The sequence below is a fragment of the Phyllobates terribilis genome, unplaced genomic scaffold (genome assembly GCF_046119375.1).
Source record: "Phyllobates terribilis strain yellow unplaced genomic scaffold, ASM4611937v1 Scaffold_3__8_contigs__length_932513732, whole genome shotgun sequence".
NCBI lineage: Eukaryota > Metazoa > Chordata > Amphibia > Anura > Dendrobatidae > Phyllobates > Phyllobates terribilis.
The window spans coordinates 315,370,926-315,515,104 of record NW_027362763.1 but is presented as its reverse complement, the minus strand read 5'-3'; the positions used below and the strand labels follow the sequence as shown (position 1 = coordinate 315,515,104).

At 43.6% G+C, this 144,179-nt stretch overlaps 2 protein-coding genes across 5 annotated transcripts in view; one reads left to right on the top strand and one right to left on the bottom strand.

Annotated features, from left to right (window-relative positions):
* Nucleotides 1–23,998: 23,998 nt before the first annotated feature.
* Nucleotides 23,999–121,715, bottom strand: LOC141258085 (anosmin-1-like). 4 transcript variants are annotated; one of them, XM_073673093.1, is made up of 16 exons: nucleotides 121,633–121,715; nucleotides 94,391–94,631; nucleotides 90,107–90,154; nucleotides 84,912–84,974; nucleotides 80,839–81,046; nucleotides 80,226–80,410; nucleotides 71,867–71,996; nucleotides 69,371–69,493; nucleotides 65,602–65,807; nucleotides 65,375–65,510; nucleotides 64,678–64,824; nucleotides 49,452–49,546; nucleotides 43,478–43,646; nucleotides 35,180–35,382; nucleotides 28,728–28,852; nucleotides 23,999–25,701 (listed from the first exon to the last, which is right to left on the bottom strand). In XM_073673093.1, exons 2-16 carry the CDS (start codon nucleotides 94,628–94,630, stop codon nucleotides 25,677–25,679), a joined length of 2,103 nt encoding a protein of 700 aa, XP_073529194.1. In that variant the 5' UTR covers nucleotide 94,631; nucleotides 121,633–121,715; the 3' UTR covers nucleotides 23,999–25,676. The 4 variants fall into 4 exon arrangements, with proteins under 4 accessions (XP_073529194.1, XP_073529195.1, XP_073529196.1 ...); XM_073673094.1 differs by lacking the exon at nucleotides 121,633–121,715 and adding an exon at nucleotides 118,253–118,436; XM_073673095.1 differs by lacking the exon at nucleotides 69,371–69,493 and having other exon boundaries at nucleotides 24,001–25,701.
* A 21,414-nt stretch (nucleotides 121,716–143,129) lies between these two features.
* Nucleotides 143,130–144,179, top strand: part of AHSG (alpha 2-HS glycoprotein) — a 21,433-nt gene continuing 20,383 nt past the window's right edge. The window contains exon 1 of the mRNA XM_073675007.1: nucleotides 143,130–143,408. Within this exon, the coding sequence (XP_073531108.1) occupies nucleotides 143,205–143,408 (204 nt within the window). The 5' untranslated portion in view covers nucleotides 143,130–143,204. The remainder of the gene's footprint in view (nucleotides 143,409–144,179) is intronic.

Sequence of the window (144,179 nt, the reverse complement as noted above, 5' to 3'; positions counted from 1 at the left end):
AGAAGGAAGGGAGAATCATACATAGATTAGATAGATAGAAACATGTCAGTCACATATATATGAAGTACAGTGACAGTGTTGATTACTGTACTTGTCATTTAGTGTTAAAATAAAGGATTTATTTTAAAAAAAATTGGCGTGGGGTTCCCCTTAATTTTAGTCTCTAGCGGAGGTTAAGCAGACAGCTGGGGCAGATGTTTGAAGCCTGGGAAGGGGGTAATACCCACGGAGCTTCCCAGACTACTAATATCAGCCCCCAGCTGAATACCTAGCCTTTACTAGCTATTAAAATGGGGGACCCCCCCAAAAAAATGACGTGGGGTCCCCCCTATTTTAATAGCTAGCAAAGGCTAGGCAGACAGCTGGGGGCTGATATTAATAGCCCAGGAAGGGTGCCATGAATATTGGCCCCCTCCCAGGCTAGAAACACCAGCCGTCAGCCGCCCCAGAAATGGCGCATCCATAGGATGCGCCAATTCTGGCACTTAGCCTCGCTCTTCCACGCTGCCCTGGTGCGGTGGCAGGGGGTAATAGGGCTGAGGTTCATGTCAGCGCCAGCTGCCATGAAGCCCAGGTTAGTAATGGTGGGCGTCTATAAGACACCCCCATTACTAACCTACAAAGTGTTAAAAAGAAAAAACACACACTACACCAAGAAAAAAATAATTTATTTGAAATAAACCACACCATTTTATTTAATTCTTAGTTTACTAAAAAAAAAATAGTTACCTGTCCACATTCCTGCGCTGATCTCCCATGCACAGCTGTCACATCTGGAGATGGTGACAGCTGTGCATGGCTGCTGTAAGCTCACGCTGCCGGGAACACGTCCGCTCTCGGCATCGGGAGCCACTGACTGAGGTCACCGGAGTGCATTCAGTCAGTGCAGCTCCGGAGACCTCCTTTACGGCACTGCTGTACCGTGGGAATTTCTCACGATACAGCAGGGCCGTAAAGCAGCTAACCGGAGCAGCGCTGCCTGAACTCCGGCGAACCCGCTTATGCAATGACGGGGCTGCTTTACGGCCCCGTCGTTCTAGCGGCGGCAGCGGTTCAGAGCGGTCACATTCTATGTGGCTGCTCTGAACTGGAGATCTTCGTGGGACACTCGTGGACTACTACGGAGGGGTAAGGATAAGGTTGTGGTTTATTATTTTATATTTTATTACAGGAGATCGATGGCTTCGGGGAATTAGGTGTCTAGGTGAGTATAGGTGTAGTTTTTTATTTTTTACTTTATTTTAGGTGGCGATCGGCGGGGACAGGTAATGTATGAACTAATTTATTGTAGGTAACCACTGGCCACCAATGACATGTATTTAACATTTATTGGGGACACAGTAGGGCAATTTATATAGCAGGATCAGGCTGATGGGAACTACTGCTCCCATCGAGCTGATCCTGCTGGCAGGAGTGGACGGGGGACAGACATAGGCCGATGGGAGTAGTAGTGTCACATCGGCCTATGTCTGCCTGCACGCACACACCCGCAGACATCGCACAGACACCGCACACACTCGCAGACATCGCACAGACACCGCACACATCGCACAGACACCGCGCACACTCGCAGACATCGCACAGACACCGCGCACACATCTTACAGACACCGCACACACCCGCAGACATCGCACAGACACCCCACACACCAATCATGACGGGTCTGGGAGGTGAGGCTGACCTGTGAGACCATGGGAAAGTTCATGTGAGTTCATGCAATGCAGTCAAGCATGAACTCACATGAACCCTCTGAGGGCACCGCGGCGACTTCAAATGAACAGCTGATCGGCATCACCTGATACCTCAGCTGTTCATTTGAAATAACCGGCGGGAAAGCGCAGCACAGAACGGGAAAGCCGGCGGTGAAGTCTTTTCACTGCCGGCTTCCCCGCCCGGGTCCTTCGCTCCCCGCTCCTTGGTGCTGCGCTCCCTGCCCGGTCCTAACTTACGATCGGGATGGGAGGTGGCGAGGGGAGCGGAGGCTGCGGGGTGGGAGGCTGCGGGGAAGCAGTATGGGGCTGTGTGATTGTTTAAAACTTCCCAGCTCCGGACACAGCGCAGCGCTTCTGTGACAAGTGAAAGCTGTCGGCACAGAAGCCCTGCGCTGTGTCCGGAGCTGGGAAGACACTGCGATGTGTCAGAAAAGTTCGCTAGGTTCTGTCTGTCTCCGCTGCTGGGAATACGCTGCGCTGTGTCCCAGGCCTGAGAAGACACAGCGCAGCGATGTGTCAGTTTCAGCACAGAAGCGCTGACTGTCTGGACCTACCGCCGCCGTATTTTAACTCCCTCCACCTTATATTAACTCCCACATGGCAGGGATACTGCCACGGCAGCTTATTAACACCCCCAGAGTATCCCCGCATGTCAATTTCTGAAAGTTCAAAAACATTACCGGCGTATAAGACGACCCCAGACTAGACAGAAGATTTTTCAGTCTTCAAAAGTCGTCTTATACGCCGGAATATACGGTACATATACAAATATATACACTGCTCAAAAGAATAAAGGTAACACTCAAATAACACATCCTAGATCTGAATGAATGAAATATTCTCATTGAATACTTTGTTCTGTACAAAGTTGAATGTGCTGACAACAAAATCACACAAAAATCATCAATGGAAATCAAATTTATTAACCAGTGGAGGCCTGGATTTGGAGTCACCCCCAAAATTAAAGTGGAAAAACACACTACAGGCTGATCCAACTTTGATGTAATGTCCTTAAAACAAGTCAAAATGAGGCTCAGTATTGTGTGTGGCCTCCACGTGCCTGTATGACCCCCCTACAATGCCTGGGCATGCTCCTGATGAGGTTGCGGATGGTCTCCTGTGGGATCTCCTCCCAGACCTGGACTAAAGCATCCGCCAACTCCTGGACAGTCTGTTGTGCAACGTGACGTTGGCGGATGGAGCAAGACATGATGTCCCAGATGTGCACATTCGGATTCAGGTCTGGGGAAGGAAGGAACCCGCTCACCTATGGACTGAGCTATACTTTGTTTTGTTTTCCCGTTTAACCCAGGGGGGTCTTGTTTATTTTTCCTGTGGAACCCTGCATGAGTTTATGCCAGCTAATAAACCAGCAGAAAGGTAACCTGAGAACGTGTGTCTTGAGTCTGCTTCAGGGAGAGCCGAGCGAGTCGTCTTGCCACAGTTGGTGTGAGAGTGCGTGCAGGATTCCAGGAACACGTGTACCTGCCACAAAGACCGGTGGATGTCCTGGGTGAAGGCTGCCAGCCAGAGAAGTCCAGCAGCATGGAGCAGCTCATTAAGCACCTGGTCCAGAGCCAGCAGAGCATGCAGCATCAACACCTACAGAGCCAGCAGAGTATGCAGCAGGCCCAGCAGAGCATGCAGCAGCAGCACCAGGAGACGACCAAACTTTTGCTTCAGCAAATCCAGTTGCAGCAAAAGTCGCAGCAGCAGCACCAGCAGAAGGCGCAGCAGCACCAGCAGAAGGCGCAACAGCATATACAGCTTTTGGCGGACGCCATCCAGAGCAGGGCGGCCGCCCCACCCCCAGGGCTGACTTATGATTCTCACGTCAGGAAGGCGGTAAGGCGGGCCATGCAGAAGATGACCCCTGGGGATGATGTAGAAGCATTTCTGACTGTTTTTGAGAGGGTGGCTGATTGAGACTTCCACCAGCACAGTGGGCAGAGGTTCTGGCGCCATATTTATAGGGTGAACCCCAAAAGGCGTAATTTGACTTGTCGCTGCAAGATGCTAAGGAGTATCCCAAACTAAAGACAGAGATCTTAGCACGTCTGGGAGTAAATATGGCGGTGAGAGCCCAACGAGTTCATCACTGGGCGTATGCTAGCGACAAACCCCCTCACTCGCAGATGTTTGCCCTCCTGCATCTTGTTCAGAAGTGGCTACAACCGGAGTCCTCCACTCCGGCCCAGATGGTTGAGCGGGTGGTGATTGACAGATTCATGCATTCCCTTCCCAAGCCAGTACAGACCTGGGGTGATCCCCAGAACGCAGATGACTTCATCGGCCTGGTAGAGAGGTACCAGGTAGTTGAGAGATCCCTTGGGAAACCGGATGCAGTCACTTCTCCCTACTGGGATACCCAAAAGGGGGCGGGTTCAGCACGGAAGTGGTCTAGAGCCACCACTGGGGGACGTCCCACTCCCACTGAAGGTGCCGTTAGAACTGTTGGTAAAGATATAGTTTGCTGGCGGTGTCACAACCCTGGACATGTAGCCACCAGGTGTCAAATATCCCCTGAGCCCATGGACTGCAGCCTAGGCAGACGGGTCTCCTATTATGCCTATCCAGCCTGTAGTGTGGACTGTCGACCCGGCGAGAGGCCGCAGGCGTGTGCAGTGTCCATTAATGGAGTAAAAGTGCTTGGGCTGTTGGACTCCGGGAGTCTTGTGACCTTGATCAGAGCAACCCTTCCCCACCAGTTGATCCCTTCCAAAACCGTGGGGGTTCGGTGCATCCATGGTGACGCCAAGGACTATCCCGTGGCCACAGTGACAGTGGGGACAGACTGTGGTGCCCAGTCCCATGAAGTCGGGGTAGTGAAGGACCTGATACACCCTGTCATATTTGGCCGTGATTTTTCCTTATTTTGGGACTTGTGGGGGAAGGGAACTGGACTAAGTAGCATGGGGAAAAGCCAGGTCCTTGAAGAAGAACCCCAGACGAAGTCTCAGATGGAGGAGTTCCCACTGTGCGTCCTTGTCGGTGACGAGGGTGAGATGGTGACCGAGGAGGCCGACCTCCCTGCGTTAGATATGTCCGGAGAGAACTTTGGTACTGCTCAAGTTCGAGACCTGACCTTAAAAGGGGCGTTCGACCAGGTTACTGTATGTAATGGGGTTGCCCAAGCGCCAGGGGCCGACACCAGATTCCCCCACTTTGCAGTGCAGGGGGAGATACTATAACGGGTGGCCAAACTGAGGGGCGGTGAGATAGTGGAACAGCTGTTAGTGCCGGGGCCATACAGACGCTAGATATTGCCCATTCACATGTTCTGGGGGGGACACCTAGGGGTCGAGAAAACTCAGGAGAGGATACTGAGAAGGTTTTATTGGCCAGGGTGTTATCGAGAAGTTCAAAACTATTGTAGGTCCTGCCCCACCTGCTAAATAACCACTCCCTCCTCCCACTTCCGTAGCCCCTTAGTCTCACTACCTGTGATAGAGGTTCCCTTTGAGAGGATTGCCATGGACCTCGTGGGCCCCTTAGTTAAATCAGCTCCGGGCCACCAATATATCCTGGTCGTCATGGACTATGCGACCCGGTACCCAGAAGCGGTTCCCCTAAGGAACTCGTCCAGTAAAAGTATAGCCCGAGAGCTGGTCCATATTTTTGCTCGGACAGGTCTGCCAAAAGAGATTCTGACAGACCAAGGAACCCCCTTCATGAGCAAGGTGATGAAGGAGCTTTGCAGAGTCCTTCAGATAACTCAGGTTTGGACCTCGGTTTATCATCCACAGACGGATGGCCTAGTGGAACGCTTCAACAAGACCTTAAAGGCGATGCTCAAGAAGGTCGTTGAAAAGGATGGGCGAGACTGGGACTACCTGCTCCCATTTCTGCTTTTCTCGGTCAGAGAAGTTCCTCAAGCCTCCACTGGCTTCTCTCCATTTGAGCTCCTATATGGGCGGCATCCAAGAGGTCTCCTACACATCGCCAAGGAAACTTGGGAGGCTGAAGTCACGCCACACCGGAGTATCATCGAACAAGTCGCCCAGTTACAGGAGAGAATGTCAAAGGTGATGCCCATCGTGAAGGAACATCTCCTCCAGGCGCAGAAAGCCCAGGCAAGGGACTATAACCGGTCGGCGAGACTAAGACAGTTCCAGCCCGGGGACCGTGTTTTGGTGTTGATCCCTACCGTCGAGAGCAAGTTCCTGGCCAAATGGCAAGGTCCATATGAGGTGGTGGAGAAAGTCAGCGAGGTTAATTATAAAGTCCCCCAGCCTGGCCGAAGAAAGCCGCATCAAATATATCATGTAAATTTTCTCAAGCCATGGCGGGACCGTGAACCTGTGGAAACTCCTTGCCTGGGAGCAGCACCAGAAGTCAAGGTGGAGGAGGTCACTATTGCAGAGACTATCACCGGCCCAGAAGCAACATTGTCGAGAATTACTACAGCGGAATTGGGAGCTGTTCTCAGAGTTGTCGGGGCATACTCAAGTGGTAGAGGATGACGTGCTGACAGAGCCGCACATACGAGTGAAACTGAAGCCATATCGGATTCCGGAAGCACGCCGGGAGGTGATCTCGGCTGAGGTGAAGAGGATGTTCGACCTCAGAGTAATAGAGGAGTCAAAGAGTGGGTGGTCGAGCCCAATCGTCCTCATGCCGAAACCCAATGGAGAGTGGAGGTTTTGTAATGACTACCGCCAGCTGAATGAGGTATCCAAGTGTGACGCGTACCCGATGCCCCGCGTCAACGAACTCATCGAGAGGCTTGGACCTGCGAGGTACATCACCATTCTTGACCTGATGAAGGGCTACTGGCAGATCCCCATGTCCCAGATGTCTAAGGAGAAGACGGCTTTCTCAACACCTGATGGGTGTTTTCAATACACGCGGATGCCGTTCGGACTACAGGGGGCCCCAGCCACTTTCCAGAGGGCTATGGATCGGATCCTAGCCCCACATAAGAAGTATGCCGCAGCCTACCTCGACAACATTGTGGTCTTTAGCCCAGACTGGGCTAGTCATCTACCTAAACTACAGGCCGTTCTGGAGGCGCTAAGGAAGGCAGGATTTACCATAAATCCGAGAAAGTGTGCCATCGGAAAAGAGGAGGCCAAGTACCTGGGCTATGTTGTTGGGAGAGGCGAAATAAAGCCGCAAATCAAGAAAGTGGAGGCAATTCAAACCTGGCCGCAACCGCTCTCGAAGAAGCAGGTGAGAGCATTCCTGGGAATGGTGGGATACTACCGGCGGTTTATCCCGAACTTTGCCATCATTGCCGCGCCACTAACGGATCTTCTAAAAGGCACCAAATCAACCATGGTGAAATGAACGGAAGAAACGGAGACCGCGCTTCAACAGTTGAAGCTAACACTGTGCAAGCAGCCGGTCCTGGTCGCGCCAGACTTCAAGAAAGAATTTGTGGTCCAGACGGATGCTTCAGAGGTTGGTCTAGGGGCTGTACTCTCCCAAGAGATAAATGGGGAAGAACATCCATTCTCTATCTAAGCCGAAAGCTGTCCTCCTGCGAGAAGAACTACGCCATAGTAGAGAAAGAGTGTTTAGCCATAAAATGGGCCGTGGATACACTGAAATATTACCTACTAGGCCGGAAGTTTAAATTAGTATCAGACCATGCCCCGTTGAGATGGTTGAGGGAGAAGAGGGGTAAAAATGCCAGGGTAACTAGATGGTTCCTAGGGCTTCAAGATTTTAACTTTCACATGGAGCATAGGCATAGAAGTTACATGGGAATGCAGATGCCCTCTCTAGGATTCCCTGCCTGGTGTCAGAAGGTGCCCAAACCCCCGGCTTTGGGCAGAAGGGGGGGGGGGATATGTGACAGTGTCACTGGTTTTATATGTGAGGGGAGGCATGAGTCACTCAGGATGCTCTCCTGTGTGAACTAAGACCTACTTTAATTTTTCTGCCAGCGTGTTATATGCTGGTAGGTTTACTCTGTTAAAGGGTGTGCGGTTTTATGGGAATGGCAAAGAGGGCGGGACGCCATTCCCCCTACCTCTCCTCAGGGTGTGGCTGAGCAATGTGTAAAAGCTCAGTCCTTTTTTTTTTCTCTGGAGTGTGATCTGGAGAGTGAACCTATGGACTGAGCTATACTTTGTTTTGTTTTCCCGTTTAACCCAGGGGGTTCTTGTTTATTTCTCCTGCGGAACCCTGCATGAGTCTATGCCAGATAATAAACCAGCAGAAAGGTAACCTGAGAACATGTGTCCTGAGTCTGCCTCCGGGAGAGCCGAGCGAGTCGTCTTGCCACAGCACATACACATTATATATAATATATATATATATATTATATATATATATATATATATATATATACTTTTTTTTAATCAAAAAAGGTGTTGACTAAGTACCCAATGTTATTTATAGTAGTGTTCAAAATAATAGCAGTGTGTTCAAAAACATGAGTTAAGCACAAAATCTTTATACCAGTTTTTATTTCCGTACATTGGGAACATTGCACACTGTTTTATGATGCAAAACATAAAGAGAAATGTATAGAATTTTTAACTTCTTTACAGAAAACAATAAAAAATTAACATTGGGCTGTTCTAAAAAATAGCAGTGTCTGCATTTGTCTTTACAAACGCACAATATGTACTCTCTTTTTGAGGCTTTAGCATTCCTGTGAATCACTAACCTAATATTCAGTTGTATACCCACAGTTTTTTAAAACTGCTTCACATCTGTAGGCAACATGATCTCTTAAAGTATTTTAATATATGCAAACTGGTCCATGATTCCTGGAATGCAGTAAGCACCATAGCAAGAGAAACATGCCCATATCATGATGCATGCACCAACATGCTTCTCTGTCTTCAGAGTGTACTGTGGCGTGAATGCAGAGTTTGGGGGTCGTCTGACAAACTGTCTGCGGCCCTTGGAGCTAAAAAGAACAATTTTACTTTCATCAGTACACAAATGTTTTTACATTTTGCTTTAGGCCAGTTTATGTGTTCTTTGGCAAATTGTATCCACTTCAGTACATGTCTCTTTTTTAACAGGGGGACTTCTTGCTAAGAGATTAGCCTCACACAGGCGTCTTCTGACTGTTACAGTACTCACGTACAGTAACTTGAGAGTGTCTTTGATCATCCTGGAGCTGATCATTGGCTCAGCCTTTGCCATTCTGGCTATTCTTCGATCCATTCGAATGGTAGTCTTCCGTTTTCTTCAATGTTTTTCTGGTTTTGCTTTCCATTTCAAAGCATTGGAGATCATTTTAGCCGAACAGCCTATCATTGTCTGCACTTCTTTATAAGTTTTACCTTGTCCAATCAACTTTTTAATCAAAGTACGCTGTTCTTCTTTGGAACAATGTCTGAAACGACCCATATTTCTCAGGCTTTCAAGGAAGAAATGCATGTACAACGTGTGCTGGCTTCATCCTTAACCCCTTTCCGACCTTGTCAATAATAGTACGTAGCTGTGCCCTGGGACTTATGGACCAGCTACGTACTATTACGCTTGCAGCGCGTGCAGCGATCGCGCCCGCACACAAGCGGTGCGGGGCGATTGCCGCCAGCTGTCAGCTGATTGTCACAGCTGACACCGGGTGCTATGTGCAGGGAGCGGTCCCGCACCGCTCCCGGTACATTAACCCCCGCAATGCTGCGATCGAAGTCGATCGCAGCATTGCGGTGGCAAGGGGGAGGTGATCGGTATACTCACCTCTACTACCGGCGTCCAGCGATGTCTGCAGCGGCTTCCGGATGTTGCCATGACGACCCAATGTCGTCATGACAACATCCGGGTCACCAGGAGGCAGGAGGTTAGTTTGGTCATGCGCAGTGCGTGACCAAAGTAATGTCTCCCCTGTGTGCAGCGCTGACAGGCTGCATGACAAAGGGAGCTGCTGCTCTCTATGCCATGCAGCCGATCAGGCTGCAAAAAGTGAAAGTCTCATAGTGGGACAATGTGTAAAAGTAAAAAAAAAAGTAGTAAAGTGAAAACAAAAAAAATTGAAAAAATATTAAAAAAATAATCCCCAAAAAATAAAAATATATTGAACCCATAATATTTATTTATTATGAAAAAAAAAATAATAAACCAATAAAAGTAAACAACCTGACCTATAAAACTGTCCCGCTAGTTAACCCCTTTAGTGAACACGGTAAAAAAAATAAATAAAAAGCGAAACAAAAAACAATGCTTTATTATCATACCGCCAAACAAAAAATGGAATAACACGCGATCAAAAAGATGAATGTAAATAAAAATGGTACCGCTAAAAATGTCATCTTGTCCCGCAAAAAACAAGCCACAACACAGCTCCATTGTCCAAAAAAAAAAAAAGTTATAGCTCTCAGAATAAAGCGATACAAAAAATATATTTTTTCTAGAAAATCGTTTTTATTGTGTAAAAGCGGCAAAACATAAAAAAAACTATATAAATGCGGTACCACTGACCCGAAGAATAACGCTGCATTATCAATTTTACCACACGCGGAACGGCATAAAAAAAGCGCAAAAAAACAATTCCTGAATTGTTGTTTTTTGTTTATTCAGCCTCCCAAAAATCAGAATAGAAAGCGATTAAAAAATGTCACATACCAGAAAATAGTACCAATAAAAACGTCAACTTGTCCCGCAAAAAACAACCCCTTACATGACTCTGTCGGCCAAAATATGGAAAAATTATAGCTCTCAAAATATGGTGATGCAAACACTAGTCTTTGCAAAAAAAGCATCTTTTAGTGTGTGACAGCTGTCAGTCATAAAAACCCAATATGAATCTTGTATTGCTGTAATCACATCGACCCGAAGAATAAAGTCGTCTAATCACTTATACCACATGAGGAATGGTGTAAAAAAATAAACTCTAGGGTTACGGTTGTGCTAGGTTTAGGGTTGGGGTTGTATTAGGGTTGGGGCTAGGGTTGAGGTTTTTTCAAAAGTAAAGAAAAAAAAAAATGATGACAATATGGCGACCAGTGTTGAGTGCAAGTGCTTGCTACTTGAGTTTGCTTTGGGTACTCGGGTATGCACTGAGTATCGCGGGTGCTCTAGTGACAGGCTTGAGTCTCTGCCCCATATGCTTCGAGACCAAAAACAACGTTGCTGGGATCGCCTGCCATGCACGAGCGATCCCCGCATGTTTTTTTTCTGGGTCTCTAACAACCGTGAAACATGCGGGGCAAGGACTCGAGCATGTCATTCGAGCACCCGCGATACTTGGTGCATACCTGAGTACCCGATGCAAACTCAAGTAGTGAGCACTTGCGCTTAAGACTAATGACAACTTATTCAATATAATGACCTAATGTTATCAAATTTTGTCGTACCTTTGAGTTCAAAATGTACACTATACCCCTTGATAAAATTCTTGAGGGGTCTAGTTACCAAAATAGGGTCAGTTGTGGGGGGTTTCCACTATTTCGGCACATCAAGGGCTCCCGAAATGTGACATGGCGTCCTCTTGATTCCAGGCAATTTTGCGTTCAAAAAGTCACACAGTTCTCCTTCCCTTCTGAACCCTGACGTGCGCCCAAACAGTGTATTTTCCCCACATATGGGGTATTGGCGTACTCAGGAGAAATTGCACAACAGTTTTTAGGTTCTATTTTCTCCTCTTACCCTTGTGAAACTAAAAAAATTGGGACAAAAAGATCATTTTTGTGGAAAAAGTTAGATTTTTTTATTTTCACGGCTTCATGTTCTAAACTTCTGTGAAGCACCTGGGGGTTAAGGGTGCTCACCACATATCTAGATAAGTTCCCTCTGGTGTCTAGTTTCCAAAATGGTGTCACTTGTGGGGGGTTTCCACTGTTTAGGCACATCATGGGCACATCCGTTAATTATTCAAGCAAATTTTACATTCAAAAAGTCAAATGGCGCTCCTTCCCTTCCAAACCCTGCCGTGCGCCCAAACAGTGGTTTTCCCCCACATATGGGGTATCGGCTTACTCAGGAGAGATTACACAACAAGTTTCATCGTGCAATTTCTCCTGTTACCCTTATGAAAATGCAAAACTGTGGGCTGAAAAACATTTTTGTGGGAAAAATATGAAAATTTTATTTTCACAGTTCCATGTTATAACCTTCTTTGAAGCACACATCTAGATAAGTTCCCTGAGGGGTCTAGTTTCCAAAATGGTGTCACTTGTGGGGGGTTTCCACTGTTTAGGCACATCAGGGCTCTCCAAATGCAACATGGCATCTGCTAATTATTCAAGCAAATTTTACATTCAAAAAGTCAAATGGCGCTCCTTCCCTTCTGAGCCCTGCTGTGCGCCCAAACAGTGTTTTTTTCCCCACGTATGGGGTATCTGCGTACTCAGAGGAAATTGCACAACAAATTTTGGGGTCCATTTTTTCCTGTTACCCCTGCAAAAATAAAAAAATTGGTGTCTAAAGTAACATTTTTGTGAAAAAAGTTAAATATTAATTTTTTTCTTCCCCATTCCAAAAATTCCTTTGAAGCACGTGAAGGGTTAATAAACTTCTTGAATGTGGTTTTGAGCACCTTGAGGGGTTCAGTTTTTAGAATGGTGTCACTTTTGGGTATTTTCTGTCATAAAGACCCCTCAAAGTCACTTCAAATGTGATGTGGTCCCTAAAAAGTGGTTTTGTAAATTTTGTTGGAAAAATGAGAAAATCGCTATCAACTTTTAACCCTTATAGTGCACTAATAAAAAAAAATTTGGTTCCAAAATTGTGCTGATGTAAAGTAGACATGTGGAAAATGTTATTAACTATTTTGTGTGACATATCTCTCTGATTTAACGGAATAAAAATTAAAATTTTTAAAATTGTGAAATTTTCTAAATTTTCACCAAATTTCCAATTTTTTCACAAATAAACGCAAGTGATAGCGAATAAATTTTACCACTATCATGAAGTACAATATGTCACGAAAAAACAGTTTCAGAATCAGCGGGATCCGTTGAAGCGTTTCAGAGTAATTACCTCATAAAGTGACAGTGGTCAGAATTGTAAAATTTGGCCTGGTCATTAACGTGCAAACCACCCTCGGGGGGGTAAAGGGGTTAAATAAGGGTCACCTGATTCACACCTGTTTCTTCAAAGAATGATTGACCTGCTTATACTTATTTATTTAAGGCAGGGTATTTATTTATTTTGTTTCTGTGTTGGGTTTTGTCTGTTTTTTTTGGCCAAGTGTAAACATGCTCCTATTTTGCATGCATTCCAACTTGACTTCAGTTAATTTCTTTCGGTTTTGATACCATATTGGGGCAGATACGATGTTTTGATCTCCTCTTATTGCATTGTATTGCAATGTTGCGGCTGCCCAAAAAAACGCAATTTGTTTTTTTGACTCCTTTGCTTATTACATCGTTTACCGATCGGATTAACCCCTTCACTCCCCAAGCCTGTTTCACCTTCATGACCAGGCCAAATTTTTCAATTCTGACCAGTGTCACTTTATGTAGTAATAACTCTGGAACCCTTCAATGAATCCCACTGATTCTGAGATTGTTTTTCGTGACCTATTGTACTTCATGATAGTGGTAAAATTTGTTCGATATTACTTGTGTTTATTTATGAAAAAAAACGCAAATTTGGTGAACATTTTGCAATATTCAGAGAGTTATGTCACACAAAATAGTTAATAAATAACACGCCAATACCCCATATGTGGGAGAAAACTACTTTTTGGGCGCACGGCAAGGCTCGGAGGGGAAGGAGCACCATTTGACTTTTTAAACACAAAATTGGCGGGAATCATTAGTGGATGCCATGTCGTGTTTTAAGAGCCCTTGATGTGCCTAAACAGTGGAAATCCCCCACAATTGATACCATTTTGGAAACTGGATGTTAGAACCCTCCTGTTTGTTTTTTCCATCTTGTGTGTTGCTGCCACGTGGCCATCTGCCTTTATATTCCAGCTCCACCCTTTTGGCTGTGCTAGACTTCTCTAGCCAGGTGCTTCTGTGCCTTTCTCTGTCAGTTCGTTTGGTCCTTCTGGGACCTCTAGTACTTTTTTTGTCTGTTTTTCTTTTTGTGTTCTGCAACAACTTCTCTGTTTAGGAGGTGTCCCATTTTTGTCCCAGTCCTTAGTTCTTTTAGGGACCCCTCCCCTTATGCTATAGGTCTTCGTTCAGACTAGCTGAGGACTAAGGCGGGTTTGTTCGCTAGGAACAGGTAGCCCGCTACATCGTAGGGATTCAGCTTAGTTTTACTGTAGGGACAGTTTTCCCTTATCTTTCCTTAGTACTTGTTGCAGATCATAACACTAGACCCTTCAAGGAATGTATCTAGATTTGTGGTGAGCACCTTGAACCCGCAGGTGTTTCACAGAAGTTTATAACGTAGAGCCATGAAAATAAAAAAAATCATATTTTTCCCACAAAAATGTTTTTAGCCCCAAATTTTGCATTTTTACAAGGGCAACAGGTGAAAGTGGAACCCAAAATATGTTGTGCAATTTGTCCTGAATAGATACCCCATATGTTGGGAAAAACTACTGTTTAGGTTCATGGCTGGGCTAAGAAAGGAAGGAGTGACGTTTTGAAACGCGGACTTTAATGGAAACTCGACCCCTCAAGGAATTTATCTAGACCTGTGGTGAGCACCTTGAACCCCCAGGTGCTTCACAGAATTTTGAAAAGTTGATCTGTGAAAATGAAAAAAATATATTTTTTTCCCACAAAAATGTTGATTTAGCCCCAAATGTTTTCATTTTCACAAGGATAGCAGGAGAAAATGGACTCCAAAGTTTGTTGTGCAATTTTTCCTGAGTACACTGATACCCCATATGTAGATGAAAAACTACTTTTGAGGCACAGTGCAAAGCTCAGAAGGGAAGTAGCGCCATATTGAAGTTCAGATTTTGCTGGAATGGTTTAAGGGTGCCATGTCACATTGGTAGAACCCCTTAGCTGCCAGAACAGCAGAAACCCCCCATATATGACCTCATTTTGCAAACTACATCCCCCCCAATGAATTCATCTAGGGGTACAGTGATCATATTGACACCACATGTGCCTAACAGAATTTTATACCATTGGGCAGTGAAGAATGAATAATTAAATTTTTACCACAAAGATGTTGTAGGCACAAGTTTTTAATTTTTCTAAGGGCTACTAGGATAAAATGGACTTCAGTTTGTTGTAAAAAATTCTCCTGAGTGTGCCAATACCCTACTTGTAATCGGAAACTACTTTTGAGAGCAGAATCCCCCCTCAAGTGACTCCATTTTGGAGATTATACCCCTTTGAGAATTTATCTACAGGTGTAGTGATGATTTAGACTCCATGGGTGTTTTCCAGAAACAAACAGCAGTGGATGTTGATGAGTGAAAATTGCAAATTGCGGTTGTAGTCACCAGTACATTTTAGTCCACAGTACATTGTAGTGCCCAGTACGTTGTAGTGACCAGTTCATGCTTCTGGAGACACACACGTAAATTAGGTGGCCTCTCATCGCTACAAATATGCCAAACATGGACATGCAACGTGGTTTAGGCACACTGGGTCTTGAGTTGGGAGCTTTTTTTGTGGATTGATTTGAAGCTTTTGTTTGGAACATTTTCCATAACATTGTAGATCACATTTATCCGGAGCTCTATGCTCTAAGCTCTTAAATCAGGGTTTCCATTTAAAATCTGAGTAACGTAATTCAGATGAAACCTCCAAGGGATTCATTCACTATAATGAGGCAGCAGAGTTACTCTGGACTCCGTCTGGCCTCTGTTCAGGGTTGTCCTTTTTTACAGCAGTGCTCAAAACTGTGGTCGATGGCACTTTTATGCATGCCTAAAAAGACGGACACCGCTGGATCACAGGCCAGACGGTGTCTACAGTGTCTCTATCTGGCTCATTATAGGGAATCTTCCGCCAGGATTTCTGTCTGAATCACATATTTTAGAGATTTACACGGAAATCCCGGTGTAAGCGGCCAAGCCTTACTTCGATCTTTGAGAGGCAGAATGAACAAATCGACAGCAGGTGAAAAAAATCGGATTTATTTTTTATGCCATTCCTCGTACATAATCCAATCTAATCTCAGTGATTAGACGACTTTGGGTCGGAGCGATTTCAGCGATACCAGATTTATATGATTTTTATGATTGACAGCTGTCACACACTAAAAGACACTTTTTATTGCAAAAACTAGTTTTTGCATCACCATATTTGGGAGCTATAATTTTTCCATATTTCTGCCGACAGAGTCATGTGAGAGCTTGGTTTTTGCGGGACGAGTGACTTTTTTATTGGTACCATTTTTGGGAGGCAGAATGACCAAAAACCAACAATTCAGGAATTGTTTTTTGGGTTATTTTTTATGCCATTCCACGTGTTGTAAAATTAATAAAGCAGCTTTATTTTTCACGTCAGTACGATTACAGCGATACCACATTTATATCTTTTTTATGTTTTGGCGCTTTTACACAATAAAAATTATTTTATAGAAAAAATAATTTTTGCATCACTTTATGCTGAGAGCTATAACTTATTTTTCGGCTGATGAAGCTGTATGGTGGCTTGTTTTTTGCGGGACAAGATGATGTTTTTAGCAATACCATTTCTTTTTACATTCGGCTTTAGATTGAGTTTTATTCCACTTTATGTTCAGCGGTATGATGATTTTTTTGCTTATATATATATATATATATATATATTTATTTTTATTTTTTTACTGTGTTCACTGAAGGGGTTAATTCGTGTAACATAGGGCGGGTTGTTCCGGACCCGGCAATACCAAATGTGTACTTTTTTTTTTCATAAAAATATTTATTTATGGGTAAAATGCATTATACCCCCATCCTAGTGTATATGTCCCTTATCTTGGTGTATATGACGCGCCCCTGGGCCTGTGTCGCGCTGCGGTGCGCACGCGGGAGCTTACCCGGAGCCGGATCCGTGGAGGGTTGTAATCTCGTGGCGGTGACCCGGTCCGTGCCCAGGGAGTCAAACTAGACGGCAGTCTATTAGTAGTAAATAGTTGATGACTACGCCACCCGTTGAGTGCAGCCGGGAAGCTGCTGCTGCAGGGCAGACCGCTGAGGCCGGTGGTAGGATTGTGCAGCGTGATAGTATAACCCCCAACGGGAGGGGTATGGCCTCAGGGCAGCCGACGTAGATGATGGGGGTAGCAGGAACCACTCAGAGACGGTACGGTGTAGTTCAGGGTCTTTACTGGTAACAACGACAGACCCTCCCGGAGTACTTGCTAGCAAACGGGGCCTGGTCAGTCTTTGAGCAGATGGGATCTCCCCTGGCCAGGCGTAGTTGTAAGCCTCCCAAACTGACTGTACTCTTCTGGCTACCTTGCTAGAAGCTGATGTAAGTAGCCCACATCCCTGAGTGTACCGTGTGGTGCTCACCCGTATGGCCGGTGACTCGGGGCCTTCTAATGGCTTCCGCTCCACGATGGCGGTGCTGGTCCCACGCGTGTGACCGTGCCTTCGGGCTTCTGGGCCAGAGGACCTGAAATCCCCTGCCCGACGGATTCTGCTGCTGGGTAGGAGTTAGTCCCCACAGCCTCGGACTCCGGGTCCGGTAAAGAATCTTCTTAGTCAGGGCGAGCTCTGTAGCTGCCAGCCCCTGACTCCTTGTAACTCTGCTGTTTCCTATGCTGCTTCTCTTCTCCACTCTCCTTGTCTGACTCACCCTGCCTCAGCCCCGGGTTTATACAGGGGAAGTTCTTCCCCTCCCCAGACTGGGCAGGAGGTGTGGCATGCACAGGATCCCTGACCAAAGGACCTCCCACCTGCTCTCAGACATAATATCTCTATCACTGTGGCAACCAGACCCCTGGGGTGTCACATTCCCCCCTAGTGAAATTTAGTACTCCGGGACTAAACACATTTAGAAAAACACAACAAAGTATAACAATAACAATACTATAAGAAAAACACATAAGATGGTTACGGCGTGTCCGCAACCGGATGCAGTCTTTGAAGAAAAGCAAAGGTGTCCATTTCACCAACACAGGGAGACGTAACCAGGTAGGGGTCTGTCCTACCCCGAGTCCTTAACAGTCTCTAGTCCATCCTGGGTTACGCTCCAACTATATACAAGGATTCCCGGTAAATCCACCAAGGTTTCCTAAAAATAACTAGAAACACAAAATTATACACAAGCAACAAGACACAGAAAAACATAAATAAAACAATTTATACACTTTAAATTCTCCAGCGTGCGGGTAACTGGCCTCTAGTGGCCCGAGTGGACCTACGGAGCTGACTGTCTGGCCCTGAACTACAGGGTGTAGGAGCTGTCAAGGGTAAACTGGGCAGCTGTCTACCGGCTCTTTGTCTCACTAGGGGTACGGCAGGCTCACTATAAGCAGAGGGTTGATTCTCCTGTTCTGCTTGTGTGGAGTCTTCTGCCTCCTGGACCGGCTGTTCTTCCAGCTCTACCCGTTGCTCCGTAGGTTCTTGGGATGATGGTTGGAGGAAGGTGAGTACGGGTACCACAACTGCACCATTGACTTGAGTCCAAGACTGAGGAAAGTCCCCGAGCACGGTACTAACCATATCTTCCCTTTCTTCCGCGGGTCGATGGTCTTCTTGTTCCTCTTCAGGGTTCCTCAGTTGTTCGGGACACTTCTTCAGGTGGTCCCGGGATACAATGGCTGTGGTTTCCCCTCCGTCTTTACTGATGGTACAGACCTTCGGGTTCTCGTGGCTTGAGGGCAGTACGGTGTACGGGTCCTTCTCCCACTGGTCGTCCAACTTGTGGAGCCGTCTCTTCCTCTTCAAGACCTGCTCTCCGGGTACCAGGGGAACAGCGGGAGCATACTGGTTGTAAGTTTTCTCTTGTCTTTCCCTAGCCTGACAGAGACTTCGCTCCACGCTCTCCTGTACTCTCCGGTACTGCTGCTGCCTCTCTGTGTCCCAGTCTGTTTCTGGTGAAGTGTCCTCGGGGGTCAGGACTCCCATTTCCAGGTCAACAGGTAACTTACCAGGTCTTGCCCTCATTAGGTAAGCCGGGGTACAGTTGGTGGAACCTACCGGGATGTGGTTGTATAGGTCCACCAGATCGGGCAACTTTTCAGGCCACAGACTGCGTTCTTCCAGGGGCAACATTTTTAGAAGATCCATTACCACCTGGTTCATTTTTTCACAAAGTCCATTAGTCTGCGGATGGTAGGGTGTCGTCCTTATCTTCCGGCAGCCATACAGATTGCAGAATTCCTGAAAGACCTCCGCTTCAAAGGCAGGTCCCTGGTCCGTCAGCACCTGGTCCGGGTACCCGTGTGGACGGCAGAAGTGCTGCTGGAAGGCTCTAGCTGCTGTTTGAGCCGTTAAGTCCTTGACGGGGACGACAACCAAGAACCGGGAGTAATGATCCACGATGGTTAACGCGTAGACGTAGCCACTTCTGCTTGGGGTCAGTTTTACATGATCCAAGGCTACCAGTTCCAACGGTTGCCGGGTGACGATGGACTGCAGGGGAGTCTTCTGGCTGGCCCGGTCCTTCCTTCTCAGATTGCACGGGCCACAGTCTCTGCACCACTTCTCGATGGTTCCCCTCATGCCTACCCAGTGGAACCGCTCGCGCAGCAGGAACTCCAGCTTTTTCCACCCGAAGTGTCCAGCTCCGTCGTGGTATGCCTCCATCACCATGGCTGCGTCTCTTCGTGGCACCACTACTTGCCAGAGTAGTTCATGCGTCCTGGAGTTAACCATTCTGCGGCACAACTTCCCCTTGTAAAGGAACAGTCGACTCTTCTCTGCCCATAGTTGTTTGGCTTCCTCTGGAGCGTCTGATTCCAGGCTAGCCTCCGGGCGAGTCAGCATCTCCTTCACCAGTCGGACGGCAGGGTCGCTGTCTTGCGTTTCCGCCCAGTTGTAGTGAGGTAAGGGGTTCAACGTAGCAGCCTGCTTACTCCTTACCCGGTGGGAATACTGGATAGTCCCATGACGGTGGAACGCAGGGAGTTCAACTTCTTCCAGTCCCTCCGGATCTTCTCCTCCGTCCGGCAGGTTGGGCATCCTGGACAGGGCGTCCGCGTTGGTATTGGAGCGCCCTGCCCGGTATTTAATTGTGAACTCGTAGTTGGACAGACGGGCCATCCACCTCTGCTCCAGGGCACCGAGTCTTGCCGTGTCCAGGTGTGTCAGCGGGTTGTTATCCGTGTATACGGTGAACCGGGAAGAAGCGAGGTAATGCTTAAAGCGCTCGGTGACTGCCCATACCACGGCCAGGAACTCTAGCTTAAATGAGCTATAATTCTCGGGATTCCTTTCGGTGGGTCGCAGTTTTCGGCTGGCATAGGCGATTACTCGCTCTTTCCCCTGCTGAATCTGGGACAGTACGGCTCCTAGCCCGACGTTACTGGCGTCGGTGTAGAGGATGAAGGGCTGGCTATAGTCCGGATACGCCAAGATTTCATCCCCCGTGAGGGCCATCTTCAGCTGGCGGAAGGACTCTTCCTCTAGCTCTTCCCATTTGAAGGGCGGCTTCTGGTTCTTGGCCTTCCGGGACTGGCCTATCAGGAGGTCCTGCATAGGCGCCGCCTTTTTGGTGAAACCGGGAATAAACCTTCGGTAGTAGCCTACCAACCCTAGGAACTGCCGCACTTCTTTTACGCTGGAAGGGCTTGGCCATCCTTTGATTGCGGTGATCTTATCAGGGTCGGGAGCCACTCCGTCAGCGCTCACCACGTGTCCCAGGTATTGCACCTTTGGTTTCAGGAGGTGACACTTGGAGGGTTTCACCTTTAGGCCGTAACTCGCCAGAGCTTCGAACACCTCCGCCAGGTGTTTCAGGTGGTCCTCATAAGTTTTGGAGTATACGATGACATCGTCCAGGTACAACAGGACCGTCTCGAAGTTTCTGTGGCCCAGACAGCACTCCATTAATCGTTGGAAGGTTCCTGGGGCGTTGCAGAGTCCGAACGGCATGCAGGTGAACTCGCTAAGTCCCATCGGGGTGGTGAATGCGGTCTTCTCCCGGTCCGCCTCTGCTACAGGAACCTGCCAGTACCCGCTAGTGAGATCCAAGGTAGAGAAGAAGTTAGCAGATCTTAAAGCAGCCAATGACTCCTCTATCCTTGGTAAGGGGTACGCATCCTTGTGTGTGATACGGTTGATTTTCCGGTAATCTACACACATCCTCATGGTGTTGTCTTTCTTTTTGACTAAAACTAGTGGGGCTGCCCAGGGGCTACAGCTATCCCGGATTACCCCAGCCTCCTTCATGTCTCTAAGCATCCCCTTGGCGTGTTGGTAATGTGCAGGGGGTACGGGTCGATACCTCTCTTTTATGGGAGGATGATCTCCCGTGGGGATGCGGTGTTCTACCCCCTTGACTCGCCCGAAGTCTAACGGGTGTTTACTAAACACTCTCTCATACTCTTGAACCACCCGATAGACTCCTTGTTTCTGGTGTGAGGGAGTGGAGTCAGTACCCAGATGTAGTTGCTGACACCAGTCCTCCATGTCTTTCTTAGAGCCGTTACCTTCCTCCGGGTGAGATGGAGGCAAGGGTTCCACAGATTGTATAGAATTTTGATTAGTGGTATATAATTTGGCTAGCGTGGCATACCGGGGCAGGTACACTTCCCTCTCCCCGATATTTATTATGCGAACGGGCACCCTCCCATGGCGTACATTGACCACCCCCCGTGCTGTCAAAATGGTGGGCCTACTGTCTGAGTAAACTGGTTCTACCATTGCCTGGTAATCTCTACCTCTCAGACCAATAGCTGCCCGGCACCAAATCATCATTTCACTTTTTGGGGGCATGGCAATAGGAAAAGGGTCACACATTCTTACGCTACCAATCTCACCGCCGGAGAGTTCCACTTGTTGCCGTTGCATCAGTGCCCGGATCTCTTTCTGGAGCACCCGCTGCTCGCCGGAGCTGGCATTCTTGGCAACCTGCTGTAAAAGGAAAATCACCTCTGCAAGACAATTTTCAATTACATTAGTTCCTAGAGTTATTTTTGGGTGACTCTCATGTTTGTCAATATCTACAATGATCAGTCCCTGTGTGGCCAGTTCGACTCTACCAATTTTGATGGTCACCTCTTTAAATCCGATCTGTGGCACGGGCTGACCATTGCTGGCGATGATACTCAAGTCGTCGTCAGGGTAGCGGGTAATATCCGAGTCATTCCAGTACTGCTTGAAGAGCACGTACGGGATGGTGGTGACCTGTGACCCGGTGTCCAGTAGGGCACTCATGGGAATGCCATCCAGTACCACAGGCAAGACTGGACGTCCTCCCACATATCTGTCGCGCCAGTTCGATGGGCCTGGTGATCTTTTTCCTGGGGGTTGGCCCTCTACCCCAGGTTGTGCCCGTTTAAAGAACAGTACCTTTCCATATGTCCGGGTTGATTGCAGCGGCGGCAGATGGGTCGTCCGTCCTCGCTGTATCGGTCACTGGGTCTTCCTCTGGCCGGTGGGGTCCTCCTTGGTCGACGCCACGGGATGTCCTCCGGTCCGGATGCCAGCTGGATCTTCCCTGGAGTGGAAACCTGTAAAGACTGCACAGTTCGGGTTAGCGCAGCAACGCTTTTAGCTAGCTCTTGGACCTGATGGTGTAGGTCTGGAGCCGGGTCATTGTCCAAAGCCTGCGCATCAGCTCCCACAGGCCCTGCTGACAAGGGCGCCGCCTCCTGGTAGTAAGTGGTAGTGGGGCGTCTGTGGGTCACAACGCCACCTGGTGCCGGTTCTCGGAGCACCCGGATGGCTCTGTCCTTGAACTGTGCAAAGTCCAGATGGGGATCCTGTAAGGCCATTGCCCGCAACTGGGTTCGGTGGGCATTGCAATATAAACCCTCTATAAATTGTTCAGTCAACAGCCTGTCCTCGTTTCCCACCCCATCAGGGTCGGTCTGCTTTATGGCCCTCAGGGCCTCTTGTAGGTTTAGTGCATAGTCCCTTATACTCTCATGCGCTCGCTGCTTGCACCCGTAGAATCTAAGCTTAATCTCGGCTGAGGTGCGGGTATCAAAGGTGTCCTTCAGCCGGGTTAGTATCCCTGCGACAGTCTTCCTCCCAGGTGGCCAGGATTTTACTTCCCTTTTGGCTGCCCCGGTTAGTTGGGCCACCAGGATGCTCACTTTTTGCTCTTCTGTGAGGGGGTACACCTGGAAGAGGCTATCCAGCTTTTCTCTAAAGTCATGCAGGGTATGTGACTCCCCTGAGTACTGGGGTAGCCAAGCTGCTCCCGGGATATAGGGCATGGTGAAGGGCATAACTGCAGCAGCGGTAGCGCTGGCGGGGGTTGAGGCAGTGAAGCTCTCCTCCGTATCCGACATCTTCCTCCCCCCTAGTGGACCGTGGCCTACCTTGGGATGATCCTGTTCCGTAGGCCGCGGCTCCGCAGTGGATCGTCAGGGTTGAGGACCTTCCGTCGCGCTCCTGTGACGTCGGCGTCTGCTGGGCTCCTTCCAGGACCTTACGCAACGTCCGGACGTGAGGCGGGGCTTCAGTTCTCGCGCGCTTTCGGAGTCCACGCCCCTCTTCTTCCCGCGCGGCGTCCTCAAGATGGCGTCCAATGGCGGGAAAACTCCACGGATGGCGGGAAGAAGGTCGAAGATGGCGCCGGATGGCGGGAAAACTTCGCGGATGGCGGGAAGAAGGTAGAAGATGGCGCCGGATGGCGGGAAACCTTCACCACTGGTAAGTTTGAACAGTCTTTGCTTTTCGGGCACGCAGTACCCGGTGGTTGCGGGCACGAAATCCTGCCGACTACGCCAAAGTTGACGCGCCCCTGGGCCTGTATCGCGCTGCGGTGCGCACGCGGGAGCTTACCCGGAGCCGGATCCGTGGAGGGTTGTAATCTCGTGGCGGTGACCCGGTCCGTGCCCAGGGAGTCAAACTAGACGGCAGTCTATTAGTAGTAAATAGTTGATGACTACGCCACCCGTTGAGTGCAGCCAGGAAGCTGCTGCTGCAGGGCAGACCGCTGAGGCCGGTGGTAGGATTGTGCAGCGTGATAGTATAACCCCCAACGGGAGGGGTATGGCCTCAGGGCAGCCGACGTAGATGATGGGGGTAGCAGGAACCACTCAGACGGTACGGTGTAGTTCAGGGTCTTTACTGGTAACAACGACAGACCCTCCCGGAGTACTTGCTAGCAAACGGGGCCTGGTCAGTCTTTGAGCAGATGGGATCTCCCCTGGCCAGGCGTAGTTGTAAGCCTCCCAAACTGACTGTACTCTTCTGGCTACCTTGCTAGAAGCTGATGTAAGTAGCCCACGTCCCTGAGTGTACCGTGTGGTGCTCACCCGTATGGCCGGTGACTCGGGGCCTTCTAATGGCTTCCGCTCCACGATGGCGGTGCTGGTCCCACGCGTGTGACCGTGCCTTCGGGCTTCTGGGCCAGAGGACCTGAAATCCCCTGCCCGACGGATTCTGCTGCTGGGTAGGAGTTAGTCCCCACAGCCTCGGACTCCGGGTCCGGTAAAGAATCTTCTTAGTCAGGGCGAGCTCTGTAGCTGCCAGCCCCTGACTCCTTGTAACTCTGCTGTTTCCTATGCTGCTTCTCTTCTCCACTCTCCTTGTCTGACTCACCCTGCCTCAGCCCCGGGTTTATACAGGGGAAGTTCTTCCCCTCCCCAGACTGGGCAGGAGGTGTGGCATGCACAGGATCCCTGACCAAAGGACCTCCCACCTGCTCTCAGACATAATATCTCTATCACTGTGGCAACCAGACCCCTGGGGTGTCACATATATGTCCCTTATCCTGGTATATATATCACCCATCCTGGTATGTATGTTCCCCATCCTGGTATACATGTCCCCCATTCTGCCACATTTTTTTTCTTAACAAGGTAAAGAACAAGGTAAAGATTCTACTCATCTTCCCTCTGCTCCCGCGCCGCTCAACGTTCTCCTCTGAAGCCGGAAGCTGACTTCAGCTTGCAAGTGACGGGAGCACATGACTTTATTGGTATGCACCGCCAGTCACATGCATGCCAATGTCAGCTGCTGGGCTCTCATTGGACAGCAGCGTGTATTACAGCACATGGACCCAGCGGTTCCCTGCGCCGCAATGCAGTGGATGGAGGTCAGCATGGGCAGTTTCTATGGTCTGCTTTTATGTAGCTAGCTTTGAAGCACTGTATATTCTGATGGCTTTTTGTCAATGCCAGAAATAACCTTTCCAACAGTTTGTGCTGCAGTAGCTTTTCTGTGGGATCTGACCATAAGCGCGAGCTTTCATTCTACATCCTCATCAATGAATCTTGGATGCCCATGACGTTGTTTCCTATTTCCCAATTTATGCGCATAGCGGTCAGTCCCATAGACTGAGTGCAGCAGAAGTGCAAATAATTATCTGTTCCTTTCATACAGGGAACACAGGAGTCCCTGTTCTTGTGATTCTTGGAAGTCTAAACTATGGGATCCTCAGCAATCAGACACTTATGCCCTAATCAGTGGAAAGATGATACGTTTTTATTCTGGGAGCACTCTTTTTATTACTCAACTACAGTTTTCCATGTACATGGCATTCTTCGCCATGTCATAATTTCATGGACTGAGTATTTGCAGTTCAGACATGAATAAAATTGCCATGTTTTAGTTAATGGATCATTTCCTGTAAAAATGTTTTTTAATGAATAATGCATAAATTAAAACACAAAATGTAGAAATTACTATATACAAAATATGATATCAATATAACTTAAAAATGATCTGTAGACATAAGACAATTAGTATACTGTATGATAGACAGGGGCGGACATATCATTGGTGCAACATGTGCTGCCGCACAGGGGCCCAAGAGGTAAGGGGGCCCATTTCTACCTCCAAAGCAGGTGCAATTTTGAATTTTTAGGAGCTCTTGGGCTGCTAAGGGCCCATATATTGTTCTTGCAAAGGGGCTCTTTTCTGTCTGTGTCTGCCAGTGATGACAGACACACTTACAGATGTATCGGCATTTTACAGTTTGTACTTAGGGTTTGTGTACAGAAGTCGCCTATATAATTAAATTGGAGCAAGTCTGGGGTTGGGGTCTCTCTCCTCTTGTTCTCCACATGGCCTATCTTCTGTTTAACTTATATGTGACGGGATTATTGCCTATTCCTATCTTGTGAAATAATTGTTTTTTTCTATTAATTTTCAGCATAGGACATAAACCTGAAAAGAGAGAAATTACACATTAAAAGTAATCACATTTCACATACACAATTTTAACAATTACTTTTAAATGGAGAACTACTAAAATAGACCCCTAAAATTCCTTAGTTTGAATTGTGTTCTTTAGGACTCGCCCACATGAGCGTATAACACGGCCGAGTGCTGTCTGATGTTTTATTGGATCGCAGTCAGCCCAATGTAATACTATGGGGCAGTGCAGATCTGCTATTTTTTCGCATACCAATTCGGCATGAGAAAAAAAATTGTAACATGATGCGAGTGGCTCCAGGCTTCAGATCATGTGCATCCATACAAGTTTATGGGTGCGTGTAAAACATCGGACTGCACTCAGATGTCTCAAACAATGGAGAAGATGGAGAAATGAAGTTCTCCATCTTCTCCACGTGATACGATTGTCTTATGTGAGAGAATCGGATCACACTCGCACGAGAGGATCATTCTTTGCTCATGTGACTCCAGCCTTCTCAAAGAAAAATGCAGTTTCTACTTGTTCATGTGGGAATTTGCCAGGCTCATCTCTCTGTAGACACGACTAATGGTTTCATGGGCCTTTCAAATCTTCCTAATTATACATTAAGATAGATGCAGGAGATGGATTCCGGTGTAACGGGGTAAATGGAGAGTTCACAGCATTACAAATATTCGAAAAGTGGTAATGACAGTCATTTTTGTGACTCATGTTTCCTAAAAAACAGCTTTCCTTCAAAGTAGATTTAAAAACTTTGAAGGAAAGTCGAGACATAATTAGACCAAAGCTACACTGCATTTGGCCACCAAATTCAGCTTTAAGGGACCGCATGTATCAGTCACTGACTGTTATTGCAAAACATACTTTGAAAAGCCAGCCGTGGACTATGCGTAGCAGATGACTAGTCCAAGGCAACAGCCTCTGTCTGATTTATGCAGCTTGTGATTCAGGCAGTATGAATCAACCATCATGTTCCATTTTAGACTTTCCCAATGTTTAGATTTCCTTCAATTCAGATAGAATAAAAGTGGTTTCACTTGGGTGCTGCCAATGATTCAGAAAAGTGTGGTCCAGTGTGGTAAAAAGGCTTTATTTAGACATCATCAAAGCTCTGACTCCGGAATTCTGGTGTTGCGCCAAAATTTTGTAACTTTGTTGTTTTAATGCTAGTTTTTCCACACTCCTCTGAAATGGGTGGAGCTGGAGCAGGACAGGGGCATGGCGACCGCCAATTGTCAAATTGATGACCAACGGCAGCATTCGCTATGCCACAAATCTTATGCTGGCACGGTCTGGATTAGGATTGGTGGCGAGGTGCACACAAAGGTATATGCCACTCAACCAGTGCTCCTGATTCATAGGCCTCTTCATGACTCAGGAGCTTCTGATTCCTGCACGTCCCCTCATCAGGACTAACTTGGACAACACTTGCCTTGATGAATCAGGTTCAATATGTTTAGAAGTTGATCGAATACCTTTGTCAGGTACTGGAATGCGTTTTCTAAATAAAACCTTTTAACTACATTGGAACATGCATTTGTTCTAACTGAATTGAAGCATGCTTTATATCGAAGCCAGATATGCTCTGCTCTGCTCCTCCCAGTGTCAGTCCATCACGCTGAACTGCCTCTTGCAGCTCTTACCGCACTGTTGCATGCTCCTGTCGCTGGAGAGTCTCCACCTGCACATAGGGTGGCTCGGCCAGACTCTGCAGGAATTTAGCCCTCTGTGTCCTGCAGAATTGCACTTTCCTGGCTTATACCCGAACAGCAGGCCATCAATTAGGCAGCTCTTCCCTCCCATCTTGCCTGAACTTTGGTTTCTGTTACTAGTCCCCTGTTAAGGTTTATTATTATTCTGACTCGGCCCTGCTTGTTTATTTGTTTGCTTTGATCTCTCTGCTATTGACCTTGGCTTTGTATTTTGAGCCTGTGCTGCCCACTCCGACCTCAGGCTGTCTGACCACATCTCTGTATTTGCTCCTATACTTAGCTTTGTGGCTCTGACCCTTCGGTCAGCTGCTGCAGGTCCGGGGACTGCCCAGGAGTGGTAACTGGTGACTACTTCAATGGCCCAAGCCTAGTCTCATCATCAGAGGCTCTAGTGAAGACCAGGTAGTTACTTAGTCACTCCCCTCTAGGGTAAACTCGGCCAGTGGCGCAGTGGATCCACACCCACCATCGTCAGATTCATTCATTGTTCACACCAATAGTGCTAGGCAGAGTTATTCCTGCTATCACACGGCTTGTTAAGGTTAGCTTTTTTCCTATAGTTCATTGTCACACAATTTAAAGGGAACCAGTCACATCCAGTACAGAAATGGTATTTTGTATTTTCCTACAAATATGTTGGTAATCTGCCGTTTAATAGCATTCAAATCCTGTTTAGCACTCTTACTGGAGCATAGGCTACAAGGAAACAGATGAACTTATATCCTCCCGCTTCTAGTCATCAGAGCAGGGGACAGTTATAGTCACCACAGTCAGTGCACTGTAATCAGTCTCAGGCGATGTGATTGACAGCCTGTTCTGCAAACACACACTGCAGAGTAGGCTCTCAAAGTGTCATGGAGTGTTTACAGCTGCACTAACTGAATATAATTTAGTTTTCTCCCTGTCGCTGCTGATCTAGTAAACTAGCTAAATGGGCTTTAAATGCTAATTACTTGCACATTACACGTACAGTATATCTGCCGATAAATAGCGTTTCTGGACGTGACAGGTTTCATTTAATCCCACTGATCTACACTATGGAGCTCCATTTTGTTATTTTTGCAATAAATATGTCCGACATGCTCATACAAAATTAGGAATATATCTGCCTACTTTTAGGCATAGGTTTGGCGCCTACCTCAATATAGTGTGAACTCAGCCTTGTTATTTTCTGATTATAAAAGATAATTCTAATTAAAGGTAATGGGGAAAGCCTTATTATGCAATGGAAAAAGTCACATATCTTCAATCTCACTATATAAAAAAGTTCATTAGGATTATTACATCAGGAAACCACACTGCAAAAATAGCCCACTGTAACTCACCTTACAGAACTTGTAGGCGTGAGGAAGGTTTTCTCTGTAGATGAACCATTGAGGGCAATGGTGTGGACCTTAACATGGTAGAATGTTAATGGCTTGAGGTCATCAATGATCACAAAATTATGGGTCTAAAACACATAATATGATGATTGTAGTGCCAAAGGACATAAAGACAAAGCATATAAAACAAAGCATATACTGCATAACTATTAATGTGTTTTTCCACAATCAACATTTATCACATATACAGAGAATAGATGATTCGATAATAAAAAACATCTTGTCTTCAGAAGGTTTGTTACGTTCTGATTTTAAGGGACTGTTTGTTTGTCGCCAAATGTGACACAGAGCATTATTGTCAAATGTCTCTGCTTTGATTTTGTCTGCCCAAAAGGACATTGTTTCAGAAGACTTGCATTTTGTTCAGATAGAAAGTTTGCAAAGTTTAAACATGCTGCCATGTTATTTTTATAAAGAAGAAGCTTTCTCCTGGCAACCATAATTCTCAGTCTTTTTCTAATTGTTCTCTCATGAAATTAAACATTTAACATATTAACTGAGGCCTTTAGAGTCTGAACTTTAGATCTTGGGTTTCTTGCAATTTCTCTGAGTATTGCATGATCTGAACTTGGGGTGGAATTAGTAGAATGTCAAATCCTGGGAAGATTGTCAACTGTCTTGAATGTTTTCCACTTGTAAATAATCTTTCTCACTGTAGAATAATGGAAAGGGTTTGAAAATAGCCTTATATCACTTCCCTGGTGGATGGGCAGCAACAATTGTTTCTCTAAGGTCATTGATGATGTCTTTAATTGTGTTAAGTTAAATAAAAAGGTTTTGGTACAGTCTTAGCCAGTTGAAAAAAGATTGGTTATTCTCAATGGGAGAAACAAAATAATAATCTTGTAGTTATGATACCTTTTAATGGCTTACAAAAATAAACCATTTGATATTACAAAGCAAGCTTTCGAGACTGCTTTGGTCTGTTCATCAGGCAAAGTATCTGAAGTAACACACTTATATATACTCTGCTCTTTTTGTTTATATATGTGTGTTTCTTCAGATACTTTGTTACACCATGACTGATGAAGAGACTTAAGCAGTCTCGAAAGCTTGCTTTGCAGCATCATTTATTGTATTTTTGTTAGCCATTATAAGGTATCATACCTACAATATTATTTTGTTTCTCCCATTGAGAACAATCAATAATTGTATAAACACATGGCTGATTGCTCTAGACCAGCAAACTGCCGGAACTTCTGCTTTTATATAGTTGACTACACTTGCTGATAAACAATTAATAATCAATGGCATTTGATTAGCAGCAGCTGGCTGCTACTTACCCTTTTACAGTAAAGATGTACTTAAATTGTCACACACTGCTTCTGCAGTTTGGCCTAGTTTTTGCTAAAAAAAATGGCAGTGTAATTTGTTACATGTTGTTGTTCAACTCAGTTGGTGTTTACATGATTTTAAGATCTTCTAAGGAGCAGATAGTTTTATTACGTTCTGATATGCAAAATCATAGAATTCAAAAATTGAACACTTAGTTTTTGTCATAACTGTATGGCTAACTGTTATCAGATCCCAAAGAAGAGAACAAGGATTGGGCACAATAGATAGACCATCAGTACTTTAATCAGGAAAAATGAATGTAATGCATAGTTTTCTACAACGTATAGCTAGATTTGTCACACAATGATTACCACCTGTCTATTTGTCTGGTTTCTGCATGGTTTATATCATTTTAACAGGAAGAACATACAGTGGTGGCCAAAAGTATTGGCACCCCTGCATTTCTGTCAGATAATACTCAGTTTCTTCCTGAAAATGATTGCAATCACAAATTCTTTGGTATTATTATCTTCATTTAATTTGCTTGCAAGGAAAAAACACAAAAGAGAATGAAGCAAAAATCTAATCATTAATCATTTCACACAAAACTCCAAAAATGGGCCAGACAAAAGTATTGGCACCCTCAGCCTAATACTTGGTTGCGCAACCTTTAGCCAAAATAACTGCGAACAACCGCTTCCGGTAACCATCAATGAGTTTCTTACAATGCTCTGCTGGAATTGTAGACCATTCTTCTTTGGCAAACTGCTCCAGGTCCCTGATATTTGAAGGGTGCCTTCTCCAAACTGCCATTTTTAGATCTCTCCACAGGTGTTCTATGGGATTCAGGTCTGGACTCATTGCTGGCCACCTTAGAAGTCTCCAGTGCTTTCTCTCAAACCATTTTATAGTGCTTTTGGAAGTGTATTTTGGGTCATTGTCCTGCTGGAAGACCCATGACCTCTGAGGGAGACCCAGCTTTCTCACACTGGGCCCTACATTATGCTGCAAAATTTGTTGGTAGTCTTCAGACTTCATAATGCCATGCACACGGTCAAGCAGTCCAGTGCCAGAGGCAGCAAAGCAACCCCAAAACATCAGGGAACCTCCGCCATGTTTGACTGTAGGGACCGTGTTCTTTTCTTTGAATGCCTCTTTTTTTTTTCCTGTACACTCTATGTTGATGCTTTTTCCCAAAAAACTCTACTTTTGTCTCATCCGACCAGAGAACATTCTTCCAAAACGTTTTAGGCTTTCTCAGGTAAGTTTTGGCAAACTCCAGCCTGGCTTTTTTATGTCTCGGGGTAAGAAGTGGGGTCTTCCTGGGTATCCTACCATACAGACCCTTTTCATTCAGACGCCGACGGATAGTACGGGTTGACACTGTTGTACCCTCGGACTGCAGGGCAGCTTGAACTTGTTTGGATGTTAGTCGAGGTTCTTTATCCACCATCCGCACAATCTTGCGTTGAAATCGCTCGTCAATTTTTCTTTTCCGTCCACATCTAGGGAGGCTTGCCACAGTGCCATCGGCTTTAAACTTCTTGATGACCCTGCGCACGGAAGACACAGGAACATTCAGGTCTTTGGAGATGGACTTGTAGCCTTGAGATTGCTCATGCTTCCTCACAATTTGGTTTCTCAAGTCCTCAGACAGTTTTTTGGTCTTTTTTCTTTTCTCCATGCTCAATGTGGTACACACAAGGACACAGGACAGAGGTTGAGTCAACTTTAATCCATGTTAACTGCCTGCAACTGTGATTTAGTTATTGCCAACACCTGTTAGGTGCCACAGATAAGTTACAGGTGCTGTTAATTACACGAATTAGAGAAGCATCACATGATTTTTCAAACAGTGCCAATACTTTTGTCCACCCCCTTTTTTAGGTCTGCTGTGGAATTGTATCCAATTTGGCTTTAGGACAATTCTTTTTGTGTTTTTTCATTGAAGACAAATTAAATGAAGATAATAATACCAAAGAATTTGTGATTGCAATCATTTTCAGGAAGAAATTGAGTATTATCTGACAGAATTGCAGGGGTGCCAATACTTTTGGCCACCACTGTATATTTTTCTTGGCAAATTTGCCAACAACGGCACAGATCTGAGCCTCTGACACCTCTATGCTCCTCTCTTTACTTTACTATGCATAGCATACAATTTATCCTATTTGCTAATATATTTGTGAGAAGTTTATCAATGGAGAATCTATACACTTTGGCCACATGGGAGTGTTTTTCTAAGTATTTTGCATTTGTATTTATTATTCAAAACCAGAAGTGGGTCTGAAACACAAAGAAAATATAAATCTTTTTATTATACTATTTTTCTGTTTGAGCTTAAAACTAGTGATGAGTGAATTGATTTGCAAGACTGTAGTCCAGAGGCCAAGTCAGTTTTCCATGGCTGCCAGTCAGGAGCCCTGAAAACCGCCTCATACCTGTCAGCCTGCCAGCTCCTCTTTTGGTTAGCCACCCTGCGATGTCATTTTTTGCAATGTGACACATACAACGTTGCACCAAGCCGGCTAATCAAAAGTATATGGAATGCCGGCAGGTAGTAGGGCTCCTATCTAGTGGCCATGGAATACGGACCACTGGACCAGCGTTTTGCAAATTTATTCACTCATTTGTACTTTATTTTTTACTCTCTTATGTATAGCACCATTGATTCAACAGTGCTTTATAGACATTATCAGCACTGTCCCCATCAAGAATCACAATCTACATTCCCTACCAGTATGAGTTGGAAGTGTGGGAGGAAACCGGAGGCCCCGGAGGAAACCCACACAAACACAGGGAGAACATGCAAACTCCTTGCAGATGTTGTCTTTGGTGGGATTTGAACCCAGGACCCCAGTGCTGCAAGGCACATTGAGCCACCATGCTGCCCATACTTAAAACACTACTATCACTCTGCCTTAGATTCTCACCACTATCATTTCTTCAATAAAAATTAGCGGAATGATTTGCAAGATCCTGGTCTAGAGAACATGCCAGTTGTCCATCGCTGCCAAACAGTTATCCTGCAAACCACCTCTTAATACCCAGAATCCCCAGCCCCTCTTCTGATTTGTATGCCTTGGCTAACGTAATCATTGTGCCATGACGCCTCGCTAAACCTACTACTCAAAAAAGGTGATGGGTATGCTGGCAGGTAAAATGCTGTTCACAGAAGGGTCCTATGAATGGTTTAACTCATCTATACTATCCAATAATTCAAAATTACTCCGTGATTCTTTCCACTCCCTCCTTAGTCCAAAACTGATGGCCACCTATTTCAAAGAAAAAAATACCTATATCTGGCTGGAAATTGAGTCCCAATACCCAAGTACCCCTTCCTTCTGCACTTCCTACTGATCACTTTGAGCCTTTGACCCATTAATAAAAGTTAGGTCCCCAGGGTTTCTCTCTTCCAATCTCCCTATTATTTGGACTACTGACCCTATTCCCTCACACCTTCTCCAGTTGCATTCCCTGGCAGTCACTTCTGAACTAAAATCTTTCACTGCTCTTTACTCTGGTATCTTTCTCTCCTGTTTAAAACATGTCATTTATACACTGCTCTCTAATCTCCCCTTCATCTCTAAATTCTCAGAATTCTTGGATTGCTTTTACCTAACCTGCTCTCTTTTCAGTAACTCTTTTCTTTACCCTTGATAATATGGTTTTTTCTTTTTATACAATAACTATCATTATTAAAGTCTTGAATGATCTAATAACTAAATTAAATATAAACTTATCACTCTCACCCACAAAGTTTTTATCAGTTCTGTCTCACCTTACATCTCCTACCTCACCTCTGTCTACCACCCTATCCATGCTTTCTGCTCTTCTAAAGACACTGTTCTACATATTTTCAAAAGCTAACAGCTTTCATAATCTGAACCACAACTCTTGTCTCCAAGACTTTTTTGTACTGCACCAGCTCTCTACACTGCACTACCCCAGTCAATCAGTTTAATTCCCGGTGTTTCCCATCTATGTAGACAGGCTTATTGTAACAGTAGTAACACACACACACACACATTCTCAGTGCCATGCTACTCACTGCATTCGCCGCTCTGATCCTCCCAGTGTTGGTCTGCCTCGCTGAGTTACCTCATGCTGCTCTCCATTCAGATCCTGCAGGAATTTAACCCTGCTGTGTGCTGCAAGGTTTGGCTTCCCTAGCCTATCCTTTGCAAGGAATATGTTATGCAGCTCTTCCCGTTGTTCCCTGCCTGAACTTAGGTTCCTGATACCTATCTCTCTCCAGTGACCAGTTTAAGTGCTATTTTGTCTCGTCACTCCTGTTACCAACCCTGCTCGTTTACCTGTTCTGTCTGACCTCTCCGCTCTTGACCCCGGCTTTGTATTGTGAACCTGTGCTGCCTGCCCTTATCTTGGACAATCAGACTACGCTTCTGTCTTCATCCTCTTCTGCTCCGCATTCCTGCTTTGACCCTTTGGTCAGCTTTTGCAGGTGTGGGGACTGCCCTTGAATGGCACCAGGTGACTACCTGCGGTCCAAGCTTATCTTCACCACCAGAGGCTCTAGTGAAAACCAGGTAGTCACTTAGTCATGCCCCTCCAGGGTAAGCCAGGCCAGTGGCGCAGTGGGTCCACACCCACCGTTATCACACTTAGCATATCACTAAGCTAACTTTTCTCTGTTTCCCTTTCCTACACTATCCTCAGAACCTGGTACCATTTTTCAATAGTTTTACTCCCACCCTATGCACTCAATAGCCTACACAAATACTGGCTATTGACTTGGCTTACAACTACCTTGTACTTATACAAAATAATGACCAAAATACCGAACGTTCAATGAAAGTACAGAACTTACAATGAAAGCTCACACTATAACAAAACATTGCAAAAAACAAACGTATGCTTTGTGATAAATGTAAGAATCTTATGTTTGTGTATTTTAGTCTATATTGTATTTGTTACTTAAACCCAATATTACATCAAAACAGGGAAGAGGCGCAAATCTTTTGATATCGTTTTTACGGTTTAGAATCTATTCTTCATTTTGCAGTATAAATACTAATGCAAAATATTAGACAAAAATACAGATGTGTGAGCAAGGCCTCATTTTGGCCATTTCTCAGTTCTGAAACCATTATACTTACAGCTGGAAGTGTGAGGGTATTGTAAGATGCAGCAGCATGTGACATCTCTGCCCAACTGAACAGAAAGCTTCTGACGAAGATAAGTGGGTCACTCTGTAAGACTTGCCAGTGAAATTCTCCTGTAATTTTCCCATTAACATTCTGGAAGACTGCTCTTAATTTTTCTGATCTGTTTATCAAACTTCTGGACAGACGGTGGCGCCCTAGAGTTGCAGATGAAAGGCATGTTTTATACATCAGTTTTGCACAGTTGTTTCCAATGCATTTTACCAAGTCTCATTTTAATCAGTCACTGCTATGTTTCCATCTTCATTAATTTTAATCTTTCACTTTTTACAGTGCAATTTGACCATTCATAGACATTTATAAGCAATTGGTAACTATGTACTTGTGACCTATGTCCACACTTCTGCTTTGGTGATAATCACATTTTTTGCAATTCCCTAAAATACTTTCAGTTGCATATCTCCTCAAGCTAAAAACTGTAGTTGTCTTCAAAACTGGTCATACATATTAGATAAAGGACACCAGGACCACCAACAGTCTTTCCCTGCAATAGCAGCAATTTGGCCTCTTTTCCTATCGTGCGCTTAGAGTACTGACTTATTCGGGAGTCTTCTCTCATCTGTCTCGTGTATGGCTAAAAATGAAATATATATGAATGCTGTAAACCATCATGGTCTTAGATTTCTACATTTTTGTAAAGTAATAAGAGGGCTGAAAACAAGTTTGCCACCCTCTTACTAAAATGAAAGGACTGATGCCACCAGTACCCTACTGAACTGTCCAGGACTGATATATCCTTTGTAGGTTACCCTTGATTTTGTCATGGTGGAGATACTACATGGTTGCTTAAATCACATTACTGTTAAGCAAAGGCCATAAATTTGCCATATGCTATTATATTATTTGTCTTGTGTTCCGCCAGTAATGTACTAGTGTTAGGCAGTATTATTTGTTCAGCACAATAAATCAGTGTATGCCAATCTCATTATATTATGTGTGTGATGCAACAGATCAACAACCAATGTGCTACAGACGTGTATGATGCTCCACATACGAGAAGCAGGTGATCGGTGACTTCAGGGCTGATAACTACATGGGCGATAACGCACTTGGTCAAGAGATGCCTAATGCAGGATGTCTCTGGGTAGCAGTTTCAGTAGTTTGAGGTGTCGCTAATAGGGAAGGGTGTCTTCACTAAAGAGAATTTGTTCATTAAGTTGGTAACATAGTGAGGTCAGAGAACAGCATGAGGTCAGCATTTCTATGCCTCAAAGGAGAGGGAAAACTGTGAGGCACAGAGAATGCCTGTGAAACAGCCGATGCTGCAGTAGGTATCATGTATGAAAATGTAAAGGTGACCACCAGACCATCTGCATTAGGAAAGGGCAAATATTGCCATAGCGAGGGGATCATAGAGACTTATTCCTGACTTTGAAGATGGAAAAGGAATTATCAACTCAAGAGAAGCAAGAAGTAGCCATATCAGAGGAATCTGTATGCTAATTCCTGAGTGTGAAGAAAAGTTCCACACCAGAGACAGCTAGAAGACTGGTGTCTGGGTAAGGAGATGGTCATATTGCCCATGCTCCCGCCTGAAGAACAAGTATTAATGTGAATTGCGCTATATTTTAATGATGTGTGTTGTTTGACAGTAGGGAAAGCAAGAGTTAATGTTTGGGACTAGCCCAGAGCGGCAGGGGATAAACTGAGGGGAGAGAGACATTTTCCTGTCAGGAACTTAGAAAGGGCCCAGAATACATAGAAAAAAGACCTAAGGTTTAATGTGAGCAGTGCCGCATGACGTGGGTGTCCCTCATGAGAGAGGAGACAGAGGATAGCGAAATCCTGAGCAGAGAAGTAGAAGAGAAGAGACAGAAGGAACAGAGTGATCAATCAGAGACAGGTCCTGGGTCAGGACGCCTAGCAGTATGGCCTAGAGATTATAACTTGCAGATGTAACAGGCCTAGACGGGACAGAGTACGTAAGACAAAGAGATTGCCCCGGGCAGGAGTTCCAGAGCGTCAGAGACAGAAGAGATAAGTACTGGCCATACAGTTTTCTAGAGTGGAAAGAAGACGCTGAACCGCGGGTTGAGAATAGGACTCTTACAAACTGAACTGTAGTACTGAGCTGGGCTGTGGTGAAGCAGAAAGGAATGTGAAGATATAGGTCAAGCGTGTAAAGAGGAAGGAATTGAAACTGCGTGTGGAAAAATTCTCCATATTGTGAAGGAAATATTCATCAAGTTGTGTACCCACTGTATAGAATTCCTGCCAAGTTACTGTTTATTAAAAAGTTTATTTTTGACTGGTGGTCTCCCTCATTGAACTGTACAACATCTGGCCTTGGCCAACCAACATCATTGGTTAAATGCAGCCTTCAAGGGCATAAAGCCCCAACAGCACAAGTCCACACACCCAGCCAGGACCCCCACCTTCATGTAACGTGCTGTGGCGCAAGAGACAAGTACCTCTCCCACCAGCTACTGCTCTGTACTACGTTACATTTGCCTGTGAGGGACTGTTACTCTGTAATTGTGCTGTAAAGGCTGCAATAGTGTATGAAGTTCAATATCAGCCACTGCAGGACTTTGCTGCCCAGAGAGGAGCTGTGCCAGAGTGAAGAAGGTGGTGCTGAAAAGATCATCAGTAAGGTGTCTTAGGCTGGCCATACACATTAGATGGCTGATGGCCAAACAATGCTTTGGCCGATCGTTTGGCTGACAGTCATCTTAGCCAGGGGCGGACCTACCGCCCGTGCAGCCCGTTCATTGAACGGGGGCCCCGAGGGAGAGGGGGCCCCTCCAGCAGGGCTGCCATCAGGGCATGACTGTCCTGACTCCAGTATGGGGCCCGGCCAGTCGGGACCCCCCTCTTGTGCGTCTCCTCATGGGGCCCCCGCAGGGCCGGCGTCAGCACACGGCGCACCCGGGCAAATGCCGGGACCCTGAGCAGGCGGGGGGGGCACTCATCGTCGGGCACCCCGCGTGCTATGGGACCCATGAGCGAAAGAGAGCGGTGTCAGCTCCCGCTCCCCCCCGCTTGCTCAGCGCCCCGGCACCATACTTACCTCTCCCTGTGCCTCCACAGCAGCTCCTGCATCCTCCGCGGCTGCTCAGGTCAGAGGGTGCAGTGACGTCTTTACACCGCGCTCTCTCCTGAGCAGTCACAGTGCGCAGAGCGGGAAGATGGCGGCGACGCTGAGGAGTCCGGAGCAGGGGCAGCAGGTGAGACGTGAGCTGAGTATTTGATTTTTTTTTTTATTGTATGGAGGCCTGTGGCAGTATAAGGGAGGAGGGTGAGGTGGGGGTGTGTGACATCCTGCATGGGGCATTATAAGGGGGGCGGGTGTGACATCCTGCATGGGGCATTATAAGGGGGGCGGGTGTGACATCCTGCATGGGGCATTATAAGGGAGGGGGTGTGTGACATCCTGCATGGGGCATTATAAGGGGGATGGGGTGTGTGACATCCTGCGGAAGGGGGGGGGTGTCATCCTACATGGGGCATTATAAGGGGAGTGACATCCTATATGGGGGGCGGGGGAACAGCCTGCGTGGGGCATTATGTGGGGGGAACAGCCTGCATGGAGTGTTATATGGGGGCCAGTATTCTGTATGGAGCATTATATGGGGGCCAGTATCCTGTATGGAGCATTATATGGGGGCCAGTATCCTGTATGGAGCATTATATGGGGGCCAGTATCCTGCATGGAGCGTTATATGGGGGCCAGTATTGTTATGCACACACCCGGACTGACTGGCGTGTGCGTGTTTAGCGATCCCACTGGACCATGAACCGGAGAGTGCCTGGAGGGGCGTAACTAAGTATCTACCCGATCCGACCAAGGTCGCACGACGGCTAACGACGCCAGTGCACCAGGGAGGAACCGAGCAGAGGAACCAGGTGCTAAACCAGGTCAGACCCCGGACACGGCTGTTGACCCACACCGGAGAATACAGGAACAGGCAGGTTAGGCTGGCACACTGACTGGTGGATATAGGCAGGCACGGCAGGTATGCAGACAGGCGGGCACTGGTAAGCACGACTGGTATGCAGGCAGGAAGTACTGGCAAGAACGGCTGGAGTGCCGACAGGGAGGCACTAGCAGGTTGGAGCACAGACTGGATAAGATCCAGTACAGACTGGGACTCAGGAACAGAACCGCAGATGCGGTGAACAAGAGCAGAGAGAGGCCGCCTGGAGCGGTGAGCAAAGGCAGAGCCGAGCGAGGCCGCCTGGTGCGGTGAGCAAAGGCAGAGCAGAGCGAGGCCGCCTGGAGCGGTGAGCAAAGGCAGAGCAGAGCGAGGCCGCCTGGAGCGGTGAGCAAAGGCAGAGCAGAGCGAGGCCGCCTGGAGCGGTGAGCAAAGGCAGAGCAGAGCGAGGCCGCCTGGAGCGGTGAGCAAAGGCAGAGCAGAGCGAGGCCGCCTGGAGCGGTGAGCAAAGGCAGAGCAGAGCGAGACCGCCTGGAGCGGTGAGCAAAGGCAGAGCAGAGCGAGACCGCCTGGAGCGGTGAGCAAAGGCATAGCAGAGCGAGACCGCCTGGAGCGGTGAGCAAAGGCAGAGCAGAGCGAGACCGCCTGGAGCGGTGAGCAAAGGCAGAGCAGAGCGAGACCACCTGGAGCGGTGAGCAAAGGCAGAGCAGGCAAGAACCGCCGGAGCGGTGAGCAAGGCAGAGCAGGCAAGAACCGCCAGAGCGGTGAGCAAGGCAGAGCAGGCAAGAACTGCCGGAGCGGTGAGCAAGGCAGAGCAGGCAAGAACTGCCGGAGTGGTGAGCAAGGCAGAGCAGGCAAGAACCGCCGGAGCGGTGAGCAAGGCAGAGCAGGCAAGAACCGCCGGAGCGGAGAGCAAGGCAGAGCAGAGGGGACAGGGTTCATACGGAACAGATGGAAGGGAAAGGCAGAACCAGATACACACAAGATACTTGCAATGAAGTAGTGAGTGGACTCTAAACTCACAAACGGAAGTACAGCGACAATGAGTAGGAGTTAGGTGCAGGTTCAGACTCTGCAGAAAAAGGGAAGGTACGGACATAGAGAAAAACAGGAAACAGGCTAGGAGAGTGTTCAGACAGGAACTGAGTGTTCAGACAGAAACTGACACTGCAGCGAGATACAGGAGCGAGTCTGGGTATGTGGCCCCCAGAAAAGGCAGAACGAACAGACTAGGAGCGTGTTCAGACTGGCCTGGAAATACAGCCTCCAGGAAGGCGGACAGACAGGCAAGAAAACACAGACAACAGGTCTAGGTATGCGGCCCCTAGAAGGCGGGACAAACAGGCTAGGATACAGTTCAGACAGGAACTGCTACAGAAAGAGATACAGGAGCCAGTCTGAGAATACAGTCCCCAGAGTGGTGGAAACAGACAAGAACAGAACAGGACCTGGCACATTCAGAGGCAAGCAGCACACTGAATGATAGCGTTGCTCAGGCATCAGCTTCCAGGTGAAGCTGGTTTAAATATCCAGTGACTGACAGCAATAGGCTGAGGACGCATTAGGGGTGTGCCCACAGCAGCTACAAGAAACAGGAAGTGACCGGGCCGCCGCCCTAAGCAGTCAGAACAGAGACAAACAGACAGCATGGAAAGAAGCCAGGCTAGCAGACTGGACTGATGATTAAGTTTGCGATCTTGCATAGTGGGAGATGGTGCCCTATGCAAGAACGCCGCCAGGTATGCTACAAGTATCCTGCATGGAGCGTTATATGGGGGCCATTATTCCATATGGAGCGTTATATGGGGGCCAGTATCCTGTATGGAGCGTTATATGGGGACCAGTATCCTGTATGGAGCATTTTATGGGGGCCAGTCTCCTGTATGAAGCATTTTATGGGGGCCAGCATTCTGTATGGAGCATTTTATGGGGGCCAGTCTCCTGTATGGAGAATTTTATTGGGGCCAGTCTCCTGTATGGAGAATTTTATGGGGGCCAGTATACTGTGTGGAGCGATTCGCTGGTTTCTGAGCTATTGTGTAATTTACAATAGATATCACTCATGTAATGTAAGAAGTGAAATCTTCGGCATTGTACTATATTATATATATATATATATTTCTCTTCGGTATCTGTGCATCATGAATCGTGGTATGTGTTAAAGGGGACCACTGAGACTCTTTCGCCCGGGGCCTACAAAAACTTGGAGCCGGCCCTGGGCCCCCAGCCCCATGCTGATCGCCAAGCGCCGGGACATCTCAGCACTGCTTTCCTCTGTGTAACAGTGCAGCGCTGCTGAGGCAGCGCCTTCATGATTAGCCTGACTTCCGGTCATGCGACGGCACCGTCACATGGCCAGAAGTCAGGAGAACCTGGTGGCAGTGACGTGGACGAGCGCCAGGATTCTGCAGGGATCGCATGGGGGTAAGTATAACAAGTTTTATTTTTTTTAAATACAATTAACTAGGAGTGGGGGGAATCAGAGATGCACGGGGGTGGGGGGTGGGGATGAGATGCACGGGGGGGATGAGATGCACATGGGGGGGATGAGAGATGCACGGGGGGATGAGAGCTGCACATGGGGGGGATGAGAGCTGCACATGGGGGGGATGAGAGCTGCACATGGGGGGGAAATGTTTACATAACTTTGTTGCCCTATGAAGGGCAGGGGGGGACCCAAAAAATCTTAGCCAACACTCCCATACACAGGGGTACTTGCTCAGCTGAGTGCTCCTCTGTTTGCTATGACACAGCCACCGACTAACACATTGCCTGGCGGCTTATCTCAAGGAAAAGCATTGTGATTGGCAGTCCAAAATCAGACATGCACGATTAACATCTTTCCCGAGCGGCGCCGCCAAACACGTTAGACCATAGGCCGAACTTGTTGATATCGGCAAGTTCAGCCAACATTAGTCTAATGTGCCTTTAGCTCACTGTTGTTTATACCAATTGTCTACTTCTGTTCAAACCAAACGTTTTTTTTTTGTGATATTGTTAAAGGGAATATGTCAGCAAGTTCTTGCAATTAATCTGAGGGCAGCATGATGTAGCAGCTGAGATACAGATTTCAATGATGTGTCACTTATTAGGCTGTGTGCTGTTTCCATGCAATGAATGTTTTATCACCAGGAGATCATCACTGCCTGGACTACAGCTCAAGTGACCCCTGGTCTGACCACGCACCCTCCTCTGATAAGCAACTCACTGTTAGTAGACAATGCACTCAGAGAGCTTGGTGTGGGCTATGTTATCTTTCTGAGCTCTGCTACATACTGCATCTAAAAACTCTGATTGTATTATAACTGCTGCACCCAGTAAACTAAGTGGATACATCATTGTAATCAGGGTCTCTTTTTCTACATTATGCTGCTCTCAGATGAGGTAGTAAAAATCTGATGACACATTCCCTTTAAAGCCATCAAGCTTGTTGCCTCATATTAGACTGTACAGCTCTCAAGGTCGCTACCTCCCTGTGACTAAAGGTGTAGAAAGAACATCTATAGTATGTGCGACTCTTTCCTTTCATCATTTCTGAGCCAATATGTATTCTATTTAAAGAATGTCTGTCAGCCTAAAATGAAAGTATAAACTAGGCAAATGGTGTTGTAGGAATTATAGCCTCTATAAAAATGATCACACATTGAATGTTCTGAATGCTGCCTCCTTTCTACAGAAACTAAAGTTTAATAAGATATACCAATTATTCAGCTAGGAGCATCCTTGGTGTGGCCAGGAGGCGCAATCCACTGTTTATCCCACTTGCTAACCATGACCCCTCCTCCCTCACCGGTGTTTGACAGCGCTGCCTTGCCTGAGCGTTCTCTGTAGACAGTGTTTATGATGCGCCCCCTGGGCTGTGGGGTACTCGGCAGCCGGGCCTATGGATGCCGGTATGGGGGATATCACGGTGGCTGGCCCGGTCCGTGACCCAGGGCATGAAAAATGAGTGGGTGGAACAGTGCACTGAGGCCCTTGGCCACACCCAGGGTGCATTGAGCATATTTGATTACATTTCAGTTTCTACAAAAAGAAGACAGCAATTAGGCCTAAAGTGGGATTTTTATAGGGGCTATATCCTCTACAAGGCTGTGTGCTTAGTTTGTACTATCACTCTGTGCTGAAAGGCTCCTTTTTAAAGGGGCATACCACCACCATCAACAGCCACCTCTTACAAGGTTATTATAAAAAACAACAACCCTGAATTTTCGATTTCTAAATGAATTCCAGTTAAATCAATTACTAAATCATTTTATTTTAACTGGAAATGCTATTCAAGTCATTACATTTTTATTTTTCTGAAAGTTTATGTCTGCAACCAAACTTTAAAATTGTACTTACTTTGTAGGTCACTCACCCTGTTTTGGACATTGTACATCTCTCAGGCTTTTAACTTTCATGTTGTTGCACCTGGGTGTTTTTACAAATGTCACCTCTTCAACCAATGGTCCCTGAAGGGTGAATGGCCGTACTGTTACTTTGTAAGTGCACCCATACTGGAGGCCAGTAAAAATGTAGCTCATTCCCTGTAGTAAAAAAAACAGCCGTCCTCATTTAACATTTCAATATAGGCAGTAACGTCAACGTGCCCGCTGCACACTTGTACCAACAAATATTTTGAACATTTTAAGACCAAATTCACGTGTGACAGATTTGTTATCTATATTACTTGTGGATTTCCACAGGTAAAAAATGTAGCAGATTGCAGTAAAAGACAAGTGATCAACATTTTACAAAATCTTGAGCACACAATGCGGTTATTTTTCATGTGGATTTTGACAAGCTGAGCACATTTTTATTTCTTCAGTATGTTAATTATGCTATGGCTTAATAGGAGTTCAAAGGCATATACAGTTGTGCTCAAAAGTTTACATACCCTGGCAGAATTTTTGCTTTCTTGGCCTTGTTTTAGAGTATATGAATGATAACAAAAAACTTTTTCTTCACTCATGGTTATTGGTTGGGTGAAGCCATTTATTGTCAAACTAACTGTGTTTTCTCTTTTTAAATCTTAATGACAACCAAAAACATCCAAATAACCCTGATCAAAAGTTCACATACCCTGGTGATTTTAGCCTGATAACAAGCACAGAATTTGACACAAATGGGTTTGAATGGCTACTAAAGGTAACATCCTCACCTGTGACCTGTTTGCTTGTAATCAGTGTGTGTGCATAAAAGCTGAGTGAGTTTCTGGGATCCAGACAGACCCTTGCAGTTTTCATCCAGCCACTGATGTTTCTGAATTGTGAGTCATGGGAAAGCAAAAGAATTGTCAACGGATCTACGGGAAAAGGTAGTTGAACTGTATAACACAGGAAAGGGATACAAAAAAATATCCAAGGAATTGATAATGCCAGTCAGCAGCATTCAAACTGTGATAAACAAATCGAAAATCAGGGGCTCTGCAAAAACCAAACCACGGTCAGGTAGACCAACAAAAATTTCGGCCACAACTGCCAGGAAAATTGTTCGGGATGCAAAGAAAAACCCACAAATAACATCAGCTGAAATTCAGGGCTCTCTGAAGACTAGCGGTGTGGCTGTTTCAAGATGCACAATAAGGAGGCACTTGAAGAAAAATGGGCTGCATGGTCAAATCGCCAGAAGAAAGCCATTACTGCACAAATGCCTCAAAGTATCTCACCTACAATACACCAAACAGCACAGAGACAAGCCTCAAAACTTCTGGAACAAGGTAATTTGGAGTAATGTGACCAAAATTTTACTTTTTGGCACTGATGAGGGCCAACAGCCCGAAACACCGTGTCTGCAAATTGAGAATCTGATTTGGCTTTTATCCTCAGTCATATTGCACGACTCATTAAAGGATTGATTGTGACTTGTAGGATTGCTACTTCCAATAGGCGGCGCTATAGAGTACAAGTCCTCTTTTTCTCTGAAGAGGCAATGTGCATATTAAATTTCCCAGAGGAGCATTGCATGGCGAATAAGCCTCCTTACCTTGACGTGCCAGAGCTGCTGTGTCATTCTCCATAAGGAGAAACGCTACCCCTTAGACCTCAGTCCAGAGCCTCTCACCTAGCCAAATCAGTTCTCATACTTTGCACTGATGAGGGCCAACAGCCCAAAACACTGTGTCTGCAAATTGAGATTCTGATTTGTCTTTTATCCTAAGTCATATTGCACGACTCGTTAAAGGGTTGATTGTAACTTGTAGGATTGCTACTTCCAATAGGCGGCGCTATAGAGTACAAGTCCTCTTTTTCTCTGAGGCAATTTGCATATTAAATTTCCCAGAGGAGCATTGCATGGCGAATAAGCCTCCTTACCTTGACAAGCCAGAGCTGGTGTGTCACTCTCCATAAGGAGAAACGCTACCCCTTAGACTTTTTGGCCACAACCATAAAAGTTACATTTGGAGAGAAGTCAACAAGGCCTATGATGAAAGGAACACCATTCCTACAGTAAAGCTGATGTTTTGGGGACGTGTGAGCTACAAAGGCACAATAAACTTGGTAAAAGTTGAAGGAAAGATGAAGGTAGCACGTTATCAGCAAATACTGGAGGCAAATTTGCACTCATGAGCCCGGAAGCTGCGCATGGGACGCACTTGGACGTTCCAACATGACAACGATCCAAAACACAAGGCCAAGTCAACCTGTCATGGGCTACAGCACAACAAAGTGAAGGTTCTGGAGAGGCCATCTCAGTCTCCTGACCTCAATATCATTGAGCCACTCAAGCGCGCAGTTCATGCTAGACAACCCAGGAATTTACAGGAACTAGAGGCTTTTTATCAAGAAGAATGGGCAGCTTTACCATCTGAGAAATTAAAGAACCTCATCCACAACTACCACAAAAGACTTCAAGCTATCATGGATGTTAGAGGGGGCAATACACAGTATTAAGAACTGGGGTATGTGAACTTTTGATCAGGGTCATTTGGATGTTTTTGGTTGTCATTAAGATTAAAAAAGAGAAAACACAGTAGTTTGACAATAAATGGCTTCACCCAACCAATAACCACGAGTGGAGAAAAGGTTTTTTTGTTATCATTCATATTCTCTGAAACAAGGCCAAGAAAGGAAAAATTCTGCCGGGGAATGTAAACTTTTGAGCACAACTGTAGTTGTAAGTACCCAGTGGCCAAGATTTTTTTGTGACATACTTTTTTAAATAATTTTTTACAAGAAGTATTTTTAACATTTGAACTCTTTGGATGTCCTCCATTACCCATAGTGGAGAGCAGCTCTTGTTTTGGAGTACTTGGTAAAACCACATTTTACATGGTTTTCAATTATTTTAATGGACTCTGTGTAATAGGACATTCCTTTTGGTTGGAGCTCACCAATCCATAATTTAGGCCACTTTGTCCATTTTCCCAAAAATCTACAAGACCTATTTTTTACCAGCTTTTATTGGCATTATGACCATTTAGAATTCCTCATCAATTCATTATATTCCATAGCTCATCATGAAATGCTGCAAAACAAGCAGGAAGGAGGCAAAAATGGCTGAAATACCAAGCAAGCTTTCCAGAGGAGCGTGACTAAAGTACAATTCCCTGAGTGTTTGTAATTTTGGTTACCTTGAGTTGCATTTCAGTGAAGTTAAATGGGAAAATATATCCAAATGTGCACTTTCCATGTTATTTTCTTTTTAGCAATTTTGGAATGCATTTGCCAGCGGTGTATCTCTCAAGTTCTTGCTACCCTGGTTTGGCACCCGCTCTGATTCTTTGTGGCAGCTGGACTAGGTGAGTATTCCCTTCTGCAGCCAATATTCTCAGTCCAACATCTTGGGCGCTTCTGACAGGGCACCAGTCCAGGGCAGAACAAATCTTTTTGCTTAACTCTATTATCAGGGCTCACCAACTATCACTTAGTAGCTAGAGACTCAAGCTTTCTGGTAGTGCTTTGGGTACACAATGGCATTTGGTTCTTATATACAACAGTCTTGGATACATAAACCTATCATAAACCATTAGCAGGGGTCACATGAAAGCAAAATAGCCTTTCCTCGGCTTAAACAAATAACACAGGAAGAAAACAGTCCCTTCTCTGGGCAGGCTAATGATACACCGCGGTCTCACCCATGCAGCAATCCAGGCACTGCTTCTCTCTGTTTGGTCAGCAATAATGAACACACTGCAATTCCCACACATTAGACACACCTGAGCCACTTCAGCTGCCTTTGTAGGACCTGCAAAGCCTAATCTAGAGGTATGGGAGCGACCTTTCCCACCTAGACTCTTCTGGTCGCTCCTAAGTCCTGGACTCAAAATCCGATCCAATTAAAAACCTTCTCAGCAACCTACTGACCTACTGTTACTGGGCCTTTAATTCCAGGACTTACATCACTGAGGCCAGCCACTTCAGTGACACATACAGTGGGGAAAAAAAAGTATTTAGTCAGCCACTAATTGTGGAAGTTCTCCCACTTAAAAAGATGAGAGAGGCCTGTAATTGACATCATAGGTAGACCTCAACTATGAGAGACAAAATAAGAAAACAAATCCTGAAAATCAATTTGTCTGATTTGGAAAGAATTTTTTTTCAAATTTTGGTGGAAAATTAAGTATTTGGTCGATTGCAAACAAGCAAGATTTCTGGCTCTCACAGACCTGTAACTTCTTCTTTAAGAGGCTCCTCTGTTCTCCACTCATTACCTGTAGTACTGGCACCTGTTTGAACTTGTTATCAGTATAAAAGACACCTGTTCGCAACCTCAAACAGTTACACTCCAAACTCCACTATGGTGAAGACCAAAGAGCTGTCGAAGGACACCAGAAGCAAAATTGTAGCCCTGCACCAGGCTGGGAAGACTGAATCTGCAATAGGCAAGCAGGTTGGTGTGAAGAAATCAATTGTGGGAGCAATAATTGGAAAATGGAAGACAAACAAGAGCACTGATAATCTCCCTCAATCTGAGGCTCCACACAAGGTCTCACCCCGTGGGGTCAAAATGATCTCAAGAATGGTGAGCAAAAATCCCAGAACCACATGGGGGGACCTAGTGAATCACCTGCAGAGAGCTGGGACCAATGTTACACAGGCTACCATCAGTAACACACTATGCTGCCAGGGACTCAGATCCTGCAGTGCCAGACGTGTCCCCCTGCTTAAGCCATTACATGTCTGGGCCCATCAGAAGTTTGCTAGACAGCATTTGGATGATCCAGAAGAGCATTTGAAGAATGTCATATGGTCAGATGAAACCAAACTAGAACTGTTTGGTAGAAACACAACTCGTCGTGTTTGGAGGAGAAAGAATGCTGAGTTGCATCCAAAGAACACCATACCCACTGTGAAGCATGGGGGTGGCAACATCATGCTTTGGGGCAGTTTCTCTGCCAAGGGACCAGAACGACTGATCCGTGTACATGAATACATGAATGGGCCAAGTATCGTGAGATTTTGAGTGCAAACCTCCTTCCATCAGCAAGCGCATTGACGATGAAACGTGGCTTGGTCTTTCAGCATAACAATGATCCCAAGCACACCGCCAGGGCAACGAAGGAGTGGCTTCGTAAGAAGCATTTCAAGGTCCTGGAGTGGCCTAGCCAGTCTCCCGATCTAAACACTATAGCAAACCTTTGGAGGGAGTTGAAAGTCTTTGTTGCCCAATGACAGCCCCAAAAAATCATTGCTCTAGACGAGATCTGCATGCAGGAATGGGCCAACATACCAGCAACAGTGTGTGCCAACCTTGTGAAGACTTACAGAAAACGTTTGACCTCTGTCATTGCCAACAAACGATATATAAGAAAGCATTGAGATGACATTTAGATTGTGAGCCCCAATGGGGACAGTGCCCATAATGTCTGTAAAGAGCTGTGGAATTAATGGCGCTATATAAGTGAGGAAAATAAATAAATAAACTTTTGTAATTGACCAAATACTTATTTTCCACCAAAATTTGAAAAAAATTTCTTTCCAAATCAGACAATGTGATTTTCAGGATTTGTTTTCTCATTCTGTCTCTCATAGTTGAGGTCTAACTATGATGTCAATTACAGGCCTCTCTCATCTTTTTAAGTGGGAGAACTTGCACAATTGGTGGCTGACTAAATACTTTTTTTCTCCACTGTAGATGCCATCCAGGATTTTTCCTCATTTACAGCCCTCTATTTTTATGTCTGTTGGCAACAAACTTTGATTACTTCTAAGAACCACTGACAGCACACATCTACAGTTGCCCGGACTGGGTTGTACATTGGATGATCAGCACGTTTGTGTTGGGCAGCAGTATATTGATATTGAGCTCTAGTCTTTCTTGGTTGGAAAATCAGTGAAGTAAAGACCTTTGCATATTTCTGGAATATTAAAGTTCTTATTTATATTATAAATATAACAGATATTTCATACCTTCACAACTGCTTTACCCCCTGAAGAAGTGTCATTATCATCACACATGACTGGTCTCCATTTTATTAGGAAAGTATATCCTTCCACATAATTGTCTGTAGACAAAAGATGGTAGAGTTAGAAAACACTATTGTATTACTGTGTATGATTTCAGCTAGTTGATCTTTCTTGTTCTCTTTTTAAAGAGAATTTCACCAAGTTTCACAAGGAAAAGTGAATATATTATTAAATAGACCTGATGAGGCTGGTGTACTTACTTTTAAAGTGCATGTCGTAACCTAAATACATATATAACCATTGTATAAATACATTGTAAGATGGCCGTTAGACAGGTCCTTGAGGGGAGATATGTATCACCGAGGTTGGGAGCTTCGGTGATATAAACCCGGGAAAGCATACTCCAGCACACGTAGTGCTGAGAGGGTTAATAGGGCGTACCAGGGCCGGGTTTTACGAGCATTCATAAGAGATGAGAGGGAATAACTGCTCACATATCCCCACCCCCGGGCGCATGGTTTTGTAAATAAAATGTAGACCAAGTGTTACATTCAGTGTCTGTGGCTGGAGGTGTGGAGACCTTCAGTCTGTTCGAGCTAAAGGACACTGACTGTGAGCGGGCCAACCCGCCATATTGTATGGACTGTTTATTTTCTGTTTGTTACTCTGTGCTGGACAAGGCTGTTTTTCGTTTACTTCTAAGAGTGCGGTTTATGAAGTTGCAGTAAACCTGCCTTGGACATTTTAAAGAAACCGCTTCCTGTGCCTACCTCAAAAGCAGCTGAATGAGTGCAAACCCTACAACATGTATAACACTTTTTGAAAATTTCCTTGCCCTATGTTAAAATTAACATTTTATGAATCCAGCTCTAACTTGACTTTTAAAATTCTAATTTTAATGTCAAGAAAATCATTCTGACAAGGATTCTCGCAGTAAGTACATAAACATTATAAGATCTTAAGGATCTAATTAATAATATATGCAGTTTATATTGAGAAATCTAGTGATATATCCTCTTTTGGTCATGGTCATGGATTATGTAATTATATACAGTTAGGTCCATATATATTTGGACAGAGACAACGTTTTTCTAATTTTGGTTCTGGACATTATCACAATGAATTTTAAACAAAACAATTCAGATGCAGTTGAAGTTCAGACTTTCAGTTTTCATTTGAGGGTATCCACATTAAAATTGGATGAAGGGTTTAGGAGTTTCAGCTCCTTAACATGTCCCACCCTGTTTTTAAAGGGACCAAAAGTAATTGGACAATTGACTCTGAGGCCATTTCATGGACAGGTGTGGGCAATCCCTTCGTTATGTCATTCTCAATTAAGCAGATAAAAGGCCTGGAGTTGATTTGAGGTGTGGTGCTTGCATTTGGAAGGTTTTGCTGTGAAGTAAACATGTGGTCAAAGGAGCTCTCCATGTAGGTGAAAAAAGCCATCCTTAAGCTGCAAAAACAGAAAACACCCATCCGAGAAATTGCTACAATATTAGGAGTGGCAAAATCTACAGTTTGGTACATCCTGAGAAAGAAAGAAAGCACTGGTGAACTCATCAATGCAAAAATACCTGGGCGCCCACGGAAGACAACAGTAGTGGATGATCGCAGAATAATCTCCATGGTGAAGAGAAACCCCTTCACAACAGCCAACCAAGTGAACAACACTCTCCAGGAGGTAGGCGCATCAATATCCAAATCTACCATAAAGAGAAGACTGCATGAAAATAAATACAGAGGGTTCACTGCACGGTGCAAGCCACTCATAAGCATCAAGAATAAAAAGGCTAGACTGGACTTTGCTAAAAAACATCTAAAAAAGCCAGCACAGTTCTGGAAGAACATTTTTTGGACAGATGAAACCAAGATCAACCTCTACTAGAATGATGGAAAGAGAAAAGTATGGCGAAGGCGTGGTACAGCTCATGATCCAAAGCATACCACATCATCTGTAAAACACGGCAGAGGCAGTGTGATGGCTTGGGCATGCATGGCTGCCAGTGGCACTGGGTCACTAGTGTTTATTGATGATGTGACACAGGACAGAAGCAGCCAAATAAATTCTGATGTATTCAGAGCCATACTGTGTGCTCAGATCCAGCCAAATGCAGCCAAACTGATTGGTCATCATTTCATACTACAGATGGACAATGACCCAAAACATAAAGCCAAAGCAACCCAGGAGTTTATTAAAGCAAAGAAGTGGAATATTCTTGAATGGCCAAGTCAGTCACCTGATCTCAACCCAATTGAGCATGCATTTCACTTGTTAAAGACTAAACTTCAGACAGAGAGGCCCACAAACAAACAGCAACTGAAAACCACTGCAGTGAAGGCCTGGCAGAGCATCAAAAAGGAGGAAACACAGCGTCTGGTGATGTCCATGAGTTCAAGACTTCAGGCAGTCATTGCCAACAAAGGGTTTTCAACCAAGTAATAGAAATGAACATTTTATTTACAATTATTTAATCTATCCAATTACTTTTGGTCCCTTTAAAAACAGGGTGGCACATGTTAAGGAGCTGAAACTCCTAAACCCTTCATCTAATTTTAATGTGGATACCCTCAAATGAAAGCTGAAAGTCTGAACTTCAACTGCATCTGAATTGTTTTGTTTAAAATTCATTGTTGTAATGTTTAGAACCAAAATTAGAAAAATGTTGTCTCTGTCCAAATATATATGGACCTAACTGTAGTTCTCCCCAGACTAATTGACAGTTAGGTACTAGTGTTGAGCGAGCACTAAAATGCTCGGGTGCTCGAAGCTCGGGCCAAGCTCACCGTGATCGACCTGAGCAACGAGCCCAATGTTAGTCTATGGGAGTCCCGAGCATTTTTGCGGCGGCACCCCCGGCAGTCTGTAGAAAGCCTAAAAAGTGCCCAAAACGATAGTGACAGCGTTCAAATGACATGGGGACTGCATGGGGATCGCCCCAGGAAGCATTTCTGACCCCCAGGTCACTGCTGTCAACAACGTGGTCAGAGGTATTAAGCCACTTTTACGGGCTCACAATAAAACATTCAAAAACGAAACTGAAACTGTTTTCCTGTGAAATATGTTAAGGAACATCCTTTCCAGGGTAAAGACTTGTGTATAAGGTAAAATAAATAACCAAAAACAAAAATACTCCTCCACACCTTGGGCTATGTTCACAAGTAGCATTTTTTATGCGGTTTTTGCACTTTCGTATTGCTTTCAACCGTGACAAATGCATTCACCGGGAAATGTCATTTTAACATTTTACAACCTTATCTGGCCATGTGCTGTGTGACACATGCATACAGTGCTGAAAAGACATGAGAACAGCATGGGGAAGACCCCTGGAAGCATCTCTGACACCCAGGTCACTGCCTAAAAGTGTGCCCATCAGAAGTGATCCTTGCCGCATCAGAAGATGCAGACTTGCAACTATCCCCGTGCAAGTCCTTGTCCCAGGGCAGTGTTCAATTGTACCTCTCCCATTCCTTGCAATGCAAGCGCAAGTATGCAGCCTGCCACCCACGCACCCCCAGGCTCCAATACCATACTGCTTGCTTGCACTTGAAATTGGGCCTTGTAGGCATGTGGAGGCGGAATCTGGCCACCACGTCATGGCTGCGTCGGCGGCCTGGTATCCATACTCAGTCCCCAGCCGCCCGGGTGTCCATACTCGGTCCCCAGCCGCCCGGGGGCAGCCGGGTGCCCATAAACGGTCCCCAGCCACCCCTATTTGAAGGACAGCCTAACCACAAACACGTGGACAAGTGAATGTGGCCAGGGATGGTCCATCTGACTGATGACTTCAAACTGGGTCAATATTGTGGAAGCCGGGACACAGTTGGACACTGGGATGCAACACGTCCTCCAGACATAGAGGATTGCGGGTAATGGGTCAATCAAGCTTCAACACAAAGTTCAGAAGGTAGAGAGCAGCAGTGGTCGACCTCCTACACAATGAGTAAATTATTCATGATCATGAGGCCATCCATCTCCTTAACTTTCTGTTCCTTGGAATGCAAGCACATGTATGTAGTAGCGGCTAGGCCTGAGGTGGTCAGCGTTTTGGCGCATATCCTACCTCCTCTGAGGATTGCTGAATGTTTTCCTGCTACTATCCCAGTTCTATGACTCCCATTAAAACAAAGCTTCAGGTGATGAATGATGAATGAGGTGGTGGCAAAGGAGAAAGAGCAGGAGGAACAGGGACCATTCACATCAATATCAGGCCAGTCAACCACATATGTCTTGTAGGATATGTTTCTGTACCAAAAGGAGCGGTTCGGCTACACAGTTATAGGGCATACAGTGAGTGCAATGCCTACCAAAAATTTTGAGGCACTCCAATGCCCCTTGGAAGTGACATGGAGGTTAGAGTGCCTTAACTAAACCATTTTTTCCATTTATAGCAACTGGGTCTCCTGTACACTGTTGGCCTCAGCAGTGAATGGAAGGCTTTCAAAAAATTATGAGGAACTGCAATGCCCCTTGAAACAGACATGGATTACAGCGTACTAAAAACCTTCTACCCATTATTGGGGAGTGGGTCTCTCTTAGTGTTCGCCTATGCATTGAAAAGCAAAAGCTGACTAAAATTAGGAGGAAATGCAATGCCCGTTGTAAGAGTCATAGAGGTTAGAGTTAATTAAAAACAACATTTCAATGCCCATTGGAAGAGCTGTGGAGTTCAGAGTGGTTTAACAAGACAGTTTTAATGCCCCTTGGAAGAGACGTGGAGGTCACAGTAGCTTAACAAGACGGTTTAATGCCCCTTGGAAGAGTGGTGGAGGTCACAGTGGAATAAAAAGACAATATCAATGCCCCGTGGAAGAGACGTGGAGGTCGCAGTAGCTTAACAAGACGATTTTAATGCCACTTGGAAGAGAGGTGGAGGTCGCAAAAGCTTAACAAGATGGTTTAAATGCCCCTTGGAAGAGACGTGGAGGTCGCAGTAGCTTAACAAGATGGTTTTAATGCCCCTTGGAAGAGCGGTGGAGGTCGCAGTAGCTTAACAAGACGGTTTAAATGCCCCTTGGAAGAGACATGGAGGTCACAGTAGCTTAACAAGATGGTTTAAATGCCCCTTGGAAAAGAAGTGGAGGTCACAGTGGAATAAAAAGACAATATCAATGCCCCTTGGAAGAGTGGTGGAGGTCGCAGTAGCTTAACAAGATGGTTTTAATGCCCCTTGGAAGAGCGGTGGAGGTCGCAGTAGCTTAACAAGACTGTTTAAATGCCCCTTGGAAGAGACGAGGAGGTCACAGTGGAATAAAAAGACAATATCAATGCCCCTTGGAAGAGTGGTGGAGGTCGCAGTAGCTTAACAAGACAGTTTTAATATCCCTTGGAAGAGCGGTGGAGGTCGCAGTAGCTTAACAAGACGGTTTTAATGCCCCTTGGAAGAGACGTGGAGGTCACAGTAGCTTAACAAGACGGTTTTAATGCCCCTTGGATGAGACGTGGAGGTCACAGTAGCTTAACAAGACGGTTTTAATGCCCCTTGGAAGAGACGTGGAGGTCACAGTGGAATAAAAAGACAATATCAATGCCCCTTGGAAGAATGGTGGAGGTCGCAGTAGCTTAACAAGACGATTTTAATGCCCCTTGGAAGAGACGTGGAGGTCAGAGTGGTTTAACAAGACGGTTTTAATGCCCCTTACAAGAGCCATGCAGTACAACATATTAAAAACATTATTCCCATTATTGGGGAGTGGGTCTCCCATAGTCTTTGTCTATGTCTTCCAAGCAAAAGCTGCCAAAAATTAGGACGGAGGAACTTGCAATGCTGGCAACACGGACCACGGTCACCCTGGTGGTATAGTGGTGGTGGAGGCTGAGGATAAGGAGAAGAGCAAAAAAAAAGCAGAATTGAGGAAGCGTATACCCATGTGTGGGTGTGAAGCGGTGCATTGGAATACACCTCCCGAAATAACACAGTGGATTTGACTTTATGTTACTCTGCTGTCATTTGGTGGTGATGAGAAGTCTGGTCCAATCCAGCCCTTGTTCATTTTGATAAGGGTCAGCTTGTCGGCATTGTCAGTTGACAGGCGAGTGCGCTTATCAGTTATAATTCCCCCAGCGGCACTAAAAACATGCTCCAATAACAATCTAGCGGCAGGGCAGTCCAGGACCTCCAAGGCGTACAGAGCGAGTTCATTCCAAGTGTCCAGCTTGGATACCCAATAATTAAATGGCACAGAGGAATCACGGAGGACGCTGGTACGGTCGGCAAAGTACTCCCTCACCATCTTTTGAAACTTTCCACTCCTTGTGAGAGTACCCCACCCCTCAGGGCCTGTAAGCTGGGCGGGTCTCAGAAAACTGTCCCAGAATGTTGACAGTGTTCCCCTGCCTCTGCTGGATTGGAGTTGCGTCTCTCTCGCCTGAACGCCTTGGTTGGTCAACGAACTGTGACCTCTGCCGCTAGCGTGTTCAGATGGGAATTTTTTTAACAGTTCTGCAGCAAGGGCCTTCTGGTACTGCCACATTTTTGTAGACCTGTCCACCTCAGGAATAAGAGAGTGAAAGTTCTCCTTGTAGCAGGGGTCTAAAAGTGTCACCAACCAGTAATGACTGTCACCCAACATTTTGACAACGCGAGGGTCACGGTTAAGGCAGCGTAACATAAAGTCAGCCATGCGTGCCAGACTGGTAACGGGCAAGACTTCCGTGTCCTCACCAAGATGATGACTGACCATGCTCTCCTCCTCCTCCTCCCCCTGTCCTCAGGCCACCCACGCTGAACTGACGGTATGACAGTTGTACAGGTACTACCGTCTACAGCACTTGATACCAGCTCCTGTTCTTCCTCCTCCTCTCCCTCATTGTCCCCCAATGTACGTTGGGATGAGATGAGGCTGGGCTGTGAGTAATCGCCCATTACGGCTTCTTGATGCATCTCATCATACTCTGGCTGCAATGCCTCCTCTTTAATTATCTGCAGAGAGTGTTGCAAAAGACAGACAAGTGGGATGCTGACGCTAATGATGGCGTCATCGCCACTCACCATCTTGGTGGACTCCTCAAAGTTTGTCAGGATGGTACATATGTCAGACATCCAGGTCCACTCCTGAGGTCTTATGTGTGGAGTCTGACCTGAATATCGATGGCCTTGTTGCAGCTGGTACTCCACAACTGCTCTCTTCTGCTCACAAATCCTTTGCAACATGTGGAGGGTAGAGTTCCAACGTGTGGGAACATCACACACCAGTCGGTGTGCCGGAAGCTGCAAACGCTGCTGCAACACAGCAAGGGTGGCGGAAGCTGTAGCCGACTTCCGAAAATGAGCTGACAGGCGGCGTACTTTGACGAGCAGATCTGGCAACTCGGGGTATGATTTAAGAAACCGCTGAACCACGAGGTTAAGCACATGAGCCAGGCATGGTACGTGTGTGATCTCGCCTCGCCTCAGAGCCGCCACCAGGTTACGGCCATTGTCACACACGACCATGCCTGGATGTAGGTTCAGCGGTCTCAGCCACAGATCTGCCTGCTCCTTCACAGCTGTCCACAACTCACAAGCAGTGTGAGGTTTATCACCTAAGCTTAAGAGTTTCAGCACAGCCTGTTGCCGCTTGGCTGAGGCAGTATTGCAGTACTTCCAGCTTTTAACTGACGTGGTGATATCTGAGATGCAGGCTGAACATGAGGAGGAGGAGGATGATGCGCAGGAGCTATACGCTGTGGGGGCAACTCCGACTGACATAGGGCCCGTAATCCTCGGTGTGGGGAGGATGTGTTCTGTCCCAAGGTCCGACTGGGTCCCGGCTTCCACTATGTTTACCCAGCGTGCCGTCAGGGAGATGTACCGTCACTGGCCACAAGCACTTGTCCACGTGTCTGTTGTCAGGTGGACTCTCCCAGTAACTGCGTTGTTGAGGGCACGGCAGATGTTTTGGGACACGTGCTTGTGTAGTGCGGGAATGGCACACCTGGCAAAATAGTGTCGACTGGGACAGAGTACCGAGGGATGGCCACCGCCAGAAGGATTCCGTCTCCACCAGCCTAAAAGGCAGCATTTCCAACGCAAGCAGTCGTGAAATGTGCGAATTTAGGACTGTGGCCTGTGGGGCGTTGGCTGCGAATTTGCGCTTTCGTTCAAAGCTCTGGTATATGGACAATTGAACGCTGCGGTGGGACGTGGACGTTGATGCTGTTTCTTGGGAAACTGCCATAACAAGTGAAGACTGAGAGGAGGGGGCATGTTTGCATGCAGTATGGACAGGGGATTGCCTGGCACGCACAACAGGGGGTTCTATTACACGCACAACAGCGGAAGAAGCAGTGGTGACACCCGCTGACAATGGTCGTGGACCCTTGGGGTCGCTCCACAAAGTCGGGTGCTCTGCTGACATGTGCCTGATCATTCTGGTGGTAGTCAGGCTGGTAGTTTTGTCACCCCTGCTGATGATGGCATGGCAGGTGGTACTAATGGCCTTTTTGTGGTTATCAGCAGAGTCTTTAAAAAAATTCCAGACTCTGGAAGACCTACCGGTTGTACTGGCAACTTCCCTCGTGTTGGTGTTACGGGAAACTGTTGCCCGCCTTCTGTGTGCGGCCATCACACTGCTTCTTCCTGCCTGTTGGGGTACTCTTCCTTTCTCTCCCTGTGTGCTGCTGGCCTCGCTCTGCGTGTCCTCCTGCCACGTTGGGTCAGTTACTAGATCATCCACCACCTCCTCCTCTTCCACTTGCGCACCACGATCCTCCTCCTCACTTCCTGGCAATTGTGTCTCGTCATCGTCCACCTCTTGTGACAAATTGCCAGCGTTGACTTCCTCTGGCCGTGACTGTTCAAATATTTGGGCATCGCTACATGGGATCTCCTCTTCCACCACTTCAAGCCTAGCAGGCGAGGGGAACAAATATGGAAATGAACCAGTGAACAGCTCTTCAGAGTGTCCAAGTGTGGGATCAGTTGCTGTCTTACGACACTCGGCATGGTGGGAGGAAGGAGCATCAGGGTGAGGAGGAGTATGTGGTCAAGACTCACGGCTACTAAAACTTGACCGTGTGGAAGACAGACCGGAGGTGGTGGTGCCCAGGTAACTGGAAGTATTATCTGCTATCCAATTAATAACCTGTTCACACTGATCAGTTCGCAGTACTGGTGTAGTGTGCTTCCCTAGTAATTTGGTCAAGAAATGGGAGCGAGAAGATGTGGCTGTTGGTTGTGGCACATTTTCACCTTGGCCACGGCCCCATCCTCTACACGCACCATCACTAGAACGTCCAGTTCCACGTCCCTTGCCACGCGCCTTGCCCATTGTAAATAAAGTAAAATAGCTTACACTCGCACTATCAATGGAAAAAGGGTAATAAAAAGGATATTAGAACCGTGGAACTGCAAAACCACAGTTCTAGTTATCTGGCCTACACCAGACTCTTTTAAACAGATATATTTGTGTCTGAACAGTCACAGACACACTCAATTTTTTTTTTTTGGGGGGAGGGGTAATACCAAAAGGTTAATAAGACATATAGTTTTTAAGGTTGAAGGAAGACTAAGTCCATCTAGTCCAACCCATAGCCTAACTTGTTGATCCAGAGGAAGGCAAAAAAAACCCATGTGGCAAACACTAAGCTCCACATTGGGGAAAAAAATTCCTTCCCGACTCCATACGACAATCAGACTAGTTCCCTGGATCAGCGCCCTATCAAGGAATCTAGAATTTATAACCTGTAATATTATACTTTTCAAGAAAGGCATCCATGCCCTTCTTAAATTTTAACAGTGAATCACTCATTACAACATCATGCGGCAGAGAGTTCCATAGTCTCACTCCTCTTACAGTAAAGAATCCACATCTGTGATTATGTTTAAACCTTCTTTCCTCCAGACGTAGAAGATGCCCCCTTGTCCCCGTCTCAGGCCTCAGAGTAAAAAGATCAGTAGAAAGGTCTTTGTACTGTCCCCTCATATACTTGTACATAGTAATAAGATCACCCCTAAGCCTTCGTTTTTCCACAGTAAATAACCCCAAGTGTAATAACCTGTCTTGGTATTGCAGACCCCCCAGTCCTCTAATAACCTTGGTCTCTCTTCTCTGCACCCGCTCTAGTTCAGCTATGTCTTTCTTATACACCGGAGACCAGAACTGTACACAGTATTCTAAGTGTGGTCGCACTAATGACTTGTATAGAGGTAAAATTATGTTCTCCTCATGAGCATCTATGCCTCTTTTAATGCATCCCATTATTTTATTTGCCTTTGCAGCAGCAGCCTGACACTGACCACTAAACGTGAGCTTGTCGTCCACCAATACACCCAGGTCTTTTTCAGTTACAGTTTTGCCCAGTGTTTTACAATTAAGCATATAATTATACATTTTATTTCCTCTGCCCAAGTGCACTACTGTAGCGTCGGCGTCCCTGCCTCCTGCTAGGCCGGGACGCTGTTCCCCTCACCTCTCCGCTCCGTGCCCGGCGTCCTCCTCCCGCTCTGCTGGCAGCGCGCGCTGCTTCCCGGCCACTATGCTTAGGGCGCGCGCGCTCCCCCTCTCTTAAAGGGGCCGCGCGCGCCGTCCTAAGGAGTCCCCGGCCAATGGCCGGAGGACCTCACCATATATAAGGCACCTCCTCCATGTAATGCTAGGCAAAATTATATCTAGCAATAACAGATGATTGTCACTAGCTTCTCATTAAAATGATTGTCTTCCTGAGGAAACCTCTTTAAAGGGAACCTGTCCGCTTTAGAAACACTATTGACCTGCAGACATATGGGTAATCTCCAAGTAAATAGCGGCAAATCCTGTTTGCCAGCTTACTTGAGCCGCGGCTACAGAGAGAAAATTAAGTTTTAATCTCTCTATAGCTGCTCACTTCAAGTCATTGGAGCGAACCAGGGAGTGGTTACAGTAATTGCTCACTATACTGTGAGTGCGCTCTAATCACTCCCTGGCAAATTGATTGGCAATGTCCTGTACTCACATACGCTGCACATACTCAAACTGCATAGCAGGCTGTCAAATCAATGTGCTGGGGAATGATTACAGACACACTCACCGTGTAGTGGGCATTGACTGAAACCGCTACCTACAGTAGCCCTATGATAAGCGTGTAAGGTGCGCAGTGCAGTAGTCATGGGCGAGGGGCTTCTGTGGACCTTAGAAATAAATGGTGTTCTGGTTCTCCTGTGCTATGCGTGAGGTGCGTAACACTCTAACTCACATTTTGGTCGCCGGCCTCTTCTGTCTCCGGTTCTTCAACTTCAGGAACCGCCGCACACACATTATGGGACATCAAATTCGTTTTATAATAAAGAAGTTTACTTAACTGTCCATTTTCATCCTATTGAAACACGCAGTATAGGGCACAAACTTTTCCATTTTCAAAGACCATAGCACAGCACGTTCTGATGTCCGCTGTTCGCTCGCCCTGAGCTATCCCTTTCCTCTCTAGCATCTCTGGCCCCTGGGATACTCCGTCCGGCTCTGCAGCTTCCATGAGTCCCATCCCAACTTCCTTATGCGATTCCCCATACAACTTCCTCTCCTAGGAAGATATTGAGGAACGCTTCTCAGTGCCTCCGTTGGACCATAGGCCCTGAACGTTCCAGGAATGTCCGCTCTGAGTTTATGGCCGACGTTCTCTTGCTGCTGAACATGCTCCTCATGCCCTCAGACCTCCAACTACTGCTCTCTCACCATATAATCTCCAACTCTCTCCCTCCCTGCACTACCCAGGAAGTATTCATCTTGTTAACTGGCCCTGCCCCTCCCACACTGGGGCTGTTCCTGAACATATTAACTGTTTCTATCCTAAACCTGTCTACTTCCTGAATTTATTGCGACCACCACTGCACTATACCCAATCCTATGTTATAGCTAAATCTAAACCTATGTACTACCTACAGTAGAGACCAAAAGTTTGGACACACCTCATTTAAAGATTTCTCTGTATTTTCTTGACTATGAAAATTGTACATTCACACTGAAGGCATCAAAACTATGAATTAACACATGTGGAATTATATACTTAACAAAAAAGTGTGAAACAACTGAAAATATGTCTTATATTCTAGGTTCTTCAAAGTAGCCACCTTTTGCTTTGATGACTGCTTTGGACACTCTTGGCATTCTCTTGATGAGCTTCAAGAGGTAGTCACCGGAAATGATTTTCACTTCACAGGTGTGCCCCGTCAGGTTTAAAAAGTGGGATTTCTTGCCTTATAAATGGGGTTGGGACCATCAGTTGTGTTGTGTAGAAGTGAGGTGGATACACAGCTGATAGTCCTACTGAATAGACTGTTAGAATTTGTATTATGGCAAGAAAAAAGCAGCTAAGTAAAGAAAAACGAGTGGCCATCATTACTTTAAGAAATGAAGGTCAGTCAGTCCGAAAAATTGGGCTTACTTTGAAAGTGTCCCCAAGTGCAGTTGCAAAAACCATCAAGCGCTACAAAGAAACTGGCTCACATGAGGACCTCCCCAGGAAAGGAAGACCAAGAGTCACCTCTGCTTCTGAGGATAAGTTTATCAGAGTCACCAGCCTCAGAAATCGCAGGTTAACAGCAGCTCAGATTAGAGACCAGGTCAATGCAACACAGAGTTCTAGCAGCAGACACATCTCTACAACAACTGTTAAGAGGAGACTTTGTGCAGCAGGCCTTCATGGTAAAGTAGCTGCTACGAAACCACTGCTAAGGACAGGCAACAAGCAGAAGAGACTTGTTTGGGCTAAAGAACACAAGGAATATACATTAGACCAGTGGAAATCTGAGCTTTGGTCTGATGAGTCCAAATTTGAGATCTTTGGTTCCAACCACCGTGTCTTTGTGCGACACAGAAAAGGTGAACGGATGGACTCTACATGCCTGGTTCCCACCGTGAAGCATGGAGGAGGAGGTGTGATGGTGTGGGGGTGCTTTGCTGGTGACACTGTTGGGGATTTATTCAAAATTGAAGGCATACTGAACCAGCATGGCTACCACAGCATCTTGCAGCAGCATGCTATTCCATTTGGTTTGCGTTTAGTTGAACCATCATTTATTTTTCAACAGGACAATGACCCCAAACACACCTTCCAGGCTGTGTAAGGGCTATTTGACCAAGAAGGAGAGTGATGGGGTGCTACGCCAGATGACCTGGCCTCCACAGTCACCAGACCTGAACCCAATCGAGATGGTTTGGGGTGAGCTCGACCGCAGAGTGAAGGCAAAAGGGCTAACAAGTGCTAAGCATGTCTGGGAATTCCTTCAAGATTGTTGGAAGACCATTTCCGGTGACTACCTCTTGAAGCTCATCAAGAGAATGCCAAGAGTGTGCAAAGCAGTCATTAAAGCAAAAGGTGGCTACTTTGAAGAACCTAGAATATAAGACATATTTTCAGTTGTTTCACACTTTTTTGTTAAGTATATATAATTCCACATGTGTAAATTCATAGTTTTGATGCCTTCAGTGTGAATGTACAATTTTCATAGTCATGAAAATACAGAAAAATCTTTAAATGAGAAGGTGTGTCCAAACTTTTGGTCTGTACTGTATGTACTAATCTCATCCTTTCCCTAAATCTAATACATTTATCAGAACACATTGAGTCATCCACATATTATAGCAATACATTAACCGTGCACCTTGGTGCCTATGAGGTTCTATGCAATATAAAACACTTTTTCGTATACCCAGGTTATAACTGTTTCCTAATCAAGAGAGAAGCACATGATCACCCTCTTACAAGTGAGCGGCTGCAGCGAGAATAAAACTTAGTTTTATCCCTTTAGCTGCTGTTCTAGTAAGGCTGGTAGACAGAATTTAAATTCTATTTACCTGAAGATTCGCCATATATCTGCAGGCAAATAGCCTATCTTGAGATGATAGCTCAGTTTAAAGGGAACCTATCTATTTTTTAAGAGTTGAAAGTGGGTTCTTCTTGCCAACTCACAGACAGTGGAAGCAGTGATTGCACAGTAGACTCTATATGCCCATACAGTTTCAATAGCTGTTGGTCGCAGCTATTCCTTCTGGCTCCCTCATAGACATGCACACTTGACTGGGGCAAGCACACAAGTTTACAATGAGGAACATGCCGCTCCCAGATGTTGCAGTATATTATCTCCTGTAGGAACAAAGAATCAGTTATGTTGAAATCCATGCCCAGTGGTAGATGTCAGGACAGTCCCACACACAGTTAATAATTGGTTGATCCCTTAAAAAATCAGCAAGCTCATCAGTCTTTTCTTTAACATGAATGGGCAGCTGAATACATGACTTGTCTGCTATATGTGATGAATTAGACACACAATAGTAGAATTTTTAGAATTGAGCCTAGTAATACATTATAGCAGAGACCACCCACCAATGTTTGAATCAAAGAGGCAGAACTTTTCTTCTGAGCTATTGTGCCCCTTTGTTTACGATGATCCATTGTACTTAGGTCACATGCACACATTCAGTATTTGGTCAGTATTTTACATCAGTATGTGTAATCCAAAATCAGGAGTAGAACAATCAGAGGAAAAGTATAATAGAAACACGTCACCATGTCTGTATTTTTCACCTACTCCTGGTTTTGGCTTGCAAATTGTGGAAATTGATGGCATAAATTAACAAATCCATAGTGCAAATTATTTTGTTTTATTTTGTGGATAAAAATTTGGTAAAATCGCATCCACAATATTGGATTACAATATGCTGCAGATTATCTGAAAATGTGCTGCATATATGACCCATGTAAGAATCTGGATGTTAAAGCACCAATCCAGAGCTTTTTTTTATTTCAGTGCTAGAGTGGTGCTATTAACATAAGCTTCTTAATTCTAGTATTATACTCAGCTGCTGTCTTCATCTGTTTCCAGTGCCACTCTGGTCCCACACCACCAAATTGTGACCGCAACTTCTGACTGACCAGAAGTCGGAGGTAACGGTCACTAGCCCTCAATGTAAGTCTACGAGGCCTCGTTCTGACTCTCATAGACTTACATTGAGTTGTGACTTCCAGCTCACCCATTAATGACTGGAGCGATCTGGTAGGTCACAACCTGCGGAAGACAGACTGGAGTGATGACAATAAAAGATGAAGATGGCGGCTGGTAAGTATTTACTAGGGGCAGGGAACTTAGATTAGTAGCACCACTTCAGTGCCACAAAGAAGAAAAAATCACTGGAGTGGTGCTTTAACCTATGCAATAATCATAAAAGTGCCAATTTTGAACTTTTCTCTAACTTTTGAAGAAACAATTATACCTATCCAATGTCATAAAAGGATTTCAATATAAAGTACTGCTATATGTGCAATATATTTTACCTGACACTTGCTTCCAGAATATTTGTATTTTAAGCTGATTATTATGGTAAAAGGAAAATGCTCGTAAAACATTTTTACAATTTTTGACTGATGCGCCACGCTGGTTACATGGATTCAGAGCGCGATTCGTGTTTCTTGTTTTTAAATCTGTATGAAATAAAAAATGAAACTGAGTAAGTAGCTCACAATATTTTCCTCAAAGTGGTTCCTTAGGCATCATTCAGACATCTGTCTGTTTTCTGGCGTGGGGGGTGTATTACACATGAGCAAAAAAAAACAAAAAAAACAACTGTTTTTTTATCACTATATGATATGAGTTTATTCAATTTTTGGGTCATGTGTGTGTTTTTACCAGCTGTCCGGCATCAGTTTTTCTTGTATGCGAAAAAAAATATCCAAGTTTCTAATACCCTTCATACAGTGAACAGCTGGTGACACACGGATAACATGCATGTGTATTTTTTTACTAGACCCATGTACTTGAATGGGGTAGTTTAAACTGCAAATTGGATAAAAAAAAAGCAATAGGTATCCAATTTTGTTTTTTTGCAGACAGTAGTTTTGCAAAAAAAGAACAGAACATGACCATAGGTTGTAATGTGTACGTGTTCTATCTGTAAAACATAAGGAGAACAGACATCTGAATGAGGTCCTATAGTGAACACATACATAAATGTGAGAGCAGTCATGGTGTCACCTTGCTGTCTTGTACTTAAGATGAACTGTGTCTTCGGGCTTCTCATTTTTTTCTGTCCCCAGTAGGACACAGCTTGTATTTTTATAAGATACTCAGTGTCAGGTAGCAGGTCTTGTAGTGTAAATTCTGTCTTTGCCTAGATAAAAAGATGACACAAGTACGTTTGAAATTACACAAGAAAAGTTTGATCAGATGTGAGTAGGAAACTGATAATAAGCATTACGCACCCCATCTGTCAAAACCCAGCTGTCCACCTCCCTCTCCGACTGCAGCTCTCCAGTATTCCTAATGTTCCACCATATTCTGTAATGATGAATTTTCAGGTCATGCTCCGATGGCACAGCCCAAGTAATGTTCACGCTGACAGTGCCATCTTGGCCAACAGTTAGGGTACGTTTTCTAAGACCGGTAGGAGCAGCTGGTGGCAACAGATCTACAAAAAAAAAAAAAATCAGGAGTAAAAGGTGTAATGTGTATAATAACAATATTAAAAAAGACAATACCACACAACAGTATTACATAAGAATTTCATATTGCACATATGACATTTTACGTAATGCATTATCACAAAGTTGCTCTCTGGATATAACTGTGCAATTAGATTTCATAACATCCCTGCTGAGTGTGCAGCTGTAGAGATCTCTGACTCCTGTAGAGATCTCTGACTCCTGTAGAGATCTCTGACTCCTGTAGAGATCTCTGACTCCTGTAGAGATCTCTGACTCCTGTAGAGATCTCTGACTCCTGTAGAGATCTCTGACTCCTGTAGAGATCTCTGACTCCTGTAGAGATCTCTGACTCCTGTATATCCTGTGCCAAATGACTGCTGTGTATGTGACTCGCCCCCTGGGCCGTGGGGCCCTCGGAGCCGGGCAACAGGGCAATGATGGGGGTAGTAGTGGCAACCCGGTCCGTAGCTCAGGGTGGTCAGACCAGTGGCAGTCTTCTATATGTTTAACAATATCCGACTACGCCACCCGTGGATTGCGGTCAGTGCTAACCGCCGCTGCAGTGCAGACCGCTGGGGCAGATGTAAATGTGCAGCACTGAATAGTACAACTCCCCACGGGAGGAGTATGGCCCCAGGGCAGTTTACAGATGGATGATGGAGGGGATGATTCCAACCGCAATAGTCAGGAAACAGAGGCCTCTTAAACAGTTCAGGGTCTTTATTAGAACAGGTGAGACGACCCAAAAACAGTCCCGGCTAGGAGGGGACCTGGATGTCTGAGAACAAGTGGGAAGCTGGCCCTGGTCAGGGTGAGGGTGTAGGCCTACCGTGCTCTCTGCGCTCTTTCAGGCTATTTCCCTCCTCGTGGTGTAATAGCCCACGTTCCTGAGCTCGCCGTGTCTTCTCGCCTGTATGGCTTGCAACTTGAGTCCCTTTCTACTCCCGGCCTGGTGCAGCTCTGCTGGTCCCTTCTGCTGTGGCAGAACCTCCGGGCTTCTTAGGCCAAGGAACATACAATCCCCTGCGGACTGGTTATTTGCTGTAGGACTTGGAATCCTCACAGCCTCAGACACCAAAGTCTGGTAGATTAGTTTCTCTTTCTGCCAGGACAGGCTCTCCTCGCACGTGGCTCCTCTGCTGCCACACGACCTCCTCAGCTACAGCTGAACTGGCCCTCCCTTCTCTGGGACACCTCTCAATCCAGAGACAGGTCGTCCAGAACTCTCTAACCCTGCCCCCAGTTCCAGCTTTTATAGGGGCAGCCTGCTCCCCCTACTGGCCTGGGACAGGAGGTGCTGCATGCTAATTGTCCCTGACTAGAGAACCTCCCCCTTGCTCTCAGACACAGCTTTATTATACATTTGTGGCATCCAGGCCAGGGTGACACATATGCAGTGCAGCAGAAACTATGATGCTGACTGCTGTCATCCCAGCGCTTGTGTACCTCCAGCTCCACCTCAATTGCCCCCAAACTGTATATCACTGGTAGAAAGAATATGTGATAGAAATGGAACATATTTTGAAAAAGTATAGTAATGACGCAAAACATTGAAAACACCAATTGGTACCTATTTTATTAAAAAAATATATATGATTTTCCCCCTTAAACATTCTACAGATCGGTGGGTGTCTGGTTTCTTGAAACCCCCCACGCTTGCTCAAAAGACTGTTCACAAACACTTCTTCAAACAACAGCACTCATCTCCTGCATGAGCACACGGCATACTGTGGGCTCAGTAGTAAGTCTACAAATCCAGACACTGGGTGCATGCACTGATGCAGGAGCTGAGCACCGCTGGTTGCAGATCTAAGCGCTGTGAGCAGCCTTGAGTGATCAATTGGGGTATAAGGAATCCAGACCCCACTGATCTACAAGATGTTTAGGGGGAATAACTGCAAAATATATAAAATAATAGGTACCCTATATAAAAAGAATAAATGTATTATGAAAGAAAATTATTTGATTAACCTAATAAGAAAAATCACTATACCTTTTGAAACCGCACATACAAAAAATGTGTCTGGTCATCTGGTCATGAACAGAGAAAATTAGCCCAGTCTAGAATAGTTTAAAAGTAACTAAACTTTGGTCATTTTTTTAAAATATTTTAAGCCCTTAAATTCCACCCAGGTCAATGGGTGTCTGAGTCCTGAGACTCCCAATAATTGCACACAGGCCAAATATTCAATTGAAAGTCCATCGTTCTTATTGAATTCATACCTGCTTTCTGTACACTTCTGCCACCGAAGCTGCGCACTTAAAGGGGTTGTCTGGCCTGTGCGTTGCAAGATTTCTCTGGTATTGTTGCCTGGAGCCAGCGGTATATGTGAAATGCATACTTATGGCCACATTCCAAGTAGACTTGTCTGGCCTCACTCAATACATTTGCATTGAGCCAGGCCACGCACGTCTAGTCAGCACGTGTCCACATGTATGCAAATCACATTCTTGTGGTCCCGCGCCCGCCGCTTCCGGCACGGGAGAATCCTCAAAGCGAGCAGTATGTGTAAGGAGGTGGAGGTGTTGCCCGATCCCCCCTTGAAGACGTGTATTGTTGCAATGTATTTTGATGTGCAATGTGTTTAGTAATGTGTGTTATTAGTAATAGAGTTGGAACCAGTTGGGTGAACACATAGGTGGGCTGCGCTGCTGGAGTAAATCAATTCTTCAGAAATTATGAGAAAAAGTTTTGACTGCCGTCTTTATTAGGTGAAAAAATAAAACATTTTTTTTTCACTTGAAAAGACGCCGGTACGGCATTGAAATGTGTTGTAAATAAAAAACCTTTTTCTCATCATCATTTCTGAAGAATTTATTTACTCCAGCAGCGCAGCCCACCTACATGTTCATCCAACTGGATCCAATCTCTCCAGCAGGATTTATCCACCAGCCACGGGGCAGCTGCAGCTGCTTTTTTTCATGCCTATATAGGAGGTGTAAGCAAAATAGGATACTAAGATTCACCTCAAGTATAATATACAAATATCGAAACAATGAGGATAACCAAGTTCCAGTATATTATTTCTCATTCCTCACTGGGATTCATAGATAGATAAAGAGATCAATTACTCAATAAATGTGTTAATCAAAAACATTTTATTATTACAAAAACATTTAGACACCCCAAAAAATTAATTAAGAGCCCCTAAAAAAAGAGACAGACCCCATAAAATTTGAGGCAGTGTGGTTCGCAAGATATCAATACAATGACATGACAACATAAGGGATGCATATAGACTTCCAATACATGGGTATATGACAACCCTAAAGAGATCCTTCATATATTCAATAGGTTAAAGTTTCCATACCTAAATCAGGTCTAAGAATTCCCCCAAACAATTGTATAGACTAGCAATAATGCAAGGGCTGATACAATACACACACACAGTATAATGAATACAAGGCATATAAAATGAATATTGCAGATAGTAATGCAGTTATAATACATATAAGCAGCCCTTACATGTACTTAGGTCTATGCACAGTAAAAGTACCCAATGGTACATTTAGACCATGATGCCCAGAGGGCAGATATCATACACACCCGTGTGATTAGGGAACCCACACTGCCTCGTACCCCAATGCGTGTTTCGCGTGCTGCTTCGTCGGGGGGGGTGTCGGCAAGCAGAGAAGTTAAGTAACGACCATAGTGCCATGAGTAGCTCTCCTAAGGGGAAAAAGGCACAGAACCACATGTTGAAGAATAGGACTTTTGCTTACTGGTTAGTGGTGCTGTTGTTGGAGACTAAGGAAACTCCCGAAGTGTAGTGCTATGCTGGGTGGTGGTGAAGCTAGAGAAGCTAACAGACAGAGAGAGTGGAGCAAGCTCAGGAAAGAACTGAATGTGTATGAAAATGTCATATGTTCTAAGAGAAACGACCACGAAGTGTTGCACCCGCTATCCACTGTACATACTTCTCCCTGGGTTTTTGTTCAGTAACAGACAGTTTATTTTTGAGTGGTGGTTTCCCTCATTGAACTCTACAACATGTGGTCCTGGTCAGCCAAAGTCACCGGCATCATGCGGTCTGCAAGGGTGTAGCGCCAGAATAGCTAAAGTCAACGCACCCAGCCAGGACCCCATTTTCATGTAGCATGATGGGGCATGAACCACGAGTACTTTTCCCATTGCTGCCACCCCCGTGCCACATTACAAGCGCACAATGTGATGATTTACATGTCTGCAGTCACAAGACTAACTGCAGACCTGTAGTCTAAGGGTGGACACCCCTTTAATGGTCTTTTGAGCGACTAATGGAAGTTTCAGGACCTAAGCAAATACTGATTTGCAGGAAATTTAAGGGCCTAAAAAAAATATATATGCAAAAATGTACCCAAGTTTTGTTACTCTTTTTAAATGATCCAACCTGTGTGTAATTTAGTTTTTCATATAAAGTGATTAATAATCAATTTTCTAAAATTTGCGATTTTTTTTAATCAATTTTAGAAAACTATATTACCTTGTCTCTGCAAGTAGAACCAGTATTACAGTTACAAGTAATACAAACTTTTACATATAGTCCTGATATGCCCAACTTCAACAATGTCACCCAAAATGGAAAAATACAATAATGTCGTGTGTTGTGAAATAAGGTTAAATGACCTCTGAGTTTTTTTCTGTATAGATCTAGGCTGGGTCCTGCCAGAAGTCATTGTGTACATGTGTCAGAGCTGTCATTTTCATTTTTATGGGTTAGAAGAATAGACTGTTAATGTCATTCAGTGAGTTGTCATTGTTCTTATGTCTATTGAGTTAGATATATGCAGAATTAGTGGATTAAATATCCACTGTGTACATAGCCAAAAGTAAAATGTCAGTAGTGTGTATTAAAGGGGTTTTCCACTACTGGACAATCCATTCTTATGTGCTGAAGTGACCCTGATACCTCCAGTGGAGGTGACCTTCCTGCAATGTTGGTGCTATGTCTCCCAGTAGTCATGTGATTCCTATGTATGTGTCACATAATGTGTGCATTTTTAACTAAATACCATTTTGCATGTAAAATCTTGATGGAAATTCATTCATCAGCAAATCTCAAACTACTGCATATTAATTGGAATGGAACATTTTCACCATTTTTAATGAGGTCTTGTCACCAGGTCAAAAGTGTCCAGTTTTTCCTCTTATTTTATTCCTGATACTCCCGAGTATTAGGCTAAGTGCACACGATGCGTATTTGAAGCGGAAATTTCCGCTTCATTTCCGCATGTCCTTTTTCCTGGAAAACGCATGCGGAATTTGGCATGCGTTTTTCGCGCGTAATTCGCGCGTTTTGCACATGCGGAATTGCCTTGCATTTTCTACTGCATTGTAGATGGCAATTCCGCATGCGTAAACGTACAAAGAATTGACATGCTGCAGAATTTTCCGCACAACAAAACGCTGCGGAAAATTCCGCAGCGTGGGCATTACAATTGCGGAATGCCATAGGGGACCATGGCAAAAGGCTAACATGCGTAATTCATGCGTTTACGCTGCGGAATTTTCCGCACAAAATACGCATCGTGTGCACATAGCCTTAAGGTTTGGTTATTTACTAAGAAGACGTTGTGCACAAGATTCTCTGGGGCGTGTCTGTAGGCTGCATTATTATGAGCCCTGCCCCCTTGGTAAAGACATAAAAATAGTACAAAATAAAAAGGTCCATATCTCTGGAACCATAATAATAATTTTTATAATAATAATTTTTATTTATATAGCGCCGACATATTCCGCAGCACTTTACAATTAAATAAGTTAGTTTTAATTAAAAAAATATATAAATAATACTCAGGGGACCAGAATAAAATAAGAGTCAAAACAGGCCACTTTGGATCTAGTGACAGGACATCTCTAAAGCGTATAAACATGTATGATTTCAGGACTGTAAAAAGCAGTAGAAATAATGTTACTAAATCAGCAGGTTAGTTTGTTCTGTTGTGGATCGAGTTAAAGATTTACTTTTACTGACGCTGCGTTACTTTGGGGTTTACGTATTAAGTAAGGAAAACAGTAATACATTAGATAGATTTACAACACAGGTACATCCGAAGTTCTTACCCCCTGTAGAATGGACGTGTTTACTTGGTATAGTAAAACCTTGTGTCCCGTGCGTATTAACTGCAGCCACCCGAAACTGGTACCATCTGCCTGGTCTTATATCAGCCATAATAAAATGCTGAGCTGCTGTCTGAGAAAAGAAAGGAGTGGCATAAGTTTATATTAAGGAGGAAATTATATTTGTTGTAGATTTAAAGAAAATTTTAGCTTTTGTTTTTATTTTGGTTCTGTAAAGCTTAGAAACTTTAATCACATTACAATTAGTCTATTGATAGAAAATTGCGTGACTCGAATAACATAAAAGTGGCATCATTCCCCTTTGCTCATGTAGATGCCACTTTCTCAGACTGTGCACGGGTTACACATAGCCCCTGCTGGTCTGTATTATTCGATTTGAAATTTGGTGAAAAAAGCCTTAGTTACTTACCGGTAACGGGATTTTTCGGAGCCCATGACAGCACCACGAGAGAGGATCCGCCCATCAAGGACAGGAAACCTACAGGTTACAAAGGGCGGCCCTCTCTTCCCGCCTCAGTTTAGTTAACAGAGCATGAGAGTACCACCAAGGTTAGTTATAACAAAACATAATCACATTAAGTACATTACTTTTCATCAATTTCCCGCAAGGGTGGCCAAAAAGAAATCAACTCTACGGGAGTGCACAACACCAGTGAAGGGAGGGAATATAAAGGTGCTGTCATGGGCTCCGAAAAATCCCGTTACCGGTAAGTAACTAAGGCTTTATTCGGTCTCCCATGACAGCACCACGAGAGAATTACAAAGACAAAGGAAATTAGGGAGGGACCACAGCTTGAAGCACCCTTCTCCCGAAAGTGAGATCTGCAGAGCCACCCAGATCCAATCTATAGTGCCTATAGAAAGTAGAGGGAGAAGACCAAGTGGCAGCCTTACAAATTTCCTCAATGGAAAGCCCTGTCTTCTCCGCCCAGGAGGTTGATACCGCTCTGGTAGAATGCGCCCTCAACCCCTCTGGTATCTCTTTATCCCCCGAGGAGTATGCGAGGGAAATGGCCTCCTTGATCCATCTAGCGATTGTAGCCTTTGAGGCTTTACAACCCTTTCTAGCCCCCCGATAGCATATAAATAGGGACTTATCCTTTCTAAACCCACGTGATACATCTAAGTACTTTAGTACGCACCTACTAACATCCAAAGTGTGAAGCCTCTCCTCCTTTTGATTTTTGGGCGGGAAGCAAAAAGTCGGGAGAACTATCTCCTGGGTTCTATGGAATTGAGCGGCCACTTTAGGAAGAAAGGCTGGATCAGGTTTTAATATAATCCTATCGTCCAGAATTTGCGTAAATGGAGGGCATATTGAAAGGGCCTGTAGGTCACTGACTCTCCTGGCTGAAGTTAGGGCTACTAACAGGACCGTCTTTAGGAAAATAATTTTGGGGGAGGCCAAATCTAGTGGCTCAAAAGGAGGACTGGTCAAGGCATCGAAGACAAAATTCAAATCCCAGGGAGACATCTTTACTTTGGTAATGCGTCTACACCTAAAGGAAGCTTTTATAAAACAGGCTATCCAATAGTTATCTGCAATATTGGAAGAAAATAAAGCTCCCAATGCCAACACCTGTACTTTCAAGGTACTGGTAGTGAGACCCAATTCCAAGCCCCGCTGCAGAAATTCCAGAATTTTCCCAATAGGGGGCGCCTCCTCCACCTTAACTTCTGCAAAGGACAGAAACTTTCTCCAGGTCCTGGCATAAATACGGGTGGTAACAGGTTTTCTGCTAGCCAGGAGAGTATTCACTACATTTTCGGGAAATCCTTTGTTGGTCAACAACACCCTCTCAAATTCCACGCCGTCAAATGTAGACTCGAGGCTGGAGGATGGGAAAGTGGCCCTTGAGTGAGGAGGTCCGGAATCTCCGGAAGAACCCAGGGATCCGATAAGGGAACCACGGTCTTTTGGGCCAAAAGGGGCATATAAGTATCACTCTGGCCCGGTCTGCCCTGATCTTTCTTATCACTGCTGGGAGCAGGATCATGGGAGGGAAGGCATATGCCAGAGGGAATCTCCAGGGAACCATGAAGGCGTCCACTGCCAGGGGTTCCTCTCTGGGGTCTAAGGAACAAAAATTTACCACTTTCCGATTGGCCCTTGTTGCGAATAAGTCCACAGTCGGAAGGCCCCTCATATCTACGATTCTGGAGAATATTTGCGTATCTAGGGACCACTGTCCCTCTTTTACAGAAGTATGGCTGAGGAAATCCGCTGTGATGTTTTCCTTCCCTTTTAGATGAATAGCAGAAAGAGAGGAACAATGATCTTCGGCTTTCTGCAGAAGTGTGTTCGCTACCCTCATCAAGTCTCTTGAGCGGGTTCCCCCTTGGTGGTTTATGTAAGCTACCGTGACTTGATTGTCCGAGAGTATACGGACATGCTGGCCCTGAAAATATATAAGGAACTCGTTGAACGCATACTGCACCGCCAGAAGCTCCTTAGCATTTGATGACAACTGTCGCTCACTGCTTGACCAGGTTCCCTGCACTAATTTCCCTTCAAAGTGAGTTCCCCAACCTGCAGCACTTGCATCAGTGGACAAGACTGCAGTTGGACTACATTCCCAGGGAACCCCTCTAGCAAGATTGTCTTGTCGTAACCACCAACGAAGGGACCGTATGGCACGAGGACCTAGAGTAAACTCACGGTCTAGATGCCCCTCTAAAGCTACGTTATTGTACAACACATCCCACTGAAAAGCTCTTGAATGTAATTGTGACCAACGAACCGCAGGAAAAGCGGAGGTGAAGGTTCCCAATAGTGACATGGACTTACGGAGTGACATAGAAGGTTTACGTATACACTGTGCTACCAACCCCTGGATTCTATCATTTTTTTCTTCTGGAAGATAACATAGCTGTTTCCTAGAATCTAATATGACCCCCAGATATAGTTGTACCTTGAGTGGAGATAGTCTAGACTTTTCTAAATTTAGAAACCACCCCAAGCTCTTTAAGACCGACATGGTCTCCTGCAGGTGGGTCTCGCACTGAACAAACGAGTTCCCCACTATCAGGAGATCATCCAGGTAAGGGATAATTAGAATGTTCCTTTCTCTTACATGGGCCATAACTTCCGCCATTACTTTAGTAAAAACTCGCGGGGCTATAGCTAAACCAAAGGGGAGTGCAGTGTATTGAAAGTGTTTAACCACCCCGTCAATTTCAATGGCCAGCCTCCCTCGCCGCCAGGTCCTTTACTCACCCAACGTTCTGCTGCTCGCGTGCACTTCCTGGATGCGCGCGAGCTCCGGCCACTTCTGGTGACGTCACAGGGACTTCCTGCTCGGCGCACCGGAAGTCACGTCAGTAGGCCGCGCCTGTCACGTGCCCCGCCGGCGCGACCTGGATCTCCTGCGATTGTAGCGGGGGAAGGAAGCCCGCTAGCGGCCCCACACCTGGCGGACATCTACCTCCCCGTGAGGCGATGTCGCGCCCGCCGCAACACTCTCGGAGGCGCCCCACTGAGCCCTACCGTGGCGTCTCCAGAGGACCGGGACGGATCGGCTCCAACCTAATGCTGTGGCCCTCTCTGGGACAGGAGTCCAACTTCGGCAGGTAAACCTGCGAGGTCTCCCATCGTGGACAGGAAACCTAAACTGAGGTGGGAAGAGAGGGCCGCCCTTTTTAACCTGTAGGTTTCCTGTCCTTGATGGGCGGATCCTCTCTCTCGTGGTGCGGTCATGGGAGACCGAATAAATAATGTGTGCTCCAGTAGGTTTAGGATGCTATGTACGACATGGATCTGTAATATTGATGTGCACATAAAAACTTTACTACAGTTTTGTAAGTAATACATTGGAACTTGCCGAAACACAGGTGTAATAGAAAAGTGTTCTATTGGTATATAATGTATTACATAATAAAAAGGTAGCTTCATCTTAAGCATAAAAATTTAACCTCTTTACAGCCTATACATACGTATAGGTATGTGACGTCATAGGTCGCCTCCCTCTCTTTGGTGCGCGCACTGGCGCTGAGCTCACATCGTTTCATGCACATGACAGCTGATCTGATCAGCTGTCATGTGCCCTTAACAGCTGCGGAGGAAATCACGATCCACTCGCGGCTGTGAAGATTTTAAATGCCGCTGTCAATTTATGACAGCGGCATTTAACTGACGCTTATCGGAAGCGTTTCACAAACCCCACCCATCGGCACTGCTGTCACATGATCGCGGGGCGCCGATGGTTTTGGCATGACAGCTGATGCCCTGTTATTTGTAACACAAGTTTTCAGTTGATCTAAGCTTCAAGTCTCCTAAGGAGACTATTGAGGCCAGTAAAAACTGTAAATAAAAGTTCTAAAAAAATAGTAAAAAATTAAAATATAAAAGTTTAAATCACCCCCCTTTTGCCCTATTCAAAATAAAACGATAAAAAAAACAAACTACTTGTTTGGTATCTCTGCGATCAAAATATAAACTAAATTAATCCGATTGGTAAACGGCGTAATGAGAAATAAAATCAAAAAGCCAGAATTACGTTTTTTTTTTGCTCGTCGCAACATTGCAGTAAAATGCAACAACTGGAGATAAAAACTTTGTATCTACCCCAAGATGGTATAATTCAAAATGTCAGCTCGGCACGCAAGAAATAAGCCCTCACCCGGCCCCAGATCTCAAAAAATGGAGACTCTACGGGTCACGAAAAATAGCACCATTTTTTTTTTTTTTAACAAACTTTGGAATTTTTTTTCACCACTTAAATAAAAAAGAACCTATACATGTTTGGTATCTACAAACTCATAATGACCTGGAGAAGAATAATAATGGCAGGTCAGTTTTAGCATTTAGTTAACATGTTTTTTCCCATTTTCCAGTACACTATATGGTAAAGTCAATTGGGTTGTTCAAAAGTTCAACTGGTCCCGAAAAAACCAAGCCCTCACACAACCGTATTGACTGAACAATAAAAAAAAGTTATGGCTCTCGGAAGAAGGGGAGCAAAAAGCGAAAACGGAAAATCCCAAGGTCATGAAAGGGTTAAAGGGAACCTGACAGCAGAATAGACATCTATAATCTGATTACATGGCTGCATTTGTCTTTAAAAGTTGATTACAGACAACCGTATATAGTGATACTTTATGAAACTTCTTTCGCCGCATATTTAAGTGTCCTGACCAGTTGGAAAGGTAGGATATCTATGGGGTCTTCCAATAGCATGTCAATTGAAGCTTGACTTGTGAGCATGCGCAGTAGACCATAAGCCTATAGCACGTAGGCAAAGATCCACTGCTCACGCCCAAAGTTGTGTTATTCACAAGCAGACATGGGATTCAAAGTTCCAGAAGGAGAATCTCAGAGATCAGGGATCTCAGTCTTGCATCAGCAGGCATGCTATTGGCAGATGGGGCAGGACTGGACCCCATATACACTGTGTGCAGAATTATTAGGCAAGTTGTATTTTAGAGGATTATTTTTATTATTGATCAACAACTATATTCTCAATCAACCCAAAAGACTCATAAATATCCAAGCTTAATATTTTTGGAAGTTGGAGTGGGTTTTTTTTAGATTTAGCTATCTTAGGAGGATATCTGTTTGTGCAGGTAACTATTACTGTGCAGAATTATTAGGCAACTTAATAAGAAAACAAATATAATCCCATCTCACTTGTTTATTTTCACCAGGTAAATCAATATCAGTGCACAAAATTTAGAAATAAACATTTCTGACATGCAAAAACAAAAACCCAAAAAATTAGTGATCAATATAGCCACCTTTCTTTATGATGACACTCAACAGCCTTCCATCCATAGATTCTGTCAGTTGCTTGATCTGTTTTCGATCAACATTGCGTGCAGCAGCCACCACAGCCTCCCAGACACTGTTCCGAGAGGTGTACTGTTTTCCCTCCCTGTAGATCTCACATTTTATGATGGACCACAGGTTCTCTATGGGGTTCAGATCAGGTGAACAAGGGGGCCATGTCATTATTTTTTCTTCTTTTAGACCTTTACTGGCCAGCCACGCTGTGGAGTAGTTGGATGCATGTGATGAAGCATTGTCCTGCATGAAAATCATGTTTTTCTTGAACGATACAGACTTCTTCCTGTACCACTGCTTGAAGAAGTTGTCTTCCAGAAACTGGCAGTAGGTCTAGGAGTTGAGCTTCACTCCATCATGAACCCGAAAAGGTCCCACAAGTTCATCTTTGATGATACCAGCCCATACCAGTACCCCACCTCCACCTTGCTGGCGTCTGAGTCGGAGTGGAGCTCTCTGCCCTTTACTGATCCAGCCTCTGGCCCATCCATCTGGCCTATCAAGAGTCACTCTCATTTCATCAGTGCATAAAACCTTTGAAAAATCAGTCTTAAGATATTTCTTGGCCCATTCTTGACGTTTTATCTTATGTTTCTTGTTCAAAGGTGGTCGGTTTTTCAGCCTTCCTTACCTTGGCCATGTCCCTGAGAATCGCACACCTTGTGCTTTTTGGTACTCCAGTAACGTTGCAGCTCTGAAATATGGCAAAACTGGTGGCGAATAGCATCTTGGCAGCTTCACGCTTGATTTTCCTCAATTCATGGGCAGTTATTTTGCGCCTTTTTTGGCCAACACGCTTCTTGCGACCCTGTTGGCTATTTGCCATGAAACGCTTGATTGTTCGGTGATCACGCTTCAAAAGTTTGGAAATTTCAAGACCGCTGCATCCCTCTGTAAGACATCTCACAATTTTGGACTTTTCAGAGCCCGTCAAATCTCTCTTCTGACCCATTTGCCAAAGGAAAGGAAGTTGCCTAATAATTAAGCACACCTTATATAGGGTGTTGATGTCATTAGTTAACACCCCTCCTCATTACAAAGATGCACATCACCAAATTTACTTAATTGGTAGTTGGCGCTCAAGCCTATGCAGCTTGGAGTAGGACAACATGTATAAAAAGTATCATGTGATCAAAATACTCATTTGCCTAATAATTCTGCACACAGTGTAGATCACACCTGACTACTCATGACATTTGAATATGTGGCAAAATAAAATTCATAAAGTAAGAATCACTATATACTGTAAACTTGTCACACACAATGGGGTTGTCTGTAATCTATTTTTAAAGACAACTGCAGCAATGTAGTTAGATTGTGAGCATCTATCCTACTGTCAGTTTCCCTTTAAATGTGACTGGAGCAAAACGGTAGGCACTTAGTCGTTTAAAGAAGACCTTTCACGGCTACATCATGGAAGAATGGCTGCAGAGCTGAGAAAATGTAGGTTTTATTTTTTATTTTCCACTCTCCTCTGCGGAAATAATAGCTTGTAAAGTTCAGGTTATAATTTATGATTAATCTCTGGTAATATCCAGTTCAATTTGTCACTGGGGGCCTGTGCTTCGTCCTCTGTATTAGGTTCACCAATCTTAAGCAGACAGCAGCAAAAAGGGGAGAAAAGGACACGCCCTCCTTTCCCCACAGATCTCCGCAGCTTTTGTATAGAGATAGAGCAAAGCTGAAGAGGAGAATGATAACAGCACTCAAAAGCTTACAGTCTTTAATCACAACACAAGGGCTATCATTTTATTACTTGCCTTTTATTAAAGAGGTTTTCCAGTTTAAGAAAAGTGGATGCCAAGTGTTTTTATATATGTAACATAACAAACAGAGCTGATACTCGCCCTCTCCAGGTCTAGCTCTGGATCTCTGATGCTGGTCCGGTGTCAGGGCCCAATTAATCATTTGTGATTGAAGTCACTTTTCTTGTTTTGTGGTATTCGCTGATGGTTTGTGCACCAAATTCTTCAAAAATAGTGCACAGTTCATGAATTTGTCCCAAAATCCAAAATGCTCATTCTTTTTAGTCTTTAACTGTTTTTCTTGTGACTATTTAGCACCAAAAGTCTTAAACCCTTTAAAAATTCACGTTTGTCTAAAAATGCAGCAAATAGATAACTGTCAGAAACCTTACTCCAGACAGACTGGAGTGAGATTCGCAAAAAAAAAATTGCACATTTGGTGAAACTCGCACTTCATTAATTTGCCGAAAACCTTTGGATGAGCAAAATGATAGAGAATAGGTTTCAAATTACTCCAGAAAACTTTAGAAATAACCATGATGGTGTTAGCCTTAGTGCACCGTGACGTTATGTTAACAGTGCACATCACTGCAACAGTAAATTACTAAGCTTGGTGGCTCGTGCTGTCTCCATTGGCTTAGCCATTGAGAACAGTGATAGTCAAAAGATGAAATCCATCCATGACCTACTTGTACCTCCATTTCAGTTCAGCAAATACAAGAACATTCGCTCTTTTATGGAAGGAACCTGTCAAACAATATCAATATTTTGGGTTGATTTAGGTTTTTCCTGAGATGCTTATTATGTATGTACTGACCACAGTTATTGTCTGCCATTGTGTAGACTGATCTTCACTTGGTTGAATGCCATAATTCCATCTTCTTTGCAGGATATATAAAACTGGCTCAGCAGAAATGTTAAATCTAGATTTCCAAGTCACCTTCGTAGTCCTGTTTAAGTCCTCGTTAATTATGAATTCAATATGAGGTTTTAAGGGGACACCTGTAACACGGAGAACATTCATGAGAATAACATTCCAGAATATCTGCTTCCAGCACTACTTGTTACCAACAAAAATGTGAAAAATATTTCAAAAATAAAAAATATAAAGATTTCTCACTTCTTATTTCCAGAGTATAAATAATCGCTGTTTTAAAATAGAATTAAAATAGGGCATTTGGACCCCAGAGTGGTAATGATAAAAACAGCAGCTCATACCACAAAAAAACAAGCCTTGTTACAACTAGGTCTACCAAAAATGTGGAAAAGTTCTTGCTCTGGAAAATCAAGTGGGAAAAATCAAATGTGAAGAGGGGCCCAGCGAAGTTCTTTCACCCAAGTGCCCAGATAAATGTGGAGCCGGCACTACCTGCATCTCATGCTTATTAATGCTAGGTAAAATCTGCCCATAGTAGAGTTCTACATTATACCTTTGAACATATTGACTGGCATTTGGCAGGTGAACCCACATCCATTAGCACAACACTTCTTTGAGCCAGAACAGTCGGTGTCTGCACTGCAGCTTAGTACACAGGCAGCTGCAAACCCAGATGCTCTGTGCGGCGGCGGACAGCGGCCCTGCTTCATCACTTGCAGAGATTTCAGAAACTCACAGCTGGCTATACACTCATGTCTCTTCTGTGGAAGGCAGTAAAACACAGTACTGGTCAGAAATATACATATGAATTAGATATATCTCTGTCTGGATTTGTTATTAAGATAGTGCACCATATTTTAGTTTTTTCCATATTACGTGTATCATTATTTTAGTAGAGTACTTCATACATTCTGAGTACCAATATTCTCCAAAAAGAAGACGTGCTGTGTTTCAAATTCAGTTTTTCAGGAAATTCTAGATTTTTAGATGAAAATTATTGTCATGTCTATAAAAGTATCTGCACCTGACTTCTTTTAAACTCAGATGAACCCAGTGTCATGTTGTGACCATAAGAAAGTCGGGAGGAGGGACCCTATACTGTCCCTTGATCTAGGGAAGCCCTAGTCTATGCCTAATCCCAGGGTTACCCCTGAAAGTGGAGATGCCCGGGTCTTGTACCTCTCTGTGCTCCTACGAAATCCTATGCTGCTCCCATCCTCCCCCCGATGGAGGAAAAGGGCAGGAGTAAAAGGGTAACACTAGCTTGACAGACAGGGGGAAACCAAGGTACAATCAAACGACAGACACACAGGTTAAAATACAAAGGGAAAATGGGTACACAGTAAGGCTGTGGGCCCACGATGCGTTTTTGGTGCGTATTTGCAGCGCGTAAACGCTCCAGAAACGCATTGCATACCTTATCCCATGACTTCCTATGACATTCTGCAAGTTCTGTGCACATGGTCAGGATTTTTTCTGCGCAGATTTTACTCGCAGAAAAAATACGGACATGACCAATTCTTGTGCGTTTCTGAATGCGTATTTGCCTATACAATGCATTAGAAAAACACATGGCAAATACGCATGCAAAAATGCATCAAATAGCGTAAAAAACGCATGTAAAAACCACGTGCGTTTTTCGGCCAAGGAGATACAGAGATGCTCAGGAAAATTTCTGCTTCATTTCTGCATCATGGGCACTAAGCCTAAAGAGGTTGAAAAGCAACACAAAAGAACGCCAAAAGGGGAAAGTAGAGGTATTCACAACAAACCGCGTGCAACAATCTCAACACGACAAGAGCAAGTCTCCAGAACACTTTCTCCAATGAAGCCAGGAACAGAATGAAGATTCTAATGCTCACATGGAGGGAAGCCAGACACATGTTTAGATAATGGAAGGGTGTGGTTCCAATAAGAAGCACAGCCAATAGACCACTAGGAACTCTAAACCCTTTCCATGCCACAAGAAACCTGTTAACGCATGAATAGCCGTGTAGATTTAAAGAGGACCTGTGCTCAGCTAATCGCTGTGATCTTCTAATCTCAGATAATCCACAGGTCCCAGCAGGATGTGAAACATTCATGACACCCACCAAGCTTTTGAAGCAGAAGACGCTTCAGGAAACTGTGGCGTTTTTTTTTCCTGAAGCATCTTTTGTGTTGTTTTTTGTTGTTGTTTCCTGAGTGTTTTTCACATAGTTTTGACCACTGGCACTTTAGAAGAAGGTTTTTCTATGGTTTTTGTGACATATTTTTTTTACTGCCATACTCCAGTCATTTTTTTCACTCCATTGAATAATGAAGAAACCGTTAACATTATTTTTTTTAGCAAAAACGATGGCTATGCGGCTGTCTTCCAAGCATCTTTTAACTTTTGCATTGACTTGTATTGCAATGTATAGAGCATCTTCTGAACGGAAAACAGCAGAAGAATAAACATGTCGCTTCTTTTAACCGCTTGGCATTTTTAGAAATTTGAAGCAGTTAAAAGACATTTAAAAGCCTGAACATGTTCACAGCAAATAGTTTTTACATAGCAATGCATATGTTCATTCTTTTGAGCATTTTCTGGTAGGTTTTTCAGATGGTTTACACATCAGAATTCACTTGAAAAATATGTTGCATGCACATATCCCCTATAAATGTAGTCAGGTATTTCTCACCTCTTTGATTTATATAGGGAGAATACGGTTCTTTGGTTTTACTTTTGGCCAGCGATGAATGAGAAGCTATGGGGCCGATTCATTAAGACCACCGATGTACACGCCAATCTTAATAAAGATGCTCACTGGAGGGAGATGCGTTTAATTCATTAAGAGTGAATTAGGCATATCTTACAAGTGTTTTGCGCCTACACCAGAGATGTTACTTCAGTCAGGGACTGGAGTGTATTTCTGGTGAAATTTAAGCCATAAAAGTGGCGTACATTTTTATGAATCAGACGGGCAAGCTTAGTTTGGCCCTGTCCTGCCCATGCTTCACCCATTTTTGCAAAGTTGGTCGGCACTGGTGTGAAAATGCCAAAGTCACAAAATGTTTGCACAGCTTCCAAGTAGCAAAACATTTTGCGACTTTTTAAGGTTTTTTAAAGTCAGACCTCTGGCGTAAACACTTTTATGAATTGGGTCCTATATGCCAAATTTTTATTGTATCCTTTCAATACTTTAAGACACACGTCCATTTTGCCAATTCTATTTAACTGTAAGTTGTAATAAATCGATCCAGACATCATTTTGAACCAAACGCATTAAACTTTATTTCAGTCTGTTCTTTCAGCAAAAGATGATCAATAAACTATTTTTTTTGTCAGGAGTTACTTTTCAATATATTTCCTATTATGCGGATCACTTAAAGGGCAGCTTTACGTTTAGGCTAAAGTCATACGACCATAGATTCTCTCATGCGAGAGATTTGGATCGATTATGCAAATGACACTCGGATTAAACTCTGATCTGAGTTTTATCAGAGTGTCAGCTTAGTGTGATCCAATTCTCTTGGATGAGAGAATCATAGTGCAGGTCAGGAGAAGACGGAGAACAAAATTTCTCCATCTTCTCCATGCTGTGAGTGCATAGAAATCGGACTGCTCTCATATCACCCGAGTGCAGTTGATGTTTTCCACGCTCCCATAGACATCAATGTCCGAGTGTGCAAATCGCAGCATGCTGCAATTTTTTTCTCATACCAAATCAGTATGAGAAAAAAACTCTGATCAGCACTGCCCCATAGCATAACATTGGCCGCCATGCTATCCCATAAAATATCAGATAGCACTCGTCTGATGTATACGCTCATGTAAGCGAGCATTTACAGAGGTTCCCATTCACAAATATAAACCTCATCATTGGAAATGAGTTACAGTTTTTGTATCAAAAAGGACTTTTCTGAAATGATGCAATTCAAATTGCTTTTGAGCTGGGGAATCCCAACCAATGCCAAGAAAAGGCCAGGGATAAGGCCAACTTGTTGCTTGAAATCACTGAGAGCTATTGAAAACATGATATTTATTACCCTAACCATTATATGCACATGGATAATACTAGATTTAATATTGAAGGTGGTATTTGGAACTTTAATAATTTTCTTCCTTATGGGACTAAGAACTTACTGCCATTTAGTTGATAACCACCTGCCTGTTCTGCCGGTCGATGTTTTTTGCTCGCTCAGGTGAGAATTCTGCTGCTTCTTTTCATCTGACATCAACAAATCAGCGCCTTCTCTTGCGGTCTCTTCCAACGGGGCGTCACGCAACATCGTTGTGATTGACAGTGGATTCCCCGCAGCTAGGCAGCAGGGAACTGGCTGTCAATAAGCATGACACTGGCAGAAATGCGAAGTTTACAGAGCAGAGCAGAAGAGAAGAGAAGAAGCTGCTCTGTTGATGCCACGTCACCAGAAGCAGGAGAATTGCTGGCAGGGGCAGTCCGTGACTGCTCTGGGCCTGCAGAGATCATCGATGGGTAGAACAAGCACGTAGTTGGCAACCTGCCTGTAAGTTCTTAGCCTCATAGGAAAAAGTATTTTATAATCCCTTAAATGACCTATGAAACTTTGAAGTTTACCACATCACCAACAATAACAACCACCTTTTGTGCAGAACCGTAAGAATAATGTCCTGATTTTTACCTCACATTTCCTCATGCATTGCTTTGACATGACGTCCCACTCACTCATACATGGATGCATACACTGAAAAAAAGAAAGTTGCAGAAATCAATAGCGGAAATACAATATTTTATCATGTTACCAAAATAACCAAGACAAATGTTTTTTTCCCTGTGCTTCCTTTTTAGGTAACTTTAGGCACTCTGTGTGCTGCTGTGCGGCTCTTGACAGATTAGTTTTTCTGATTCATATGGAAACTGGAAAAAAGAACCTTTATATATCTCTGTATAAAATTAGAGGCATAGAGAGACAAAGAAGGACCTGCAGAATGTTTGCTGAGGTTGTAAAAGGGAATAATATGGTAGTATACATGACTCTGTGGTGGGAGAAAAATATGAGTTATAGGGCAGCAAAATTCCCCCAAAGGGGGCACTAAAGGCTCTGTCAGGATCGATGGAACAAATGGTGCTACATGTACTCAAGGAGCTGCACTCAAGACGACTAACATCGAAGTAGAACCTGACAAAGGCCATTATAAGTCAGGGGGCCACTGGTGTGTGAAATGCATCTCTGTTCTTATTGAAATCTGACTTAAGGTATGTGCACACGGCGTCTGGTTCAGGTGGATTTCACCTCAAACCCACCTGAAAAAGCCCCCAATAAACGTTAAAAAATAATGAAAATATACACTGCAATGTCAAAACATCTTGCTGTGCATAGGTTTTGTCTTTTTTAACTTCTTTTAACTGCTTCAGGCTTTGATAGGTTTGAAGCGGCTAGTAAAAGTGACCTGCCCATTCTTCTGGTAGCTTCCGCAAAGACGTCAAGAAAAATGGCAAAGTAGATGCTTCAGGAAAAATGCTACCAGCATTTTCAAGAAGTATCTTCTGCTTCAAAACCTATGGGGTTATGCCGGCAGCTAAAAGACACCATGTGCAGATTATAATGGAATTTTTTTTTAGGTAAAAAAAAGTCACTTGTGAATGTAGACTGAAGCAGAAAAGTTCATTTGATAATCTTCTTCTGGAGCCTAAGGGCCCCGTCACACTAAGCGATGCAGCAGCGATCCCGACAACGATACGACCTGTCAGGGATCGTTGCTGCGTCGCTAATACATCGCTGGTGAGCAGTCAAACAGGCAGGCTCACCAGCGATCAGGGGAGCAGCGATATCGTGGAAAGAATCGTTCCACGATGTCCTGCTCCCGTTACCAGCCTGCTGCAAGCAGGAGCAGGCTGGTAACTATGGTAAACATCGGGTTACTAAGTGCGCGTGTGCCCCTAGTAACCCGCTGTTTACCATGGATACCACTCTGCTACGGTGCGCGGGAGCCTCCGCGCACAGTAGCAGAGTGGTATCCATGGTAAACAGCGGGTTACTAAGTGCGCGCGTGCCCCTAGTAACCCGATGTTTACCATAGTTACCAGCCAGATCGTTGGTCCCGCTGGTCACACACAGCGATGTGTGCTGGCCAGCGGGAGGCCAACGACCAAAAAATGGTCCAGGACACTTTGCAACGATCAGCGACCTCACAGCAGGGGCCTGATCGTTGCAAAGTGTCACACACAGCGACATCGCTGGTGAGGTCGCTGGTGAGTCACCAAAACCGTGACTCAGCAGCGATATCGCTAGCGATATCGCTATGTGAGACGAGGGCTTAAGTTTTTATTGGATTCTTCCATTGTTTCGAGCACCTCACTTCAAAAGCCCCATGGCTAGTCTCCATGGTTCAGTTTGTTGTGATAACCCTTTTATCTGCCTTTGGAGGTCTGAGAAACGCTGTAGTCACTATGTTTCAGACCACAAGAGATAAAAGAGAGAGGCCTCAGGTAATATATCCTGAGCACATCAACATCCAGTGAACTTCTGTACATGTTCACTATTTCTGATAAGAACAGATATTTACTTGTCACACAAAGCATTCAAGGGACAATTACCAACATAACGAAACATGATGTGGGGATTAAAAGCAGATTTGTGCCCTATATTATATATAGCGCACATCTGGTCAGACACTCTTAATGTCTGCACTAGGAGCCACAGTTACAGCCATTAATCAGGCCATGCGTTAAAAACATACAGTTCCATGTGTCTCCGTGTGCCTTCAGGGTATCTTCAAAGTGGAAGTGATGACAATATAAAGCTTTCCATGGGGTCCTCTTTATCTGAGAAGCTCTGCAGAAATGCTTGTACCAGATTACATATCCATGTACAGCCAATACATACTAGTCATCTTCTATACAAATTGCCCGCTGGTCAGTGTTGACAGCCATCCAAGCAAATAATATTTTCATGTGGTAAAGGACCAACAAAGCTAACATTACAGGAGTAAAAGGGGGTTTCCAGGCTTACAATATTGATGACCAGTCCTCAGGGTAGGTAAGCAATATTAGATCAGAAGCAGTCCGAAACTCAGAAACCCCACAGAACAGCTGTTCAGCTCCGGCAGCAACTGTATGTAACCAGAGAACAAAGCAAAACATTGCTGATCCGTTTACTGTGTAGTCACCGTTCAAGGGTGATGCGCCCCCTGGGGCCGTGGGGTCCTCGGTAGCCGGGCCGGTCCTTTCTGGGGTGGTCACGGTGGCAGTGACCCAGTCCGTGGCCCAGGGCGGTGAAATATAGAAAAGTCAATTGGGGAATAATGTTTCGGGGATAAAGTTTGTGATGCCACCCGTGGTATGCGGCTATAGGGGGCCGCCGCTGCGGTGCAGATCCACTGGGGCTGATGGTAACGCAGCAGAGATAGTGCAGCTCTCCACGGCAGAGCTAAGCCCCAGGGCAGTATATAGGACTTGATGAGGTAGATGTTGTTATCAGGGACAGTGTAGTGCTGGGCCGGTGACGCAGCAATTAAGTCAAGGACACAGCGGGTGCAGTCTTCAAGTATTTACTCACAGTTATTAAGATGCTCCAGGTTATAACTGCCAGATTATAACCGACCACGTCATCCTGTGTCCTCCGGGGAAGTGATCCAGCCAACTCTCAGATAACTTGGCTGAACTTAAACGGGACCCCTTTCTTGTGTACCTTCCCAGGTCGTCTCTCCGCGCTGGCTCTCGCCCTCCTGCCCTGCGCCTCACACACAGTGTCCCGAGAAAGTGGCCACGGGCCTTGTTGGGCGACGTCCTGTCTGTCCCCTTTGTCCTATATGGCCACCTTTTCAGCGATTGTGTGTAGATTTTGGCTACGGCACATGAAGATACCGCAACCTCCAGTTTGCTAGCTGAGTCTTGAAGTACTCCACTAGTCTGGGGCCGGTGCCCTATTGCAGCCTGACCCCTTCACGGTCAGCGTGAACTCGGGCGTACGGGTGGACTCCGCACTTCCCATGCCCCTAGGATCCCTTCTATGTCTGGAGCCTTTCTCACTGCTCCGGTGTTCTCTCCTCACTCTCCTACTGGGCCCCTTTGACTGGGCCCCCTCGCCATCTGGACCTTACTCTACACGGTCCTCCCTTGCTCCTCTGAGCAGAACTGAACTGAACTCTTTCTAGATGTTTCCAGCCTCCTTTTATACTCTCCCTTCAGTGCTCCCCTAAACTACTTCCTCCACCCACCTCCTCTACTTAGTTCCATCCTCCTGACAGGGACCAGGCCTGTGCTCTCCCTTAGGAGCTATCTGGACCTTCCCTAATGGAGGGATGTAGTGTTGGATTTGAGTGGTTGGGTCCCGGGTAATGCTCCCTCCTTACCTGAGAGTGGGGTGCCACACCTCTGGCTGAGATGCAGTACCTCTGTGGCAACTGGACCCGCAGGGGCACCACACTGGGTACTGCAGATTAGCTCATATTCGGTTCAATATGAGCTAAACTATAGTATCAGTATTGTAAACCTGGAAAACACCTTTAATCCCTTGCAGGATTTTCATCACTTTGCCATTGTGGAGAGCAGCCACATAGAGTATCTCTTGTTCTGGAGGAACTGTCCTGTGCTGCACTACAGAGACTACCCTTTGATTTGAATGTGCACTTTGCGCCACTACAGGGAAATTGAGCATTTATTGACACATTACCCTACAAATTGTAGCCAATCATTGGGGATCCCAAGTGGAGGACACTATCTGATTCACTACATAGATAAAACTTAAGATAAAAACAAAATGAGCAAATACCCTGCAGTAAGTAAATAAATAGCAATAGTGCATGAGAATAACATAGAGTACTTAGTTAACATTGTTTTGATCAAAAAAAGTAAAAGCCATCCCACTGCGTCAAGGTGACCCTACTCGGGACGGTCCTAACCTCTAGTATTAAAATCCTACAATATGTCAAATGACATAAATGTGAATAAAGGCCGAGCAGGACTGAGGCCCTGACTATTGGACACCGAGCCATGTGGAGCTATATAAACGTGATGAACCTGAGTAGGGTCACCTTGACACGGTGGGATGGCATTTACATTTTTTTTATCAAAACAATGTTAGCTAATCACTCTATATTATTTTCATGCACTATTGCTATTTATTTACTTACTGCAGGGTATTTGCTCATTTTGTTTGTACCTTAGTTTTTGTCTGTTTAGTGGCCAGTGTGAACATGTGCCTACATGTTGCATGGATACCAACTAATATTCCAGTTAATTTCTTTTACTTTTTGCTTTAGGTTTTTTGCACTCTGTGCAAATAAGGGCATGGCCTCCCTTTTCTTTGAGCTGACTATTACGTTTATATAGCTTCCCATAGCTGTGTGTCCAATAGTCAGGTCCTGTTGTCTTGATCCGGTGCCTCCTCTCTTCCTTTAATCGCCGTCCTGCTACCTTGCTTTGTGTGGATGACGCATCCTACATCACCCACACAGTGTCCCCCATCATGCTCCTGCGCAGGCGTACATTTCTATGCGCCGGGAAAGGCCAAAGAGTGTTGAAGACCCGGAAGTAAAGCCAGTGTACTGTGGATGACATAGGACACATCATCCACACGAAGCAGGGATGGAAGATGGCATCTGTGAGCATAATAAAAGCTATTTTTTTTTTATCTGCACAGGGGATTGGGGACTTTTTTTTACAGCATTCCAGTATGCTGTAAAAGGTCCTAATAGTGGTGGCTAATTTTTACTGTAATTTCACACTTCTGTAGGACATTACATTATTGCTTGTCCATATAAAATGAGCAAACTAGGCAGGATAATTAGGCAGACCAAAAATTCAGTGTAAATAAGGCCTTAAATCAATCATCTAAAATGCTGTAACATTATTGACACATTAATGTGTACTTACTTGTGAACAGCGGCGCTTATTCCCACACCATGACAAAATGTCATCATTCTAGGATAAAAAAAGAATATAGAGTACATGATCTATGAAATCTGTTCCACAAAATAGTGATATATTCAGAAAATTAGGAACAAATATCTCAAATTTAGACTCCTTTGAACCGTTTTAAGCCCCCCATGCACATTAGACTAATGTCAGCAGCATCTGCCAATATCGACGGGTTGGGATGACACTCTAATGTATATGGGACACCGGCTAATTCATTGTTTGGAAGATGCCAGTTGGACATTTCCGATGAGCGCTCTGTTCTCCCAGAGGTGAACCGCTAGCGGACATGTTGGCAGATTTCTCATAGAGGACACAGGAGCGCTCAGCCGAATGAGCATTTCTGTGTATGGGAAAGTCGGCCGAGATGACAGCCATCTAATGTGTAAAGCCGGCTTTAGACATCTGGAATCAGTTAGTAACAAACTGTATACATGTATCATAATTTCCATTCTCAACTTATAGTGCATTTTACTTAGAAAATGTATTATTTCTTTTTCATTCATTTGTGGTGGACAATTCCCCAAAACAGGCAGCCATATTAGTTGTCAGTTTTGAAATCAGCCTTTAGAAAACTGATGGCAAAACGGTCTCTTTGACCATAAATGCTAATTTACCATCAGCTTCTAAGAGATTCATTCGTAGGCAACAACTACTATCGAAAATGTCATTATCTAAATATATTTATAAACCATAATTCAACCATAATTACCCAAACGCTGGCTCTCACTCTAAACTTCTCATAGGGCCTCATTCAGATGTCAGTGTTTCACATACACATCTGTTTTACATTCATTCTGCAGATCAAACTCTCCCATTCACTAGAATGGTTCCATAAAAAGAATGGGCAGCACTCGGAGGCCATCTGTGCGTCATACGAGTGCTGTTAAGTTTTACCGTTTCTTCTTTTTCTTTGCATATGAGAAAATGGATATCAAAACTATGGTAATATTTGACATACTGCCCTAAAATGGAAGAAAACTGGATGCAGCACACTAATGAAAAATGTCCTATTTGTTTTGTACGCCAAAAGACTATACATGTGAATGAGGCTTTAGTCACAGCCTGTACAGTACACTGCCCAAAGCATAAGAAATAGTCATGATTCCTAATGGATTTCGCACATAAAAACTACTGAAGACGAAAGTAACAGTATTGTCCAAGGCAACCAAGCACATTGCAGCTTTTTTCCAGCGCAGGTTAGAAAGTCATCTAAGAAATTGTCATAGGTGACTCTGTTATCTGCTGTAGATTACAAGGGTCGCTGTCTCTGTGCTGCCCCCATATGTGGCACAGAAAAGCATTGCTGGCTGGTTACAGAATCATTAATGTTTTGCGGTAGAGGCATTAGCAAACTCAGCATATTCACTGCAGAAAGCTCTGGGACTGGAAATTAGTTCCATACATCAGAATGGAGTCATTTCTGCAAGTCTCATCTGATGAATGGGACAGTGGGTGAATGTTCTGCATTAAGCATGTGAACATACCTTTAAGGTGGCCACACACATCGGCAGATCTAGCTAACTTTACTATAATGTGTATAGGGCCCTATGCTGTCAGTGGGGCAACAGGTAACCTATTCACAAATGCTGAAGAAGAGGCAGAGTGCAGAGCTGCCACAGCAGATGGATATGCAGCTTCTTGTTTTTGCTTTTCTCTATTATACTATAGTGCATAGAAGCTAAATCTTGGTCTTTAATATTGTCTATGCAAATTGCCTCTTCAGAGAGGAAGAGGACTTGAACTCTATAGCGCCACCTGTTGGAAGCAGCAATCCTATAAGTCATAATATTGTCTTGCATCTAACTTTTGTTTTACATACAAATACTGAATGAATCAATGATTTGATTCCCACAAGGTATGATGGTACCATATACCATGTCAATGTCTTTCTATTTGCAGTAGACCACCAGGATGGTGCAATCTGATGTTTTCGATCCATGTGCGATCTGACAAAACATCGGATTACTCTCGGACCATTGTTAGTCTATGGGCCTGTGCACATGCCTACTTTTTTCCTCAGACACAGCTGGTCCAGGAAAAAAAATCGCAGCATGTTCTAGTTTGATCCGATATTCAGATCGCACTCAGCCATGCAAGTCAATGAGACCGTGGAAAACTTTGGACTGCACTCGGATGACATCTGAGTGCAGTCTAATTTCTGTGGACTGACAGAATGGAGAAGATGGAGAAAAAATGTTTCTCCATCTTCTCATCTGATAGAATCAGATCACACTGTGATAACATTTAGATCTGAGTTTGATCAAAGTGTGATTTGAACAATTGACCTGATTCTCTCAGATAAGAGAATATACGCTCGTGTTACTTTCATATGATACAATGGGACAATAAGGCAGGATTGCAATGTTTTGCAGTCACATTATAATTTACCTGTTTGCACTACATAAAACAAGCAACCTTCCAAACACGCCAGTTTGTGAACTTAAAGACTAACCATCGTTTTAATTTTTATTTCATAACATGAAAATAAGCAACTTTGTAATACATCTTATCAGAGAAATCTGCTTCTTTCTCCTCCTGGACGGATCATTCATTCTCAATTCATAAGTAAAATGAATTTAGTGAATATAGATTTTACCATTACTGAAACAGAAGATGATAGTAGGTGCTTTTAAACTTCTATCAATAGGATGGATGGAGGAGCTAGAGGGAGACAAAGACATTCAGCTGCAAGTTCTCCTGAAAGGACAGATACAGTTCTCCATAGAACTTTATGAGCACCAACTGTCATCTCCTATTTCAGTAGTGGGAAAGTCTGTATTCACTGAAGACAGATTTTTCTCGTGAGTTGAGAATTTTTAGAATGATTTATCAGTTCACGGTTCAGGAGGACCATGAAGCTGATTTATCTAATAAGGTATATTAAAGAGTCTCTTATTTTCACGTGAACTATTTATTTCTGAAAGAAAAAAAGGGAAAATGACGGTTAGGCCGGGGTCCCACTAGCGTATGGTATACGCTACGATAGCATCCGGTGCGATATGCTAATAACACTCGGCTAATGCTCTGCTGCGAGCGGGAGCCGAATGTCGGTGCTCCGTGCTCCGATCCTCTCGCGCAGAGAAGATCGCAGCACAGCTGCCGAGGAGACAGAGAAAGTAATTTCTCCATCTCCTCTGCTGCTGGCATCGTCGGGAATCGCATTGCACTCAGGTGATATCCGAGTGCAGTGCGATGTTTCACACGCACCCATAGACTTATATGGGTGCGTGCGATCCGAATGCAGCATGCAATCACAGCATGCTGCGATTTTTCCAGCCCAATCGCAGTCTGATCGGTGCTGGAAAAAAAAACGTCCCTGAGCACAGAAACATAGGATTTAATTGGTCCAAATGCAATCCGATTTTTTATCAGATTGTATTCGTCTGATTTAATTGCCAGTGAGAGCGAGCCCTTAGTCTAAATTCCCTGCTTGGCTGATTGGCTTACATTGTATAGTTCTAAATAAAGCTCTTGGCTTGGTTGTTTGGCATATAGCTATTTCTCCCAACTCCTCCATACATATGCACACTCAGTTCATCTGAGCATGCACGCATTAAATGGAGAACAGGGGGTAACCCACTGCCAGAGCCCTCTGGTGGATTATCCTCTAGAAGAATAGAAGGACTGAGTGTTGTAATTCAAACTGCCCAATCCTTCTTCTTCTCGACATTCAGTGTCAGGGGCAAGTCAGGAGACCCCCATACACAACAGATGGTCAGTCAGTTCTACTGAAAAAGACATGTTCTGCTGACATTACACTGATGGGTATGGGGACCGTCAGTGCCTGCTGAATTATAAGTAACATGCAAATCTTAGCGACACTGAAACTTTACCTTAAATGTAGAGTCATAAATAAAAATGTTATCAAAACTTTTATTGCAGCCCTATAAATTTCAATCTATCATATCTAAGAATGAGCAAAAAAGGATGTACTCAGCCAATTTATACAATCTGTTTAACCTCATAATAATGGGACGACTGTTCCAATAAATGAAAAATCTTAGAGAATAGAAAAGAACAAATACAATAAAATATTAACTTGCTGTAGACACATTTGCGCCTAATTTATCACAAAACCTAAAACTCAAGATACGTCTGCCTGAATGAAAAGCAGTCTGGTTATTATAGATGTCTCGTAATTGATTTTTGGGTCACAACATTCATGGATACAAATCATATGAATAATGATTATTAATGAACTATGTTTCAATAATGGAAAAGAGCAGTCGATGGCGTTACCTGTAGGTTGGTGAAGGTGGCGGACAGCTGTGTGATGTGCAGGCTCAGGCAGCGGGATGTGCATCTGGCTAGTATTACTTTCTGATCAGTGTCTCCTCCATCCTTCTTCTCCACTCTCTCGCCTGCAGCAACAACCGCAATGCCATAGAGAAGAACCAGTACAAAGTCACCATTCAGTAATGCTTTGGCCATGGTCAGAGGTGAATTAGGCTCCTTCCCAGTTCTGCTCATGTGTATCATTCTGCAAGAAATGTGTATCTGAGAGGGTGATCCTTCCAGTTAAGACACTCCCCCCAAAAGTCTCCCCTAGCTTCAAACAGGACCCCCCACCATAATTTCTGCAGCAGTATAGAATTTGTCGTGTATCCCCCGCTGATCTCTGCATTGTATGATGTCAGACCCGGTGACAGAACATTTCTCCTGTTACATTTCTGTCTCTTGTAAAGTGGTTAAGCACCGAGAGAATTTCTAAGTGGCCAGCGAGGAATAAGCACTTATTATAACTTGTATTTGTGACATTTAGCAGTGTAAAAAATGTTATCAATTAAATGCTCTATTGTTTCCAAATAACTTACTGATCTTATATTGGAAGTCAAGGGGCTCATTTATCAACCAAGCAAAAGAAAAATTCAGTAAGAGGCATATTTTTGAAAAATAAGTGACATTTTTCACTGTTAATTTCTCACATTTATTTTTACCTTAATGACCCGTTGTTTTTAAGCAATTTTTGACACTTGTACTGGTGAAAGCGCTTTATTTTTTCTCCTTCATTTTCTTGTGTTGTTAAAGTATTACATTGTTTGTTTTGTAAGAAATAATGCTCCATTAAAAAAAAAAAACAAAGCAAAAACTTTTTTTTTATTATTACAAAGAATAACTTTAAAATAGAACTTATATTTGTGTACTTTATCATCTAATGTTAATTTTGATATAAAATATGGATTATTACTACCCTCCTTGAGAAGGTTAGAAAATACCTTTGTGGGACATTATTTACTCATTAGTGTTTCCTCTGAGGCTATCGGCCAACCCCAGCTCCTACTGCAGACTACAGGCTACAGCTGCCTTACCATTTCACAATTTTCCTGGTAATCATATAATGACCATGGACACGAGGCAGCATTTCATTGAACAATGTGTATACTGAGATTGAGAGGGTAGAAATTATAATGAATGGTAATATAGATGTTATGGGTTCTCTTTGTGAGGTGGATCCTCTAAGCCACACATGCCAAATCTGGCCCTCAGGGTGGTTATATTTGACCCTTGACACCAGAACCGTCACCCCTATTTGGGGCCCATTATTCTGTATGGAGGACTATGAGGGGCCATTATTCTGTATGGAGGACTATGAGGGGCCATTATTCTGTATGGAGGACTATGTGGGGCCCATTATTCTGTTTGGCGGATTATGTGGAGCCCATTATGCTGTATGGAGGACTATGTGGGTCCATTATTCTGTACGGAGGACTATGTGGGTCCATTATTCTGTATGGAGGACTATGTGGGGCCATTATACTGTATGGAGAACTATGTGGGGCCCATTATTCTGTATGGAGGACTATGTGGGGCCCATTATTCTGTATGGAAGACTTTGTGAGGCCATTATAACGAATGGAGCACTATGTGGGGCCCATTATTCTGTATGGAGGACTATTTGGGGCTCACTATACTGTATGGAGGACTATGTGGGGCCATTATTCTGTATGGAGCACTTTGAGGGGGCCCATTATTCTGTATTGAGGACTATGTAGGGCCCATTATACTGTATACTGGTTGACCCACGACTTTGTCTAAGTTTGTCATTTTGACCCTCTGTGTGTTTGAGTTTGACATCCCTGCTCTAAGCCCATTTCCAGATGGGCACACAGGTCCTGGGCGTTGATGCAGCAGACATGTAAGGCACACGGGAAACAATTACTAAGTTGAACCACAGCCATTTGGTATAAGAAAGAGTATGCCTAGTATCTCACTAATTATACAGCAGAACTCTTGTCTATATCATAGATAGAAAAAAGAATGTAAAGTACACCTCCAGGTACACAGAATAATTACTATACTACAGGAGCCAGCACAGTAATCACTATTCTAATATCCTTGCATTGCCGATTTGGCACCTAAATAGTGGCACAGACTGTGGTCAGCGTTGTCTCCCCTACTGGAGACCAAAGCCTTGGAGACAACATGAATTATTATGGATGGTACCTGCTGCTTTTTTGCCGATGCAAAATTTCTGATGCAAGTTATTTCTAAAAATTATTATTGTCCAGGCTACTTCATTATAATCTTCTTCTCTTTATACGTGAAATTCTGCATTGGCAGAACAGCAAAGTGACCACATCCAAAAAATAGGCCATAAATGTATGGTAAGGTACCATATTTGGAACACTGAACTATCAGGACAATGTGGGTCCCCAATCCTCATCCTACTACTGTATATTGGAGTAGTTTCTAGGTTTGGTCCACCCTTTACTAGGTTGCAAATACATTTACATTAGACACTTCTTCCTAGGATCACTTGTTCCTTCTTTCCTCACTGCCATATCAGTTTATTAGTTCCACAACAGATAGATCATGCAGGTCACAAAGCGGAAAAACAGATAATTTGTAAGAATTTTCACCCTATATGAGCTGTCTTTTTTGATCTGTTCATGGAATGAGATTGATGGTGATTTCCTTGTACACCCCAGAGCTGAGACACAACAGAGGATGTCTCCAAAGTCCTGCCTATGAACCTGTGACCTTTTTAACTGGCCCTCATCCCAAGCATTATCACATGCGATTAATATCTAACCTCCAAGAAGAGGAGCTGTCCACTCCTGGAGAACATCAAGTAGCAGATTCACGCCATCAAACACCACACTGACTAACAGCATTTTAATAGCAGCTAATAGACAAGGTGTCTTGATCCTTGACATCTTTAATAGTTCTTAGGTTACGGGTTCACTCTGGTAACACTTGTAATGGACATTAACCATTTATTGCCGGATGTTGTATGGCAATTGTGTGAAATCAGGCAACAAAATACCACCAGAGCCTCCTCATAATTTCATGCCCAGACATGACATTTTTACTCACTTACTGTTTAAGCTAACATTTTGTTGCTGCCTGGTAAATATCACCAATTTCACTTTGCTCTATACTAATAGTGATTTTCCTCATATTTGAACTAGGTATTTCCTAACTAAAAAAGTGATTTATTTTCCAAATCTGCCTAATGGGTATTAATAGTAGGTTATTTTTTTTCAAAATAACAAAAGAATGGCCATTTTTTATCTCAATTACTAAAACACTGTTAAAAATGTAACCTACTATCCTTCATTGCTGATCTGTCCAAAACCCCTACTCAGTTGTAATTTGCATCATATTACCCCTTTCAGTACCCTGCAATTCTTTTACTTTTGCACATTTGTTTTTTCGAACCATAACTTTTATTCTTCCATTGACACCACTGTGTGCGATCTTATTTTTTTGTGGACCGAGTTGCTTTGAATGACATAATTTATTTTTAACAAAATTAAGGGAAAATTTTTTAAAAAATTGGAATATAATTCAAAGTGCGGTGAAATTGGAAAAATCTCAATTACACAATTGATTTTTTGGCTTTTGTGACATGGCAATATGTTTCTGAAGCCAGTCCAATTACGGCAATGCCAAAATTATACTTTTTTTTTATTATTTCAATGGTTAAAAAAAGTAAGACATTGTAAAAAGAAAAAAAATAATAATTTTGTCATTTTCTGAGACCTGTAACTTTTATATTTTCCCATCCATAGGGTGGGAAGGGTTGTTTTTTATGTGCTCAGCTGTTCTTTGCATTGATTCTATGTTGTGGCTTATACAAATTTTTCATTGTTTCTTTATTGTATTTCTTTAGGGTAATGCAGCAGCAGAAAGATGGTGATTCAATGTTTTTATTTTTGGTGTTTAACATCTATTCCTTTTGCAATTTTTAAAATGCTTAAAATCCAAAGGAAATGTGCCATCTTTAACTTTAGGCCTTTTAGAGATCATTTCATCTAAGACTTGCTTAACTGTTCACAATAGCAGTAATTTTGACCGGGGGTTGCCCAAACTTTTACATGACACTGTAGTTTAAATAATTTTATATTTTGATAGATGGGACTTCAGACATGACAATACCAAACATGTATTTTTTATTCATGTTTTAATTTCTTTATTTTTGAATGGAGAAAACGGGGGTGATTAAAGTAATTTATATCACATTTTTATATTTTATTTATAAAAAATAACCCATTCCTATGCCTCCTATGGAGAATTGAACCTGCGATCTGCCTCAGTATTGCAGTATATCGTGTGGTTGTCATTTTCCTATAAAGCCCCGCCTCTGGCTTGACTTTATAGGAGGAATAAAATAGCAGATGCCTGGGGCTTTCAGCAGGTCCGCGACTGCTATGGTAACCTACCGGCTCCTGCAATTGAGCATAACCTATACGCTCCTTTAAGAGCACGCCTCTTAATGAATCAGGGGCATCTTAAAAGTGGCATGCACCTCCATGCGATCGTCAGATCAAAAACGGACAGTTTTCTGCGATTTTCCGTGGATGACACGGCCTGCGAAGAATCACAGACATGTGAGTGGCCCCATAGACCACCACAACTATGAGAAAACCACGGATGGCACTTGTATCTGAAAATCAGATGTCTGAATGAGCCCTAAATAGTAGTCAGTACACAGCTGCCATCATTTAAAGTGATTCTGATTAACCGCGTATAAAGTTTAGCTGTTCTAATAGGATTTTCCTGACATTTTCTTAGTTACATTTTACAACAAAAGCCATGGTCCAAAACAGCTTACAATACAGCAAAGGGATCTCATTGTTGGAATTTTTTTGTACCCTTTTCCTAACTGATAACTTTCAAGGCATTAAAAATACCATATTTATTCAACCACATTATTTTACTAATTTCTATTTCTTTTTCCACCCAAAAATATTTGAGTTTATTTTTCAATTGAATTGTTCAGATTATGGTTGACATTAAAAGTGAAAACATTCTGAAATGCTTCTTCTTGCTATAATTTTTTTTTCACATGACATGACCAAAGCCTGGGATTTTAACAGGGGTGTGTAGACTTTTGATATCCACTGTATCGGGCAGTAAGTTATGGTCGGGAGACCTGCCGCAGATGAGGCATTGAAGTCCGTATATGGAAAGTGAGATATGCTTCTGTGAACCCAGCTTTAATTTAATTTTTTATTCTATTTTGAATTAATGATAATTTAGAGCTGGGCTTGAATAAACACATATTTATCCACATTTAATACATACCAAAACATACACAGTGCCTTGAAAAAGTATTCATACTCCATGAATTTTTCTATATTTTTTCATATTACACCCACAAACTTAAATGTTTTTTATTGGGATTTTATGTGATATACCAACACAAAGTAGCAAGTATTTGCGAAGTGTAATGGAAATTATAGAAATCTGAAAAAAATCTGGCACTCGCTTCTTCCATAAATACAGGACTTTATTATATCTAAAGTTAAAATGCAGGTTGGTCACACAATGGCACAAAAATAGTAAATGGCAAAGAGGGAGCTCAGGCTAAGGACCAGGTCAGAAACATGTTGTCTGGAGTCTGTATTTGTTTCCTCTTTGACATTTACTATTTTGGTGCCACTGTGTGAACAACCTGCATTTTAACTTTTGATAAAATAAAGTCCTGTTTTTATGGAAGAAGCGAGTAACGGCTTTTGTTCGGTTTTCTACTACTGAAGAGTGAACTGATTGCTCTTCTCTATGTTTTTAAAGAAAATGATACATGGTTTTCTAAATATTCTAAAAATATAAATCTGAAAATTGTGACATGCATTTGTCTTTAGCCCCTCCCTAGTCTGATACCCCTAAATAAAATCCTGAGTGACCAATTGCTTCCAGAAGTCACATAATTAGTAAATTGAGTCCACCTGTGTGTAGTATATTCTCAGTATAACTACAGATGTTCTGTGAAGGCCTCAGAGGTTTATTTGAGAACATTAGGGATCAAACAGTATCATGAAAACCAAGGAACACATCAGGCAGGTCAGGGATAAAGTTGTAGAGAATAGTAAAGCAGGGTTAGGTTATAAAAAAATAGCACAAGCTTTGAACATCTAAACTGACATCCCAAACAATGAGAGCACTAATTAGAGAAGCAGCCAAGAGGCCCATGGTCACTCTGGAGGAGCTGCAGAGATCAAGAAAACAAAGAATTTGAATGATTTTGAGGAATAGAACAGACCTAACATATAACCTCAAAAATAAAATACACTTTATTAAATATAATTAAAAATGGACTGAACCTATAAATATCCAAACTGTGAACACACAGAGAGCACTGTCGGGTCACCTCATTCTTAGGAATGGTGGATGGTGAAGTATGAGTTACGGACAATGTCCTTTAAGATTTCACTAACTCACTCATTTATACAGTAAATATCAATCTCACCCTTTTATCATCAGAGAACAGTAACCAGAGTGAATCCCGATTGACAAATAATTTACAGTGTCCTCAGATAAAATAAATTTGCAAAGTGCAGAAAGTGATATACTCAAATATAAAAACATAAACACACAAGTCTATAAATGCATTTAAGGCATGCACCGGAAATGATGCCAGCTAACCGGAAGTCATGCGTTCCAGCATTTGGAGCACATGCTGACATATGCTGGAAGCAATAGAGGATACACCAGAGGAGGGGGAGATGAGGGAGCGCCTTTCTTTCACACAGGTGATGCCAGGTAACTTAAATTAGATTCATGTGATGGAGCCAATCAGTGTGAGGAGTTCCTATCTATATATTTATATCCTGTGAGAGGTAGGATCATTCATCCCAGTCCTCATGTGAACCCAGATGATTATCAATATGGAGAGATGATTTGGCTGTAACAGATATCCCTGTGGAGATAACACACATTTATCTGCCTCCTCAGGAACCAGACTATGGGGAAATGCGTTGAGGCTTGTTTACGAGGCAATCTATGGGATTTACATCTATGCCGTACATCTAAGATAAGTCTTCTTATATTTATTGGATCCAGTTGGATAAACACGTAGGTGGGCTGCGCTGCTGAAGTGAATCAATTTTTTAGAGATGATGATGATGATGAAAAAGGCTTTTTATTAACAACGCGTTTCAACGCCGTACCGGCGTCTTTTTGAAGTAAAAAAACCAAATGTTTTTTAAATAGATATTTATTCTCTTCTATTTATCTATTAGGAAGTTGCATTGAATTGCGATGCAATATAGTGACAGGGCCATCCAGGGCTAGTGAGGGAGAGCCACTGAGGAACGGGGGCACCACACCACCATCTTTACCTAGGGTGCCAACCTCTGCCATTAGGCAGGTATGATCATAGAGGCTTGCTTATTGTAGGGCCTGGATAGCCTTTAGTAGGGATTTACTAGGGACTTTGGCCTGGGACAGCTCATAGAGTCTCATGGCTTTCATTATCACCTCTATGCTGAGGACACACAGATCTACCTCTCTGGACCTGATATTTCCTCCCTTCTAACCAAAATCCCACAATGTCTGTCTATCTCATCCTTCTTCTCTGCCAGATTTCTAAAACTTAACATGGATAAAACAGAATTCATCATCTTTCCACTTTCTCATTCATCCCCCCCATCTGACCTATCCATCAATGTCAATGGCTGCCCACTCTCCCCAGTCCCGCAAGTTCGCTGACTTGGGGTATCCCTGGACTCTGACCTCTCCTTCAAACCACATATCCAAGCCCTTTCCACTTCCTGCTGACTCCAACTCAAAAACATCTCCTGCATCCGCTCATTCCTCAGCATAGACTCTGCAAAACACTAGTGCATGCCCTCATCATTTCCTGCGACTACTGCAACCTCCTGCTCTGTGGCCTCCCTTCCAACACTCTCGCCCCCCTCCAATCTATCCTAAACTCTGCTGCCCGACTAATCCACCTGTACCCCTGGCTTCTCCCCTCTGTCAATCCCTTCACTGGCTCCCCATTGCCCAGAGAATCCAGTTCAAAACCCTAACCCTGGCATACAAAGCAATCCACAACCTGTCTCCTCCATACATCTGTGACCTAGTCTCCCGGTACTTACATGCACGCAACCTTCGATCCTCACAAGATCTCCTGCTCTACTCCCCTCTTATCTCCTCTTCCCACAATCGCATACAATATTTCTCCCGTGTATCCCCCCTACTCTGGAACTCTCTACCCCAACATATCAGACTCTCGCCTACCACGGAAACCTTCAAAACCTGAACACCCACCTCTTCCGACAAGCCTACAACCTGCAGTAACCACCGCTCCACGACATTGCTGCACGACCAGCTCTTCCCTCACCTACTGTATTCTCACCCATTCCTCATAGATTGTAAGCCCTTGCAGGCAGGGTCCTCTCTCCTCTTGTACCAGTCGATGACTTATTTTGTTAAGATTATTGTAATTGTTTTTGCTATGTATACCCCCTTTTTTACATGTAAAGCGACATGGAATAAATGGCGCTATAATAATAAATAATAATAATTTATAGACTTGTGTGTTTATGTTTTTATATTTGAGTATATCACTTTCTGTACTTTGTCACTTTATTTTATCTGAGGACACTGTAAATTATTTGTCAGTCGGGATTCACTCTGGTTACTGTTCTCTGATGATAAAAGAGTGAGATTGCTATTTATATATAAGAGTGAGTTAATGAAATCTTAAAGGACAATGTCCGTAACTCATACTTCACCATCCACCATTCCTAAGAATCAGGTGACCCGACAGTGCTCTCTGTGTGTTCACAGTTTGGATATTTGTAGGTTCAGTCCGTTTTTAATTATATTTAATGAAGTGTATTTTATTTTTGAGGTTATATGTTACCTCGGAGCTCCAGAGATCCACAACTCAGTTGGAAGAATCTGTCCACAGGACAACTATTAGTGGAAGAATGGCAAAAGAAAGCCGTTTTTGAAAGCAAGCCATCAGAAGTCCCGTTTGCAGTTTGTAAAAAGCCATGCAGGGGATACCGCTAGCATGTGGAGTTGAAAGTTTCTGAATTGAAAGTTTCTGTGCATTGTTGTCTTAAAGCATCCCTTTAACTCTGAGGCCATGTTCACACATTGAGTATTTTGTGAGTTTTTTACATCAGTATTTGTAAGCCAAAACCAGGAGTGGAACAGTCAGAAGAAAAGTATAATAGAAACACATCAGCACTTTTACATTTTTTACCCACTCCTGTTTTTGGCTTACAAATACTGATGTAAAAAAGTCACCAAATACTCAATGTGTGCACATGGCCTGAGAGTATTTAAAGGAGTTCACAAGAAAAAAAAAGAAAAACGCCTATTAAAAATGTTTTCAATCCCATGACGTTTTTATAAATATCTTACAAATTAACAAAATGAGTAATATTCACCTTACAATACCCTCCCCTTTTATTTCTGTGCTAATGCTTACCTGGTCCCCACCAGAGACAAGCTGAGAAGAAAAGAAAGTCTATTAGGGAATCTTATAATTTGGAAAAAAAATTATTTGGAAATTTGGAAAATCTCTTTAAAGCCCTCCCTATACAGACCTATCCAACCTTAGGATACACTCCATACACTCACTGCATAGAATTCGTTATAAATAATGTGAGAAGATTCAGTTTTCTGTGCTGTCTTCAACAACTATATTTGCAAAATAATCACTGTATCCACATAAAAATTAGACTTTTCATAGGTTTATACATATTTACAAAGCTATGTATGAGAGTTATTTAAGTGAGCAATCCATAGATGAATTTAAGAATCATGATTAGAGTTATTTATATTAGTTCTGCACATAGACCTTGTATAATTAGTGTGATTAATCATTTGCAAGAATTCTGACATGCTATTTTAGAGGCAAAGGATGGATAGGATAAGAGTGTGTGGACATTGAGTTCTGCTCATTAAATTTGGTGCTTTGCATTGTGTGATCATTTGGGTCTAATTGTTTTCAGATGTCTGTGTCCTTCCTGAGAGGACATGATTGATGGCTACTAGGCCACATATGAGAATGACATTTGAACCTGCGAATAAAAGCAAGCAGCCCAGATGATCATCTGATATTGCTCTAGATTCATTAACGTTTAATGCAGTGCTACACGGTGACCATTAAAATAAAAGAGAAAATCATGTAATACATGGTCTCTCCAAGTCTACCAGCGTGGAAGCCATTCTTTACAGTGACTATGTATTGTGGCTAAAAAAATGTTGGAACCCGTAGAATTGCCACTTCTTGGGTGAGATGGTTGGCACATGAAGAATTTCATTCAAAATGGCCTCAGTCAGCTATATTCTCTTGTTTCTCATGGAATTAATGACATTTTCACACCACACTCTTACAATTTTCCTTCAATTCATCCTTCAAACGTGGGCTATTGACTTACAGTCCACACTTTAAAACACAATGTGGTACATAACAGTTATGATGATGGTGTTTACAGCGCTGTCTGAATATCTGCAAGTAGCCTCTTAAGGCACCCTACACAAGTAAAAATGTTACCCCTTAGATCCCCTGTCAGAGGCCTCTCACTCAGCCAAATCAGACCTCTTGCTTTGCACTGATAAGGGTCAAACACCCCAAAACACGTATCTGCAACTGGAATTTCTGGTTTGGATTCATGTGGTAGGGATCATTAAAGAGTGGATATTGACTTTTAGGATTGCTACAGCCATTAGGTGGAACTTGAGTTCCTGTACTGTTCCTCTCTGAAGAGGCTATTTACATATTTAATTTCCCAGAGGAGCATTGCATGACCTATAAATCGTCTTATGCCAACTTTAGCTCTCCACAAGGAAAATAATCCTCCTAAAGGAAGAGTCACATGGCCGTATAACTCAGATGAGGATCAGAACACAATGCTCAGACGACTGACCTCTTTTGACCTGAGCGTGATAGCATGTGTTTCAATGCAGCTGTCTTGCTCGGGTCGGGAGGGCCTCCAGCCAGTCCGAGCTTTGTGTTGTGATCTTCGTCTGAGTTATATGGCTGTGTGACACCTCCCTTAGAAATATGAATATCTCATGTGATATTTATGGAGCTCTCCCATCTGACACCTAGTCGGACAGCTAAAACCAGGGTTGTCTGGATGCAGTGGGAGCCCACCCTTCTGTAACCACCCCAGTGACCAGTCCCTATTCTCAACTTTACTCCAAGAGTAAAGCCCTGCATAGACTCCCTGATTACCAGAAAGGTCACTTTCTGTGACACAAATCGGCCTATCTGCACTGCTACATTAGTGAAGAATGATGTATAGAAACATACACATATTCTTCCCTAGGAAATAATACAACTAATATTAACACATGCAACTTACTGAAAAGGACATAAAAGTTAAAAAACATCAGACAAAAAAAAGGCTGCCCTGCTTACCAACACCAGGTCAGATTACCAATGCACTACAGGATGCCGAAGACCAAGGCCGGCTCCAGGTTTTTCTGGGCCCCGGGCGAAAGAGTCTCAGTGGCCCCTTTAATACATACCACGATTCATGATGCACAGAGACCACAGAGAAATATATATATATATATATATATATATATATATATATATATATATATATATATATATAGTACAATGCAAAGATTTCACTTCTTACATTACATGAGTGATATCTACTGTAAATTCCACAATAGCTCAGAAACCGGCGAATCGTTCAGAATACTGGCCCCCATATAAGGCCCCATACGGAATACTGGCCCCCATATAAGGCCCCATACAGGATACTGGCCCCCATATAAGGCCCCATACGGAATACTGGCCCCCATATAAGACTCCATACGGAATACTGGCCCCCATATAAGGCTCCATACAGAATACTGGACTCCATATAAGGCTCCATACGGAATACTGGCCCCCATATAAGGCTCCATACAGAATACTGGCCCCCATATAACGCTCCATACAGGATACTGGTCCCCTTATAAAGCTCCATACAGGATACTGGCCCCCATATAACGCTCCATACAGGATACTGACCCCCTTATAAAGCTTCATACAGAATACTGGCCCCCATATAACGCTCCATACAGGATACTGGTCCCCTTATAAAACTCCATACAGGATACCAGCCCCCATATAACGCTCCATACAGGATACCGGTCCCCTTATAACGCTCCATACAGGATACTGGCCCCCATACAATGCTGCATGCAGGCTGTTACCCCCCACATAATGCCCCATACAGGTTGTCTCTCCCTTATAATGCTCCATGCAGGCTGTTACCCCCCACATAATGCCCCATACAGCCCCCCCCCCTTTTAATGCTCCATGCAGGCTGTTACCCCCCACATAATGCCCCATACAGGCCCCCCCCTTTTAATGCTCCATGCAGGCTGTTACCCCCCACATAATGCCCCATACAGCCCCCCCCCCTTATAATGCTCCATGCAGGCTGTTCCCCCCCACATAATGCCCCATGCAGGCTGCTCCCCACCTTATAATGCCCCATGGAGGCTGTTCCCCCCCACATAATGCCCCATACAGCCCCCCCCCCTTATAATGCTCCATGCAGGCTGTTCCCCCCCACATAATGCCCCATGCAGGCTGCTCCCCACCTTATAATGCCCCATGGAGGCTGTTCCACCCCACATAATGTCCCATACAGGCTGTTCCCCCCCACATAATGCCCCATGCAGGCTGTTCCCCACCTTATAATGCCCCATGGAGGATGTCATCCCCCCCCTTCTCTTTATACTGCCCCATGCAGGATGTCACCCCCCCCCTTCTCTTTATACTGCCCCATGCCTCCATACATTTAAAAAAAAAAAATCAAATACTCACCTCCCTCCTCCTCACCTGCTACCTGCTGCCTGCTGCCTGCTGCCCGCTGCTCGGGTCCGGACTCCAGCGTCGCCGGTATCTTCCTGCTCTGCGCTCCCTGTGACGGCTCAGGGGAGGGCGCGGTGTAAAGACGTCACCGCGCCCTCTGACCTGAGACGTCACAGGGAGCGCAGAGCAGGAAGACAGCTGATCTGCGGAGGCACGGGGAGAGGTAAGTATCCAGCTGCCGGGGCCCTGAGCAAGCGGCGGAGAAGGGCGGGCCCTAACACCGCTCTCCTCCGCCCATAGCCCAGCGGGGTGCGCGACCGCCAGTGGGACCCTCTGCCTGCTCAGGGCCCCGGCATTTGCCCGGGTGCGCCGGGTGCTGACGCCGGCCCTGCCAAAGACCCCCATGATAAAGGCGGGGGGGCAGCACAGGTGTAAAATAGCCACTCACAAACCTTCCCTTCATGGACAGGGTAGTTGCCTAGTATTATACAGTGGTGGCCAAAAGTATTGGCACCCCTCCAATTCTGTCAGATAATACTCAGTTTCTTCCTGAAAATGATTGCAATCACAAATTCTTTGGTATTATTATCTTCATTTAATTTGTCTTCAATGAAAAAACACAAAAAGAATTGTCCTAAAGCCAAATTGGATACAATTCCACACCAAACCTATAAAAGGGGGTGGACAAAAGTATTGGCACTGTTTGAAAAATCATGTGATGCTTCTCTAATTCGTGTAATTAACAGCACCTGTAACTTACCTGTGGCACCTAACAGGTGTTGGCAATAACTAAATCACACTTGCAGCCAGTTAACATGGATTAAAGTTGACTCAACCTCTGTCCTGTGTCCTTGTGTGTACCACATTGAGCATGGAGAAAAGAAAGAAGACCAAAGAACTGTCTGAGGACTTGAGAAACCAAATTGTGAGGAAGCATGAGCAATCTCAAGGCTACAAGTCCATCTCCAAAGACCTGAATGTTCCTGTGTCTTCCGTGCACAGTGTCATCAAGAAGTTTAAAGCCCATGGCACTGTGGCTAACCTCCCTAGATGTGGACGGAAAAGATAAATTGACGAGAGATTTCATCGCAAGATTGTGCGGATGGTGGATAGAGAACCTCACCTAACATCCAAACAAGTTCAAGCTGCCCTGCAGTCCGAGGGTACAACAGTGTCAACCCGTACTATCCGTCGGCGTCTGAATGAAAAGGGACTGTATGGTAGGATACCCAGGAAGACCCCACTTCTTACCCCGAGACATAAAAAAGCCAGGCTGGAGTTTGCCAAAACTTACCTGAGAAAGCCTAAAGCGTTTTGGAAGAATGTTCTCTGGTCAGATGAGACAAAAGTAGAGCTTTTTGGGAAAAAGTATCAACATAGAGTGTACAGGAAAAAAAAAGAGACATTCAAAGAAAAGAACATGGTCCCTACAGTCAAACCTGGCGGAGGTTCCCTGATGTTTTGGGGTTGCTTTGCTGCCTCTGGCACTGGACTGCTTGACCGTGTGCATGGCATTATGAAGTCTGAAGACTACCAACAAATTTTGCTGCATAGTGTAGGGCCCAGTGTGAGAAAGCTGGGTCTCCCTCAGAGGTCATGGGTCTTCCAGCAGGACAATGACCCAAAACACACTTCCAAAAGCACTATAAAATGGTTTGAGAGAAAGCACTGGAGACTTCTAAGGTGGCCAGCAATGAGTCCAGACCTAAATCCCATAGAACACCTGTGGAGAGATCTCAAAATGGCAGTTTGGAGAAGGCACCCTTCAAATATCAGGGACCTGGAGCAGTTTGCCAAAGAAGAATGGTCTACAATTCCAGCAGCGCATTATAAGAAACTCATTGATGGTTACCGGAAGCGGTTGTTCGCAGTTATTTTAGCTAAAGGTTGTGCAACCAAGTATTAGGCTGAGGGTGCCAATACTTTTGTCTGGCCCATTTTTGGAGTTTTGTGTGAAATGATCAATGATTTATCATAGAATCATAGAATGGTAGAGTTGGAAGGGACCTCCTGGGTCATCTGGTCCAACCCCCTGCTCAAAGCAGGATTCACTAGATCATCTCAGACAGATGTCTGTCCAGCCTCTGTTTGAAGACGTCCATTGAAGGGGAACTCACCACCTCTCGTGGCAGCCTGTTCCACTCATTAATCACCCTAACTGTCAAAAAGTTTTTTCTAACATCTAATCTGTGTCTCCTCCCATTTAGCTTCATCCCATTGCTTCTAGTCTTTCCTTGTGCAAATGAGAATAAAGATGATCCTTCTACAATGTGACAGCCCTTGACATATTTGTAGACAGCTATTAAGTCTCCTCTCAGTCTTCTTTTTTGCAAGCTAAACATTCCCAAATCCTGCAACCGTTCCTCATAAGACATGGTTTGCAGACCAGTCACCATTCTGGTCGCTCTTCTCTGAACTTGCTTCAGTTTGTCTATGTCTTTTTTAAAATGTGGTGCCCAAAACTGTACACAGTATTCCAGATGAGGTCTGAGCAAAGAGGAGTAAAGACCGATAATGACTTCACGTGATCTAGACTGTATGCTTCTGTTAATACATCCCAGAATTGTATTTGCCTTTTTTGCTGCTGCATCACACTGTTGACTCATGTTCAGTCTATGATCTATTAGTATACCTAAGTCTTTTTCACATGTACTGTTGCTTAGCTCTATTCCTCCCATTCTGTATATGCTTTTTTCATTTTTATTGCCAAGATGTAGTACTTTGCATTTTTCCCTGTTAAAAACCATTCTGTTGGTTGCTGCCCACTGCTCCAGTTTATTTAGGTCTTTTTGAATCCTCTCTCTCTCTTCTCTAGTATTAGCTATCCCTCCTAGCTTTGTGTCATCAGCAAATTTAATCAGTTTACCCTCAATTCCTTCATCTAAATCATTGATAAAGATATTGAACAATACAGGTCCCAGTTTTGAGCCCTGTGGTACCCCACTTGAGACATTCATCCAGCTGGATGTGAAGCCATTTACAACCACCCTTTGAGTCCGATCACTAAGCCAGTTATGAATCCACCTAACAGTTGCCTGGTCCATTGCATACTTGGTCGTTTTTTCAATAAGGATGGTGTGAGATACTTTGTCAAATGCTTTTCTGAAGTCAAGATATACTATATCTACAGCATTTCCCTGATCCACCCAGTCAGTGATTCTGTCATAGAAGGAAATTAAGTTAGTCTGACATGACTTGTTAGTTACAAACCCATGCTGACTCTGGTTAATCACTTCATTCTTATCCATGTACTGACATACATGTTGTTTAATAATTTGTTCAAAGATCTTTCCTGGTATAGAAGTCAGACTCACCGGCCTATAGTTCCCTGGGTCCACCTTCTTCCCCTTTTTGAAGATAGGAACAACATTTGCTCTTCTCCAGTCTTCTGGGACTTCTCCTGTTCTCCAAGAATTTTCAAAGATTATGGAGAGTGGTTCTAAAATTTCTTCTACGATCTCCTTCAGTACTCTGGGGTGTAATTCATCTGGACCTGGAGACTTGAACTCATTTATGTTAGCTAAATATTCCCTCACAATCTTTCTGTTTATAGATAACTTGGATTCCTCTATTCCTTTAAAAGGACAGTGAAGATCAGTTGATGTTACATTTTCTTTCTGAGAGAAAACAGATGCAAAATAGGAATTAAAAAGTTCGGCCTTCTCAACATCCTCTCTTACCATTTCTCCATTTTCATCCTGTAAAAATCCTATAGCATCTTTGACTTTTCTTTTACTTTTGACATACCCCCAAAATCCTTTTTTATTGCTTTTGACATCTCTTGCAAGCCTTAATTCATTGTCAGCTTTAGCTAACCTGATACAAGCCCTGAAGGATCTGCAGACTGCATTATAATTTTCTTTAGATATGCCTCCCTCTTTCCATTTAATAAACATTTCTTTCTTTCTTTTTAGCATGTGTTTAAGTTCTGTGTTCATCCATCCTGGTTTCCTTAAATGCTTCCCATTCTTCCTACTTTTCGGGATTGTTAACGATTGTGCTTTGAGAATCTCATTTTTAAAAATTTCCCATCCTTCCTGGACATTTTTGTCCTTAAGGACATCCAGCCATTGGATCCCTCCTATTCTCTTTCTGAGTCTCTTAAAATCTGCCTTTCTAAAATCTAACCTTGAAGTTTGAGTCTTCACATGTCTTCCTCCTCTAGTTATCCAAAATTCTATAATAGCATGATCGCTGCCTCCTAGGGTCCCAGCCACCTTTACCTCCTCAACCATTTCCTCCCTGTTTATAAGGATTAGATCCAAAGTAACAGATCCCCTTGTTTTCTCCCCTACCTTTTGGAAGATAAAGTTGTCAGCAAGAGAGGATAAGAATTTGCTTGACCTGTTAGTTTTACTTGAGAGAGATTCCCAACAAATGTCTGGATAGTTGAAATCTCCCATGACCACTACATCATATTTTTTGGAGAACTTGGTGATTTGATAAATAAAGAGTTCATCCATATCTTCAGCTTGCCCAGGTGGCCTGTAGTAAATGCCTACAATGGTGTCCTTTCCATTGTTCTCTCCTTGTATTCTTACCCAAACAGTTTCCACAGAACTCCCAGTCTCTGAAGCTTCAATCTCTGTGCAGATATACGCTTTTCTAACATACAATGCAACACCTCCTCCTAGTTTATCAAGTCTGTTTCTTGCAAATAAGTTGTATCCTTTTAGCCTTTTATTCCAATCATGTGTATCGTCCCACAAAGTTTCAGTGATTCCAATGACATCATATTCCTTTTCCTGCATTAGTAGTTCCAATTCTCCTTGTTTGTTGCCCATGCTTTGTGCATTTGTATAAAAACATTTTAGTTTGTGATTGGTTTCTCTTCCTCCCATATTTTTATTATTTAAATTGTTTTGTCTTTGTTCTTCCTTTCCACTTCCAGTAGCAGAGATCTCAATAGTATTTGTCAGCTGTATGGCTTTTTCTGGCCTTTTGCTTCCCTTCCCACATTGTTCTAGTTTAAAGCTCTCCTGATGAGTGTAGCAAGGCGACTTCCAAATACATGTTTTCCAGTCTTCGTAAGGTGCACCCCATCTCTAGCAAGTAGTCCATCGTATAGGTAATTCATTCCGTGATCCAGAAATCCAAATCCTTGTTGACGGCACCATCGACGTAGCCAGTTGTTCACCTGTAGAATCTTATTCCACCTCATTGTTCCATGGCCATCCACTGGGAGGATGGATGAGAAGACCACCTGCGCTCCCAATTCTTTCACTTTCTTGCCTAAGTCTTCAAAGTCTCTGCAGATGGTTTCCGGGTCCTTTCTTGCGGTGTCATTTGTCCCCACATGTATTAGCAGGAATGGGTAGTGATCTGTAGGTCTGAAGAGTCTTGATATCCTGTCAGACACATCTTTAATTTTTGCTCCTGGAAGACAGCACATTTCTCTTGAGGTTATGTCTGGTCTGCAGATAGCGGCCTCTGTTCCTCTTAACAGGGAATCCCCCATGACCACCACTCTCCGTTTTTTCTTCACAACATTCTTCTTTCTCCATCCAGGAGGATTCTGAGGGCTTACAAGGTTATTCATTGCTGGCAAAGTCTTATTTTGCTGTATTTCTTCATGGTTCTCCTGCGTGAGAGCCTGGTACTGGTTCCTGAGCAGTATGAGTGCTGACTGCCTCTCGATCCTCCTGCTTCTGTGGGTCACATGCTTCCATTCCTCTGTTTCGTCAGGTGCAGTTCGAATTTCTTCTCTTTCTGAATCATGAAGCGATAATTCTGCTCTGTCTAAGAACTCTTCACCTTCCTTAATGATTTTCAAGGTAGTTAACCTCTCTTCAAGATTTCGCAACTTTTCCTCCAACAGGGACACAAGCTTGCATTTCTGGCATGTGAAGTTTGGCTTTTCCACTGGCAAGTCTGTGAACATGTAGCAGGATATGCAGCTCACCAAATGGCTCCTGGACTCTTCCATGTTCTTATTGTTAATGTTCTGAAAACAATGAAAAAAGCTTAAAAAAAAAAAGCTTCAAAATGCCTACCGGCGCGCGGTTTACCTATGTCCTCTTTTCAGCTCCAACAGCCAAAATCCAGTGTTCTTTGAGCTCGCGGAGACTCTTCACTTACCCCAAAATGCAGTGGGAATATGCAAATTATCTCCTCAGGACTCCTCCCCTGGTTTACCGATGTCCTCTTTTCAGCTCCAACAGCCACAATCCAGTGTTCTTTGAGCTCGCGGAGACTCTTCACTTACCCCAAAATGCAGTGGGAATATGCAAATTATCTCCTCAGGACTCCTCCCCTGGTTTACCAATGTCCTCTTTTCAGCTCCAACAGCCAAAATCCAGTGTTCTTTGAGCTCGCGGAGACTCTTCACTTACCCCAAAATGCAGTGGGAATATGCAAATTATCTCCTCAGGACTCCTCCCCTGGTTTACCAATGTCCTTTTTTCATCTCCAACAGCCAAAATCCACTGTTCTTTGAGCTCGCGGAGACTCTTCACTTACCCCAAAATGCAGTGGGAATATGCAAATTATCTCCTCAGGACTCCTCCCCTGGTTTACCGATGTTCTCTTTTCAGCTCCAACAGCCAAAATCCAGTGTTCTTTGAGCTCGCGGAGACTCTTCACTTACCCCAAAATGCAGTGGGAATATGCAAATTATCTCCTCAGGACTCCTCCCCTGGTTTACCGATGTCCTCTTTTCAGCTCCAACAGCCAAAATCCAGTGTTCTTTGAGCTCGCGGAGACTCTTCACTTACCCCAAAATGCAGTGGGAATATGCAAATTATCTCCTCAGGACTCCTCCCCTGGTTTACCGATGTTCTCTTTTCAGCTCCAACAGCCAAAATCCAGTGTTCTTTGAGCTCGCGGAGACTCTTCACTTACCCCAAAATGCAGTGGGAATATGCAAATTATCTCCTCAGGACTCTTCACTTACCCCAAAATGCAGTGGGAATATGCAAATTATCTCCTCAGGACTCCTCCCCTGGTTTTGATTTTTGATTTTTGCTTCATTCTCTTTTGTGTTTTTATCTTGCAAGCAAATTAAATGAAGATAATAATACCAAAGAATTTGTGATTGCAATCATTTTCAGGAAGGACCTGAGTATTATCTGACAGAATTGCAGGGGTGCCAATACTTTTGGCCACCACTGTAAATGCACACAGATGAGATTTACTGTTGGATGGGCAAATTGGGGTGTTTATCCTTGTGGATTACACTTATATAGTTCTGGGCAGCCCGTCTGACCTAATAGCATGGGTGTAATCAATAGGCTGTAAGCCAGACACTGTGCATCACTTGTACTTGTGTGACTGGCACCCTATGCAAGACCCCTCTGTGTGCATTTATAATACTAAGCAACCACCCCACGGTAGACGTGTGAGGGTCCGTTACTTCAGTATTTTGCACCTGTGCTGCCCTTATCTTTATCAGGGGGGTCTGCGTCATCCTGTATAGGATATATATCTGCCTTTTTTCTGTCATGTTTTTAGTATTCACAGATTGCAGATTTTAGTTTTTTTGCAGAAGTTTCAAAATCTTTGAGCAACACGGTGGCTCAGAAGTTAGCACTTTTGCTTTCCAGCAATGGGTTCCTGGGTTCAAATCCCACAAAAGTCAACATCTGCAAGGAGTTTGTAGGTTTTTCCCGTGCTTGTGTGGGTTTCCTCCGGGTTCTCCGGTTTCCTCCTACACTCCAAAGACATACTGATAGGGAATCTAGATTGTGAGCCTGATTGGTGATAGCGATGATAATGTCTGTAAAGCGCTGTGGAGTATGATGGTGCTATGTAAGAAATGCATAATAAGAAGAAATAATAAATACAATAAAATCTTTTCCATTCATCTTAATGGGGTTGATTGTGGTGCAAGTACGTGGATTTCTGCAAGCCATTTGTGCCATTTCTTTCCTAAGACCAGGACCCCATTATCAATATTCGGTCAGTATTTTTTCTCAGGAGTGGGAGCCACTTGTTTCTATTCTACCTTTTCTCTAATTGTTCCTCACCTGGTTTTGGCTCCCACTCCTGAGAAAAAATACTGACCAAATACCAAATAAAGAGTGAGGCCGTGGCCTTACTCTTCCTGTAATCTGGGTCTACCTGTATAACATACTAATTTTGCTTCAAGTTGTGTTGTATCAAAACCAATTATTTTTTCTCTGTCCAAGATTTCAGCCTGTTTGGAGATTGTTAACAGAGCCGTACACCTCAGCTGCATTTACCTTATCTTCCAAACATTGCTTTCTATCTCCTTTATCTCCTGAGTGTATGAGGGCTAACATGTAGATTTTGACTGTTAATGGCCACAGTGTGAATGTGCACCTATCTTTGCATTTATACCAACATGAGTGTTGGCCCATTTAATCGGTTTTGCTTTAGTTCCTTGAATTCTGTACGTTTAGGTGTGTGCCCCTCTCCTTTTGGGCTGTGTATCTTGTCTACAAAGCTTTCCACAGGCAGCTGCAAAACCGTCAGGCCCAGGTCCTGCTCTGCCCCAGTCTATTGATGGCTGCTGGCACATAGAGAGGTGGGTTACAACAGAGAGGACCATGCTGTTTGGGTACACCTAGTCACGGTAGGATGGCTTTTACTCTTTATGATCAAAATAATGTTAAGTTCCCTATGTTATTTACATGTATTATTAATATTTGCTTACTGCAGGATATTTGCTCATTGATTTTTATCCTAGGTTTTGTCTGTTAATGGCCAAAGTGTGAATGTGCACCTACACATTGCACTTATATCAGCAGGTGTTCCGGTCCATTTCTTCGATTTTTCTTGAGGTCTAAAATGTAGCCTCAATGTATCTCTGGCTCCTTTTGTATCCTCTAAGAAATATCTGTTTTATTTAGTCCTTTTATTGTTCAAGAATTAGGCTGTGTGCCCACGATGCGTTTTTTAAGCGTTTCCGCAGCCGCAAAAACGCTGCTGAAACGCTTAAACGCATGGTAGAAGGTCTGCCATGTTCCCCAATGATAATCCACATGTGCTGTGCACATGCTGCGGAAATTTCCGCTGCGCTGCGGATTATCATTGCGGAAAAAAACGCAGCACTACCAATTATTTTGCGGAAGCGCTGTGTTTTCGCCGCCATTGACTTGCATTGGAGTGCATGGATTCCGCATCACTGTATATGTAGATGCGCATTCCATGAGTTCCAATGTGCGGATGGTACCCGGGTGTGGAGGACAGGAGACTCTCCTCTGGACCCGGGTACCATAGTACCTGTGAAAAAAAGAATAAAATAAAAAATAAATGTTATATTTACCTTCTGATGGCCCCTGCTGCGCTCGTCCTCCCATGCCGGCAGATCACAGTGGACTGAAGGACCTGCGCTGACGTCAGTCATGTGACGGGTCACGCGATGCTGACGTCGGCAGGTCCTTCAGTGTACCGCGATCTGCTGGCAGCCAGGATGGAGCAAAGCAAGACTGCGGGGGCCATCGGAAGGCAAGTATAGATTTATTTTTTTATTTTTAACCATTTTTTGGGGTCACACTATATAAATCCATGCTGTTTGCATGGATTTATATAGTGTGACCAAGTTGACAAGCACTTTCCAAGTGATGCTAAAATCGCTTGGAAACCGCTTGTCAACCCGCATGCGGAAATGCATGTGAAGAACGCTTCACATCCGCATGTCCCTGGCAGGAAAACGCATGTACAATCCGCATGTACAATCCGCATGTACAATCCGCATGCGTTTATTCTGCCAGGGAGATGCAGAAACGCTCAGGAAAAATCCGGAGCATTTCTGCATCGTGGGCACATAGTCTTAGAGAACTTTCAAACGTGCAAATATCCTCTTCAGAGAGGAAGAGGTCAGGAACTCTAGTGCCACCTAACTGAGGAAGCAATCCTAAAAGTCAATATTGACCCTTTAACAACCTTGCCACATGACTAATGATAAGACACCAAACCAGAAACTCCATACGCAGGCATATTTTTTTGGCTGTTTGGCCCTCATCAGTGCAGAGCAGTAGTACTGGTTTGGCTGGGTGAAAGGCCTTTGACGGGCGATATAAAAGGTAAAGTTTCTCCTTGTTGAGAGTGCCAGGGCAGTGTAAGGAGACTTATAGGCCTGAAATGCTCCTCTAGGTAAATACATATGAATATTACATTTCTTATCTCTTTTTAGAATGTATATGAGAAACGGTATTTAGTGACAATAGGGGTTCATGTACATGGCATCAATTCATATTTGTATTGTGTGGATTTGCAGTTACATAGTAATACATTCCCATTGTGGAGTAAAACTGTATCCATGAGACCTAATACTTATATCAAAAATACATGAAAGTTCTCACTTAGCTGAGGAGATGTTTTAATAAACCTACATATAATATTATGCATACTACACTGATGAATTATATTTTATCATAAAGAACAAAGCAAATATTGTGTTTCCTCTCCTGTGACAACCATGGGAGGGGATCGTTTTTTCTAGATTGTTTGTGCTTAGCTTGTTTTCCGGTACTTTAGTTAAATTGTTCTTAAAGTCTCGGAACTGATTAATAAACTAATACCAGCACCTGGAACTTACATCCAGTGCCTAATTATGGACAGTGGATGAACAAAAGAAAGGGGGGAGACATGCTCAAGATCTCTCACTGCAACTTTTGATTGAATAAGAGGGATCAAAACACTTTGCATTATATGCTAGTAATACATTACACGCAAGGCTCTCTGCTCCGGATGTGTACAGAGTCTTTGTAGTTAATGTCATTTCTTATGTTCCATGAGGTCATGATCTGGAGCAGCAGAATGGAAGTTTGAAGGGAAATCTTAGGAACGAATACTTACATTATAAAATGATCTCTAGTAGCGGTGGGAAATATATATGTTTGCACTGGGCTATCTTTTTTATTTAATTTATAATTTATTTGACACTTTTACAATTGTTAGTTATCTTACTTGCATTTCTTCAGGGTAGTATGTCCATTTTTTCTGCATTATCAATCCTCAACATTGAAATTGCAACACCAAAAGTAGAAGGCTTGGAATTATGGAAATCACAGGATTGATAAACATGGTAATGATATGCAAATGATGAAAACATTTTCAAACATCTTAATTCATTCAGTATTGAGTAGGAGCACCATACGCAGACATAAATGCACTTAAATCACCTTGACTGCTATCAATGAGGTTACTAATCATCTGAGGAATGTTCTGCCACTCTGAATTCACTTGGTTAGGCTCCCTTTGTAATGTCCGACCAGTGATGTCTCAGATGTGCTCGATGGGAGACAAGTCCGGAGACGCTGCAGAACGCGGTTGCTCACAGCAGGACGAATGTAAAGTAAAAAAATCAGTATGTAAAAAAGAAAAAAAATTAAATAATTAAAAAACAAAACAATAAAAACATCTGTTATCACGTTGAAGAAAAGAAAAAGATGGAATGGAATTGTATTCTTTTATGTCACTACTAGGGATGAGCGGGCTCGTGGAAGTTCGGGTTTGTCGCCTTGGATCGAACTTTAGTCCAAAGTTTGGTTCGGTACTAGAACTCTACCCAAACTGTAACCAGAACCTGAACCCCATAAAAGTCAATTTGGACCCAAACTTTTGTTTTGTAAAATTCTCTCTCTCCCCCTCTCTCTCTCCTTCTGGGCTTCACCTGGAACTCCGAACACTAAAATGGATTTCCGGGAGAAGTCCATGTTTGGAGTTCAGCATCGGACACCGGTACGAACACTAAACTTTACAGTTCAGATTCGCTCACCTCTAGTCACTACAGCTCCATAAAAAAAACTTTAAAAAGTGAGCAATATGTTGTATATACTACAAAATGTATAAAAGAAAATGTCAATTTGTCACGTAGAAAACATGTTCTCATACAGCTCTTTTGATGGAAAAATAAAAGATTAAAGGTTTTGGAAAAGGTGACACAAACCAATTTTTTTTCTACAAACTTTAGATTTTTTTTTACCACTTACATAAAAAACTAGGCAATGTTGGTGCCGCGGTAATCATATTGACGTGGAAAATCCAGTTGGCAGGTCATTTTACCATATATAAATGCCATACAAACAAACCTGTCAAAGAAATGCATTTTTTTCAGCATTTGACGCCACTTGCATTTTTTTTAATGTTTTTCTGTTCAGGGTGGTAAATCTAATGGTATATTTTAAAACTAATATATATGTATTATATGGATATGTGGACGTAAAAATAAAAAAGTTATAGCTTTTGGAAGAAAGCAAGGAAAAAAGTTAAATGCACAAAAAAAAATTCACCTGATCTTTAAGGGTTTAAATGTGAAAAAAAAAAGATTTGAAAGACAAGTATTTCTTATTGTGCAAAAGTATCAAAATTGTATTGACTCAGAGTGAAGTCATTTATACGGTATGGTAATTGTCCTGAAAAATAAATACATTTTTGGAATTGCTGGATTTTTTTCCATTACAGAAATAATTTAAAAAAATTTGGTATGGAACCAATACATTATATGGACACCACAATTGTACTATTGAAAGATACTACTTGTCTCACAAAATAATAAGCTTTCTCAAAAGAAAAATGTTATGGCTGTTGGAGAAAGGGTATAAATATCAGAATAGAATTAGAATTCTGTAAACACCTCTTTTAAATTTGTGCGCCATCCCTTTCTTTTCGGGAGTCATCACAATGCATGATATTAACATTTTGCTCATGTGACTTTTACCCCTAAATTTTGATGACACAGCAGTAAACACATGGTCACTGCCAGTGAAGTGAAAACCTCTGACAGTAAACTGAAGTGCACTTGTCACTTTCAGGCACAGTCATGTGTTGGAGTTCACAGACCCTGACAAAATGCAACACCCTGCCAAGTGAGAAGTCACAGACCTGCAGCTTCTCTGCCCCCTTTGATGTCTAGTATTTGGAATAGAAAAGAATGATGAAATAAAAATATTGTATTTGGCCGACTTGTCCCAATCCGGCCTTGACAATTTCAGAAGCATCATTAGGACTGCTGTCAATAGCAAGATTGCATAAAAACTTGTGGCGATCCTCTGGTACATCTGACCAAAAAAACTATTGTGGTTCAAACCAAGCTCACACATTTTAACGAATGAGTCCATGATTTGAACTGACAGTACACAGATGCCATCCATGTTTAATCCTTGAGCTGTCCATTTAAGAACACAGACAAACTGGCCAGACCGAAGATATGGATAAACTCTTTTTACATCAGATGTTTTTGTTCTCAAAAAAGTACAACATAGTGGTCATGGGAGATTTTAACTATCCAGATATTTCTTAGGAATCTCTTTCAGGCAAAAGTAATAGGTCCAGAAAATTCTTATCTTCTCTCGCTGACAACTTTATCTTTCAAAAGGTAGAAGAGAGAACAAGAGGATCTGCCATCTTGGACCTAATTCTTACCAACAGGGAGGAAATGATTGAGGAAGTAAAGGTGGCTGGGAATTTAGGAGGCAGCGATCATGCTATCCTCGAATTTTGGATTACAAGAGGAGGAAGACCTGCGAGGACTCAGACGTTAAGGTTGGACTTACATAGTAACATAGTAACGTAGGTTGAATGAAGACCTAGGTCCATCAAGTTCAGCCATCCTCCCCCAATTGTGCATTTTGTCTAATTTAACTGTAACCCACAATGTTATGTGTATCAAGGAAATTATCCAGCCCTTTTTTGAAAGCTGTAATAGTGTCAGCCATTACTACCTTTTGTGGTCGGCATTCCACAGTTTGACTGCTCTTACTGTAAAGAACCCTTTCCAGTTTAGGCACCAGAATCGCCTTTCTTCCACCCGTAATGCGTGCCCCTTGGTTCTTAGTATGGTCTTTGGAAGGAATATGTCCTTTGTACTGGCCACACATATACATGTAAATGAGATCCCCTCTGAGGCGTCGTTTTTCTAAGCTAAACAAGCTCAACTTTTTCAACTTCTCATCATATGAGAGGCTTTCCATCCCTTATCCTTTTTAAAATGTGGAGCCCAAAACTGGATCCCATATTCCAGATATGGCCTCACCAGTGATTTATAAAGGGGTAACAGTACTTTAGGACCGCAGGATTTTATTTCTCTTTTTATACATCCTAAAATCTTGTTTGCTTTTGCGGCTGCTGCTTGACATTGAGTACTGCTGCTCAGCTTACTTGTAGCCAGAATACCCAAGTTCTTCTCCTGTTCTGTACTTCCAAGTATACTCCCATTTAATGTGTATGCAGCAAAAGGATTACTCCATCCTACGTGCATTACGCTACATTTATCTACATTAAACCTCATTTGCCAAGTGTTTGCCCATTCAGTCATCTTATCCAGATCGTTCTTCAATATCGTAATGTCAAGATCAGATTTTAATACCCTACATAGTTTGGTTTCATCAGCAAAGACTGACACTTTACTATCAATCCCATCCCGAAGGTCATTAATAAAGAAGTTAAAAAGAATTGGCCCTAGCACAGATCCCTGTGGCACCCCACTGCTGACTATGTCCCATTTAGAGAACGTACCATTTATGACAACTCTTTGTTTCCTATCATTTAGCAAATTCCTTACCCATCTGCATATAGTTCTCCCACGTCCTTGCTTCTGTAGCTTCAATATCAGGTTGTTATGTGGTACAATATCAAAGTCCAGATGAATCACATCAGCCACATTACCAACATTCAGATTTACACTTACCTCCTCATAGAACCACAACATGTTAGACACAACCTATTTTTCATGAATCCATGCTGATTATAATTTATTATATTATTTTCTGCGATATATCTCTGCAGGTCATCTCTTATGATGCCCTCAAAAACTTTGCACACTACTGATGTCAGACTTACTGGACGGTAGTTACCTGGATCCACCTTCTTACCTTTCTTAAATATCGGTACCACATCGGCTATCCTCCAATCCTGTTGCACCACCCCTGTTATAAGAAAGTCTAAGAATATGAGATTCAGCGGTCTGTTAATTACTGAGGTCAATTCCTTGAGTATCCATGCATGAATACCAACTGTGCCGGGGGCTTTGTCAATGTTTAATTTGCTCAGACGCAGGCATACTTCTTTTTGTGTTAAACTAGTTATATCAGGTGATGAACTTTGATTTTTGCCTTGTTGAAAGATCCCTGGAACCAGTAGTGTAGCTACCGGGGCAGAGGGGGCGGTCGCCCCGGGCCCCATGCTCTGAGGGGGCCCACCCGGAGCTACTCTATTGTAACTGTAGCGGAGTGAACAGCACGCCGCTACAGTTACACTCCGGGCAGAGCAGGGAGACTCGATGTCGCTATGGGGCCCTTGAGCAGGAGGGAGGGCCCCCGGTGCCATCGGGTCCCCCCACCATTCACCGCAACCGAGAGCTCAGTGATGGGAGAGGGAGCGATGCTGTGTCTCACGTCACTGACGTCATCACTTGGAGCCTGGCCCGCTGTGCTGAATATGTGTGTGGGCTGGGCGCTCAGAGCAGTGGGGAAACCAGGAGGAGAGAGAGGTGAGTATTGTGCTTATTTATTAATTTTTTCTTATGGGGGGGATTATGCTACAGACTGCCTATGGGGGTGGGGGGATTATGCTACAGACTGCCTATAGGGGGTTGGGGGGGTTATTCTACAAACTGCCTATGGGGGGTGGAGGGATTATGCTACAGACTGCCTATGGGGGGTGAGGGAGATTATGCTACAGACTACCTATGGGGGGTGCGGGGATTATGCTACAGACTGCCTATAGGGGGGTGGGGGGATTATTCTACAGACTGTCTATCTGTCTATGGGGGGGTGGGGGAATTATGCTACAGACTGCCTATGGTGGGGTGAGGGGATTATGCTACAGAATGCCTATGGGGGTAGGGGGATTATGCTACAGACTGTCTATCTGTATATGGGGGGGGTGGGGGAATTATGCTACAGACTGCCTATGGTGGGGTGAGGGGATTATGCTACAGACTGCCTATGGGAGGTGGGAGGATTTTTTTTACAGACTGTCTATGGCAGGGTGGGGGTATTATACTACAGACTGCTTGTGGGGGGTGGGGGGATTATGCTACAGACTGCCTATGGGGGGATTATGCTACAGACTGCCTAAGGGGGGTGGGTGGATTATGCTACAGACTGCCTATGGGGGGATTATGCTACAGACTGCCTATGGGTGGTGGGAGGATTATGCTATAGACTGCCTATGGGGGTGGGGGATTATGCTGCAGACTGCCTGTGGGGGGATTATGCTGCAGATTGCCTATGGGTGGTGGGAGGATTATGCTACAGACTGCCTATGGGGGGTGGGGGATTATGCTGCAGACTGCCTATGGAGGGGTGGGGGGATTATGCTACAGACTGCCTATGGGGGTGGGGGGATTATGCTACAGACTGCCTATGGGAGGTGGGAGGATTTTTCTACAGACTGTCTATGGGGGGTGGGGGATTATGCTACAGACTGCCTATCAGAGGTGGGGGGATTATGCTACAGACTGCCTGTGGGGGGATTATGCTACAGACTACCTATGGGGGGTGGGGGATTATGCTACAGACTGCCTGTGAGGGGATTATGCTACAGACTGCCTATGGGGGGTGGGGGGATTATGTTACAGACTGCCTGTGGGGGGATTATGCTACAGACTGTCTATGTGGGGGTGCGGGAATTATGCTACAGACTGGCTATGGGGGGTGGGGGGATTATGCTACAGACTGCCTATGGGAGGTGGAAGGATTTTGCCACAGACTGCCTATGGTGGGGTGGGTGGATTATGCTACAGACTGCCTATTGGGGGGGATTATCCTGCAGAGTCTGCTTATGGGGAGTGCATTATACTATATTGAGGACTATCTGGTGCATTATATTATATGGAGGTTATTTATACAGTGTGGGGATTACAGTTAGGGTCATACCGTGTGGGAGATTATGTGGGGTCTTTGCACAGTGTATCGGCCATCATACAGTATGGGAGATAATGTGGGGTCTTTGCATATTGTGGAGGCCATCATACAGTGTGGGAGATAATGTGGGGTCTATGTATAGTGTGGGGGCCATCATACAATGTGGGAGATATTGTGTGGTCCTTTTGCAGTGTGGGGGCCATCATACAGTGTGGGAGATAATGTGGGGTCTTTTCACATTGTTGGGGCCATCATACCGTGTCGGAGATAATGTGGGGTCTTTGCACAATGTGGGGGCCATCATACAGTGTGGGAGATAATGTGGGGTCTTTGCACAGTGTGGGGGCTATCATACAGTGTGGAAGATAATGTGGGGTCTTTGCACAGTGTGTGGTCCATCATACAGTGTTGGAGACATCAGTTTGGAGGCTACTAAGGGGTCAGTATACTGTGTGTTGGGTACTATACAGTGAGAGGGCATTATACTGTGTATAGGAGAGCATCATACTGTGTATATAGGAGCTGTACATGGGGGGAGACTCAGGATATTATTAAATGTTAAGTGGGCACTTATCGTTATAGGGGAACTCAGATTATTGTGACTGTCAGAGGGGCACACAGAGGGCATTATTACTTTCTAGGGGGCAAAATGTCACTGTTTTCTAGGGCACTTGCACACTGCATTACTATATTCTAGAGGGTTGTTTTACCATCTTCAGAGCACACAGAAGGTGCAGTAATATGGACACGTACAGCAACAGAGGCTCAGTATTGGGATATCAGAAGGAAGAGGTGTTTGTGCAGGTTGGGAATTGATGAGGACGGGGCCTGAAATGTAAGGAGTCAAATGTGTCTTTGTTGTGATCTCTGAAGACCTGAGACTCTGAGTCTAGGATGGAGAAGTTGTCGTCTCGGTCTGGGCCAGATGGAAAAGACGGGAAAAGTGAACAATTTAATCAGAAAGAACGTCAGCTGTAAGTTACTATATATAACTGTGCTGTGATCTCTTATTTGTTCTGCAGGATTGGTATCTAGCAATATGTCACCATATGGTGGTAATAGCAGTGCTGGTCTTTGTATAGAGATTATTTTTAGTAACAGCGCTGTCATCTGCTGAGGTTCTCCTACATCCACTATCTGGGTGCGCCACTATTTTTGTAATCAGGGTTACCTGGTTAGGGGCCCACTCAGAAGTTTTGCCCCCCCTGAACCAAAATCCTAGCTACGCCTCTGCCTGGAACAGACGGTTCATTGGTGAACATGGATGAAACGTGACTGTTTAATATCTCAGCCTTTTCTTTGTCCTCTATAATTATCTTGTTATTATATTCTTTTAAGGGGCAAATACCATCTGTTTTTTTCTTTTTGACATTGATGTATTTATAAAATTTCTTGGGATTTATTTTAATGTAGCTGGCGATTTGTTTCTCTGTAGGTAACTTTACTAGCTTGATTTCATTTTTACAATTCTTATTTAGGTCTTTATACTCCTGAAATGCTATTTCTGTATTCTCGGCCTTCAAGATTTTGAATGGCCTTTGTTTTTGTCTTATTAAACTTTGTACTGTCTTATTTATCCATAATGGTCTCTTTTTATTCCTTGACATTTTTTTACCAGAGAGTATAAATTTTCTATAGGATTCTAGTAGTATTTCTTTAAACATGCCCCATTTACGTTCGGTATCCCCAGTTACCATGACATGGTTCCAGTCTACACAATTAAGCTATTCTCTTAATTTGCTGAAATCAGCTTCCCTAAAGCTCCAAGTTTTTTGCATTTCCTTTGTGAAATGTTTTATTGTTTTACAATTACTTACATTGAAACTTACCATATTATGGTCAATGCTTCCCAAATGCTTCCGGACCTGTAGATCTGAAATTGTATCTGGTCTATTTGACAGAACCAGATCTAGCAGATTACCTCCCCTGGTTGGTTTCCTCTACCAGCTGAGAGAGGTAATTGTCCTGAACTGTGGATAAGAACTTGCAGCTTTTAGCACAACTGGAAGATTCTATGTCCCATTGAATATCTGAGTAGTTAAAATCCCCCATAATAAAGACCCTATTATTATTTGCTGCATTTTTAATTTGTTGCAGCATTTCATCCTCTACCTGTTCAGCTATATTAGGAGGCTTGTAACAAACTCCCAATTAAAAGCTTTCCATTATTGCCGTCCCCATGTACTTTTACCCACACTGACTCTACATTTTTGCAGCTTCCACCAATGTCATTGAGCACAAGTTTTAAGTTGGATCTTACGAAAATACACCCTCCACTTTTTTGTCTTTCCTGTCCTTTGTAAATGTAGTATATTCCTCTATGTTTGTCACCCAGCCATGGCTTTCATCCAGCCAGGTTTCCGTAGTGCCCACCACATCATATATTGTGACCGACATAAGAGTCTCCAGTTCTTTAATTTTGTTTGCAAGACTTCTTGCATTTGCCAGCAGACATTTAATACTATTAGCACATTTGTTACTCCTACTCAGCTCCCTACTTTCCTTGCATATCCCAGCCCCCCTAGATCCTCATTAATCCCTACTATCTCACTCTCTCTGTCTACTCCATCTATCCCCTTATTAGCATAAATACCCTCCCTTCCCTCAGATCCTAGTTTAAAAGCACCTCCATCCGTCTGACCATAACTGCACCCTCCCCATTGGGATGCAACCCGTCCCCACCGTAGAGCCTGTAGCTGACAGCGAAGTCCACCCAGTTCTCCACTTCAGAAAGGAAGATTTTTATGAACTCGGAAAAAGAGTAGGAAAGCTCCAATGGCAGGATGTTCTAAAGGACAGTAATGTCCAAGAAAGATGGGAGATTTTGCTAAATTATATTCTCACTGCACAAACAGTAACAATTCCGAAAAGAAGGAAGAATTGGAAACATTTAAAGAGACCAGAATGGATGAACACAGAACTTAAACACTTGCTAAAAAGAAAAAAATAAATGTACAGTACCGACCAAAAGTTTGGACACACCTTCTCATATAAAGATTTTTCTGTATTTTCATGACTTTGAAAATTGTACATTCACACTGAAGGCATCAAAACTATGAATTAACACATGTGGAATTATATTCTTAATAAAAAAGTGTGAAACAACTGAAAATATGTCTTATATTCTAGGTTCTTCAAAATAGCCACCTTTTGCTTTGATGACTGCTTTGCACACTCTTGGCATTCTCTTGATGAGCTTCAAGAGGTAGTCACCGGAAATGGTCTTCCAACAATCTTGAATCTGTTCACCTTTTCTGCGTCGCACAAAGTGCGTCGCACAAAGACACGGTGGTTGGAACCAAAGATCTCAAATTTGGACTCATCAGACCAAAGCACAGATTTCCACTGGTCTAATGTCCATTCCTTGTGTTCTTTAGCCCAAACAAGTCTCTTCTGCTTGTTGCCTGTCCTTAGCAGTGGTTTCCTAGCAGCTATTTTACCATGAAGGCCTGCTGCAGAAAGTCTCCTCTTAACAGTTGTTGTAGAGATGTGTCTGCTGCTAGAACTCTGTGTGGCATTGACCTGGTCTCTAATCTGAGCTGCTGTTAACCTGCGATTTCTGAGGCTGGTGACTCGGATAAACTTATCCTCAGAAGCAAAGGTGACTCTTGGTCTTCTTTTCCTGGGGCGGTCCTCATGTGAGCCAGTTTCTTTGTAGCGCTTGATGGTTTTTGCAACTGCACTTGGGGACACATTCAAAGTTTGCCCAATTTTTCGGACTGACTGACCTTCATTTCTTAAACTAATGATGGCCACTCGTTTTTCTTTACTTAGCTGCTTTTTTCTTGCCATAATACAAATTCTAACAGTCTATTCAGTAGGACTATCAGCTGTGTATCCACCAGACTTCTGCACAACACAACTGATGGTCCCAACCCCATTTATAAGGCAAGAAATCTCACTTATTAAACCTGACAGGGCACACCTGTGAAGTGAAAACCATTTCCGGTGACTACCTCTTGAAGCTCATCAAGAGAATGCCAAGGGTGTGCAAAGCAGTCATCAAAGCAAAAGATGGCTACTTTAAAGAACCTAGAATATAAGACATATTTTCAGTTGTTTCACACTTTTTTGTTAAGCATATAATTCCACATGTGTTAATTCATAGTTTTGATGCCTTCAGTGTGAATGTACAATTTTCCAAGTCATGAAAATGCAGAAAAATCTTTAAATGAGGTGTGTCTAAACTTTTGGTCTGTACTGTATATCAATTGGAAAGAGGAGGACATATCTAAAGAAGAATATAATGCTGTCTGCAGGGAATGTATCCCTTCAAACTCTAATATTCTATGATTCTATAACTTTAGTCTTATTCACAAAATTCCCTAGTAACTTTCAAATACACTTAAAAAGTATGACTGATTTTCAGAGTTAACTTATAGGCACTGTGTGACTATAGCCGGCTCTAAAGAATGGGTATGTGCTGAAGAGAACATAAGGTGACATTGATATGCTGTTTATTCACATGTAATGTTGTGCAATTACACAGTGGGGGTATATCTTAGTTGGGCACTATGTCAATTAGGTACCTGTCTGGTTACAGGGCAGGGCTCAACTTCGTTTCCTTATGTCTGGCTCTTTCTGTGCCAGTCCATGCCGGGTTACTACAGTAACCTGACATGCACCTCTGATATCATCACATAAGACCTTTATGGCCCACTCAGGTGGCTGCATGCCACTTGAGTATTCAGGTAGTAGTGCATTCTGCTACTTCATGCTTTCCTGGAGTCAAGCTGCACTTCCAACTTTGCTCTTCTCCAGCCAGGTGTCTGATCTTCTTTTCAGCTGCTCCTGACTGCTGTCCAGCAAACAGCTTCTGCTACCAAGCTCAGTCCTGCTATTCCTAGTGATGTCTGCATCCTTACCTCATCTATCAAGTTATCACTGCTATTCCTTGTGTCTGAATCCTCAATTGTGCTTTCAAAGTACTAGATAGCCTCTAGCCTCATCTTTGCTATATTATCTGTACATCAGTCTTCACTTACACAGATATTTTGCTAGAATAGTTCTCATTCTAGAAAAATAAATTGTAGATCAAAATACTTGACTTTTAGTTTATGTAGTGCTATAATAGGGAGCTAAGGATTGCAAGGAAATATGCAGAACTTTTAAAGTAGAAATTTAAATGTGTTGGCAGACACGGCAAAATACCCTTCCAGTTTATTTGGTTGCCACCTTATTATGTGTAACGAGTCACATGTTTTTACATGGTTTTCTTTTTATTATTGTATTTCTGGTAATATCCCTAGTTGTCTAAAGTCATCTATTTTACTGCATTTCTATGCTCCAAGAAAAAGACAACCTCCAGCAAAAGTTTCTCTGAATAAGATTTCATAACTTTGACCTGTCTATTGTGGTCAGGACAGTTTTCCACAGAATTCGATGGGTAAATTGCAACAATGAAAATCAAATGTAAATAAGTTTATATGGGTGATGCCGAAATGCAGTTTCCCATAGAAGTGATTTTACTAACATTTCCTAGAACGCCAATTTTTAAAACAAGTACGTGTCCAGTAGTAGTGAAGTTTGTTTTGTTGCATATGTGTATTTAAATCACTATTTTGCAATAGTACATGTAAGCTAAAACCAGAAAAAGTTTTCTTCGTAAACTTTTGGAAATTTGTCTCCAGGGAGATTCTTGATTGCAGCACATAGACCAAGCCTCCTTTTACACATCACACCCTTTGGTAGATTGATCACTCCCGCTTTTTATTGGCTCTTTTGGATTTTGCTCGGGCAGGTAAGTTTCAAGGAAGAATTCCATAATATCTGTCCAACTTGTAGAATGAGGTTAATCTTGTAATTTAATGATTTGCTCCTCATGTTACCACGTCTCTTTATAGTCATTTTTTACTCTTATACCTCCGTGAAAGATTTTTGGTGACTTTATTTGTAAATGTGATATTTCCACAAAATTTGAACCAACTCTAAGCAATTTTGACAGATGAAAAAACTTCCATCAAGACTAAAATTATGCAAATATAAACCCATTGTATATTGATCACCTCCACTGATAAATGCTTCCATGTATTGTATTTCCATATATATCGCATTCTAATTATAGCTTTAACTTTGTTCTGGTTAATTATGTGTGGGGGAAATGGGATATGCATCAAAATAGGATCATCCAGCAGTTTGTGTCGGAAACATGGTAGCAATTAGCCCAGTGTTAAGGTATAGCGGACACATCAGTGATTGATCTTCTCTAGCTGACCTGAACTTTGTCCTGTTCTCTCTATTAAAGTCACTAATGAAAGATATCAGCTTGAACTCAAGGTGACAAATGACAGCCGCTAGACTTTCTTACAGGTTACCAGAATGTACCGTAGCTTCTACATTGCGATGCAAGATTCTTATCACATAGCCAAAATCCTCAATTTTCTTTGAATAGAGAAATATAATGTTCAGAAATATAATGATTTCCGTTTGCCCAGATTTTCAGTGTAAATATTCAATAATTATACTTTATAATGCACTAAAATTATACCCCAAAGTAGTGCTTGGCTCACATTAGTCACTTTATACCTTATATCCTGGGATATTATACATGAAAAGCATCTTAAACAAAGCAGGCAATTATAACTTTATTCAAACATTTTATCCAATCAAGATATTTCATGAGAGAATAAGAAAATGAATAATGAGTCAAGAATGAAGAATCTGTAAAAAGCAAAAGACTGGGTTGCTGCTAAACTGAAAACAAGAGGTAAATCTTATTTCTCATACAAGAAAAAAATCCGCGAGCAGAAGCATAACTCTGATCATAACTTCTGTTCTGTGACTTGTATTATGATGTTCTTTATTAACCATTTGCTGTGTTACTGTGGTAATTTCTAGCCCTTAGCCTTGGTACCACAATGTGTATTTTTCCTGATCTGTAAAGGCTTCCATACACATTAGCAATTTTTCGTCTGACAGCTATCTCTCCTGAGCCCTACATACACAGCAACGTTGGGATCCACTGAGCGCTCCTGTGATCTCTATGAGTCAGCCGCTGCCAGACACTTCTGATAGCAGCATATCTCCAGGGAGAACAAAAGAATCAGCAGACCGGATCTTTCTCTGCCCTGATAACATGCGCTAGGGGAGAGTCGGAGGGCCACCATACACATTTACACTGTTGGCTGATCCAGCCAATAATGGCGGGTTCGTCCAACTTTGGTCTTCTGTACAGAGGCCTTTATATTATACCCATTCAGTTACATCACTCTGCTCATTACTCCCATGCAATATAGTTACAGAGTTGATTAGTTATATACACTACCGTTCAAAAGTTTGGGGTCATTTAGAAATTTCATTATTTTTGAAAGAAAAGGACATTTTTTTTGCAATGAAGCTAACATTAAATGAATCAGAAATACACTCTATACATTGTTAATGTGGTAAATGACTATTCTAGCTGCAAACGTCGTGTTTTTATTGCAATATCTACATAGGTGTATAGAGGCCCATTTCCAACAACCACCACTCCAGTGTTTTAATGGTACATTGTGTTTGCTAACTGTGTAAGAAGTCTAATGGATGTTTAGAAAACCTTAGAAAACCCTTGTATGTTAGCCCAGCTGAAAACGGTTTGGCTGATTTGAGAAACTATAAAATTGACATTCCTTTGAGCTAGTTGAGAATCTGGAGCATTACATTTGTTTGTTCTATGAAACTCTCAAAATGGACAGAAAAAGAGAACTTTCATGTGAAACTCGACAGTCTATTCTTGTTCTTAGAAATGACGGCTATTCCATGCGAGAAATTGCCAAGAAACTGAAGATTTCCTACAATGGTGTGTACTACTCCCTTCAGAGGAGAGCACAAACAGGCTCTAATCAGAGTAGAAAGAGAAGTGAGAGGCCCTGCTGCACAACTGAGCAACAAGACAAGTACATTAGAGTCTCTAGTTTGAGAAATCGACAACTCACAGCTCCTCAACTGGCAGCGTCATTAAATAGTACATGCAAAACGCCAGTGTCAACGTCTACAGTGAAGAGGTGACTCTGGGATGCTGGCCTTCAGGGCAAAGTGGCAAAGAAAAAGCCATATCTGAGACTGGCTAATAAAAGGAAAAGATTAATATGGGCAAAAGAACACAGACATTGTACAGAGGAAGATTGGAAAAAAGTTTTATGGACAGACGAATCAAAGTTTGAGGTGTTTGGATCACACAGAAGAACATTTGTGAGATGCCGAACAGCTGAAAAGATGCTGGAAGAGTGCCTGACGCCATCTGTCAAGCATGGTGGAGGTAATGTGATGGTCTGGGGTTGCTTTGGTGCTGGTAAAGTGGGAGATTTGTACAAGGTAAATGGGATTTTGAATAAGGAAGGCTATCACTCCATTTTGCAACGCCATGCCATACCCTGTGGACAGCCCTTGATTGGAGTCAATTTCATCCTACAACAGGACAATGACCCAAAGCACACCTCCAAATTATGCATGAATTATTTAGGGAAGAACCAAGCAGCTGGTATTCTATCTGTAATGGAGTTGCCAGCGCAGTCACCAGATCTAAACCCCATTGAGCTGTTGTGGGAGCAGCTTGACCGTATGGTATGCAAAAAGTGCCCATCAAGCCAATCCAACTCGTGGGAGGGGCTTCAGGAAGCATGGGGTGAAATTTCTCAAGATTACCTCAGCAAATTAACAGCTCGAATGCCAAAGGTCTGCAATGATGTAGCTGCTGCAAAGGGAGCATTCTGTGACGAAAGCAAAGTTTGAAGGAGAAAATTATTCTTTCTAATAAAAATCATTATTTCTAACCTTGTCAATGTCTGGACTATATTTTCTAATCATTTTGCAACTCAATTGATAAATAAAAGTATGAGTTTTCATGGAAAACACAAAATTGTCTGGGTGACCCCAAACTTTTGAATGGTAGTGTAGGTTGAAAAAAGATATAGGTTCATCAAATGCAACCTTTCTCCATCAGTTATACATTCTCTATCACTAAATTATTTGTAACCCACAATGTCATTTGTTGTGAGGAAATCATCCAGCACTTTTTTAAAAACTGTTAGGCTGTGTGCCCACGATGCGTTTTTAATGATAATCCGCATGTGCTGTGCACATGCTGCGGAAATTTCCGCTGCGGATTATCATTGCGGAAAAAAACTACCAATTATTTTGCGGAAGTGCTGCGTTTTCGCCGCCATTGACTTGCATTAGAACGCGCCAATTCCACATCACTGCATCTGTACTTGCGTAATTGGCGCGTTCTAATATGCGGATGGTACCCTGGTGTAGAGGAGAGGAGAGTCTCATCCACACCCAGGTACCATTAAAAAAGCGGTAAAAAAAGAATAAAATAAAAAATAAATGTATATTTACCTTCCGGCGGCCCGCGCTGCGCTCCTCCTTGCTTCCCGGCACTTCGCGGTGGATTGAAGGACCTGCGCTGACGTCAGAGTCATGTGACGGGTCACGCGACGCTGACGTCGGCAGGTCTTTCAATCCACCGCTGCCGGCAGCCGGGACCGAGCGAAGCAAGCCAGCGCGGGCCATCGGAGGGTAAGTATATATTTATTTTTTTATTTTTAACCACTCTCTCGGGTCACACTATATAAATCCATGCCGTTTACATGGATTTATGTAGTGTGACCTAGTTGTCACAAGCTCTTTCCAAGTGATGCTAAAATCGCTTGGAAATCGCTTGTCAATCCGCATGCGGAAATGTCAGTGAATAACGCTCCATTTCCGCATGTCCCTGGCAGGAAAACGCATTTACAATCCGCATGTACAATCCGCATGTACAATCCGCATGCGTTTTTTTCTGCCAGGGAGATGCAGAAACGCTCAGGAAAAAATCCTGAGCATTTCTGCATCGTGGGCACATAGCCTTAGTGTCTGCCATCACTACCTCTTGTGGTCGGCATTCCACAGTCTGACTGCTCTGACTGTAAAGAACCCTTTCCTATTTAGACGCCTTTTCTCTACATGTAATTAATGTCCCCTTGTCTTTTGTAAAGATCTTGGAAGGAATAAGTCATGTGCCAGTACTTTGTATTGACCACGCATGTATTTATAGATATAAATAAGATCTCCCCTGAGACGTCTTATTTTTATTTGTAAACAAGCCTAATTTTTCCAATGTCTCATCACATGAGAGATCTTCCATCTGCTGCTGCTCAGCTTACTTGTAACGAGAACACCCAAGTCCTTCTCCTGTTCTGTAGTCCCGAGTATACTCCTATTTAATGTGTATGCAGCAATAGGATTATTCTAGTCCAGGTCCCCACCGTTGACTTTAGTACCATTTACAACAACCCTTTATTACCTGTCCCTTAGCCTATGTGCACTTGTGCGGTCTTTGCAGCAAAAAAATCTCCTGTACTGGATTGTTGGCAGGAAAAATGTTGTGGAAAATACGCACATTTTTTACACGTTTTTTATGTTTTTTTACTTCTTAATTTCAATGGGTGAAATATGCTGGAAAAATGCTTGAACAAATTGACATCCTGAAGATTTAAAACTGCTTCAAATCTGCAAGGAAAAAATAAGCAATATGTGCATGAGATTTCCAAAATCTCATTCACTTTGCTGGTACAGTAAAAAGCTGTGTTTTTTTCCACCACAAGAAGGCAAGGAAAAAAAATGCATCAAAAACGCAATGTGGGAACATACCCTTAACCAGTTTTTTAGCCATGTGCATATAATCTCCCCTACACGCTGCTTCTGAAGCTTCAAGGGGGTCTCCAGGAATAGAAAAAAAAGCTAAATGGAATATGATTATAAATAAATTCCTAAATATATTTACTATATTTAGAATTCTGACATAAATTGATTTGAAAAATCGCGAAATTTTGGTGCAACTCAGAGTTGGGCAAAAATTCTGTGATTTTTATCATTTTCACGCCTAGCTTCTTCCATCTCATTGAAAGTGGGAAGAGTTGGGGTGGAACAGGGGTGCGGTGGGGCGTGACACCACAGCTCGTCTAATTCATGGCAGGGACTGAAGTAAGATTTCTGTGGAAGAGCACAGAGGAGGACATCACTCATCAGACGTCCCTGATCCATGAAGAGGCATGCACCTCTTCTTGAATTAGGAGCGGCTGACTCCACCACACCCCTCATTAAGACTGGCAAGAAAATCTCTGGTCTTGATGAGTATTGGTCTAAATGTATAGTTAGTTACAGATTTTGCATCGTGACCTAAGAACTTCAAGTTTTACTTCTGTTTTATTTTTGAGTCATTTGTGTCTGTCACCAAAGTTTCCAATATAAACTGCATACATGTTTAAAGTGATCTTTTACCTAATGAGGCAGGTTTTTGCTATGTAATCTGTGTGCGGCATGATGTAGGGACAGAGACCCTAATTCCAATGATGTGTCACTTACTAGGCTGTGTGTTGCCGTTTCAAGAAAATCAATGTTTTATCAGCAAGAGATTATCACTACAGGACTAGGGGTGTCATGCCTCATAGTCAACTGCTCTGTGTGTCATTCATTTAATAGATTTCTGACCAAATAGTCAATCAACGCTCATTTAAATAGGCTCGTCACCAGATCAAAAATAATTGCTGTTTGATTTTATTTTATTCCCACTGCTACCCCGAGTATTATCTTTTTGTTTTTTTAATATCCACCACACGGTTCCAATGAAATGGGTCTTTTTATTTAGTGCTAATTTTTTTGGTCTTTACTAACAGGGTGTTGCTCACAGGTTAATAATACAGTGTAGCCTGAAGAAACACCACTTAGAGAATCCTGTAAGCACCACGCCCTAGAAGAAGACCAGAATAATTATCACTCAATAAAGATTCATATCCCTGGAACAGTATGGTGGAGTTATAAAAAAAAATTGGAATACTAAGGGGAGCAGCAGGAATAAAATAAAAGCAAAACTGGCCATTTATGACTCGGTGGCAGGTCCTCTTTAAGGCCATTTTACACTTTAATGCTGCATGGGGACTGAATAAACGTTAAAGGGGTTGTCCACTACAGGACAACCCCGTCATCATACAGAACCAAATAAAAACATAATAATCAACTTTTCTGCTATGTTGTTGCTGTGCCTTGGCTCATATCTTTCGCTATGGCAGAATGGTGAAGGCTTCAGTCGATCAGTGAACATATGACATCTAGGGACAAGGCACCAACATTGCAGGAATCGCCTCAGTTCGGGAGGTAAGTATTAAGGTTTTTGGTTCTGTGCTGTGGAGTTAATAATAAGGAGTTGTCTTTTAGTGGACAATCCCTTTAATATGTAGTTTGTATATTTTAGATATTTCATACCCTGTTTACACAAGGAGTCAACAATTATGATTTTAAAGAAGTTGTCCACTACTTTATATGAACCCCCAATGTATCCCCCCGGGGCCCAGAAGTGTTTCTGTAATTACCTTGCGGTACCTTTTCTGCCTCTGAGCGGCGCTATCGCTGGCCGCTCAGAGGCATCACGTGACCCGTCACTGATGTCACGTCAAGTGAGGCATACCATCAGTGACGCGGTCCCCGCGGTGGCTGCTGGGTTGTGGGCGGGGTTCCCCCGTGCGTCACACCCAGCATCCACTGCGCGTTTTCCCAGTGAAATAGGAGAGGAAGAGCGCGCGGTGGATGCCAGGTGTGACGCTGGGGAATAACCCCGCCCACAACCCAGCAGCCACCGGTGGAATGTGGAAGAGGGACCCTCGGCTGCAGCCTGGACTTGTCGTGACGTCAGAGCCGGCTGCAGACGGGGGTCACGTGATGCCTGTGAGCGGCCAGTGATAGCGCCCTTCACAGGCAGAAAAGGCACCACAAGGTATTTAGAGAAACACTTATGGGCCCTGGGGGAATACATTGGGGGATCATATAAAGTAGTGGACAACCCCTTTAAGGCAAGAAAAATAATCCAATTAGGCTTATCACTGGCATGGTTACATTTGCCAATGATCAGGAATTACAATTCATATGAGGGCTCGTTTGGACAATTTTCAGCCCTCTATCAGGGAAGAATCACACAGCCGTATAACTCAGGCGAGGATCGCAACGCAATGCTCGGACTGGCCGACAGCTCTCCTGACCTGAGCGTGACTGCATGTATTCCTATGCAGCTGTCAAGCTTGGGTCGGGAGAGCTAATGGCCAGTCCAAGCATTGTTATACAGCTGTGTGACTCTAACCTTATGTACATCTTTATAAATCTTTGTATTATCAGCCTTATCTCAGTATACCATGTCCATGTGGTCAAGACAGGTGCAATCTATTCTTTTACGAATATTCTTTTTTTTATTGGTATGCTCTATTCTTAAACTTTACATTTTTGATTAAAAATAATAATGATTTGGATATAGAATATCATACAAATACAAATAATTACTTAAAAAAACAGCCAAAGAAATGTTAACTGGATCTTGCTCCAGATTCAGAGTTAATAGAATTGATGAACTGCTGAATGTCATTACTGGTGAGTGGTTGCAGGATGCTGTCTGCAAAATGTTATCTAAAGAGTGGAGTTCCTTTATGGAGAATGCAGATATGCATTAAGTTAGATACTATTTTTATTGATCTTGTAGTTAAAGTGATGCACATCTTTATTAGACAAGGCAGGTGCCACATCTGTATTATATTGTACTTGCCTCTCATCCTTAGATAGAACAGGCATAGAATGATGTCCTAAGGCACTTCTTATGTTATACAAAGAGCATATGTACTGTATGGACAGGCCAGGAAAGTAGAAACATATGATCTACATGACAAGGCACTGACAAAGGAGGAAAACCTCTATGCCACCATAGTGTGAATATTACTCATTTAAAGAAAAGGATATTTTATAGAAGAAACAATTGAATTAAACAAGACAAAAACAACAAACAAAAGTGTGACATGAATGGAAGCGCAAGTTCAAGGACGTCACATCTGTGTTTAGCACTTTCAGTTTTTTGCTGTTGGATGTTTTTGTGTGCTTGAGTGTAAAATTGGTAACAAATTGAGCAATTGTTTTTAAGGTTTAGAGAAAGATTCAATGACTATACCAATAAAAAAAAATATATTTATAAGTTTGGTATATTTTTTTAAAATATATAACCAAAAAGAAAAAGGAAATGTGCCAGGAACAACGTACAACAATGTCTTTAATAAAAACATTAATTTTATTAGATTAATCAGAAAGTAAACAATACAATAAAAGCAAAAACCGGACAAAAAACAAAACAGACAACAAGGAAAATTGATGAATGAGCTAATCATATAGAAATGTATATATATATATATATATATATGTACATGTCTACATGGGTATACCAAATGTAAATCACCGTGAGATAAACATCACACATTGATTCATTAATTAATGATTAAATATAAAGGTATTAGAGGTGAGTCCCCTTAACAGGGATAATATACAGTATATAACACACAATAGTTGTAAATGGGATAGGCGATTACATATGGTATACACACAGGAAATCAATAATACATAAGTATGATCAGCTCACCCATCAAGAGACCCGACACACGTTTCACCACAGCTACATCAGTACTTATCTGTACTTACTATTTACAACTACTGTGTGTTATATATATTATCCCTGTTAAGGGGACTCACCTGTAATACCGTTATATTGTTACTAGCTATTGAACCCGTTCTACGCCCGGGTGGCGAGCATTTTTATTGTTATATGGTCTCCCATGCTGGTATGTGCTGCCCCCCTCCTGGTATTTGTGCTGCCCCCATCCTGTCCCCACCATCCTATACTGGTATGCGTGGTACCCCTCACCCCAATCCTGGTATGTGTGGTACCCCTCACCCCAATCCTGGTATGTGTGGTACCCCTCACCCCAATCCTGGTATGTGTGGTACCCCTCACCCCAATCCTGGTATGTGTGGTACCCCTCACCCCAATCCCGGTATCCGTGGCTCCCCTCATCCCCCCAATCCCGGTATGCATGGCACCCCTCATCCCCCCAATCCCGGTATGCGTGGCACCCCTCATTCCCCCAATCCCGGTATGTGTGGCACCCCTCATCCCCCCAATCCCGGTATGCGTGGCACCCCTCATCCCCCAATCCCGGTATGCGTGGCACCCCTCATCCCCCCAATCCCGGTATGCGTGGCACTCCTCATCCCCCCAATCCCGGTATGCGTGGCACCCCTCATCCCCCCAATCCCGGTATGCGTGGCACCCCTCACCCCAATCCTGGTATGTGTGGAACCCCTCACCCCAAATTGAATGGAAAATCGGCTCAAATTGTTAGCGGACACCATGTTGCGTTTGGAGAGCCCCTGATGTGCCTAAACAGTCGAGCTCCCCCACAAGTGACCCCATCTTGGAAACTAGACCCCCAAAGGCACCTATCTAGATGCATAGTGAGCACTTTGAACCCTCAGGTGCTTCACAAATTGATTCGGAAAAATGAAAAAGTGGAAAAAAAATACTTTTTCATTTTTACGAATCAATTTGTGAAGCACCTAGGGGTTCCAAGTTCTCACTATGCATCTAGATAGGTGCCTTGGGGGGTCTAGTTTCCAAAATGTGGCCACTTGTGGTGGAGCTCCACTGTTTAGGCACATCAGGGTCTCTCCAAACGCAACATGGTGTCCACTAACAATTTGAGTCGATTTTCCATTCAATTTGTTAGCGGACACCATGTCGCGTTTGGAGAGCCCCTGATGTGCCTAAACAGTGGAGCTCCCCCACAAGTGACCCTATTTTGGAAACTATACCCCTCAAGGATTTTATTAAGGGGTATAGCGAACATTTTGAACCCAGAGGTACGACACAGAATTTGATAACATTAGGTCATCATATTGAATAAGTTGTCATTACTCTTGAGCGCAAGTGCTCGCTACTTGAGTTTGCATCGGGTACTCAGGTATGCACCATGTATCACGGGTGCTCAAGTGAAATGCTCGAGTCCCTGCCCCGCATGTTTCACGGTTATTAGACACCCCCAAAAAAACATGCGGGGATCGCTCGTGCATGGCAGGCAATCCCCGCAAGGTTTTTTTGGCCGCGAAGCATATGGGGCGGAGACTCGAGCACCCGAGATACTCAGTGCATACCCGAGCACCCGATGCAAACTCAAGTAGCGAGCACTTGCGCTCAACACTAGTTGCCATATCGTCATCTTTTTTTTTTTTTTACATTGGAAAAAAAACAACAACCCCAACCCTAACATTAGCACAACCCCAACCCCAGCCTTAGCGTTTATTTTTTACGCCGTTCCTCATGCGGTATAAGTGATGAGATTACTTTATTCTTCGGGTCGGTGCGATTACAGCGATACCAGAATCATATCGGGTTTTTATGATTGACAGCTGTCACACACTAAAAGACACATATTTTGTAAAATCTAGTTTTTGCATCGCCATATTTTGGCAGACAGAGTCATGTGACGGCTTTTTTTTTGGGTCCTGCAATGCCTGCACATGAGGAAAGAGACATAGTGAACCAAAAAAACTATACTACATTTCAAATTGGAGGTATTTGCTAATATTATTATTATTACACCTACTACATATTGGGAATAGGATCTTGGAGATGGGAATACCCCTTTAAATACAGTATATACTGGTTATGTAGCATATACTCAAAATAGTGGCACAGATATTTGAAAATTGGGTGTAACTACTAGTTTTATGTACCGTAATTTCTTTATTTATTTTGAAAATGGAAATTAATAAAACTTACTTCTGGACTAGAAGAATGCTGCTCTGAATATTGTGTTTTTGATGTATTTTTTTGATGCACTTTCTCATTTTTAGGTTAAGTTCCCACGAAGAATTTTTGTTGCTCCTCATTTTCACTGTGAAGAAAAAGCAGCGTATTACAGTTGCAGCAAGGTGGAAGGGATTTTATGAAATCTTATTGCCACTGTTTTTTTCTTTTTTAATACTGCGTAAAATGACCCTCAGTGCTTACTTGAAATGCACAACATGTTGGTTTTATGTGCGGATTTTCCTCATAGAATTGTAGAAAGGTGCAGAAAATCTGCAAATAAAAAATGCATATGCGGCATAAACGTACTAAAAACACATGTTATACATGTATGACTGTGTCATTAAAGTTTTGTGAAAGCCAAATACCAGGAAATATCAAAAACAAAGCAGCTTAACTTAAAACTTTAGAGTTAAAAACGAGATAAATACACATGTAAAAGATACACTAAAAAATGCAATGAAAAAAAAAAAACCAAGTAACCTAATTTACCTACCTGGTGAGATTTTTGATGTCACAAATTTTCTGCTGCATTACTGCAACTTACATCACGATCACACATTCAGTAATCGGTCAGTATTTTACATCAGTATGTGTAAGCCAAAACCAGGAGTGGGTGATAAATACAGAAGTGGTGACGTGTTTCTATTATACTTTTCCTGATTGTTCCACTTCTGATTTTGGCTTACACATACTGGTGGAATATACCAGTGGTCTCAAACATGCGGCCCGCAGGCACTGTAAACCCCTTGACGATCGCAGCTGGTCAATATCAGTGCTATATTTCAGTTGAATGTGCTCTCTGCACAGCAATACTAATGCCAGCGGCTGACATCGGCGTGTCATCGTATGACATCACGGCCATGTGCTGGCATGCTGATGTCAGCTGCTGGCCTATGATACTCTTGTCGAGTTTGATACCCAGCTGCTGGCCTATATACCCAGCCAAGATTGATACCCCTGTAATATACTGACTAAATACTGATCGTGTGAACATGGCCTAATACTTATTGTGGGAGCGTAGTCTAAGGTTATTTGCACATGACGTATTTTTCAGCTGGATTAAACCTGCGCAGATGAAGTCGACTCAGGAAAATGACCGCCAGGGTTTTCTGAAGCGGCTTCACCAGGGAAAACTCGGCAGTTACACTGGCGTCTAAATGACCTTGTGTGCACTTACCCTAAGGCTATGGTCACACCAGTGTATATACTCTGATTTGAGAGCATCGGGCCGATTATGCTAATCACACGCTGATGAGACTCTGATCAGTGTTTGATCACAGTTTGATCACAGTGTGCTCCAACTCGGATGAAGAGAAGATGGAAAAAAATGTCTCCATCTTCTCAATTCTGTCAGTCTGTGGAAATTATACTGCAGTCCAATGTTTTCCATTGACTCATTGACTTGCATGGACAAGTGCGATCCGAATACTGGATCAAACTCAGGCACATTGCGTTTTTATTCCTCAGACCGACTCAGTTAGAGGAAAAAGAAGGACATGTACTCAGCCCCAAATAATAACAGTGAGATCTGATGTTCTGCCCGAATGCACTTGGACCGAAAACATAGTCAAGTGCTCAAGCACTAATAGGTGCAGAATTGCTGAATTAAATCTGCAACGTCAAAAACGTACTAAATATTAATCGTGGGAATGTGGCCTTATGCATTTTTGTTACAGATTCAAGGACGCACATCCAGTTGAAGTTTGCGCTGGCACCGGTGGGCCCCTCACCCACACGGGCCCGAACATGACCTCTGTGACTGCGCTCCTTACGCCCCTGGCAATGACACTTGCAAAATGTTAATCCCAAAAAGCTTGATTGTTTGGATCTACCATCTTTATTGTAGCTCATAGAGTTGGCACACCCTTATCCACTTAATTCTCCTTGGCTACGCCTCTCTCACCTTAACATTCGTCTCCATCATATTAGCTCTTTAGGCTGTCCTCTGCTGTCCATCATGTGGCTCTTACTTGCAATGGTCTTATTGTGGGGTTGGCGTCTTGCCCTTTAGCCAGTGCTGTTGAACTGACTTAACTTGATGCTCTGCTTTGAAACTTAGATACTGCTTATTTTGAGAAGGTCATCAGTTGGCTAATAGAATACTGTTATAACCTAATAGCTAACATGTATCCAACCAAATCTGTAATTTGTTAACTTCAGGCACTTTTTGGATTTTTTTTTCCCAAGCAATCCACTATTTTGTCTCCTCCATCTATTGCTTGGTGCGAAGTGATTGGCTCATCTTAGTTATGCGACAGGGGTTTTTCCTGTCTGTGTACCATCCCCCCTGTGCAATAAGGAGTCATATCAGCTCCCCAGTGCCACAAGCTGATGTAACATGATTATAGATGTAAGACTCTCAAAAATTCTTCTATTTCATAGTCTACAGGACGAAATAGAGGAGACCAGACAGCACACAGAATATTCGTGCATTTACATTTCCGAAGTCTAGCTAGACAAATTGATTTCTCAAATGTTTATTCTTCTGTTTCATTTGCACAGGTCTGATATGCCAGAGCAAATATTTTCCCTGGCAAGACCATGATTCATGTGCTTTATATAAGGAAGCTGCCATGTGCAGCTCTATTCCTTTCTCACATACAGCATCCAGAGGTAACCCAGGCAGACTGGAACATCATGAAGCCGCTGATAGTGTTGGCCTCGTTACTCCTTTGTTGCGCTGTTGTACGGCCTTTACCGCAGCCTGGTCGTATTGTAAACTGTGATGATGCAGATGTGCATGAAGCAGCTAACGTAGCCGTGCAGCACATTAATAGCCATCGCAACACTGGATATAAGTTTACCCTCAACCGAGTTGAAAAAGTCGACGTGCGCCCTTCGGTAAGCTAAATATTTAAAACGGCTGAGATAGTTCTGTGGATACTAGATTTCATGTGCTTGTTAAATCATGAACATATCTAATCAAAGAAAATGTAAGTATTTCGATTTTTAAATTTTAAAGAGTCCAGGTAATGCCGTAATAGTAGACATAGTAACATTGGTCACCTTATGGAAGAGTCAGATGGCCGTATAACTCAGATAAGTATCGCAATGCAATGCTCGAGCTCCTGACCCGAGCATGACAGCTGCAAAGAAATACATGCTGTCATGCTCAAGTCAGCAGAGCCGCCAGCCAGTCCAAGCATTGCGTTACGATCCTATCTGAATTATATGTCCGTCTGACTCTTCCCTTAAAATTAAAATATACAAGACACAACCATTCACTAGAAAATCAATAGCTAAGATTTTTTTTTTACCTATAAAGTCTTGTTCACATGCCTTTTTTTGCTGCAGTTTTTCCCATGCGTTTTTCAAGGGTAAAAAATGCTGCACTTTATAGTACAAGCAAAATGAATGAGATTTCTGAAATCGCATGCTCATTCTGCTTCTTTTTTCATTCCTCAAAGCCTTTTTTTCAAAGCAGCAGCCTGTCAATTTCTTTCTGTGTTTTTGCAGCATTTTTAAAAAGTCATAAAAATGTGCATATTACTAAGCATTTTTACCCGCCAACACTCTGGTTTTTGGTGCAGAGACATCTGCTCCAAATATTCAACGTGTGCACATGTATAATTGTATATATATATATATAGTACCACTTTACTGTGTTCTTTG

What these genes read in the sequence shown, in the direction of transcription:
- LOC141258085 (XM_073673093.1), bottom strand. Translation starts at nt 94,630, where the DNA reads ATGATACACATGAGCAGAACTGGGAAGGAGCCTAATTCACCTCTGACC. An exon ending in CCACCTTCACCAACCTACAG is followed by an intron (nt 90,155 to 94,390) that starts GTAACGCCATCG and finishes TTTTTATCCTAG; the next exon opens with AATGATGACATTTTGTCATG. An exon ending in AATGCATGAGGAAATGTGAG is followed by an intron (nt 81,047 to 84,911) that starts GTAAAAATCAGG and finishes TGCCTTCCACAG; the next exon opens with AAGAGACATGAGTGTATAGC.